Source organism: Gossypium hirsutum, chromosome A08 (assembly GCF_007990345.1).
Source record: "Gossypium hirsutum isolate 1008001.06 chromosome A08, Gossypium_hirsutum_v2.1, whole genome shotgun sequence".
In the NCBI taxonomy this organism is placed as follows: Eukaryota; Viridiplantae; Streptophyta; class Magnoliopsida; order Malvales; family Malvaceae; genus Gossypium; species Gossypium hirsutum.
In genome coordinates, this window is record NC_053431.1 from 113,146,623 (window position 1) to 113,290,801 (window position 144,179).

The 144,179-nt window shown below is 33.4% G+C and overlaps 6 protein-coding genes and 1 non-coding gene across 10 annotated transcripts; 3 read left to right on the forward strand and 4 right to left on the reverse strand.

Moving 5' to 3' along the window:
• Positions 1-16,006: 16,006 nt before the first annotated feature.
• On the reverse strand, positions 16,007-16,886 carry LOC107918723 (uncharacterized). Its single transcript, XM_016848310.2, has 2 exons — positions 16,555-16,886; positions 16,007-16,249 (listed from the first exon to the last, which is right to left on the reverse strand). Exons 1-2 carry the CDS (start codon positions 16,743-16,745, stop codon positions 16,111-16,113), a joined length of 330 nt encoding a protein of 109 aa, XP_016703799.1. The 5' UTR covers positions 16,746-16,886; the 3' UTR covers positions 16,007-16,110.
• Positions 16,887-23,555: 6,669 nt separating this feature from the next.
• LOC107919132 (uncharacterized) lies at positions 23,556-24,503 on the reverse strand. The gene is made up of 2 exons (XM_016848658.1): positions 23,789-24,503; positions 23,556-23,686 (listed from the first exon to the last, which is right to left on the reverse strand). The coding sequence occupies exons 1-2, from the start codon at positions 24,501-24,503 to the stop codon at positions 23,556-23,558; spliced, it is 846 nt and encodes a 281-aa protein (XP_016704147.1).
• Positions 24,504-39,080: 14,577 nt separating this feature from the next.
• Positions 39,081-40,178, forward strand: LOC107918469 (FCS-Like Zinc finger 2). Its single transcript, XR_005899796.1, has 2 exons — positions 39,081-39,591; positions 39,682-40,178. It is a non-coding gene; the product is annotated as an FCS-Like Zinc finger 2 (transcript).
• A 5,527-nt stretch (positions 40,179-45,705) lies between these two features.
• Positions 45,706-84,225, forward strand: LOC107919490 (uncharacterized). Of its 3 annotated transcripts, XM_041074825.1 has the most exons (65): positions 45,706-45,831; positions 45,962-46,116; positions 46,833-46,936; positions 47,469-47,603; positions 47,713-47,763; positions 48,205-48,299; positions 48,387-48,504; positions 49,088-49,189; positions 49,295-49,483; positions 49,565-49,725; positions 49,978-50,148; positions 50,834-50,926; positions 51,020-51,341; positions 51,468-51,572; positions 51,664-51,759; positions 57,047-57,114; positions 57,695-57,815; positions 57,900-58,106; positions 58,193-58,396; positions 58,516-58,625; positions 59,244-59,340; positions 59,476-59,574; positions 60,108-60,263; positions 60,344-60,418; positions 60,501-60,974; positions 61,076-61,423; positions 61,594-61,725; positions 62,006-62,119; positions 62,197-62,381; positions 62,512-62,620; positions 63,177-63,320; positions 63,438-63,728; positions 63,923-64,561; positions 64,658-64,849; positions 65,803-65,906; positions 66,335-66,624; positions 66,727-66,811; positions 66,896-67,234; positions 67,404-67,754; positions 67,841-68,330; positions 68,568-68,731; positions 69,406-69,568; positions 69,744-70,013; positions 73,724-73,918; positions 74,024-74,066; positions 74,719-74,837; positions 74,973-75,485; positions 76,117-76,890; positions 77,013-77,086; positions 77,185-77,530; positions 77,616-77,714; positions 77,792-77,947; positions 78,259-78,440; positions 78,543-79,037; positions 79,462-79,639; positions 79,725-79,861; positions 80,877-81,003; positions 81,135-81,356; positions 81,434-81,793; positions 82,154-82,312; positions 82,400-82,681; positions 82,751-82,966; positions 83,056-83,108; positions 83,410-83,518; positions 83,664-84,225. In XM_041074825.1, exons 2-65 carry the CDS (start codon positions 46,020-46,022, stop codon positions 84,006-84,008), a joined length of 13,044 nt encoding a protein of 4,347 aa, XP_040930759.1. In that variant the 5' UTR covers positions 45,706-45,831; positions 45,962-46,019; the 3' UTR covers positions 84,009-84,225. The 3 variants fall into 3 exon arrangements, with proteins under 3 accessions (XP_040930759.1, XP_016704433.2, XP_040930760.1); XM_016848944.2 differs by lacking the exon at positions 45,706-45,831 and having other exon boundaries at positions 45,876-46,116; XM_041074826.1 differs by lacking the exons at positions 45,706-45,831; positions 45,962-46,116; positions 46,833-46,936 and having other exon boundaries at positions 47,486-47,613.
• Positions 84,226-84,829: 604 nt separating this feature from the next.
• On the reverse strand, positions 84,830-87,618 carry LOC107920645 (probable serine/threonine-protein kinase PBL19). Its single transcript, XM_016850453.2, has 5 exons — positions 87,138-87,618; positions 86,667-87,026; positions 86,178-86,435; positions 85,836-85,958; positions 84,830-85,593 (listed from the first exon to the last, which is right to left on the reverse strand). The coding sequence occupies exons 2-5, from the start codon at positions 87,018-87,020 to the stop codon at positions 85,159-85,161; spliced, it is 1,170 nt and encodes a 389-aa protein (XP_016705942.1). The 5' UTR covers positions 87,021-87,026; positions 87,138-87,618; the 3' UTR covers positions 84,830-85,158.
• Positions 87,619-115,467: 27,849 nt separating this feature from the next.
• On the forward strand, positions 115,468-116,943 carry LOC107919133 (uncharacterized). The gene is made up of 3 exons (XM_016848659.1): positions 115,468-115,539; positions 115,615-115,821; positions 116,422-116,943. Exons 1-3 carry the CDS (start codon positions 115,468-115,470, stop codon positions 116,941-116,943), a joined length of 801 nt encoding a protein of 266 aa, XP_016704148.1.
• Positions 116,944-129,564: 12,621 nt separating this feature from the next.
• LOC107920698 (novel plant SNARE 11) lies at positions 129,565-133,736 on the reverse strand. Of its 2 annotated transcripts, none has more exons than XM_016850520.2 (10): positions 132,973-133,736; positions 132,658-132,750; positions 132,240-132,333; positions 132,109-132,146; positions 131,641-131,732; positions 130,872-130,951; positions 130,586-130,642; positions 130,373-130,465; positions 130,206-130,280; positions 129,565-130,029 (listed from the first exon to the last, which is right to left on the reverse strand). In XM_016850520.2, the coding sequence occupies exons 1-10, from the start codon at positions 133,047-133,049 to the stop codon at positions 129,940-129,942; spliced, it is 789 nt and encodes a 262-aa protein (XP_016706009.1). In that variant the 5' UTR covers positions 133,050-133,736; the 3' UTR covers positions 129,565-129,939. The 2 variants fall into 2 exon arrangements, 1 of the variants encoding a protein (XP_016706009.1); XR_005899797.1 differs by having other exon boundaries at positions 129,807-130,029; positions 130,381-130,465; positions 132,973-133,685.
• Between the last annotated feature and the right edge of the window lie 10,443 nt (positions 133,737-144,179).

The window sequence follows — 144,179 nt, forward strand, 5'->3', positions numbered from 1 at the left end:
GACGACATGCTTAACAAAACAAGTAATTAGTGTCATGTGGCATACCATATATACTTCATTCTAACGTGATATTTTGCCATATTAGTAAATATTTAAAATTTTCTAAAATTTTTAAAAAATGTGTTTTTAAGAATTATTTGAAAAACTATATTCAAAATTGTAGGTACTTGCGTGCTGTTGTCTACTTGCTCCGTCAATCACATTATCACTTAACCATAAAAATTAATGAAGCCTTTAATAGAAGAATTAATTTACTCCTTAATCTTAATATTTTTTTTATTTTTTTTTATTAGAGGGCAAATGGAATCTAAATCATAATAAATTTTCATGTAAATGCAGCCGTCTATATGGGAAAGTTTTTTAAGACAGATTGAAAGGCATTGCAAGAGCCCAGTGTTGTGTTTGGGACCAATAGAGTGGCTTTTTGGTGGGTTTAAGGGTCATGAAATGGGTTGAATGAATCTAAGAGGTTTTGGGCTGCTCTTGATTTTTACGGTTTTGAGCTTTAAGTCAGCCTACCACAAACACAAGCCTATTTCTTTTTTATTTATTTTTTAATCCAACCAAAGTTTTATTTCTTCCCTCTTTGTTGCGGCCCATGCACCAAAGTCCAAACAATAACTCCAACTCTAACATTTTAAAATATTCATTTTTTAGAGTACCTAGACGAGGAATTTGAAAAAAAATAATTTTATTTTTCAAAGTTACTTGTTTTACTAAAAATAATGAAGAATTTTAAAATTTATAATAATTTCAAGAGAAAATTTGAATAGTTCATTATTTTTTGTTGTTTTTAATTTCATTGATTTTTTAAAATTACGCTTTACAATTAGTTGTTAGAATCAATAGGTCTTTAAATCATTCATTTGAAAATTTTAAAACCTTTATTATTAAATGATCATAATATTTCTCTCTCAAAGGTAGCAACAAACAGGCACCATAGAACATTATCTTTCAACAAGTCGTGAGTTGCAGTGTCCACCTGCAGAGATGTGTGAAAGATGAATTGCTTACCACGCCAACAAACAATTAGAAACACCATAATCAGTTAGCACACATTACATCTCGTTCCGCCTCCATCGCCTCGACAACCACCATCAAAACTTCCTCAACCCAAAGCGATTCACATTGTTGATAAGGCTATCTTTTGCTATCAAGTGTGCCATTTTATTCATCATTCTAGACACATGTACAAGTTTAACCACCTTAAAATTGGAAAGCATAGCTTTTATATTTGAAATAAAGGCTCTAATCCATAAGTTGTCCTCCTTATTGCGTTTCACTTCATTAATCACCCTAAGAGCATCTTTTTCGAGGGTTACTGACAGGAATCCTAGATCCATACCAAATCAAGCAGCTTAGAGACAAGCAACCGCTTCTCCTGTAAATGGATCAGGTATATAACAGTTTATTTGCACACAAGCCCCCAAAACCATACCCTCACGGTTTCTGATCACTACCCCACTACAAAATATTTTCTCATTCACTTGACAAGTTGGGTCAAAGTTAATTTTTACAAATGGAGCCTCCAGTGGACACAGTTGTTGAAATAGATCCAGCCTCTGAATTGGTAATTTTTAACCCCCTTCATCCAATTCCTTCAAATAGAAGAATATCGCCATAGATATTTCCTACACTAATTGTAGTACACCATCGTGAACAATTCTATTATTCACTCCTAGGCTGGCCATAAGCAACATATAAACACCCTACACTTACACTACAGGAAAATAGACTTTTAGCGGCCTTTTTTTTGCCTTTAGCGGCACTTTTAAGCGCCGCTAGAACTATTTGCGGCGTTTTCACAAGCGCTGCAAAAAATACCGCTATAGGAAACGTCGCAAAAATTTGCGGCATTTATTTGAAAAAACGCCACAAAAGATCATGACTTTTAGCGGCGTTTGTGGGAAAAGCGCCGCTAAAAGCCATGGCTTTTAAGCTTTTAGCGGAGCTTTTGTTACAAACGCCGCTAATTTTGACAGATTTGCAATATACATTTTTCACCAATATCCAACCCTTCCTGCATTAAATCCAACCAAAAACAACAAATATAACATGAAATCCAACTAAAAATAGCAAATGTAGCATAAAAAATACAACCAAAAACATTAAATCTAAATGATTCTTCAAATTCAACGAAAGATATATGATATAAATTAATAAATGAAGTATAACTCAAAATATTCTTACAATAATGTTAAATGTGACAATGTTAAAAATATTCTTACAACGAGAAAACAAATGTCTAAGATGGCGGGGTATAGTAATGAAATAAAAATAATTTATCTATTATTTTTTCTCTATTGATCAAATGCATGAAATGATTTCTATGGCATCAAATTCAGTTTTGCTTCCATATTTCATTTCAAAACTATATATTATCTTGTTCACAACTAACTTTTAAAAAACAACATGGTAATAAAATTTTACCAAAAAAGGAACATGGCAAACTGAATGGTAGATAATAGAAAACATAAGGTAGAAAACTAGATGGCAAATGTAAAGTAAGTAAAATGATCCAATATTTTAAAGGAAAATCAGCAATTAAGTCTATACAAAATCGGAGCCCCAAAAGATTAATTTTTCCAAAATCATCATGATAAAACTATTATTGATGAGAATTTTGAACTAAAACGTACCTTAATAATTCCAACAAGCTGGTCTACTCCACTCTCACCAGGAAACAGAGGCTGGAGTTAGAAAAATAGTATTTGTTAAGTAATTTAAAGGGAAAATGGATATAAATAAGCAAAAAAAGTATGCAATGAAACATGTACCTGCCCAAGCAATAGTTCAGCCAAAACACAGCCAGCAAACCAGATGTCAATGGCTGTGGTGTATTCAGTTGCGCCAAATATTAATCCAGGTGCTTGATAGTACCTAGAACAAATGTAAGATATGTTTGGTTCCCCTTTCACCTGACAAAGTTAAAATCAAAATTAGGCTCATGAACAATAAGGTAGTGATTGAAGAAGTGACTAGACAAAAAAATTTACACTAGAACAGATGTAAGATATGTTTGGCTCCCCTTTTATCCAACAGATGTTCTATAAGTGATACTTTCACCAAATTTAGGTTTAATACTCAAGGTAACATATTTTACACTAGCTCTCACCAGAAACCTAATTTTTTTCTTCGGTTGTTACATAAATTCATTTCCAAATATACAAAAATCATCCATATTCAACTACAACACACTGTACAACCAAAAAAACTTTTTGGACAATTATTCAATTATTCAACCGAAAAAATAAAAACCTCAATTTTTATGGACACGTAAGTAAGAAACTACAAGCAAATGTATGTGTTTTTTTTAGTGTATATATGTCTTTTTTTATGTTACCTTCTTTCTAAGACGGCTTGTCTTTGCAGCTTCTCTATTTTGATCTAAACACCTCAATTGTTTTCACATTGAGACTTAATGAACTAATCTAGACAAAAAAAGTATTGTTACAATCCATAAAAACTATTACTGAATTAAGGCTAAAAATTAAATTAAGGACTTGACAGGGTTCTTGTGGATCAGTTCTTGATTAAGCACTAACAGGTTTTGTAGCATATATATTTCCTAACAGTGTATTGAACTACAATAGCATCATTCGGTGCCCTCCTACTCTTTCTTTTCTTCTCAAGCCAAATTGCCCAACTACCAAATAGCAGTATCTGTTATCAATCACTCACACAAGAAGGAATTATATAACCTATGGTAACAAAGGAAGGTTTTGCTTATTGGATTATAAAACACAAAACTTATCTTGTTTCCTTTGGCCAATTTATTATTTGCATTCATTATATATAATATTTGGGGAATGTCGTACACTCATCTTGTAGTCTGTTCTTCAAGCAATACATGGAATTATCCTTAATGCCCACTAACTATTACTGAATTAAGGGTAAAAAATATGCACCAAAGGAGTTACAATGGAGAAAACTTACCGATTGGTTACGGTAAATAACGGCGACGCAGCAGAGGGGACACTCGACGGCTATGCAGCAGATGCACGAGGCGAAGGCGATGGAGGAGATGAATTGCGATGCTCTGGACGAAGGCGATGGAGGAGATGGTTTGCAATGCACAGTGCGAAAGTGACGGAGGAGATGGGTTGCGATGCATGGGGCGAAAGCGACGAAAGAGATAGGGTTTGGGGGGAATTTTGAGGGATTTGGGAAATTTTTTTAGGGGAAAAATGGTGTTTCGGGTATATGGCTGAAATACAATAGAGGAGAGCAAAACGATGCATTTTTATTAACTCAAAACTGAAAGTTTGCAGCGTTTTCCTAAAAGCGCCGATAAAGGTCAATAACTTACGGCGTTTGTTAACCTAGCGCCGTTAATGGCACTAAAAATGCTACACAAAACAACGACATTTTGGTTTCGATGAATGATTATTTGCGGCGTTTTTGCAATAAAACACCACTAAAAGTTTAATTCCATATTGTGAAACGTCGTCGTTCAAGGTTAATGGGTATTGCACTTTTACGGCGTTTTTCAAAAACGCCCTTAAAACTTAATTCCATGACGTAGAATGATGACGTCCAGGGTAAATATGTATTATAAATTTGCGGCGTTTATGAAAACACCACTAAAAGTTAAATCGTGTTGTGAAACAATGTCGTTCAAGGGTAATGGGTATTGAACTTTTGCGGCGTTTATACAAAAACGCCACTAAAACTTATTTGCCTGGCGTGAAACTACGTCTTCGAGGGCAAATTGGTGTTGCAAATTTACGGCGTTTATGAAAGCGCCACTAAAAATTTTATTCCTTGTTGGGAAACGTCGTCGTTTAAGCTAAATGGTAATGCAAATTTGTGGCATTTTCTGGCTAAGCGCCACTAAACTTTTTCGCCTGTATTGAAACGATGTTGTTTGTATATATTTTAATACATTTTAGTGGCGTTTATCATAAAAACGCCGCTAATTTCAATCCAATAAGGTTTTATTATTTTTTAAAATCCTTTAATTTGTAAACTTTTATAATTTTGTATGAAAATAATTTTAAATAATATGAAAACCCTCAACCCAAAACCTTAAAACCCAAGTCATAAATCATAAACCCTAAACCCTCACTAAACTCTTAACTCTAAATTTTAAACCCTAAATTAGTTAGATAAAATTTGAATATTATATATTCTTTCAATATTTTATGAAATTTATATAACATTTTCAATTTACTAATTAATTTTGTTTCTCTAGAGATGTACGGGTTACCAATTTTTTAAATTTTAATATATATAAAGTTTATATACCATCTCTTAAATAATTTAAACTATAATTATAATTTTCATATATTCATATTAATATTATCTCTTTTACAATTGTATAAGAAATTATTTACTATATAAATTTAAAAACAATCAACCATATACCCAAAAAACTTTAAAATTATTTTAAATATTTTTAGTGGTAATTTAGATAAAAACACCGCTATTGATCAATTTTTAGTGGCGTTTTGGCCAAAAATGCCGCTATTGCTCAGTTTTTAGTGGCAGTTAGGCCAAAAACGCCGCTATTGCTCAGTTTTTAGTGGCTTTTGGCCAAAAATGCTGCTATTGTTAAGTTTTTTTGCGAAAACGCCGCTAATGTATAATCTTTGTAGTATTTTTTGTTCAAACGCCACTAAAAACGCCGCTAAAGCTCTATTTCCCTGTAGTGTTACTAATGGACAATATGGTAATTAAATAAAAGAGCCATTGTTTAAAATCTATACTTTCATATTTAGTGGGCTAAGAAATATCCAGAATACTCCACAAATCCTGAACACACACAATCGCAGAACATATGGGCTAAAATTTCTCCATGATTACAACATCTAGGGCATAGGATAGAATTTGTAATGCGTCAGTTATATAAATTGGTAAAAGTAGGAAAAAAGTTGTTATAAGCTCTCCATATTTCCATAAATCGGTTCATCTTCATCAACTCCATCAATAGTTAAGTTCTTCTTTAAATCAACCAGCAATACATGATACTAACTTCGATTAATATAATCGCATGACTGTTTACCACGCCATGCCAATATATCTAACTGAAGAGATCGTGACAATGGAATGCACATAATTCTGTCAACATCCACCTCCTCAAACTGCTCCATAAGCAAAGACAAATTCCAACATAGTGAGGTAAAATTGATCAATTCTAAAACTATTGAACTACTTACTCCAATTAAACTATTTATGTAATGACCCAAACTTTAGTAGTGTTAGAAATTGTAGTTTTAAGACCTCGTGTTCATAAATCGAGTCCGTAAATATTAATATATGTTTACATGTATAATATATTTTTATATTGAAATGTGGATAGTTAATTTACTCGAAATTAAGTTGAATTAACACGTAGAAACTAAATTGTAAAATTGAACCACTATGGATTTTTAATTAGTAAATAACCTGGGGATTTAAATTGTAATTAACCAAAGTTCTAAAATAGAAATTAGACCATATTCAATTATGTATTAGTGGATGGCATGATGTGTGTTAATTAAATTAAGAAATTAAAGATTAATGTTAGTTAATTAAGATTAAAACACATTAATTTAAGTATAAATACTAATTATAATGGAAAGGAAGAGAAGATGTTGTCATCTTCATCTTCAAGTCGTAGCAAACGAAAAAAAGAAAAAGAAAAGAAAGCTTAAGGTTTACCAAGTTTCGACCATATATTTAGCTAAAGATGACACAAGACCATCGAGAGGGAAAGAAAAGGTAAGAGCCAACGACGAGTGACGTGAGTTTCGATTTGTATTTTTATGATTAGAGATCAATCTAAATATTGCATATCCATAGAATTACGCATTCTATAAAGTTGAGTTAGTTGTACATTATAATGGAATGTAATGAATCATATAGTGGAATGTACATTATAACATGTTGTTTGGCATTGGTATTGAATGGTCTTTTTATTAAGTGTTTTTCATTGATTTAAAAAAAAGTTGTATTATAATGTTTGATAATGTTTGATTATAGAAATACCACTAAGTTTATTACTCAGCATACGATTTTCTTTTCTGTGCGCAGGTTAGGCTTCAAGCGAGATCTCAAACATCGACTTCAGCATCTAGATAGAATCTCAGACTCAACAATGTTAGTGAATCCTTTTTTGTTTTGTTAGTTGGCATGTACCTAGTGGAGTCACCTTAATATTTTGTTATGTTTGGAATTATTGAATTGAAATTAGTAAATGATTATAAACATGTATATACTAAGTTGGTAATTAAAGTTTGGTATAATTTGATTATATATGCTAATGTTGATGGATGTGAGTTGATAGATGATATGTTAGGCATATATATTGAGCTTGGTAAGAATTTAAGCATTGAGAAATGCTTAGTTTGACTAAATAGTATTATTTGTTTAATTGATAGAAATAGGGTATAAGTATGTTATTGAATGTATATCAATGTGTTTGAAATCCTAGTTGAAATGGTACAAGGATGAATTGTTGATGCATAATTAAAGGTGGCATGTTTTGATATTGGTTAGAATGCATATAAGGCATATGAATTGGTACGGTTTGATAGTGGATTGGAATAAAGTAGGCATCAAATGCAGAATTAGAAAATTTTCTATGAGATATTGATAGCTTGGGAAGGGTACCGATACTTTAGTAATTTTTCTTTAATTTTTCAAAACATCAAATTGGAAAATGGTATCGATATAGGGATAAGGTATCAATACTTCATTGAAGGTATTGATACCTTTCGTATCGATACTTTATGAAAGGTATTGATACCTTCGATTTTTGTTCAATTTTTCTAAACTTTGAAACTCAAATTGGTATCGATACCAAACATGGGTATCGATACCTGATCTAAAATTTTAAAAAGATTGCAATTTGGTCCTTTTTCAATCTCGGAATCTCGGGCTAACTTTAGAACGTACGTAGGCTCGTATAAGTTCCGAGAAAGGTTGTATATCATTTTTATGAACTGAAATGCATATGTTTGCATGAATTGTGCTATAATTTAAATGTTTTGTATTCATAGTTGCTGCCAAAACGAACGTAACATCTCGTAACTCAGACCTAACGATCAAGTCAGGTATCGGGGTGTTACAGGTTACTCTATTAACTGAATAGGTTTATACTTCAGTTTAGCCAATGATGCACTTACGTGTCAGTGTATTTGCTTTAGTACATCTGATGATGCATTTATATGCCAGGATTATTATTTCGGTTTATCTAGTGATGCACTTACGTACCAATATAATTGTTTTAATTTGTCCAATGATGCACATCGTGTCCCAATATAATTACTTTTGCTTGCCCGATGATGCACTATATGTGTCAGTATCTTTCTTTTAGTATATCCAATGATGCATTGCAGTGCCAGGTTGAGACACAGATTGACTAATCTATGTATTCATCTTAAAATTTGAGTAATGTTAATAGGGAATATAATTGTAACATCTCGAATTAAGGTTTAGTCCGAATAATAATTTTAAGACCACAAATTTAAAGTAAAAATAATTATTTTATAATTATTATGAGGTCTATGATATGATTGTATGCTTGTGTGAAAATTTTATGAAGAAATTTTATTGATAAAATGTCCAATTTGACATTTAGGACTAAATTGTAAATGTTACAAAATGTGAGTTCTAGAAGTTTTAGGCATGAAATTGTCATGGATTATTAATTAGAGGTCCTTAAATAGAAATTTTCCTAATTTCTATTTTTTTGGACAAAAATGGACATAATTAGGAAAATTTGAAAGAAAAGCCTTAAGGGTATTTTTGTCATTTAGTTAATAAAAGAATAAAAAGGGAAAAAATGAAGCAAAAATCTTGTCCATCTTCTTCTAACTTGTCCGGAATTCTTAAGGAGCCATAGCTAGGGTTTTTTTCAACTTTCAAGCTTGATAGTAAGTGCATCCAAGCCCCGTTTTTAATGTTTTTTGCAATTTTGAAGTTGTTATCAACCAATCTAGCTATTTCTACCATTATTTTGAGCTAGGGTTCATATTCAAAAACTTACCCATGTGTGACATGCTTGTATTTTGATGTTTAATGGAGGAATATGAAAGTTTGATGTAAGATAAACATCTTTTACTAAGTGATTTTTCATAAGAACACCTAAAAAGGGACCTTTTTGTAAAAGTTGTAAAATAGGTGGAAAAAAGTTTGATTTGAAAGAAAATGTGAGCTGTTATAAGTATGACCTAAGTTCGGCTAGGCTTGAATAACAAAGAAAATGAACACATTTTATTTTACGAGCCTATGGGCTAATTTGTAATTATGTAAAAGTTTAAGGGCAAAACTATAATTTTCTAAAGTATGATTTATGGACTATTTTGAACAATTTGATAATTAAATAAGTGAAATTTTCTATTATAGATCAAGAAAAATAGAGTCCGGACTTAAACTGAGGAAAGAACAAGGTCGTGGACTAAATCAAATAATTAGCCATATTTTGATACCGAGGTAAGTTCATGGGTAAATAATGCTATGTTATATCATGTTTTAATGTTTTATTAATATATGAGTCACTACGTTTAATTGTTATAATGAGTGTATGAACGACGTTATAGTTTATGAGAATGATATTGTGAACAAGTTCGACGAATATGTGACATCGAGAAAATCCCGTTTGAACCTTAGGAATAGATTAGGATACGAGTGACATGTCACTAGGAACTATGTGATTATAAGCTCATGATATTATGTGTATATGTGACTATGTGAATCCGGGTGCTAGTCATGTACGTCCTACTGGTGGCTAAGTAGCCCGGCATGTGTTTCGGGTACCTGTCAGCTTGTGTGAGCAGCCCGTGTAGTTTCGTCTTGACTGTCAGCTTGTGTGATATGTGATTAACTTGAAAGGGAGCAATGTGTGTTATGTGATATGAGGTAGCATATGACTACGTATGAAGCACTTTGTGCAACTTTCCGTGTATCCGATAGTATTTCAAGTGTTCAACGTGTAAATCGATGAGATGTGCAACAAGTAAGTCAATGATGAGGAAAGATGAGAATGTGTTACGAGTTGGTACAGGTATGTACAAAAAAATCATATAAATGAGCTCGGTATGTGATAAACTTTTGGTAGGATTAAGAATGAGTAAGTTATGCCTATGTAACTATGATGACACATATGTAAATTTTGTTATGTTAGTTGTATGATATTCATGCTTATGTTGCTATTTATTTACATGTGAACTTACTAAGCTCTATGCTTACTCCCCTTTATTTTTCATTTTCTTATAGTATTCGGGATCGAAGAACGTCGAAGCTCGATTAACACTATCAAACTAATCTTTTGGGTATAGTGAATTCAAGTATTTTGAGTATGGAATGTATAGAGACTTGGTCTTTTTGTTATATGTCATATTGGTTTAGCCAAATGTGTTGGCTTATAATGATTTGATTATTCATTTTGTATATGGCCATGAGATATGGCTCATATTAATTATGGGGATGTAATCCTATTCGTATATGCATGTAAGTGTTGTGGTCACTCCTAATGTGGTTAAATTCATTTGGCATGGATGAATTGTGAATATGATCATGGATGTTTGATGATGGAATTGTGAGTAAATGGCATAATAATAACTAAGGCATGAATGTATAAAATGAAAGTAAATTGATGATACATATTGCATGTGATTTGGTAAGCTTGGTCTAAATGAAATATGAAGTCTTAACCTAGTGTAAATTGATAAGAAGTTGATATGCATAAGCCATGTTTAGGAATGTGTAAGTGCTCATTTATGCCATGTAGGATGTCATTGCGATGTGCATGTGTTATTGAGGGTGACAAAAGGCTTGGAAAATAGCCTTAAAGTTGTTCACACGGGTAGACACACGGGCGAGTGTCTAAAGCGTGTGTGACACACGGTCTGCCCTATAGGCGTGTGATTCCGCCATGCGTCCCCTGCACCCTAATTAAGTAAAACAGAATGCCCAGTAGTAAACATAAGCGCAGAGACATGGCCGAGTGTCTTGGCCATGTGAAAGACACGGCCTTAGGACATGGGCATGTGTCTTGGCCGTGTGAAGTCTACAATTGATTTTTAGAATTTAATTCGCCACACGGCCTAAGCACACGGGCGTGTAATTTGGCCGTGAGACCCTATTTTGTTTATGACGTCATAAATTGAGAGTTACACGGGCATGTGACCCTTCAAAAATAGAAATTTTTTAAGTGTCGCAAAAGTTTCGAAAGCTCTCAGATTAGTCCTGAACCACACTCAATGTATGTTTTGGACCTCGTGAACCCTTGTAAGAGACAATATGCTTGTGTATAAATGGTTTTAATTTGGGCGAAATTTTATGGCCTGGTTTTGTATGAATGTTTATGTTTGAGTCCGGTAACGCCTCGGACCCTGTCTAGGTGTCGGATACGGGTAAGGGGTGTTACAATAATTTGGAAATTTAATTAACTGATATTTGAAAATGAATTTGACATTATGAAATTGTATTACAGATACGTATTTATGATATAAAATTATTGATAGTATGTGAAAGATCATACAAACCGATTGAATGGGCCTAAAGGCCATTACGAAATGATAATGGTAGATTTTATTTCAATTAGGAGATGATGTACGGACTTGATTGAATGTAATAGATTGAAAAGTAATGTGAATGTTAAGTATATTGGTATGATATGTTAATTAGTTGTTAATTGAGGTAGTATGTTAGTTGGTTCTTTTAGCATAAATAATGTATCTTGTAGCATATGTATAGAGTTATATACATTGAAGAATGGAATGAGTTATATATGAGTTAGTTGGTATTGAATTGGAAATTAATTGTATACATTTGATTCAAAATTTATATTAAATTGATTTGAATCATGCAAATACCATTGAACTTTATTTCTTAGCGTACGATTTTATTTTTCATGCGCTGGTTAGGCTTGTGACAAGGTCGCAAGCATCAACTTCAGCATACACACAAAGGTCCTTGACTCACCAACATTTGTATAGTTTCTTTTGTTAATTATACGGCTTGTACCTAGGTTGAGTCAAAATTGGTATTTTGATTTGGTTATATGCTAAATACATGGAATTGGAAATCTTATAACTTATAATTAAACATGTTTCGTGGTATGATAATAGTCTAATTGGTTTTATGTTTATATACATATGTTTATAAGCATCAACTAGTTATATGAAGGACTTGAATGAATTGGTTGTATAATCAAAGGAAATTGTTAAAATGATGATAACATGTATGTATAAATGTTCTTCAAGCATAATGGAATCCCACTAGGTATGTAGACTTGGTAGAAAATTATGTGTAGGTAAAATCGAAATGTTTTATGTGTTTACAAACAGGTACCAAAACTTATTCTTTTGAGAACAAAATGTCACGTCGTGATGTCAAATAGTGGTTGTTACGACGAGACCTGATTACTATGTCACAGTGCGACATCAGACTTTAGCTGCTACGATGAAGCTAAATAGTATGTTGCATCGCGACAAAGAACTCCCTGACATTACGATGTCAACCCGAAGTCTTGAAATTATTACAATTTGGTCCTAATTTGACCTTAAGTTAGCAATAGAGCTTTTGTAAGCTCGTATAATGCCCGAAAATGAACACAAAATGTTTTATATACTTGTTTAACTTATATTGGGATGTTTTATGTCTTAAATTAAACTGTGAATTGATCATAGTTTCTCCGAAAACGAATGTGACACCTTGTAACTCAAACCTAGTGGTTGGGTCGAGTATGGGGTGTTACAATTTTTAACTTTATAATCTCTTGTACCAAGCAACCAAGCATTATTCCAAATGTCACACCCTTGTCACGTCCTTAGGATGACACTGGTTTGAGTAATCTTGGAACGGTATTGTTGCCTTGACTAAATCCCATTGGCTTATGTCTTCGTCGTCACCTAACTCAAACTATATTTCTCACTTGTACATCTCAATAGTAAGAGGTTATTGCTCTTACTTGCCCCCATTGCGACTTGCCTTGATCGAAATACTCTTAATCCATACGAAAAGACTTTGGCACACTTACATTGAACACCGGGTTAACGTTGAGTATTGCCTCTAACTCTGGTTTGTAAGCCCCTTGGCTTACCCGCTTTAAAACTCTGAAAGGGCCCCTGTGTCTTTGTTAAGCCAACAATAAGTCAAAATTTAAAACAATAGATAAGTGTTTGAGATGTACCTTGATTGTAACACCCCTAACCCGAATCCTTCGCCGGAAGGGTTACGAGGTATTACCAGAAATACACATATATTCATATCAATCATAAGTAATCATTTTCTTAAACTCTTAAATCAATCAAAGATCTCATTAATGAATCTTATAAAAACATACATAATCGAATATGCATCATCTTTATCTAACCTTATTCGGTACATGAACATTACTACTTGAAATATCCAAAACATCAAAACCACAAACAACATATCAAGCATAGTCCAGACTTATAATATACTTTGGTTGATTCCTCAACATGTGTAACCTCATTTAATCAAAGTACTAAACTAATTTGACATAATAAACAAGCCATTTTTGCATGGCTTATATGTGTACAAATCAAAATGAATTGTATCGAAACTAGCCTATACATGCCACATAACCAATTCTCAAAACAATTATTTACCGAAATGAAAACTGGATAGTGTGAAGACGTCTCCCAGACTTCCAACCCGAGCAAATCTCTGAAGCTCTATAGACATAGGAAAAACACACAGAGTAAGCTTTGAAAGCTTAGTAAGCCATAAGCAAATAAATCATTTCAATGATAATTATAATTCCATATCACTAAATTGAATTTAAACAATCTCAATCACATGTACATCCATTGTACTCTTAAGTTCATATAACCTCATTAAATAGCTTCACTTATTTTATTTATCAATAACATATAACTATGCTTTTAAATTCGAATAATAACCTTTAGTTCAATCATATAAATCAAACTTGTACATATTCATTACATAACCAACCAAACCATTGTCATTGCTTCACTAACTGATTTATAAATATAAAAACCATGCATCATAATATCACCATCTTAATATCCATTTCATGTCCAGATTTCAAATTAAGATCTAGTCATATTTCAAAACCATTTTTCTTATTTCATATTTCCCATGTTCAAATCATGGGACCACAAGGCCATATAGCTAGCACATATATCATATATTCATCTATGTACCTTTCTTTCATTCATGGTAACATGTTTCACATATTATTATTAAATACATAATCACTTTACATTTCTGAGTTTCAAAGATAATTCACATGTACCAGAATCATATATTTACGAACACGGTTACCATATCACGTTTCCTATATAATTTATTTGATTATAGCCACTTGCCATTAATCACATCTCATTTTCACATAGACCATATATTATCGGATCATAATCATATCCACTTCCAATCTAAATAATCATAATCATCATACATACATTTATCCATATAAACAAATCCAAAATTCATAGTATAATATCACTCATATATATACATAGCCTACATGGCCGATAATACCAAATCATGTAAATGTCATTATACATTCAACTATAATTCCACTCATTTATGCAAGCTCACAAGACAAGATTTAACTTTATATACAAGCATCACTTAATTGGCCGAAAAATACCATTGGGAACATATTTTATCTTAGCTAAGTGAACTTGGCTGAATCTACTTAGCTAATTTCAACATCACATGATTTCTTACTCATAAGATCAAATGCTTAAAATTCACTACATTGTTTATATCCCAAAATGATGAATAGGTATACATGTACGAATTCAATATATCCTCACATGACATTTAATAATTCATTTCAATAGATTATTTCACAAGGTCGAATATACAAACCCTGTATAATTTCATGTATATATATACACAATCGAATATGTCACTTTATTATAAGTTCATACCTAATCACATATGCCAAATCACTTTAAAATCACATATAACCAATTATACCAAATGTTCATTGACAATCGAATTCGTATACATACTTATTTCACAAATATACACATTTTGACAATAAATATCGAAACACATACGTACCTTATTTCAGATAAATAATAATCCAATTTCTCCAAACCTTTAGGGCTCGTTTACCACATTTGATCTCACATCGGTGTATAGCCTTCTAAACTTATAACTTAATACAATTCACCGGCTCAATGCCTCCTAGGCACGGAACCCGATTTTATTCACTAGCATGAAGCCTGCTAGGATTATAAACTGAAATCTTACACCGGCACTAGGCCAGCTAGACTCAAGGTCTGATATTTAATCACTGGCAATAGGCCTGCTAGGTATAAAGCCCGAATAAACTTAACAACACAAGATTTGCTAGGCTTTTAGCCTGAATGAATCCACCGGCACAAGGCCTGCTAGGCTCGAAGCCTGAATATCTCAATCACATGTCTTACGCTACCGATCATTAACAGAACACTATCAAAGTCTTTGAATTATCATTTCCAACTCAAAATCACATCGGGCTATCACATTTAATTTATCACAATATTATTCACCCTTATAAATCACATTCGGAAGTCATATTGAAACATAACAAATATCCTTCATATCATAAGACACATTCGACTTTCACATTGAAACATAGCATATATATTATTCACATTATAAATCATATTTGATTACCTCAATATACATCCATTAAAACCATTCATCACTTTAGATCACCTTCGGCATTCACTTTTACACCATAATAATATCATTCACCTTACAAAATCATTCCGCAGTGGTATAACAATTTCTAACAATTCAATTCGGCACTTATATTTAACATTTATTTAAATTTAGTACATAACATAGCTTAAGGACTTACCAAACTCAATTTTTTAGCATGAAATTAATTTGCTCCATTAATGCTCAATAACTGATTTCGCGCATTTAGTGCTCAGAAATTAATTTACACACATAGTGCTTAAATCCAACTTGCACACTTAGTGCTCAGTATCGAATTCGCACACTTAGTGCATCCCTGAAACTTATTACTCATTTATACATGTAATGGGCCAATTTAGCCCGGGCCCGTATAAACACAAAACCAAAATAATAAACAAAAAAATATATTAACAGTCCAATAAAAGTCCATCAGTCCAAGTTACATAACCCAATTTTAAACCCAAATTTACAAGGCCCAATAGGCCCAGAATATTAAACCAAGACAAACCCTAAATCACCCCCTTTCTCCTGCGCCACAACAGCAACCGGACAGCAGCTCCATGCCTCCGTACGCTCCAGCCTCCTGGCGCCACGCCCACGCTCTCGTACACACGCAAACACCACCCCGTACCTGCAAATACAGAAAAGACAACAGCAGCAGAAACAAACAAAAATTGTATTTCTTATTTTTATTTCCTTTTTATTTTCTTTTCTTTTGGCCGGCTATAAAGCCAAGCTCCGAATCTCTGTAATTTTTTTTGACGCGAAAATAAGCATACAAAGATAATAGAGAACGTTCAAAAAGAAATAGAGAAGGTGATTTCTGCTTTCGATTTCTATATTTTTTTTTCTTTTTTTCTTTTTCTCTGGTATTCTACTCGAATCTCTCATCATCGTATTACGAAAATAAAAAGAAAGAGATGAGGTGAACTTTACCTTGTTCTTTGGGTCCTCGGCTTTCCTTTGCTCCATCGAAATCGGATTTTTGAGGGGGCTTCGAGGCTGCTAGGTGACCTTTCAAGGTCCGAACCAATCGATTGCTGCATGTGAAGGCAGATCGGCGCTGGCATTAAAGGGGTAGAGTTCGGCTGAGAAGAAGAATAGAGGCTAGGGTTTCGGTTGAACATGCCAAAAGGGGTCTTTATAAAGAACCCAAAACGGTGCCGTTTGAGCCCGTTTCAATGGCCCAAAACGGTGCCGTGTGAATGAGGCCGACCCGACCCGGCTCCTAACCCTCAGGATCCGTGTGTTTGCTGCGGTAAAGGGTTAATTCGCTTTAAATCCCTCCCCTTTCGCGCCGCGTTTAAATCGGCCCGTCTGCATCTTTTTTTTTCTTTTTTTAATTGTTTCCTTTAATTTATGCTATTTTGCAATCAGTTCTGCGCTCGTGCGCAGCGTTTTGAGGCCTGGATTAATTCCAGTTCGAGTCCCTACGCTCTGTGCACTTCGCACTTCAGTCCTCTTTTAGTTTTGTTTTCAAATTATCCTTTTGATTTTGGATTGATTATGATTAAACCCTTTTAGTTTATAACTGTTATTCTTAACTGCTTATTCACGATTGTTTTAAAGTTTCTTTTTTTATGTTAATATTTTTATTTTATTTTCTATATACATATATATTATAATAAAGTTAAGTTATTTTCATATATATAATGTTTTAGTATTATTCTAACCATATATTTTAGCATTTTTTTGCCATTCTAATGTGTTTTGCATATGTGTTCTACTTAAATTATTTTCATACTTGCTTATATTAGTAAATATGTTGGATTAACATACGTCATTTAGTCCTATACGTGTTATCATCTCTACGTTATCTTACATGCACTTGCTTCTAAATTTATATATATGTGTATATATATATTAACACATTTGTTACCTTAATAGATTTTTTATTTAAAATACTCGTTGCTTTATGTTTCTTTTATTCTCTTTATATATATAAAATTGTCTTTAGAAACTTCTCTCTTCTAATTTTAAAATTATTATTTTTGAATATTTTTTTTATATATCATATTACTTATGTGTTCTATATATCCTATTATTTAAATATTTTGATATAAGGATATGTATATTTTTTTAAACCAATTTAAAATTATATATGCATTATTATTAATCTCATTCTTTTATAAATTTATATGTACATTTTTTATAAATCTATTTTGGGCCTTATGTTTTGTCATGTATTTTTTTGTATCATATATTTTGTTGTACTAACATATATTTTGTTAACTTTTAAATATATTTGTGGTTAAAAATATTTTACATTCAATTTGACTTAAATTTCCATATTATAATATCTATTTCAAAAATTATATATCTATCTCTAGTCTTTCCTTATACATGTATATATATAAATTTGTCAACCTACATTTTATGTGTCCATTTATTCGTCTTCATTTTAAAATAGTTTTATACCATATTATGTCTTCGATTTACACCTTGTTTGTGTATCTAATATTAATCATTTTATTTCCCATCCATGTTATCGTTGCATTATTCATTTATTCATTGTTTCATAGTAATTATTCTTCATACATTATTGTAATCGTATTACCTTTTTAGATTAGCCCCGCTTAATTATTAGTTTATTAGTGGACCATGTCTCGTACATACCCTTTATCCTATATCATCATTTTTCACTTAGTTTGCGAAATGTGGTTCTTTTTATAAAATTTAAATCTTTATGGTTAATTTTGTCTCATTTCAAAAAATGCATTAATACGTTTTAAGCTAGTTTATAAGTATTCACTTAAAAATTCTTTAAAACGAAGACGAGATTCGATGTTTGGCAATTCACAGAATAGTGCCCTAACGTGTTAGGTTGCAATTTCGCGTTTGCTCAAAATAATCGAATATCCCTTCAAAATTTCACTCATGTCTTTTAAAAATTCTTTCAAACGGAGGTGATGTGCGATATTTGGTAATTCACGGAATCGTGCCCTAACGTGCTAGGTTGCAATTTCTCGTTTGCTTAAAATAATCAAATATCCCTCCAAAATTTCATGCATATCTTCTAAAAATCATCTAAAACGAATGAAATACTCGGTGTTTGACAATTCGGGAATCACGCCCTATCGTGCTGGGTTGTGATTTCTCGTTTGCTCAAAACAATCGAATATTCCTTTAGGTTTTCACTCATGCTTATTAAAAACCTTTCAAAACAAGGGATGTTTGATGTTTGGTGATTTGAGAATCGTGCCCTATCGTGCTGGGTTGGTTGCGCATTTTCATTTGTTCTAAACAATCGAAGATCCCTTCGAAGTTTCATCCACGTTTTTAAAAAAAACCTTTAAAATGAAAGAAGTGTTCGATGTTCGGCCATTTCGGGGAATAGTGCCCTATCGTGCTGGGTTGCAATCTCCCGTTTGTCTGAAATAATCGAATATCTCTTCGGAATTTCACTCGTATTTTCCAAAGTGAGGCAATGATCAATGTTTGGAAATTCGAAGAATCGTGCCCTACTGTGCTGGGTTTCGATTTTTCGTTGGACTAAATAGTTGTGCATCCTCTTGTTAATTTCAAATTATAAATTTTCGGACGTCGAAACAAGAAGATTCTTAACAATCAACTCGGGTTACTCAAACGTTATAAAAAAGAACTACATTTCAAAAACCTTTTTTAATTTCAGACATAAGGACAGTATTTAATCAATTCGGTACCAATTTTGGGCGTAGTGAGGGTGCTAATCCTTCCTCATGCGTAACCGACTCCCGAACCCGTTTTCTCAAAAGTTCGTAGACCAAAACCGTTGTTTTAGTAAACCAAAAACGTTTTATTAAAATAACCAAATCCTTAGGTGATCCGATTACACCAAAACAAAAGATCGGTGGCGACTCCATGTGTTTGTTTTTCAAAAGTCAATTCCCCCGTATTTTCAATTCATTTAAAATTTTAAAATATTTGAAAAAGGGGTGGTTTCGACAATACATATACACAATAAGCTTAAACATCAACCACATATTAACTTATTCATCTCCCTATTCAATATCTCATTCGGATATATTAAACTCACATATATATATGTATACATCTCAATCGGCTATATCAAACTACACCTAGATACAAATTCGGTTATATCCAATCACACATATATAGACATTCAACTTTATCCAACTACACATATATACACACTTAGTTATGTCAAACATATATATATACCATATTCAACTATATCAATCCATGTATCTATCACATTCGATTATAAGACATTCACCTAAATATCACATTCAGCTATAATAATAGCCTTTATATATATATATACTTTCAATAAATTCATAAACCTCATTAACGATAAATTCAATTTGACTTAATTGCTTAAAAACTTTCCTCGGCTTTGATAAAAATAATTACTCGACTAGCTTCAACTTCCCTCGATCCAAATCAGCTCTCTTTTGATCTTGAAGTAGTTAAAAGAAATTTAAACTTATTTAATTAATTAACCATTTTATTTTCACTCAAAAATAATATAATATAATAATTTAAATAATACCCCTTTTAAAATTAGGCTTTGACATTTCGGTTCAAACATCCTTAATACATCAAAATAATTAAATTCTTCCCATGGCACACTAAAACCGAATATGTCTTATTCAAATATCAATTATCATATTTCATTTATTTAATCATTTAAACCTCCTATTAAATAATTTTCACAAATTAATCTTAAACTCAAAATCACATAAAATCGTAACACAAAAGGCATTCATCTAACACTTGATTTCTAATTTCTAACATTAAACTCAAATTTCTTAGCTTATCAACTCATGGCCGAACATCAATTATTCACCAAAACAAAAAATTAACTCATGGGTTTTAGAGAAAATTAAGCAAGGAATTAAATGATACTAAAAATTAACAAAAACAACATGAATTTTACCTTGAATTTTTGCTTTCAAATGGCCGAAACTTCAAAGCCACAAATTTTATTTTCTTTCTCCTTTGTTCGGCCTCCAAGATGAACTACATGCATGTTCTCTTTTTTTTTATGCTTTGTTTTATTAAAACTTCACTTAATAATAATTTACTAGTTTAACCTTTGAAAAAAAATAACATACCTTTATTTTTTTACGTCCCATACCGTCTATATCAATTGTCTAAGGTTAAATATCATCACAAATACTCCAACTTACAAAAACAACTTCAATTCGGCCCTAAAGATACAAACATGCATAACTTTCCATTTTATGTTTTATATTACTTATAAAAATAATTATCTCACAAATAACTTTAAAATAAACATATAAAGACATCATGCATTAAGCCATTACCATCCATATATTTATTAATGATATAATTGCCATTCAAAACCTCAATATTCTAAAGACATAACACTTTAACATTTTCATGATAGCATGCTTATTAATCAATTGATGCAATTTAATCCTTTTTAATAATCAAGCACTCAAATCATCGAATCTAAACACGAAAATTTAGCACACCTAAATTCATACATTCAAAACATAGAAAATGATATTTAAATATTTTTCTGACTCTGATTCGTGGTCCCGAAATCACAATTCCGATTAGGGTCAAATTTGGACTGTTACATTGCTCATAACTTCTACTCGATCTGACTGCCCATGTACTTGAATGACAATCTACATGTACTTGAAATACTAACTAAAATGTTCAATTTTTAAACACGGTAATTTGAATAATAATCCACATGTATTTCATGCTATTTAAAAAATATATATGAACTTTTTATCATTTATTAACATTTAAAATTATTTGTTAATATGACATATAAGACAAATAGTATCATGTCAACTTAATAGTACATGTGAACTGCTATACGGGTTGCCACACCATCATTAAAAATAGTAATGTTTAAGTCGTTATTTTCGTTAAAAAAATGATTTGACTCTTTTTTGAAATGTTGAGAGTCAATTTTAGCTCAATAAAAGAATAAGAGCCAAATTGACAAAATATATAAACTTCAAGGACCAAATTTGACATTATGCCTTAAATCTATCAACTATGAGTTTCATTGCATTTTTCTATTTAAGAACAATCCCTTATTTTAATTTTTAAAAATGCATTAACAATAAATTTAAGGGTGAAATTAGGGGATTGGCAAGGGTCTTGACACCCCTTAAAATGAAAAAATTTTCATTCAAACCCTTTAAAATTTTTACTACAAAAAATAGTAAAATTATATTTTTACTACTAAAAAATATTCTGACTTAACCCTAATGAAATATTATAATGAAAAAATATAGAAATTAAAAAGAAAAGAAAAAGCTGGGGAGCTGGGATGCTTACTTTAATGGAAGTACAAAAACATACAAAACAAAGAAAAGAATTTTCTTTTGTAAAAGGAAATTAAAATAAAAAAATAAAAAGTGGTCTCACGTTCTAGGACATGCCGGCGCCAGGGAGACACACGCGGGACCATTTAATTGTTCCACGCGGCTGAATTTATATAGTTGTTGGATGCCTTGTGGTTTTAGCTAGAATCTGTTCACAGACCTTATTAATCTTATTTAATAATCACACGTCTAGCTTTAGTTTTATACTTATTTAAATAATGACAAATATAATAAATATAAAAAGTTAAGTAACTACCCAAAATATTTTTTTTATTTTAATTATTCGATCTAAGCTATGTTACAATATATATGTCTAACTAGTTTCTAGTATTACCAGAATTGTATATGATTTTATGTCTTTAATATTTTAATTAATTTTTAAATATTATATTTTTAATTATTATAATTAGCATAAAATAATATCTTTTATTTTAATTATTAAATATAATTAAAATATATTAGTTTTTCAATTCAAATATTATAATAGAATTTTTTCAAATAATAATTAAAGTATTTTAACTATTCAACATTCAATATAGTTTTTACTTTAAATAATTAATGTAAAGTAACATCATTCAAAATAATAATTAATTAACATAATTAATTTTAATATTAATTAAGTGATAATTAAGATGCTTAGAAGTCTATTCCAATAACAACTCTATTTTAAAATTAGCACAACTTTTTTAATTAATAATTATTTTTACATGTATAATTATCTCAACTTCTGTTAAATTATACCTTTTTAAAAAGTAAATTTAATAATATGATAGAACATAAAGAGTGTTCTTGTCAATTTAAAAGTTTTTCCAAACTCGTAATTATATATATATTATAGATTGTTGTAAGACTTGTTACTAATTATGTTCATCTCTTTCTATAATAACTACTATTTATAATAACATTTTATTATAATAGACAAGTTTTGTTGTAGAATCGATTTTTTTTTTATTTTTTATTTTTACTCTTTATAACAATTTCTCATCTATAACAGCAACAACCACACTATTTATAATAACTTTTCATTATAATAATCAAATTTGTTGGAGAATTTTTTTTTTTACCTTTTGTATTAACTTTTCATCTACAATAACAATAAGAAAGTATATAATAAACTTTTTACTAAATTAGTCATTTATGACCGTCACTTGTCTCAAATTTTAGTAAAATGAGTTATGTTCATAAGTAAAATAAAAATAATAAATTTTAGTTAAGATATTAATTCAATAGAATATTTAAATTTTATATAAAAATAGCAGATTTAACCTTCTTTTTTTTTTTGATAAAAGATCGATTGGATTTATATAAATAAATAAAATAACCAACATAAGGTTTGCTTATCACTGGGCCTAAAACTTAGCAAACATGCCCTAATACCTAAAATAAAATAATAGAAGAAAAAAGCCCAAAGCAGTAAAGAAGACGGGCCACTAGCTGATTTAAAACAAAAGAAATAAAATAGGAAACTTAAACCCTAAAATATCTCCAGCCGACAGAAAACAGCTGTATCTCATAATTACTTATCTCTTTTCTTTGAATAGTCACAGCCATTAAACGCAGGTCTTTTCATATCTTCAAAAAAATCTTTAGACTTCTGCTATATATTTCCAAAGCCATATCCTCTCAGATATCTGGACGCATTTGCCTTATCCTCTCAAACTCATGGCAAACCTTCTCTGAAATGCCATTCTCCAGGTAATAGCTTGCACCTTCCTTCAAAGCCTCTCTTGCTATGATATGCGTAAGCGTATTTTCTGTTTTCGGGATAAAGCAAAAGTCTATTTCTTGAAAGAGTGATTTCGTTTATTGAATATATTCGATAATCGCTCCTATAATCGATTTGTCCCTTTCTGTACTTTGGCATTTTTTGATGACTGTTTTTGAATCCCCAAATATTTCACATGTATTAATGCCTAAAAAGATCCCTAATCTCACTGCTTGTAATCCTGCATGTGCCTCCACCGTGAATGATGAGGCTACATTTGAGTGAAGAACCGATTTTGATACTAAAACTTCCCCTCGCATGTCTCGAACCACCAGCCCTGAGGTAGATCTAAAAGAGTTTTGGTCAAAAGCCGCATCAAAGTGGATGGTTACACGCGTCCTTTGTTCATCCTGGTTGTGAAGTCTGCCTTCTTCACAGATACGTAGTTTGTCCTCTAACCCTTGCAATTCTAAATTATAACTTGTTATCTGTCTTGAAATATCTCTGCTATTTGTCATTTTATTTTCATAAAGTAACTGATTTCTATTTGACCAGATGAGCCAAAGCCCGAAACAGAATAAGTGATACTGCTCATTAGTTCCCTGATTAAAGACCCAGTTAAGCCATTCCCATGCATTTTGAATATTAGTGTTTAACACCCAGGCCAAACTTAAATGTTTCCAAACTTCCTCCGTTGTAGAGCACTGTCGAAAAACGTGGATACTGTCTTCTTCTGTTAGTCCACATCTGGGACACCAAGCTTCAGCAACCACTCTCTTCAGTTTAATATTAACTAATGTAGGAATATAGTTCCAAGAGATTTTCCACATGTAACTTTTATTTTCAATGGCATCCGTAAGTTCCATAGTTTTCTGTAGAATTTTTTATTTTCGGCCTGTATAATATTATTGTTAGGAATCCGAGTAGAACTCTGTAATAGTTTATAGGCGTTTATGACAGAAAAAGTGTCTGATGGTTCTCCTCCCCAGACTTGGAAATCATCATGTATTGAACTAGTCAAAGGGATCTGCATAATACTTTTCGCAATATACGCACTAAAGGTATTAAGTAGAATATTTGATTTCCATGTTCTACTATCTTAGTCAATCAGATCCGATACTAACTACATATTTGTATTTCCTTTATAGCTTTGTAACTCATTTGCTTCGTGACCCGGAATCTAGAAATCAGACCAGATGGAAATGTGATCACCCTTACCAACCGTCCAACATAGTCCTTTCTCCAACAATCCTTTAGCTGACCAGACACTCTTCCAGGTAAGTGAAGGTAAGTTACCTAGTTGAGCATTTAAAAAATCAAATGATGGATAATATTTAGCTTTCAACACTCTTGCTAACAACGAATTCGAGTAATTAATTAAGCACCAACCTTGTTTAGCTAGTAAGGTGATATTAAACTTGTCAAGTTTTCGAAATCCAAGTCCTCCCTCTTCTTTAAAAGAACATATATCCTTCCATGCACACTAGTGAATGCCCTTCTTGCCCCTGTGTTTTGCCACCAAAATTTTGCTATTAATCCTTCCGATTCGATACATAGGGATTTTGGAAGTAAAAAGCAAGTCATTGAATAAGTTGGAATGGATTGCAAAATGGCTTTAATAAAAACCTCTTTCCTCCTTAAGAAATATATTTTATGCTCCAATTCTCTATTCGTACTCGTACTCGTACTCTATCTTTCAAATTATGGAAAGACTATTTCTTTCTCCTTCCCACCAAATTAGGCAAGCCTAAATATCGTTCTGGATCTGTTGAACTCCGAACTCCAATCATTTTGGTGATCATTCTTTTTTCCCTCTCTTGCGTGTTAGCGCTAAAGAAATGGTAGACTTCGAGTAATTCACACTTTGCCCCGAACAGATTTCATATTGAAGAATCTGCTTAACTGAACTTGCACCCCTTTCTGTAGCCTTTACAAACATAATACAATCATCCACGAATAATAAATGAAAGACCTGTGGACCACTCCTACTTTCCTTAACTCCTCGAATTAGTTTTCCTTCTAATGGTGACCTTATAAGACTAGAGAGATGTTCCCCACAAAATAAAAATAGAAATGGACTTAGAATATCCCTCTGTCGAAGACCTCTAGATAAGTTAAAAGTGAGGCCAGTATAATCATTTAAGACCACTGAGTAAGACATTGTATTGACACATTTCATCAGCGAACCCACCACCTAGTCGAAATCAAATCCCATTTTCTCTATTATTTCTTTCACAAAACTCCATTCGAACCTATCATATGCTTTGCTCATTTCCAGCTTTACTGCCATAAATCTTTTTTTCCCACTCTTTTGTGCTTTAGAGTATGAAGAAGCTCATAGACCAGTAATACATTATCAAAAATTAGCCTTTCAAGTACAAAAGCACTTTTTGATGAGTCAATACATTTAGTTATTACTATTCAGAGACAATTAGCAATAGCTTTAGTAATCAGTTTATATAGTATGTTACACAAGCTAATACGTCTAAACTGAGTAATGTTTGTAGGATTCACAATTTTCAGAATTAATACAATATTTGTCTTATTGATTGAGCTCAGATCCATACCTTCGTTTAGTATGTTAAGACAATACTTTGTAACTTCGTCTCCAATAATTGACTAGCATTTTTTGGTAAAATAGTGCCGGAAAACCATCCTCTCCTAGTGCTTTTGTAGGACCCATTTCTTCTAATGCCTCACGTATCTCCCTCTTTGTATAATTTGTATAATTTGCCTTCTTCCTGCCGAAAATAAATTTTAAAAATACGATCGTGCTATTTCTTCCATTTCTTCCAAAACTTCCATTTCCATACCATCTTCAAGTTGCAATTTCTGAATGAGATTCCACCGTCTTCTCTGTGTTGCTTGCTTGTGAAAAAATGCAGTATTTTTATCACCTAATTTCAACCAATTAATGCGTGCCCTCTGTTCCCAATATCGTTTATCGTTTTCCATTTCTAAATTAAGTGCAACTTTTGTATCAATAAGCTCCGCCATATTGTCATCGCTTATTTCTTCTTCAAGCAATTTTGCCAACTTTAAATGTAACATATCTTTCTTGATTTTTCTGCTATGTCGAATACCATTAGCCCAATTTTGCAGCCCTTTTCTAACACAATCCAATTTATGTAACAAGTCCACAGTTGAAGTGTCCCAAAAATTTCTAATCGTCTCCAAAAAATTCTTCAAGAACCTACCATGCTTCAAATTTGAACTTCTTTTCGGCGGACTTCTTAATTTCACGTCTTGTGGTTATAAGTAGTGGACAATGATCTGAAAATGAATGAGGAAGATGACATTTGATATTATGGAAACAGAGACACCCAAACATCATTAGCTACCCGTCTGTCTAAAAGTTTGTGGATATTAGTTTCTGGAAGATTACCTATTTCCAATGTGAACCAGATCCCAGAAAAACCTAAATCGATTAAATTACAATCTTTCAGTACCTTTCGAAAATCTTTCATTCTTTCCTCTTCGCGAATTGGGCCATCTTTTTTCTCAAACCCATACAGGATTTCGTTAAAATCTCCACATACCATTCATGGATTTTCTTCTGTTTGCCTTAGTTGTCTTAAAAGTCTCCACGTTGCCTCCCTCTCTTGATAATAAGGTGATCCATAAAACCTAGTAAATCGCCATTTATAGAATTCATCCATATCTTTTATTGTAACATCAATTTGCCTTTGCAAAAAACTTTGGAGTTGAACATTGATATCCCCTTTCCATGCCAAACACAACCCTCCCCTAGAACCCTTTGAGTCGATGTCGATTCCATTGAGAAACCACAACTTCTGCGAACTCTTTCCATATGGCTTCTTCTAACTTTAGTCTCCATAAAGAAGACTATTTGAGGATTATATTACTTCAGTGGGTGCCGAAGTCTGCTAACTGTCCGTGGACTCCTCAATCCATGGACATTCTAACTTAGGATTTCATTGGTCTTGGCCGGTCTTCCTTTTGGCAGCCGCCGATGAATAATTAACTTTCATCACTTCTTTACTTCGTATCACCTTAGAATTCACCTCCTCACTTTCTGTTAAATCTTCTACTTCCCCTCCAGCTCTCTTTTTACCTTCCTCTCCAATTAGCACATTTTCTTCGAGATAATGTTCCATAGCAATGAGCAAATAAATCGGTTTGGAACTATCACCTACTTGATAAGATTTATATAGACTCCTTTCCAAATTGAAACCTAATACAGGAATTATGTTATTCCTATTTTCTATAGGGTTTCTAGCAACCCCCAATGTATTCTCTCGTCTTTGACAGCCCACACGATTTCCTCCCCAATCTTCTTCCCCTTCCTTATGTAACCAAACACTTTTCATAGTAAGAGCTTTTCGATATTGAGCATTTAAAGATAAATCCCATCCCATCTCAGCAATTTCCACTCCCAACGCCATTTTTGCTTCACAGAAAGAATAGCTGTGGCCTAATTTATCGCAATAAAAGCAAAAAAGTGATAAACTTTCATATTTAAAATGAACATATAAGTATTGTTGTAACAGCCTAATTTTTATTGGTGTTGGAACAGTGATTCGAGATCACTAAATCGAACAAATGAGTAGGAAATATTATTAATTTAGTGAGTATAAGTTAAATGTAAAGTTAGGAAAAATTTTAAAGTAGTGAATAGTGTATTAAAAATAAATATTAAAATAATTAGAATAAAAAATGAAGTATCTAGACTTTGAGAATTTTAAATCGAGCCATAAATATTTTTATAAATATTTATGGAGTGTTAATAAGTCAGTATTAAAGTTTCGTCAAGAAATTTTAAAGTTTTGATAGTTAATTGAACAAAAAGAATTAAATTGTATTAAATGCAAAATTGTGGGATATGATTAAATAGCTTAAATGATAAAAGAAAGATGGTTTAAAAGTAAAATAAACCCAAGGTCTCTTTGGGTTGGATGGCAATGGCATGAAATTTGCAAGAAAATAAGGAGAATTAAGGGCAAAATTAGAAAATTGCAAAATTTACTTAATAAAGCTAAGACTAAAGTGGAATTTTCTAGATTTCTTTTTATTTTTCTGCATTCTCATTAGAAAAAAAACACCATGGAAGAGTTTCATTAAGCTTGTTTTTCATATTTTTACTTCAAGTTTAATTCTTGATTATTTCTTGAATTTTTGTGTTTTTGTGACTTTTACAACTAGGTCCACTTGTTAAATTCTTTAGTTTTTGATTCTATGAAAGAAATTGAAAGTTTCTATGAATATGTGCTGGAAGTATATGATGATTTGGCATGGAATTAGAGCTTTAAATTGTTTATATGCTGATTTTATTGAAAGAATTGAATAGAAAGTGAATGTTTGGGACCTAATTGTAAAAGAGTTTGAAGTTAGAGTTTTATGTAGAAATTTTGAATTTCAATAGTTATGAAATGACTTATAATGTCTAGGAAAAGTATTAATTGAGAAAATTATCTTAATTGAGGGGTTAATTGAGTAAGGACTGAATTGTATGAATTGTGAACTTTGGGGCAAAATAGAAATCAACATTTTGTACTAAAATTGTTTTGGACAGCAGAAGTAGTCTAAATTTGAGAAATTATCAAAAATTGTAGAAATGGAATTAGAGGATGGATAAAATATGAAATTAAAGCTTATTGAGTCTAGTTTGTTATAGAAGAAATGATGTAAGCAATGGAATTATAAATAATGAGATATGATAAATTTTGTGAGAAAAGGTCAGAATGATTTCGGGTTCCTTGTTCTGACTTTGTAAAATTATAAAAAATTGGTTAAAAATAATCAGGGTCTTAAATTTATATTTTTAGAATTATGAATGAGTCTATTTTCAAGAGAAACAAACGGAAACATCATTCGAATACTGTATAAGGAGATAATTAATTTTTAGTGAAGAAGGGTTGGAATTGTCAGACAGCAGAACAGAGGAGACTTCAATGAATAAACTGTATTAATTGGCCCAATTAAAAATTATTAAATTTTTATGGTAAGAAATGTGAGTCTAGTTTCAGGGAAAATTAGTGGATCTTAATTTGGAGTTCTGTAGCTTCAGATATAAATAATTTAGTGACTATGACACGGGTGGATAGCTTGAATATTCACATAAGTAATTAGTGAAAATTGTGGATAAGATTATTTACAAATGTGTTATTTATACCAAGGATGTGGATGGAGAGGAGGAGAAAAAAATATATGAATGACTCGTGTATAAATTGATCACATGCCCGATTATAATCGATAAGTGTTGGATTAGAAATGATATAATGTTTTATTTGGAATATGTATTATGAAATTATGATTATCGTTATAATACAAAAATTGAACTTGTGAGTTTATATGGCTAAATTTTGGTGTTTATTTGTTAGTTTTATGAATTCCATGACGTGTTATTTCATATGTGTTGATGATAAAATCGTGAATAATGTAAAAGCATGGAAATTGAATAAATGATCAAATTGAGCATTTCAATTCAGTGACAAGATTAATTGAAGGAAAAAACCATGGTTGGACCATGGCAACAAGTGATAAGTGATAGCTTCGGCTACACTTATCTGATTAAGGACAAATGACAAGTGAAAAGTGGTAGCTTCTGCTACCTGGTCAGTGAAAAGTGGTAGCTCCGGTTACCTGATCAGTGAAAAATGGTAGCTCCGGCTACCTAATCAGTGAATAGTTGTAGCTTCGGCTACAAGTGACAAGTGATTTCCGTATAATACCATATTTGGGATATAACATCGGTGTGATATATGCTACTGTATAAGACCATATCTGGGATATGGCATCAGTGAGATATGTGATTCGTGTACGACCATAGCTGGGTTATGGCATCGATATGTGATATGTGATTACATGTAAGACCATAGCTGGGCTATGGCATCATTATGTGAAGGTGTAAGACCATAATTGAACTATGGCATTGAGAAAATGAAGTACTCAATTCCGTAAGACGTTCACTAATTTGACAAAGTTTGGTAAGTGTTACATAGAATTATGTGATACAGGAAGTACGAGTTGATAATATATAAGTATAGAACTTGGTTGATAAATGAATTCATTTGTGATTATATAATTGTTCATCTTGAATGTACTGTCCATATGTATTGATAATTCAAACGTATTAATGAATAAAGTTCTGACATGGAATAAATTGAATACGAGACAAATAATTATGAAATTGAACTCGGAATTCATGAAAATGACGGTTATTGATATATGGAGACATGAGACATTGGTATATGAATATGGAAAATGTTTGATAAATGTGTTTATTAATAATTGTGGAATTATATACCTCATGTGCACTATTTGCATAAAGATGATATTTCAAATACTTTGGTTATTTAAGCTTAAATATGAAACAGTATGAAATCAAGATAAGTTGTTATAAAAATATATTTAGATTACAGAGATATGGCTGATATATGTTGTATGATTACATAACGTGAAATTGTGTATATATATGAGAAATTTAATGAAAAATGAGCCCATACACGTTTCTTGTTATTTATATGAAGTGTACGACTGACAAGAGTGATGAAATTATAAACAAAAAGTTATACGGGTTGAAAACATAGGCGTGTGACTCTCCAAAGTGTGAAAATTTTCTAAGTGTTGCAAAAGTTTCATATGTTTACGGTTTGGTCCCGAACCACCCTGAATGTATGTTTTGGGCCCCATAGGCCCATATAAGGGACGTTAAACATATGTATGAAAGTTTTTAATTTAGAAGAAATTTTATGGATGTTTTTTACATGATTGATCATATTAAGTTTGGTAATGCCTCGTACCCTATTCTAGGCTCGAAATATGGGTAGGGGGTGTTATAATTGTCCATTAAACATAAGCTGCTTCTTTCTTTTTAGAGGACGCCGAATGTCAACTTGGACTCTTATACGCATATAATTACAATTCTCTTTCCCCAAATTAGAACCATTATACTCCATAAAGACCCCTATAAATTTTCTAATTTGTGATGTCAGATTCTCAAAATAGAAACCAATAGGGATATTATGAATTTGAACCCAAAAGGGGGAATAAATTAGAGGGAATTTTAGTGGGTCTTCCCCTCACTACAACTTATATAATAACAATAAATGGTTATTGAACGTCCAAGGAGAACCCTTCAACACCCTTTCCATATCCATAACATGAAAAAACTGAAACAAATACCTTTTTTCTCCTAAATCTCAAATTTGAACACCCCTTACCGGATGCCACAGATTAACCATGGTACTTTTCACTACTGGAAAATGAATGATACTGGCCGTTAAAAAGTACCCCACTAATGTAGAGACTCCATTACCCTTTCTGCAGTTTGTTCCACTTGTATCTACAAGATTTCATCTTCTTCTTCATTAATTGTTAATCCAGCGAATTCTAACTCCATAATCTAACTCCATAATTTCCAACCAATTATGATTGAATATCACAATTTATTAACAAAAGAACCAAAGGGTAAACCACGCCGTTCAACTTGAACAAAGACTAAAAGAATAAAACCTAAATTCTGCCAGAGAGAGCAGACAGAGACGTGCTAGGGTAGCAGACCTCTATTAACCCTATTAAAAAAATAGCGGATTCAACCTTAGTTGGGTTGAATTGCTAATCTAAATTAATATTGTAAAAAAGTAATAGAATTAAAGTTAAACAAAATAAAGATGGAGATTGTAAATTTAAGTAAAACAATGATGTGGAATAAAACCAAATGCCATTTTAATGTGCTTGCTTCTTTACTGTATTTCTTTTAGGTGCACTTAGAACAACCGATTAGATGGAGATAACCTACTCGATTATATTACTTTGTACTGAAATACAATTATTTTATAATTGTTTTATATTGTTTTCTTCATAATTCCAGTTACTTATTAAATTTATGAATTCAATTGATTTGAATAAAATTTTTATTAAAAGTAAAACTCAGCTAGTTGAATATTTTTATAAATTGTTATCATTTTAAAATTTTTGATGAGTTGATGGAAATATTTTTAGAATTTATAAATACAAATACAATATAATTGCACATATATTTTTGAACAATTATAAAGTATAATAAAATTAGTACAAAGCAAAAAAGTATGAATAATTAAAGTATAATCGAAAGAAACTCCTTCATAACAACTGTATACAATAAGATTGAAGATAAATACATAGTAAAATTTGAATCTAACTATTTAAAAATTAGGGGCGAAGTCAGGAAAAAAATTTAGAGGAGGTCGAAATTAAATTATCTATATCTTTATAAATTTTAAAAGATTAAATCAAATTTTATCATTTTTAAGAGGGCCAAAGTATAATTTTATATTTACTAATTTAAAATTTTTAAAAATTTAAAAAGCCAAAATGATAAAATTTCCATTTTTGAGGGGCCAAGGCCCACCTAATCCACCTCTGTTAAAAACATAGATCTCAACCTTTGTCAACAATGTTAACACCTTGTAAGTTATTTAACAATGAAAGAAGACTTAAATCATTTATTGTATTTATAATATAGTGTGGTCTAATTAGAGGTGTTCATGGGCCAGGTTAGGGCCGGGCTCAACTAAAAAATCATGCCCATTTATTGGGCTCGGGCCGGGCTGGGCCTAAAAATTAGGCTTAAAATATTGCCCAAGCCCGACTCGGATAAAAATACTAAAACCCGGGCTCGGCCCGGCCCGGCACTCCCGTATTAATTTTTTATATTATTTTTAAATATATATAATACATCAAAAATACTAAAAACATCAAAATAAATATTTCCCAACAAATTGAAAATAAATTTTAAAAAATATGTAGACTTAAATAACACTAAGACAGATGCAACTTAACAATCAAATGCTTCTAAAATAATAAAAAAATTAACAAATGCCTTTAAAATAATAACAAAATTAATAATAATATAAGTTTTATACAATATTCAAACAATAATAACAAAATAGTAGCAACATAATAGTAAAATGGTAGCAAAATAGGGAGAAAACAACAAGAAAATAACATTCAAAAATAAAAAAAATGCAGATTTTTTTGTCCTTTAGTGAATTCGGGCCGGGCTCTGGTTAAAAATACCTTACTCGAGGCCCATCCAATATTTTAAACGGGCCTTATTTTTTTGTCCAAGCCCATTTTTCGGGCCTATATTTTTACCCAAACCCTCCCACATTTCGGGCGGGCCTTTGGGTCGAGCCGGGTAACCCGACCCATGAACACCTCTAGGTCCAATAGAGGAAGTACAATACTATCCTTCTGATTTTTTAGTTGTATATTTTCTAAAATATAATTATGTATTAGATTATGATACATTTATAATGTGGGTGAAAAAAATATTTAAATAATGTATTTATAAATATTTGTAAAAAATACAATTAGGTTTTGGCTAAAATGGTAAAGTTGAGACTTTAAGTATCATAGTATTCTAGATTCAAATCCCATATTGTGAGGTTTTTTTTTTTTAGAAAACTAAACATTCCTATTTGTGACATCAAGTTAATTAGGTAGTTTATTTGCATTTTTCAATTTGAATTGATATTCGATTAATTTATAATATCAATTTAATTAGGTATTTTATTTAGGACTATTATTTGGTGCACTATTAGTGGAAAGAAAAAATAATCCACGAGAACGGGTTAGATAATGAGAAGTGTCCCTTAAATTATATTCGAAATTTAAAAAAATAAATAAATTGAAACTTTTAATCATCTTAACTCTGCTTGTGAAATTTTTATCTTTCCACTGATGGTGTTTGGGTTTGTAGCTGTCGTTTTCAACAATATTATCTCAAAGATTTGAACTTGCATATTTCCCTTTAAAAATACAATGTGTCATACCATTCAATTAACACATATTGAAATAATCCTTTTATCTATAGTATAAATGTCCACAATATTTTATCTCTACAAATGAGATTAAAAAATTGGCCGAAGATCTAATTAATTACTTTTTTATCTATTAATATCTAATATATTAATTATAATTCAAATGTTGAAAACTCATTCATTAATTGCAAAAGTTTAATTTGTGAATCTATATTTTTATTTAAACATTTGATTGAGTTGGTGTTTCGAGTCAATTAGACCTCAATTTAGTTAGGGAGATTACTAAAACATTCTTTCATATTTAAAGTAAGTTGTATTATTTAAGGGTAATTTAGTCCTTTTAAATTAAAAATAAAATAAAATATGGATATGATCGGGTTGAATCCACATATGTATTAATAAAACTTTAAATTTACCACTTAACCAAAGCTTTACTTAAATTTTTAAATATATTTTAATTTTATTGTGCACACTTTATTAACTCTATCAATTGTATATCTATACTTCTATTTAAACCCTTGCTTGAGTTCTTGTCACAAGTCAATCAAGCACTAACTCAATTAGAAAAATTATTAAAATGTCTTTTTTTATTTAAAATAAGTTATATATTTTTTAAATTGGTATCACAAATTAACTCAACACTAACTTAGAATTAATAACAACACCCAATGGCGGAGCCTAGTAGAAGCCCAGGGGGCCATGGTCCCCCCAAGGTTTAAATTTTTTGCAATTTAGCCCTTTATAGAGATACTATGACCCTCCCAAAAATATAAGTAGGCCCTCTAAGGTTTAAGATTTTTGCAATTTTCCCGTTTGTATATATACTATAGCCTTCCCAAAAATATAAGTAGGCCCTCTAAGGTTTAAGATTTTTGCAATTTCCCCCTTTGAATATATACTATAACCCTCCCAAAAATATAAGTAGGCCTCTCTAATATTTTTATAATATTAAAAATAATATTAAAAAATATTATTCTTGATAAAAATAAAAGGAAAATCTTCTTGAAGAAGCTAAATTATTCATGAGAACTTTTGAATAATATTTTTGTTAAATAATAATTTAATATTTTACTTAAAATAATAATTTATAAGTAATATAATAATATATATAAAAAGAAAAGAAACGATGAACATATTTTCTCTTTTTCATATTCGTGCCTAGAAAGAAAAGAAGAAAAAAATTTCTTCATCATTTTTCCTCTAAAATTTAAGTATAATGTATATTTTTCTTCAAATTTTTCATAGATTTTGAATCTTTGAAGTTTGTTTTACGTATATGTACTAATAGTTTTTTATTTTATCAAGCGTATTAAAATTTGTCATTAAAGGATATTGATGGAAGCTTATAAAATTAAGTGAAATGTGTATGTTTTTGTATAGAAAATTATTAAAACACGATTTTTTACTTGTTAAAAATGTAAATATCTTTTTTTAATCTGCTATTGAAATTAAAATTGTTAGCATGCCAACAATAAATAATATTTTTCTAGAAAACACTTATCTAATTTTATGAATAAGAAATTAAAAGTTAGACTTATTAATATGTTTGAATAATTTGTTATCAATATTCAGTAATTTATATAATTAATCAAAATTTAAAAAGTTTAGGTCAAATTCAATTACAGATCACTGCATTATAAGTTTTCTTTTATTCCTTTAGTTTCTATACAATAATTTAATTATTTGTAGTACTTTTACTTTTTGAAATGTGTTTTTTAATCTTTATATCTACTTTTTTATTGATTATATCAAATAATTAAGATTTTTATTTTACAGTCGGATAAATATTATAAATTCTTTTTAGTTTTTTTTTCTGTTTTTAAATATGCAAAAAATAATTATCTAAATGTAAAAAAATGTTAAAATGTATAGGTCACAAGTTTAAAACAAATAATTAATGTCAATTTGAGGGAACTAATGGATAATAAGTTGGTGTAAGAATGAAATTATGCATTTACAGATATACTAATTAAACTTTAAATGATAAAATTATAATATAAAAACTAATTAATCCAGTCGAAGATGCACAATAAAGAGATGTTCTATAAAATTTTAATTTAAAAAAATTAATTAATATTTTAAATTTACTTTTTTACTGACATAATTTATAATATTAAAACTAAAATTACCTTTTTAATTACAAATTTACAATAGCATAAGAAATTACCAAATCTTGAAGAAGGAAAAAAAAGAAACAATCATGCATGCATGCTCATAAAAAAAAAGGGGCATATCAGCATATGTACGTGGTGCGATCACAACCGTTACTGTTAGCATTCTCAAAGTGACAAACAACAACTTGGCGTAAGGGATCATTGCTTGTGTCCCTTAAATTTTCATTCATTCAATACTGCTCTGTGTAATTCTGTAACGTAATTAAGTTATTTATTTATTTATTTATTTTTGTCGCGTTTTGAGACGCCACGTGCAAGGAAAACAGTACACCTAAGTGGACCGGTGATGACAAGCGCTACACCACACGTGTACATCTACAGAATCACGGGCAGGTAGTGGTTTTAGAGGCGGTCTGACCGTGATCTTTTTGGGCAGCATCTGCGATTGGAGAAACCAAAACCTCCGAACAAGCACCGAGGTTCAAGTAATGACCACGTCATCCGTTCTTGTCCTCTCTCTTAACTCCTTCACACACACACAAAAAAAAGAGGTTTTTTTGGTGAGTTTTTTATTACATATTTTGGCAAAAAATTATTGAATTATATTACCCATTTAAGCAGCCATTCATATATTTACATATTTGATTTTTATTATTAAAAAAGTAATTCTAAAATTTGATTGGGATTTCATCAGCCAATAAGTTTAGTTTGATCACATGGTCTCAACTCTCTTTCAAGACATTTTCTTTGGGGCTAAGGTTTGCTCATAAGTCGTGACTTTGAGATTCTGTTTCTTGGTATGCTTATGTCCCCCCTTCCTCCACCAATCGGAGATTACTCATTATTTAATTATTCAAATAACATTTTTCATCTAATTTTGATTTTAAAAAGAAATCCATTTGTGATGCTAATTATTCACAGTCGCGGTTCTTTAATTCATATTAATTAAATAATCATTTTAGAAGTATAAATTTATAATGAGTATTTGGTATATTGACAACATATTTTTATTCTACAAGTATTTTTTAAAAATTGTAATGTGTTTTTCTTTTTTCTTTTTAAATATTTTACTATACCCTTATATGATACTTGTTAATCATTGATCCTATTTGTGGAGTTTAAAAACTCCACTAAAATATTTCTTAAAAAGGTTAAAATATTTTATAGGTCTTCATACTTTCCATAAATTTAAAATTTAGTCTCTATAATTTTTATTTTCAAGAATTTAATCTCTATACTTTTAAGTTTTTAAAATTCAAAATTTATTGTTAACACCATTTATTTTTTTAAATAAGGAAAAAATATAAAAAAAAAATATATTTTTGATCTAGTGTGTAATTTTATACACTAACGTTGATTTAATATAATTATATACATAGAACTTTAATCTTAATTCAAATTTCACATTTTACTAACATTGTCATTTGTGTTGCATTATTTTTTGTTTATCTTATTTGAAAATTGTTAATGCAACATTTTATTAAACTAAAATAAAAAAGAGTAAATTTGAACTATTTTCATATAGATAAAAAAATATGGAAGTGACAAAATAATTTATACTTATGTGAAAATGATTAAAATTATTTCAAAAAATAATCTAAATTAATGTGGAAATATTAAAATTTACTCATTCTTAATAAAGTTAATCAACAATATCTACATAATTTAAAGAAAATAGTGTCTCATAGAAAACAATTTTAGTGTTAGTAAAATTAAAATTTTATGTATAAAATTAAATTAAAAATTCGTGTATAATATTACATATTAATAACATTATAATTAAAAAAATAATGTTTATAATAAATTTAAATTTAACAATTTTAATAACAATTAATAGTTAAATCTAAATTTTGAAAAAAATTAAATTTCTAAAACTAAAAGTTATAAAAATTAAATTTCTAATTTACTATGAATATAGGTGGTACTCATGGTGGTGGTGGTTAAAGAACCCAAAAATGAGTTAAACTGGTGTTTGGAGAGGTCCACCCACAATGTCGAGGAAATTGGGTAAAACCAAACCGTCGTTGTAGGAAAAAGATTGTGGCAGGTGCGGTCGTTACGTTAACGCGCACTGTACGAGCGTGGAGCCTGCGTCAGATTTTTACGTTAGAATACGGAAGCGTAGCCGTGGGCCTCGTTTTTTTTTATGATTTAGTCCGACTTCCAGTCCTAATTTTCGCCCCCTTCTTCTTCCTAAACCACGAATTTGCCATTTCTTTTCTTAATTAACAATTAAATATTCGATGTTATTAAAAACTTGATTTACAAATAACTATTGTCTTTTATCTTTTAATAATTGGTCTTATCTTTTTATTTAAAAAAAAAGGTATTAATACATTTTATTTTTTAACTCAATAATGGAATTTTGTTTTGCTAAGTTTAAATGTAATTTGCTATGTTTTAAATTAAATGTAATTTTCATTTATTTTTCCAAAAAAACAATGGCATAATGGTATTTTAAGTTTAAATGAATGGCAAAAGACATCCCAAAGGGCACACAACTAATAACTGGAAGTAATTTCGAAGTTAGGGACGCAGGTCTTTTTAAGCCAATGGATTGAATTGCACGGATTCTTGAAACCTGCTGTTGTTTGCAATCTTTTTCTCAACAAAGAACAAAGCTTTCCCCCCCTATAAAAATTCTAAACCATCATTTATTCTTTCACCCACCCATCTACTTCACCATCTTCTCTTTACTCCTTCACTTTAATTCCCACAAAAAAGACCAGACCTTTGCTCAAAAATGGAGTCTTCTGGTCCTTCAAGGAGGCCTTGTTTTATTGAAGAAGATGATGGTTTGGCTTCTCTTGTAGACATGGAAGCTGGATATTCAGGAACCCATTACCAAAGTTGTAACCAAAATGGGTTTTTTCAAGGCCTCTTTTGTGTTACTCAAGGAGGAGTAGTTTGAGGAATTTGGCTTCTTCTTCTTCTTCTTCGGTTTTCTCTCCGAGGTTTACTAGGTTTTATGATGCCAGATTTGAAGATCATCATTATCATCAACCCCATTTCTTGGATGCTTGTTTCCTTTGCAAGAAGCCTCTTGGGGGTAACCGTGACATCTTTATGTATAGGTTAGTCCATATTTTAATCAAGTGCCTTAAATATTTTTTGATTGGGTTTTTGTTTTGGGTGCTGATTTGTTGTATGTTGAAATGTTGCAGAGGGGACACACCGTTCTGTAGTGAAGAGTGCAGACAAGAACAGATAGATATGGATGAAGCTTTGGAAAAGAACAGAAACCTTTCTTCTTCAATGAAAGCTCTGAGAAAGAAGGAGCAAAGGAAATCTAATTCTCCAAACAAAGCTCAAGATTACCCTTTCTATACAGGCACTGTTGCTGCTGCTTAAAATCACTTCACAGTGGTTATAAACCAACATACCTACCATACATGAATAGTGACATGGAGATCCGTGGAGAGTAGGGCCATGATAAAAGAGCCTGTTCTGATGGTTTTTTTTTTTGAAGGGTGTTTTTTTTTTCCTTCTTTTTCCTTGAAAAAAGAAATCATATATATACTAGATTTTAACTGTGAATGTTATATATAGACTGGATCTACTCTATGATGTGGCTCTTTTTTTTCGTCTTCTGTTTTTGTTAATTAGATCGACTTTGGTTCTTTCTTTTTGATTCAATGAAGAATGATAAGAAGTTTTCTTAGACTATTTCTGTAGTAAATTTCTTATTCTCATTTCAGTATCACTGCTGTTGATTGTTACGTGAGAATGACTGACATAAATGGTACTTGCTCAAAAAAGCTGTTTTCTTTTGTGTTGTAGGTTCAACAACTCTGTTTTGTTGTGTTGATTATAATTACATACTAAGTTTAATGGTAATTATGTTTTGTTTGATAACACTTAAAGAGTGACAAGTAAAGTGGGGGAATTCGGAAATTTCTTTAAAAAAAAGAGGGAACAAAAAAAAGTGGTTATATTAGGTTCTGAGATGAGGAATTTGTGGGTATCTGCGATAACTTTTGGACCAGGGAAACAAGGACTGTTTGCCATGTTAGGGTTCATCATCAATCCTCCACGCAACTGTCTTGTAGTATTTCACAAGCTTGTTGCATTGACACTGACAGAGTTAAATGGGAAATGAATTATTATTATTCTCTCCTCCTTTTAAATGACTACCTTTTTCTTGGAATATTAAAGAAGAGGGAACTGGTTTGGGATGCGTTCAAACGTCTAGATCCATAGCAGCAAAAGATAGTTTTAATAAGAAATAAAAGCCCAGAAACGGGACAAGATTATAGAACACACTTCTAACTGAGCTAAAAAGACTAATTCCTGTTTCAACTAAAAGGTGGTTGGTGCCGTTGTTTTCAATAATTAAAAAAAAGGCACATATTATTGGTCATAATCATTTGTTTTCCTGTTGTTTCTAACTCCAGAAAGGGGGTGTACGGAGTTTGAATCTATCAACCTTACTGCACTTAATTTATTTATTTTGAATTATAAGAGGAGAGTAAAATTTTAATAGTAGCGTTACTTGAATTCAGGTTAGACTTAAAATAGTGAACATTTTAACCTTCAATTACAGTAACATCTTTTGTTAATGAAATCATTATATTGGTAATGGACCAAAGATATTTTGTATCACAGTTGAAACTTTGTTTAAGCATGTTTTAACTGTATAAATCACAGTTTATTAAATCCTGCAGGGCTTTGGACCTCAAAGATAGGGGGAGTTGTTGGGTTGAATTTGGACCAAATAATAAAATGGATTCCAATGAGAAATTCAATTTGCTCGTTCATGGGCCTGGTATTGTTGGGCATAGGATGATATACTTTTATGCCACGTGTCTTCTTGCAGTTCAACATTAAGTACTCGTGGTTTCAACGAAAAATAATTAGGCTTTGTTATAAATTTATTAAATCAAAATTTGTCATTACTATGTTGTATATGAATTTAATTAATTCGGTTAAAACTCACATATGATAATTATATGAAATTTAAAAATTTATGTATATAATTGTATATGATAAGTTTCAAATTTAGACACAATACTTTTATATTTGTTAATGTATTACGATTCTATTGACAATATCATCTAGGATATTAGCTATTCTCCATTTTCGATCTCCCGAGATTTATGACAGTCACGAATAACCTCCTTTGAGTCTAACTCAACAATCAACTCTATTGCCAGCTTTAGACCCTCTTTGACAGCATAGGCTTCACTTCAGCTCGTAAGGCACTATGAACATGCACCTTTTTGGCCCCATCACCTAGCATTTTACCATTAACGTCCAGGGAAATAATACCAAGAGCCTTTTCCTTTGTTGCTTCTTTGAAAGCTCCATCGCAGTTCATCTTGACAAAACCTTCTTGTAGGGCCCTGGACTTATCAGCAGAACAGGAAACATTGTAGTGAATTTTATTCTTAAATTGAAAAGAACCTAACACTACATTCATGGCAAAGGTAAGTTTATCAACTGTACCCTTATTATCCACTTCCTTTTTTTCCAATGACACGTCGCGTCTGCCTTTCCATGTATACCAAACAGTAAATGGCACCCATACTTTATCCTCCACCAACAGTTCTTTACAAGACAACACCTTAAAAAACCATTTATCAAATTTGCAAATTTTATCCCTTTCGATTTTGAGACCATTCTAACCAACAAACCAAACCCCACGAGTCCATTCACAGCCAAAACACATACGCTCAATAGACTCCTCCTCTTGCTGACATATTGGGCATAAAGGTTGAGAAACAACTCTTCTTTTAAACAGATTTACAAATGTAGCAATTGAATCAGTACACAGCTTCCACAAAAAATGCTTGATTTTACTTGGAACCTTCAAACTCCAAAGAAGCTTCCAATGCTTTTTGTTGATTTGTCTAGAAGAGGAAGGCTTCGAAGCTCCACCTTAAAGGGAATATTTCTTCAACTCAGAATATTAGATTTAACAGATTAAGTTCCTGTATTTACATATGGACATATAAGTGAATCTTTCCCTTTGATTGACAAATTGCGACTTCTTTAACTGCACACCTTGCCTCATAAAAAATCCAGTTACCAATGGGCTTATCCTTCCATACCCTTTCCTCTTTATTCATCCATTCCACAACTTTTTTTTGGAAAGTACGTGCCCGCACCAGCTACAAGTTCAAGAAGCTTAGCATTTAGTTTAGGCATCTAGTGGTCACTCCAAATAGACACCACAATCCCTTCCTTAACCTGCCAAAGTAGTCTATCTTTTAAAATATCTCAACCAACCAATACACTGCTCAAAATCATGACGCTCTTGAACCCCTCACAACATCAATAAACTCAAACATGAGGAAAATATAAGGCCTTCAAAACCCTAGCCCACAACGCATTTAGTTTTTGAACCAATCTTCAGAATTGTTTGGCCAGCAATGCAATGTTGAAAGCTTCAAGATCCTTGAATCCAAGTCCCACGGCCATTTTATCCATTGTTAAGATTCCCAACTCCTCAAATGCACCCTACTTTCATCCTTTCTTTGACCAAACCGAGCCGTAGCATTATTGAGATCAAAACAAAGTTTCTTTGGCCATTTATAACATGCTATACTATAGATTGGGACAACACATTCAACTGCTTTCAAAATAACTTCCTTACCACCCATTGATAAGATTTGTTGTTTCCAACATTGCACCTTTGTTCAACACCCTATCTTTAATGTTAGCCCAAAACTTTACATCTGATTTTACCCAATAAACCCAAATATTAATCTGGACATCTCGCTTTTGGAATTCCCAACACAGCGACAATTTCAACTCTGATTCTCATGTCCATATTTGAGCTAAAGACAATATTGGATTTGTCTCGATTGACTGATTGCCCCGAAGCCTTCCAAACTGTTCAAGTAAAAGCATAAGCTCTTGAGACTTTCTCATCTATGCCTTCAAGAAAAATAGGGAATCATCTGCCAAAAAAAAGAAAGCAAGAAAGATGGGAAACCACTGGACATAGACTGTTAAAGTTTGACACTACTTAGGTGATGTGCTTGTGTTTCAACAATAATCATTCTAGACAGAACATCCATGACAAACAAAAATAAATAGGGCAGTAGAGGCTCCCCCGCCTAATACCTCTACTAAGAACAATCTTATCTGACGGTTTATCATTTACAATTAAAGTATACCACACAGTCCTAACACACTCCATCACCCAGCCGACCCATCTAACATCAAAACCCAATCTCAATATCACTTCCTCAAGGAAACCCCATTCCACACTATCATATGCCTTACTCATGTCTACTTTTAGTGTCATTTCACCATTCTTCCCCTTCTTCTTAAGCTTAAAATAATGAAAAATTTCTCTACCACTATATTATCATGTATCTATTTGTCACTCACACAAGGACTTTGATTATATGTCATAAGTTCTCCCTGAAAAGATTTCATTCTATTCACCAGCACCTTCGTTATTATCTTATAAACAAAATTATACAAACTTATGGGTCTAAATTGCAAGATCGTTTTAGGGACTTATACTTTAGGAATGAGAACTATATCTCTACAGTTCATCTCTCTACAAAGTATACCACTATGAAAAAAAACTACCTACTGCTTTAATTACATCTTCCTTTACAACCTCCCAAAATTTTTGAAAGAAAAAACCATTGAAACTATCAAGCCTAGGAGCCTTGTAAGCACCCAACTGAAAAACCGCAGCTCTTATCTCTTCCTCCGGAACTCTCTTAACCAGCTACTCGTTCATATAAACAGAAACCACTTTAGGCACATAATTAATCGTATTTCCCCACTCCCTAACACCATCGGTCCGAAAAAGACTATGGTAAACCCCCTAAACTTTTTAATAATATCCAACTCCTCATCAAGCCAAACACTAGATTCATCTTTAATACGTAACACCTTATTGAATTGCCTCAAGTACTTTGTTGTTTGATGAAAGAATTTGGTGTTCTTATCACCAAACTCCAGCCATTTAACTCTAGAATACTGGAACCAGTATTTCTCCTCTAGACTCCAAACCCTTTTCAATTCAACTTTCAGTTCATACTCCTCTGAAAAATCTCAATTTTCTCCAACAAATAATCAATAACAACCCTATTATTCCCAACAAACACTCTTGCTCCACTGCATTAAATGACATTTACACCTTTAAGTTTCTGCAACAGATAAAAAGCATGAGGACCCATAAAAAACTGATCCGAACCCTCTTTTATAATTTCCTCACATTCGTCGAGATCTGCCCACATCAATTCAAACTTGAATCTCCTTGGAGCCTGTCTATCTTTACGATCAGTAGTCAAAACGATTGGGGAGTGATCCGAACCTACAACAAAAAGATTAAACACCAACGAGTCTGAGAACATATCCAGCCATTCTTTATTAACCAGAACTCGATCAAGCCGCTCTCTAATCACCTGCCCCTCTATAGAGTTGAACCAAGTATAAAATTGACCTTTAGCGGGCAAATCAATAAGAGAACGACCTTCAATAAAATTCTGAAAACTTCTTAAACACCTATCTGCTTTCATTTTGCTCCCATTCATCTCTTCTAAGTCCTTAACATCATTAAAATCCCTTATACACATCCAAGGGCCTACAACGGTTCTAGATTTTCGTATCAAAATAACCCAAATAACTTGTGTGTCATGAAACACTAGTGCTTTATAAATCTAACATATCCGAGAGCTTTGTCCCTTACCCATATCACAAACCAAAGTATCAATAATGTTTATATTAGCAGCCATTATTTGAACTTTAAGACCTTCTTTCTACCATAAAAATAACCCTCCACTAAGACCATTAAGATCCACATATTCTCCATAATTAAACTTCAGCCGAATCCTTAACTTATTTACTTTACGATTTTAAGAATAACAAAATTTAATTTAATAATCTTAAAAAGATGAAACCTAAAATTGAAAAAGTAAGAAATACATAAATTAAAATATAAAAACTAATACTAAGTAATAACAACTCAAAATCTTTCGAGCAAAAAAAAGGGCAAGCAAAAATATATCCATTACTACGATGTAGATGAGTTAACGGCAAACGTTTAACAAAGCTTAGGTGTCAAAATTTGCAAAGGCAAAACGGCTGCGCGCCACCGCCTTTCTTATAATGGCACAATAGTAATATTGGGGGAGAATAGTACCCTTTATTCCAATCAGCTGAGCTGTAAATACCATAACTTTCGCATCACATATTACAGAAACCAATATTGAGTTGCCACTGATTAAAAAAGTCAAAGTCAAATAAACAAGATCTACATGAAGGACTTACCCATGGACTGCTCTATAACTGTAACGACTCTCCCTACTCTAGCGTATTCCAGTCAGTCACTACCTTCCATTCAAAAGGTGCTGGCGTGTTTTTGAGAAAAACCCACACCTTTTTTTTTTTTTGTGTAACCGCTATTTATTCAAGTTTTCTTCCTTCTTTCCTCAAAAATTTACAATGTTTTACATTTTAGATTCCTTTTATGAACAGTATCTCGCATAGTTCAGATTGAAGATTCCAATAAAGAAAAAGAAAAAGAACAGGGAAGATGTTGGAGGATCAAGTGGCGTACCTCTTGCAGAGGTATTTGGGGAACTATGTCAGAGGTCTCAATAAAGAAGCTCTTAAGATCAGTGTTTGGAAAGGTTTGTGTCTTTTTTCATCACTTCGTTTTTTTTATCTGTTGGGTTATTGTGTCTATTATCGAAAATGTTCATTAAGGGTTTTTTTTTCTTGTTTATGCTTCTTCTATTGTTTTTTACGTTTAATTTGAATGTTTTATTCTGTCATGTGATTTAATCGTGAGTGAGTGTTTTCGAAATTGGTTTGTTTTGGACTAATTATTTATCTACTTTCTGTTTTGCTTAATCTTTTATTGTGGATGGAAATGTTGATAGAATCAAGACAATTTTAGTATTGGTTCGAAGTGATAAACATGCTATCTAAGACTGTTAATTAATTTTTATTGGAGTTATAGGCATGGGTTATGAGCATGTTTGCCACCATGATTTTAAGAGTTCACTTCTGCTTGGATGTCTATTATCTACTAACGTGAGTTCCATTTGATAAAAATTATACTCCACCCAAATGTTTAGAAGGGGCAAAAACTTGAAAAAACTTTAGGACATTGAGGGAAATCTAAGAAAGAGTTTGAAATACTCGACAAACAACATTAGATTGAGGTTGCTTAAGATATGATTGGGAGATACAAGAAGGTTTTAAAGTTGATTGGTGAAAGTGGTATGGACTATGATGTTCAAGACTTATCTTTCAAAGATTGTGCAATTTATTTGTATGTTAGTTCCCTTGGATTCTGTTGCTTTCTTGATATCTTCACTTAACTTTCTCAAATTTAAAACAGGTGATGTTGAGCTAACTAACATGCAACTGAAGCCTGAGGCACTTAATGCATTAAAGCTGCCAGTGAAGGTCAAGGCAGGATTTCTTGGATCAGTTAAACTTAAGGTTTGTGGTGTAGCTATTGTTGTCTCAAATTCTTATTATTAGGCCAGGCTCTATGTTCTTAATTTTTTAGACTTGCTTGCAGCTGTTTGATGAAATATAAAATACAAAATAGAGTGAACAAATTATAATCCTAGATCCATGAGGGTGAAATTTATGAGGTTCAGAAACTAATTCAGGTATGAAGTTATTGTTAAAGATGGTTGAGACGATGTTGGTGGTACAGTGACTGTGTGGAAGTGGTGGCTGGGTGGTAATATGCTACACCAGACATGTTTATGATGGAGTTGAAGTGTAATATAATAAAACTTTTAGTGTTGCATGGCGTTTTTTTTTTTTTTTGGGGGGGGGTGTTTATGTGAGGAAGTCTGAGTGGGGAGATGAGATTTGAACCTTGGAAGTTAATCCTCCGGCTCCCAAAGAGGGGGCAACAACTCCAGCTTAAGTGATTGGTGCCAGTTTTGACATCATGTATAGTTCTTCAAAAGTTTGTTGCATTCTTGTAAAGTTCCTATGTTTTACATGCTGATTTCAGGTTCCATGGAGTAGGCTCGGCCAGGATCCAGTTTTGGTTTACTTGGATCAAATTTTTCTATTAGCTGAACCTGCAACTTTTGTTGAAGGGTGTAGTGAGGATGCTATCCAAGAAGCTAAGAAAAACCGAGTACGGGTAAGACCGGGTGAGCAGTGTGTTTGTTAATGTTAAACGTAGAAGAATAAGATGTGGTTGAAAATTAAATTTATATATTTACTGATTTAATCTTTGTTGGTGATGATAGGAAATGGAAATGAAGCTGTTGGAGAGAATGCATCATTTGAAGTCTGAAATGGTATTTTGATGAGATTGTCTATATAGTACTTTTGAAAATTGAAATAGTGACTGTAATTAGCTGGTCATGTTTCTTCACATGGTTATATGCTTGAACAGTTAGGCTTTTTACCTTTTAAACTTTATTTTACCTTACATAAACTTTCTCCTTTATGATCCATGAACTCTTATGGCCTTGATAAGGTTCAGTGTTTACAAATATTTCCAACCTTTAGAACTCACAGGTGCTATGAGGTAGGGTAGACTAAAAGCTATGTTTTATCTTCTGTATGCAGAGCTCAACTGTATTCTACTTCCTTTTCCTTGATTCTGCATTTAACTTCTGAAATTTGCAAATATTTATTGTGCACGAGTCAAAAAGTATTGGTGTTTCGAATCTTTTCTTCAGACAACTTTATATTTGGTAGCTAATTATGATAAAAATCCACCTTTGTGTTTGAAGAATAAATCATGGTTGGGATCCCTTATCAGCACAATAATTGGTAACTTGAAGCTCTCAATATCAAATATTCACATCAGATATGAGGATCTTGAGAGGTAAAGTAAAGCCTAATGGTTAATGTTCTATGTTTTTAACAATTCATGTGGAACTTACTGGTGTTTTCTTGCCCCTTCCCATTTTAGCAATCCTGGCCATCCTTTTGCTGCTGGCCTTACATTGGAGAAACTCTCAGCTGTAACAGTTGATGACAGCGGGAAGGAGACTTTTGTTACCGGTGGTGCACTGGATCGTATACAGAAGGTTTCTCTTATAGTGAAATATCAAACTTGATTTTTTATTGTTTGAATCACTTTTGATGGAGAGAAGTTAATTGAATGAAGATCATCATAAAAAGAATTGTGCCAGATTGTCATCATGAATACATTCTTTATAATTATAGAAATAAATTTGTTTGTTGTTGGATTGCTTGTTGATTTTTAGCAAAATATATTGTTCTTTTACTGGTTGTCAGATTTAAAATTCTTTACCAACAACAGAACTATGACTTGCTTAATCCTAGGCTTGACATTTGCCATTTTTTTTTAAAACTTTTTAGTGTGTTATTACCAATTAAATTGGATGATGATTGGGTCCTCTATGCAACTGTTTGATTCCATTGTCCTAACTGTCATGGCTGTTAATTGCTTCTGGAAAAGGCATTGTTAGTCATCACAATTAGTATCATCACACCACCATAAAAACTGGAGCTGTTTTCTGCTCACTACTGCTTTTCTGAGACTTTCTCATGCTTTTAATTCCATGCTCCCTGATTTTCCTTTCCTTCCCAGTATTCTAGCTATTATCTATGATGACCTTTTTGTGTTTTTATTCCCCCTGTTTATAGTCAGTTGAACTGGATCGACTTGCTTTGTATCTGGACTCTGATATATTACCGTGGCATATCGATAAGCTGTGGGAGGATTTACTTCCTTCTGAGTGGATTCAGGTAGGCCTCTGTCACTCTTTGAATTTAACCTGTTTGTCCATGTCTGTTCATTCATACTTTCCTTGGTTCTCAACCTAGATTCTCCTTGTTTCCATTGAACTGCAGGTTTTCAGATTCGGTACAAAAGATGGCAGACCAGCTGATCATCCTATAGAAGAGCACGCCTACATCCTACAACCTGTAACTGGGAATGCAAAGTACTCAAAGCTTCGACAAAATGGATCTTCTGACAGTGGTGAACCTCTCCAAAAAGGAGCAGTGAGCTTGGATGATGTGACCCTTTGTTTGTCAAAGGTTTTCCCAAGTGTTTCTATCTTGGAAGTTCTTTATTCTTTGACTGTAGGTTTTATGGTTTTATTCTCCTCTTTCATGCAGGATGGATACAGGGATATTCTGAAATTGGCTGACAACTTCACCGCCTTCAATCAGAGACTAAAATATGCCCATTACCGTCCAACTGTCTCTTTGAAGTCAGATCCAAGGTCTTGGTGGAAGTATGCTTATAAAGCTGTTTCTGATCAGATGGAGAAGGCTAGGTGAACAAGTTAACTCTGTTTCTTGGCATCTTAGTTTTATTCTATTGTTTTTGGCATAAAATCCTATAATGTGATTAACCTATTGCAAATACCTCTAATCTCTATCATCTTGGAGGTCTTCAAAATTAGTACTGTTTTGCCAAAGATTATACATATATTGACTTTTGGCTTTTGTCTGAACATGATTTCAGTTCGACAACTTTTATTCTGTTTCTGGTTTTGCTTTGTCTAAGAATGTGGTTATTTTGGCAGTGGGAAACTGTCGTGGGAGCAAGTTTTGAGATATACAAGGCTGCAGAAGAAATACATATCTCTATATGCATCCCTACTTAAATCTGATGTGAATCGTCCAGTAGTTGATGATTGTAAAGAAATTGAGGAGCTTGATCGTGGACTTGATATAGAACTTATACTGCAGTGGAGGTACTGTATTTTGTTTAAATATGTCACTACTAGTCATCGGTATGACTTTTAGCTTTGGTTTTGGTCATATACTTTGTTATAATCTCTAGCAATGAATAGATATGGTTAACTAATTTACAATATTTGGCTCATCCCTCCCCTCCTTTGGCAAGTGTACAATTTATTCCCTCAGAGTGGTTTGCTCTTGGATTTAACTACCTCCTGAGTAGAGTGCTACTCATCTACAAGAACCAAGGATTTCCCGCATCAAATTTGACAATAGCATTTGCTTTTTAATTGCATACCAAGCGTAATCCTTCTACTATATTATTAATCTCCTTAGCTTTGTGTCTAAACCCTGATCATTTTCTTTCCCAAATTTTTTTTGTATCCAACTTTAGTCTAATATACCAAATGAAAATAGATGGAGTAACTCACTATAGCTAAGGCTAACTGAGTGTTGGATGATAGCACTTCATACTCTCTATCATGTATAGTTCCTATAATAAGAGAGATCGGAGAGTGGAGAAGTTAGAAATTTGTGGACACCGTGTAGGCACATGCATGAGTAGTCTGGGCTTGTTAGCTACAGTATATTTCAGTCCACATACAGATGTGCATACTGATTATAAATTTTGAAAACTTCACTACATTTTTGGTTCAGTGAAGTGGCTTTCTCTGTTGATTTTATTCTGGCATTGTGCAGAATGTTGGCACACAAGTTCGTGCGGCGGTCAATAGAATCAGAAAACTACTTGAAGCAGCAGAAAGCTAAAAAATCATGGTGGTCGTTGGGATGGTGAGTGCTTGTACAGAGAAATCTTCTTTCAATTTAACTAGTCTGTCTTATGCTGTAGAATTTACAACTTCAGTGAATCATTTACAATTCCAGGGCCAGTCAATCTCTTAAAGACGATGGTGAATCATTCAGTTTCAGTGAAGAGGACTGGGAGAAATTAAACAAAATTATAGGGTATAAGGAAGATGATGATCAGTCACTTATGATTAATGCAAAACCTGATATTCTTCAGACTTCTCTGGAAATTCACATGAAACGTAATGCTTCAAAGCTTCTAGATGGGGCCTGTGCATGTCTTGCTGAATTATCATGTGAGGGCCTCAATTGCTCCATTAAGCTTTATCCAGAGACAAAAGTATTTGACGTGAATCTGGGATCATATCAATTATCATCTCCCAATGGTCTTCTTGCTGAGGTTTAATTTCTTGCCATTCTTCAGAATTGCATTTTTTATTGGTTACAATGTTCTTGTTGCTGATTGGTTACTTTTTTTTTTTCTCATTGTTGTGGACCAACCTTGATTTTATATTTGTTCTTGCAGAGTGCAACTACATCTGACTCTTTAGTTGGTGTCTTCTGCTACAAGCCATTTGATACCAAAGTAGACTGGAGCCTGGTTGCTAAAGCCTCTCCATGTTATGCGACTGTACGCCCTTATACCCAACTCTTGACTACTAAATCCTTTGGATTATATATTGTTTTTTATTTTTATTTTTTAATTCAATGTCTTTTGGCAGTTTCTCAAGGAATCCATTGACGAAGTTATCAATTTTTTTGAAAGCAATATAGCTGTCAGTCAGACCATGGCAGTGGAAACTGCAACAGCAGTACAGGTTTTGTTATGCTTATGCTATCTTTTTAACTCTATTGAGGAGTACTTCCGTTAGCCCAAGTCACTTGAAACGGCCTTTCTCAATTTTGTATATGATGAAATTAGAGAATACTCTTATATATTGAGGAAAAACTCACTCAATCATGTAAGGGAAGAATATCTCTAAAAATTAGGTATAATCCCTAAAGATTAGCTATTCAATGCTGTCAAATAAATCAAAGATTCTCAACATTCCCCCTCAAGTTGGTGTATAGATGTCTCGCATGCCCAACTTGCAAAAAAGATTATGATAAGTCTTACAGCTATGCCCTTTTGTAAAAACATCAACCAACTATTTTCCGGATGCTAGATAAGATAAGACTTAAGGCACCATTGGATACTTTTTCCTTGATAAAATGGCGATCTATTTCGATGTGCTTGGTCCTATCATGCTGCACTGGATTTTGACCTCTGTTGATGGCCGCTTTGTTGTCATAGTATAGGGTTGATCCATTTTCGTTCAACAACTTTAGCTCTTCTAATACCTTTTGCGGTCATAAAAGCTCACAAACACCTTGAGCCATGACCCTATATTCAATCTTTGCACTTGATCGAGCAATAACACTTTGTTTCTTGCTCCTTTAAGTGACTAAGTTTCCTTCAACAATAGTACAATAACCCAATGTAGACCTTCTGTCATCAAGAGAGTTGGCCCAATCTGCATTTGTAAATACATCTAGCTTGAGATGACTATTTTTGGAGAAGAGAATACCTTTATCCGGTATAGACTTCAAATAACACAAAATTCGCAATACTGCCTACATATGGGCTTTGCGAGGATCATACGTAAACTGGCTTACCAAACTAACTGCATAGGTTATATCAGGTTGAGTATGAGCGAAATAAATCAATAGTCCAACGAGTCTCTGATATCTCCTTTTATCCACCGTTTCACTGACCTTTACTTGTGATTACTCTCAATAGGTGATTGTGCTAGTCCACAACCTAACATGTCAGTCTCTACCGGAATGCCTAAGACATACTTTCTTTGGGAAATAAAGATTCCCTTTTTCGATCTAGCTACTTCTATTCCGAGGAAATATTGTAACTTTCTCAAGTCTTTGATTTTGAATTTCTGAGCCAATTGTTTCTTAAGTTGGGCCATTTTTTCCTTGTTGTCTCCTGTCATAATTATGTCATCAACATAAACTATAAGAAGAGTAATCTTACCCTTGTGATGTTTTATAAAGAGGGTATGATCAACATTACTTTGTCGATTGCCAAACGACACCATGGCTTACAAAATCTGTCAACCCGGGTTCTGGGAGATTGCTTTAGTACATATAGGGCCTTTTTTAATCTACACACCTTCCCTTGAGTATCTTTATCCTCGAAGTCTAGAGGAGCTTTTATATACACTTTTTCTTCCAAATCTCCATGTAAGAAAACATTTTTTACATCAAACTGCTATAAGTCCTAGTCGAGATTTGCTGCACATGATAAAAGAATCTTAATCATGTTCAATTTAGCAACCGGAGAAAATGTTTGATAATCCACTCCATATGTTTGAGTGAATCCTTGCGCTACTAATTTGACTAGAGTCTTTCAATTGAACCATTAGCCTTATACTTGATACTAAACACCCATTTGCAGCCAATCATTTTTTGCCCTTTAGGAGGATTAACTAGTTCCTACGTCTCACTTTTTTGTTAAAGCCCGCATTTCTTCTATCATAGCCTTCTTCCATCTTGGATCAGTGATATCTTATCTCCAATCCTGTGAAACAGGCATAAAGAACAAAGACAAAGCAAAAACTTTATAGGATGAGGATAATGAATCATAAGAGACAAAGTCAGAGATAGGATAAAAAAGGCAAGTTTTAACACCTTTTCGTTGGGCTATTGGTAATTCTAAATCGGTAGCAAATTTAGGTAAAGAATACTCACATGGTAGTGAAGAGTTAGGGAACAAAGTAGATTGTATGATGGCATCTTCTTTCTTGCCTTTTCTAGTGTATGTCATTAAATTAGGCCTATCCGACAACCGTCCACTAGTCTTCTCTTGAATCGAAGTCTCTATTGGAACTAAATTTTCCCTCGGAAGAGTAGTAGAGTAAGGTGTCATCTTTTCATTTTTAGTAATCTTTCCCTGAAGAGATGGCTGTGATAAAGAAAAGTAATGTTTATCCTCACGAAATGTTACATGCATACTTACATAATACTTTCTAGATGACAGATGATAACATTTGTAACCCTTTTATGTGGGAGGGCATCCGATGAAAACTCATTTGATTGCTCGAGGATCCAGTTTGCTCCCATGTCGAAGATGGACAAAGAAAACACAGCCAAATACCTTCAGTGAAATCGGGTAATCCGTCTTGCCCTGTAAGATTTCTATGTGACTTTTAAAATCAAGGATTCGAAGAGGCATCTGATTAATGAGATAAGCAGCAACCAAAATCGCATCCCCCCATTGGGAGGTTCATAGTGAACATAAGTGATCTAGCAACCTCCAAAAGATGTCAATTTTTCCTTTCGACAATAACATTCTAAGTACTTCTACCGAGACAACTGGTCTGATGTAGAATCCCATATGCTTCTAAATAATCATTAACGTTATACTCGATTCCATTATCAGTTCGCAAAATCTTAACCTTAGCATCAAACTGAGTAGTAATCAATTTATGAAAAGAACGAAAACACGAGAAAACATTACTTTTGGACTTTAATGAAAAACCAATGTCATCCGAGTGCAACAGTCAATAAATGTAACAAATCAATGATTACCAAATAAAAAAGTCAGGCGAGTAGGGCCCAAAACATCAGAATGAATAATCTCAAAAGAAACAATACTTTTATTATCATGTAAAGGATAATTGTTTCTTGTATGCTTAGCAAACTCAAATGCATCACAAATTAAAGAATCCAACTAAGTTCTTGAAAAGAAAGTAGGAAACATCTTGGCTAAAACATTAAATGATGGATGTCCTAACCGACTGTACTACTGAATTATCACTCAGTTGACATATTTATCCTCTCCAAATAAGGCTTGAGACATACTGGATGATCGATTCAGAAGATATAAGCCATCATCTACCACTGCCAATCGTCTTCCCTGTTTGGAGGTCCTGAAAGCCATAATAATCGGGAAAGAATCCAAGTTTACAATTTAAGGCTTTAGTGATAGTACTAATAGATAAAAGGTTAACTGGAAATTTAGGGACATGGAGGATAAAGGATAAAGTGATATTGGGAGTACAAACAACAAAACCTGTTCCAGAGATGGAGGTAAGAGAGCCATCGGCTATTGGCACGTTATCTTTAGATGGACAAGTACTATAGTTAAATAAGTTTTTGCTTGATTCTGCCATATGTTTATTTGCACCGGAATCAATAATCCTAGATTCAGAAGTAGATGAAACATTTAAAACAGAACTTGATTTCGCATGATTAGACTTAGCACTCTAGGTAGAGTCCAATTGAGACGAGATGTTGAATCTCGTCCGAGGTAAAACTCCCAGCAGAAGTGGACTTGTCCTCTGTTGTCACAGAGTTAACAAATTTTCCTAGGACCGAGAATTACTCCATTGTTTTGCACCACGATATTGAGTAGGGTGACCGTGTAACTTCCAGCACGAATCTTTAGTGTGCCGAGGCTTACCACAGTAGTCACATGTTAAGTGATCTTTGTCAGACTTACCACCCGATGGACCATCTTGGTTAGCAATGAGGCCAGCTTTCTCAATAGGTGGATTGTAAAGCATAACAGCACACCAACTCTCTTGTTGTACATAAGAGTATGCCTTATGGAGAGAAGGGAACAGAGTTTTTTGAAGAACTTGAATTCGAATCTGATCATACCCAGTACTCAACTCAGCCAAAAAATCAAAAACTTGCCCCTTTTCCATCATCTTCTGAAATTTCCTGGCATCACTGGTACAAGTCGCCTAAAAATCTTGATAATAATCAAGTTCTTGCCACAAGCCACTTAATTTAGCAAAATATTGAGAAATTGTTAGCTCCCCTATTTTGTACCATGAACTTTATTATGAATCTCAAAAATTTGCGCACCATTCCCAATACGAGAGTAGGTGAGAGCAACAACATTCCAAATCTTTTCCACTGTATCAAGCATCAAATAAGTTTTGGAAATATGGGGTTGCATAAAGTTGATAAGCCATGCCATAACAAGAGGGTTTGCTGAATCCCACTGACTAAAAGTTGAATCACTGAGTTCAGGTTTTGATGTGGTACTGGTGATTTATCCTTGCAATCCACGAGCCTTGATAAATAACAAGCAGGACCTTGACCAAGCAAGGTAATTACGTTCATCAAGCTTCACAAGACTAATTTGCAACGATGGATTATCGGTTGGAATCACTAGCTTCTTGCCCTTCGCCATAATGCTGAAAAAAAAAGTAATACCCCAAAAGATCTGCTTGAAAAAATTATAACAAAAACCACATCCTTCACAAAAAAACTTGGCCGAAATACACCACCAATCAAAGGAGAATGACTGGAAGGGAGCAGAGAGCACTGTGACGGCGTTGGAAAAACATGGCAGCAGCAAGTGGAGGCCACGCACGGTGTGTGAAACAAAGAGGCAAAACCTTGTGACGGCGCATGAGGCCCATGCACGGGTCTTCTGGTCACCAGCCTTCGAGGTTTTGCCGACGAGTGGATTTCCACTCCAATGGTAGGGGCGGTGAGAGAAAATAAAGGCTAAGGTGGAAAGTACCAATTTAGTGTTTTTAGGGTTTTTGGAACAAAACTTTGAAAATCTGAAAAGAATTATCCCAAAAAACGAATAAAAAATCTGATACCATGATGAAATTAGAGATGAATACTCTAATATATTGAGGAAAACTCACTCAAAAACTATATATTTCTCAGAAATATGTACAGATATATATACATGAAGCATTGAATCATGCAAGGAAGAATATCTCTAATTAGAATCTTTAAAAATCAGCTATAATCCCCAAAAGGTTAGCTATTCAATGCTGTCAAATAAATCAAATTTTCTCAACAGTATCCTTGGTGTATCATTGTGTCTACATATGAGAAACTAAACAACAAAGTTAGTGTCTTAGTGTGAGAGTATTTATTTTCTTAGGAATTTAGTAAGGTGACTAGATGTTCCTGTTTTAAAGAATTCTAAGGCAGATTCTTTAAATAAATTTACTGTTGAAGCACCACCAGTAAGTAGCAAGTTTATCTTGATTTTTATGCTCTCTTCCTTCGGACAGTTACTACTAACATATTGTCAGTGTTGATTGGTTTGCTAATCGTGTATTAACTGATTATTAGATGACAATTGATGGAGTCAGACGGTCTGCTCAGCAACAAGTGAACAAGGCTTTGAAGGACCATGCCAGGTTTGCTTCTTTAGAGTCAAAGTTGCACTAGTGACTGTATTTTTGGCAGTTTGGAAAGAATTATATATCTTGAACAATTGCTGGGGTATTGTTTATACTTTGTCCTTCTGGACTCGGTGTTTTAGTATTTATCTCTGCTGCTTCTTAATACTTGCAATGGATGGTCTTATGTATATAGCTACATAATTTATGTCTATTGATGTCAGAACCATAATTGCCTCATGAGACCTTGACCGGAGGCTAATGGTACATAACTGTGAATTTGGAAGCTTCATTTGTTGTCTTGTTCTGCTTTGCTTTACCGTGTATAAATATCATGGTTGATCAATTCTTTTTATATTTCCATTGTCTTATTTCATTGGAATTCACTTTTCTAGGTACGTAAGCTATAATCTTCAGATGTTGCTCTTTGGGTTATATAGCCTTGACCATGTTTGGCTCTTGTGTAGTTCTTACATATCATGTCTTGTTAACTCCTTTTGATTCATGTGATCAAATATTCTGCACATTAACTTTGAGAGGAAAATTATTTGGATAAGCTGTTAAAATGCAAAAGCATTTATCTTTTACCTATTTGTAGGTTTCTGCTAGACTTGGATATTGCAGCTCCTAAGATTACGATTCCAACTGAATTTCGACCCAACAGCAAGCATTCAACAAAACTTCTTCTTGATTTGGGAAATTTGATCATCCGTTCACAGGTTAGAGGATGAAGATAAGCCCCACCTTAATTAGTTAATAATTTGAGATGTGTAATTTATATGGTATTTGCTGAATATTTACAGGATGACTATACACGTGCATCTTCAGAGGTGCTTGATTTGTATTTGCAGTTTGATTTGGTTTTAAGTGATGTTTCTGCTTTTCTGGTTGATGGTGATTACCATTGGAGTCAAACGTTTCCAAAGAAGTCCGCAGGTTCTACCAATGTTGACGTTGTTAGTTTCTTGCCTGTTATTGAAAAATGTGGGGTAATCTTGAAACTTCAGCAGGTAAAGTTGTAGACAATTTCCCTCAAAACATTGTTTTAAGATTGTTGTGTGTTCTTTAATCTGAAGTCAATTATTTTTTCACACAGATTCGCTTAGAGAACCCATCATACCCATCAACAAGACTTGCTGTGCAGTTACCATCATTAGGTTTCCACTTCTCTCCTGCTCGGTACCATAGATTGATGCAAGTAATTAAAATCTTTCGGGAGGAGGACAAAGACAATCCAGATATCTTTCGTCCTTGGAATCAAGCTGACTTTGAGGGTTGGTTGTTTGTTCTTAGTAGGAAGGTCTCTCTCCTGTCTCTCTTGTACTTACATATACATATATTGTCAGTTTCTGGTCCGTTTTTATTCTATTGACCTTTCTTCCTACTCCTGCCCCCTCCCCTTCTATTTTTATGTTATAGGGTGTGGGAAACAGGGAAGCTGTTTGGCAGCGGAGATACTTGTGCTTAGTAGGGCCTTTTCTGTATGTACTTGAAACTCCTGGTTCTAAGTCATACAAACAGTATGTCAGGTTAGTAGCCAACTTCTCCAAATTGATTTTCCAATGGCATGATCATCTTATATAGATAAAGGTGTATGTTGAAGATTGTATGAAAAAGTCAACTAGCATGATCATAAAAGATAACCGGATATGTATTTTAGGATTTAGGAGATATGAATGAACAAGATTACATCTAACATGCTTCACCACTACTTTAAAATTTAGTAGAATTAGATCTCTTTTTGAAGTCTTAAAGCTGAGCCTGCTTTTTTAATCTAATTTTCAAAATTTTTTTTTTTGGAACTTGTAGCTACGGTAAGAGATTGCTTCACTAATGACTATTACATGGTAAAATCTCTTTTTAGTAGATTATATTAGAAACCTACTATGAGAATTGTGGAGCATGGACGAAACTCCACCTCTTGTAATCTTTTTGGGCAGATATGAATTTGATGAGGATGGATGTACTCAAATGTGGCTGGATACACCAAAAAAGTTGCATTTTTTGATGGCTAAAGTCATCAACAGCTTCTTGCTTGTTTAGTTACACCAGCTAGTTTACTTTATGATATAGCCTTCCTGATTTATGTGATCTTCTCACTTGTACTTCAGTTTCTAAGTTTATGTCCTGGTTTACTTGCCTTGTAGTTTGAGAGGAAAACAAGTGTATCTAGTTTCAACAGAGTTGGCTGGTGATATGGAATCTGTGCTGGCTGTTTGTGATGCTGCACGGTCAAATAGCAAGGTTGTAAGAGCATTTCAGTTATTAAAACAGTATTAACCAAGGAATGTAGTGAGATATTAACTTAAATTCTTTTCTTGTTCAAATGTGGAACCCCCCTCCTGAATATTGCTTTGTTTTTGTTATTTTTCTTACTAGGTGGTGGAAGATGTGAATGCACTTATATTGCAGTGTGATGATGATGATTCAAGGAAAGCATGGCAAAGACGCCTGCAGGGAGCTATTTATCATGCTTCAGTAGGTCTTCCTGGTTTAATCTATCAAAAAGAGAGCAAGGGAATAGTAGTAGAAGAAGAAGTGATAGGAAACTTAGCTACAAATTCTCTTAGTAACCTGAATCTTTAATAGATATTAACTCCAACAAGTCTAACAATACATTGAGATATAAACAGGCATACTAGTTAGTTGGAGTAGGATCCTAAAACATTACTATTTTGAGAAACACGATTCCTACAAAATAAATCTACCAAAATAGTTCTCTGGCACTTGAGTTGTGAAAATGGTAATTCTCCCTTTGGACATAAAAATAGCTGGACCTTATATGATGAAGACGTAAATGCTAGTAAGGAAATTAGAAATTTGGAAGTGATAAAGTTTCTTCTAGCACACTTGCATCACATTCTTGGAGGATAATGCTCTATAAAATCAAGGGGCATCATCAAGAAGGGCAAGAGCATATTATACTTGTTACGAAGGAATCATTTTTCATGGTTCACATAATATTTCTGATGCAAAGAAAGGAATAATTCTAAATAATATTCTCTCTGCAGGCTTCTGCGCCTATTACTAGTCTATCTGAAACTTCATCAGACTCGGAAACAGAACCTAATGACAAGCATGATACAGTTGATTTAGCAAAGATAGAAAGTGTTTTTATAACTGGAGTTCTTGATGAGTTGAAGATCAGCTTTAGTTATAACCATGAGGTAAGCCTGGACTATATTGCCATGAAATTCAACTAAAGTCGAACTGCTTAGGAATTGATTTATTTGCCTATCTTTTCTAGCATGAGTGGAGTTTCATTAAGGTGCTTCTTGCTGAAGAGTATCCTCTATTTGAATTCCGAGCAATAGGTGGTCAGGTAAGGTTCACATTATCACGTTTATGTCAATTCATATTTCTATTTGTTTTGATCTTATAAATTTTTACCTTTGTCAACACAGGTTGAACTTTCAATAAAAGGGAATGATATGTTTATTGGCACTATGCTGAAATCACTGGAAATCGAAGATATGATTTGCTGCAGTACTGTGTCTAAGCCTTGCTACTTGGCAAGATCTTTTATACGAAGTGCAGATGCACATTCAGTATTGGAGGATGCATCCATTGTGTTGTCCCCAAGTGAAGGAGACGAAAAATTTTATGAAGCCCCTGAAAATTTGGTTGATTCTGTTGAGAGCACAACACCCACACCTCGTAAAGCATCTGAATTAGTTAGTTTGCAAGGATTTCTCTCATCAGGGAAAACCTCGTTACCGACTCAGAGTTTTAGTCGTGTTACTGGTTTACTCCCTGATGGCAAACTGCTTCCGAGAACTGAGGATATTGAACTAAGTGATACATTAAATAGTTTTGTAAAGGCACAAATAGTTATTTATGACCAGAACTCTCCCCTATATGACAATATTGACATGAAGGTAGGTTCTTCTCTGGGTTGGAAATAGACTTCAGTCATCTTCTTCTCATCTATTATCTTGTTCTTTTATATTTCATTGAAGTAATAACAGGCTATTTTCAGGTCACTGTGACTCTGGCTACTTTGTCTTTTTTCTGTCGTAGACCAACAATCCTTGCTATTATGGAATTTGCTAGTTCTATCACCATTGAGGAAGAAAGCTGTGAGTCTTTTAGTGATAGTTCTTCTGCAGTTGGTGTGAAACGTGATATTTCTAGTGAAGATCCTACTGACAATTTACAGTCAACTAGCATTGAGGAGCCTGTGGTCAAAGGTCTGCTAGGAAAAGGGAAATCCAGAATTATTTTCAATTTAGCATTAAATATGGCTCATGCTCAGATTTTGTTGATGAATGAAAATGAAACCAAGTTTGCTACTTTGTCGCAAGAAAATCTGCGTACTGATATAAAGGTCTGCCTCAGTTGTTTCGCAGTTTTACTCAATGTTGCCTTCCTTTTAGTATTTTATTCCTTCCCTTTTCTCATCTTAACAACTGCATTTTTTTCTATTTGAAACTCAGTTACCTGTTTTTGAATTTGATGTTTATTGTTTTAATATTAAAACTTCTCTTTTGTTTAAAGGTGTTCCCATCTTCTTTTAGTATCAATGCAGCATTGGGAAACTTGAGAATAAGTGATGACAGCCTCCCAAGCAACCATATGTATTTCTGGATCTGTGATATGAGAGATCCTGGAGGCACATCATTTGTTGAGGTATTTAATTTTGCCATCTTCTACTAACCGTACAAAGAAAAAAATATTTCATCTGTTAGATTTGTGGATTTGTTGCACAAGTTATTTCAGGATCATTTTCTTTTCGAGTGTAACTGGTTTTGTTTGGAGTTCTTCATAACGACAGAACCCTAATCTGTGTACTTGTCTGAATTTGTGGATCTGTGTACTTTTCATATTTTACTCATTGGTATATTTGTCTGAATTTAGTTTATAATGTTTGTAAATTTTAACCATTTTTTTCTTTCTGGATGTTGTGAAGCTGGTTTTCACTTCATTCAGCATTGATGATGAAGATTACGAAGGTTTTGAATATAGCCTGTTTGGCCAACTTTCCGAAGTACGCATTGTTTACTTGAATCGCTTTGTGCAGGAGGTAACATAACTTTTAATTATTAGCAATTACTTAGTGCCATTTTAGTTATCTCATGTATTTCAAACTTGATAATGTAGGTTATCAGTTACTTTATGGGTCTTGTTCCCAAGGATTCAAAAAGTGTAGTCAAATTGAAAGATCAAGGTACGAACTCAGAGAAGTGGTTCACGACTAGTGAAATTGAAGGGTCACCTGCCTTAAGGTTGGATCTTTCACTTAGGAAACCTATAATTCTGATGCCTCGCAAGACAGACAGCTTCGAGTATGTTGATACTGGAATATAGCTTTATTGAATTTTAATTTTTAGTTGGTTTTCTGCCCATGTGAGCTATCTTTATATTTTTCATTGATCATGACATGCTAATATTAACTGTTTTCATTTTCTGTGACAGTTATTTGAAGCTTGATGTTGTTCATATTACGGTGCAGAATACCTTCCATTGGTTCTGTGGCAGTAAAAGTGACTTGAATGCTGTCCATTTTGAAATAATGACAATTATGGTGAGGATCATGACTAGATTGCCAATTGATAGGCCAGCTTAGTAGATGTAAGAAATTGAAGTAAAAGTGGCATGAATGTGTTTGTGATTTCTCCCTTCTATAACTTAAATATGGTGAATCCTTCTTTAAGCTATCATTTCTTTGAGGCTTTTGTTGGTTCTTTATTTGACTTTCTTATACCATAAATGTTCAACACTTTCTTCAGAAGTAGTGTATTTTTGTACATATCATTGTATAAAATGGAATAATCAATCAGATTTGATTCTCTGTTGTTAACGTTGAGTAATAATACAAATTCCACCATCTTTTTTCCAAGCATATAAATTCCACCATCTTTTTTCCAAGCATACCCTTCTAGCCAGGGAAAAAAATTATTGAATAAGTTCAAGTTTGGCCTATGAATTTCATAAATAAGATGTTTCAAGTTGGACCAAGTAATTATTACCACATCAGATGGGACAAATTTGTTCTGATGAATAATATATTTCAACTCTGAACTTTTCTAACTTAATCTTCACATGCATTTTCCTCAGTCATTTTCTCTAATGGGATGCAGGTTGAGGACATCAATTTAAATGTTGGTACTGAATCAGACTTAAGTGAAAGTATTATTAAGGATGTCAAAGGTGTTTCTATTGTCATCCGGAGGTCCCTTCGAGACTTAATGCATCAAATACCAAGTATTGAAGCTGACATCAAGGTAATGGACTATGTGTTCATTGATGTACTGGCACATCAAGCAAAATCCTCTGTGGTCTTGTTGCCTTTTTTATGAAGAGAAATGTTGAGTTAAATGTTTCTTTGACATGATTTTCAGATAGAGGAGTTGAAAGCAGAGTTGTCAAACAGGGAGTATATGATTATTACTGAGTGTGCACTGTCTAATATATCTGAGACACCACATATTGTACCACCAATAGGCAGCGACTTTGTAACATCATCAGAGGATGTTGTAGAAGATGTTATTCCTCAGACTACTGCAGATGTTGAGCCTAGGACTCCAAATGATGAAACTTGGACTGCCATGAAAGTTTCAGTTGTCATCAATCTTGTTGAAATGGGCTTATATGTTGGGGAGGAATGGCGTTCACCTCTGGCCACTGTGCAGGTAAATTTCCATTTTGTACATTTGTTTCAGATTCTGTAGTTCTATCATCTCATTTGTTCTTTTTGATGAATCTTTATGGGGTATCATGTCTTTCAAGAAGAATAGAGACTGCCCGGCTTTTAAGTTAATTGTTCATGGTATAGTAAATCGCATGCATGTCCAGGTCCTTATTTCTTTTTCTCTTTGTTATGCAGGCAAGTGGCACCTGGCTTCTCTACATGTCTAATACTTTAGGTGAAGGTTTTCTGTCTGCAAGTCTTAAGGGTTTCACTGTGATTGATAATCGTGTGGGAACTAAGGAAGAGTTCAAGTTGGCAATAGCGATGCCGAAAAACCCTGTAGTTTCTGTTGCTAATACCAATGGCCAGTTCATATCTAATGAAAATGTTACAAAAGGGAATAATATCAAACCATTTCCTACGATGCTACTTCTTGATGCAAAATTTGGTCAATCGTCAACATCTGTCTCAATTTGTGTCCAGAAGCCTCAGTTGCTTGTAGCACTAGATTTTCTGCTGGCACTTGTTGAGTTTTTTGTTCCAACAGTTGGCACTATGCTGACAGATGAAGAAGATAAGAAGTCCTTGCATATGGTAGATGCTATTATATTAGATAAATCAACATACACACAGCCATTGTCTCAGTTCTCTCTCTGTCCTGTGAAACCCTTAATTGCTGATGATGAAAAGTTTGATCACTTTATTTATGATGGTAATGGTGGAATATTGCATTTAAAAGATAGGGAGGGAATTGATCTTTGTGCACCTAGTAGTGAGGCTATGATATATGTGGGGAATGGGAAAAAGTTGCAATTCAAGAATGTTCTTATCAAGGTATAAGTTTTAATCACATCTTATTTTGTTGACCTAATGAACCAACATCTTCTCCGAGAATGGGCCCAGTTCATAGCTACGGTTATCTTGGTGCAGAATGGGCATTATTTAGATTCGTGTATTTCCCTGGGAACAAACAGTGGCTACTCTGCTTCAAAGGATGATCTGGTCTACTTTGAGGGAGGAGAGGAAGATCCGCAAGTGGATACTGCAAGGGAAATTGCTAATCAGCTTGCACCCCAAAATGCTGCTGTTGACAGATCTGCAGAGTTTATAGTTGAATTTCAGGTTGGTTGTTTGTTTCGTTGTTGTTATTTCGGACTTTCTTTTGAGTTTATTATTATTTTTCATAAAGTTAGCTAGTTATTGAGGTGTGCTTCGGTCAGTGATTTGCTGGGAAACTGAAAGGATATTTGCATCAAGAATTGTAACAAGTAGGATAGCAATTCAAATCCCATGTTTCTATATAAAAAAATTGGTTGGTAGAAAAGCCAATTGTTTTCACTTTAGTGGTAAGGATGAAGTGGGATTTGGATAGAGATCCTAGGTTTGAAGCATGATGCTCTCTCTTTTTCCTGAAAGAGGGCGTGGTAGAAATAATTTGTGATACTGTTCTTGACATATTTCAGGATTTCAAGAGTTACCAAATCAAATTGTTACAATGTTGGAGCCCCTAGTCTTTGTGTATAGATTAAAGAATATGATAAATCTGAGCTCTATTTTTTTAATCTTTTGGGAGTATTGGTAATCAATTTGTATTCTTACAATAGATTTTGTATTACAATTAATATAAAGTACTTAACAGTTCTTTTTTCCTTTTAAGAAATTTAAGTTCTGACACATCTACCGGCACACTATTTCTATTCATATTTATGAAAGTTTCTTCACTAACTCGTATATATGAGTTTCTGAAATTGAAAAAAATGGAAGGGGAGAAAACCAGTATACCTGATTACATTTATTGTTTGATAATGCCTTCTCTTCATTTTTATTTCTTGCTGACTGATTTAGATACGTTATTGGGTATGAATCTTTGTAAATGCTGTCTTGCTGTTTGTATACACTATGTTATTGATGTCAAGACTTCCATTAAAGTGTGATAATATGTTATTGTGCCCCATGCTCACGTATGCTTAACATGTTTTATTCTAAATGTGACAAAATTACTATCTGCTATGGTTGATTGAAAGTGACATATTTACACTTAAATAGATCTCCATGAACAATTTGTCCTTTTGCAGGCAATTGGTCCAGAACTGACCTTTTACAATGCATCAAAAGATGTAGGAGAATCTTCAGTCTTGTCTAACAAGCTTTTGCATGCTCAGTTGGATGCTTTTGTAAGGTGGTTCTTTTTTATTTATTTATTTATTTATTACTATCTTCATCATCAATTACAAACCTCATGTCACTTGTTTCTCAATGCCGACTACTTTTTGATACTCATAGATTTGCTCATATTCTAAACTATAGTGCATATTCAATTTTCCTTTTTGTTATACCATCTTTTTCATGTAAATTATGTTAAATTCCTTATTTCTCAAAACTTTCAGTTTATGAAATTTGCAGTAGTATAATTTCATGATCAAATCATTCTTGTATGCTTGTAAGCACTTCTTAAAGCGGTCAGATGTCAAAATAGAACTTTTTTTTTCGTTTCCTTCAATGTCAAATTGTAGAGCTAGAGACATGTGGCCTAGGAATGGGGCTTATACTTGCAATGAACTTTTGATGATATGACAGTTGATATTCGATGCTGGCATGTAACTGCAGGCTTGTTCTGAAAGGTGATAATGTTGAGATGACTGCAAATGCCCTTGGCTTGACAATGGAGAGTAATGGAGTCAGAATTTTGGAGCCTTTTGACACCACCATTAAGTATTCTAATGCTTCTGGAAAGACAAATATACATTTGTCTGTTTCAGACATATTCATGAATTTCTCATTCAGCATCCTTAGACTGTTTTTAGCAGTTGAAGAAGATATTTTGGCCTTTTTAAGGAGAACATCAAGGGAAATGACTGTCAATTGTTCTCAGTTTGACAGAGTTGGAACAATTAGAAGTATGCCTGATTTTTTTTCTCCTTTTTTAAATCCAATATTGTTGGAAATGAATTTGTTTGAAGTTTCACATGGTTGACTTATAGCCCTAGCATGCTTTTCAGATCCCGACAGTGACCAGATATATTCCTTTTGGAGAGCTTGCGCACCAGTTGGTTTTGCAGTTCTTGGTGACTGTTTGACACCATTGTCAGTGAACTCTTTACTATATCTTGGTATGAAAGTTATTCTGCTTCTTCCTGTGCTTTGATGCTCATGGTCTTCACTTGACAGGGACAAACCACCTACAAAAGGAGTTCTTGCTGTAAATACCAACTACGTGCCGCTCAAGAGACCGCTGTCTTTTAAACGAATTTGGCCACCTTTAGATTCTGGAGGTATATCTGATGAATGTGAAGTTAATTCCAAGACATCGTCAAATGGTGTGCTTGGTGAGGGGGAAAGCTGCTGTTCTGTTTGGCTCCCAGAACCTCCTGAAGGTTATGTTGCATTAGGTTGTGTGGTTTCCCCTGGAAAGTTGCGACCATCATCATCTTCTACTTTCTGCATCTTAGATTCTTTTGTTTCCCCTTGTTCCCTCAGGGACTGCATCACCACCAGTGCTACCAACCGGTATGTATAATCATAAAGCTCCATCCTATCATGACTTTGGTTGTCCGTTTATTCTTGTGGGCAAATGTTTTTATCCTTCATGGATTGCTAGTACTGTTATGTTAACAAAGTTTCTAATGACATTATTTGCTTCCAAAATGCTACTTGTGAATTGTGGATATCCATCCAGCCTGGCATTTTGGCGCGTGGACAATTCTCTTGGTACCTTCCTGCCAGCAGAACCCACTACTTTGAGGTTACTAGCTAGAGCATATGAATTACGTTATGGAATTCTTAGGTCTCCTGAATTTTATCCGAAAGCATCTAGAAGTTCAGATATCCAAGCTTCCGTATCTGGTCGCGTCAGCAATCAACAGTCAAATCGTTCAACAGTTGCAAATTCTGGCCGGCGTTTTGAAGCTGTTGCTAGTTTTAGGTTGGTTTGGTGGAATAGAGGTTCAAGCTCAAGGAAGCAAATATCCATATGGCGCCCAGAGATCCCCCTAGGAATGGTGTATTTTGGTGATATTGCTGTTCAAGGGTACGGGATATTTAATAAATGGATTTTTTTGGACATATCTTGTTTTATTCATAGACATTGATGATCTTTAATTTTCTGTGGGCCAGGTATGAGCCTCCAAATACATGTATTGTTTTGCATGATGCTGAAGATGAAGAGCTTTTCAAAGCACCTTCAGGCTTTCAGCCAGTTGGACAGATTAAGAAGCAGAGAGGAATGGAGAATATTTCTTTTTGGTTGCCTCAAGCTCCTCCAGGTTATGTTTCTTTAGGTTGCATTGCATGTAAGGGCCCACCAAAGCAACAAGATATTTGCACATTAAGATGCATTCGGAGTGATATGGTAACTGGTGATCAGTTTCTGGAAGAAAGTGTTTGGGACACAACAGATGCCAAGTTTGGCACTGTACCATTTAGCATCTGGGTTGTTGCTAATGAGTTGGGGACTTTTTTTGTCCGTGGTGGATCCAGAAAACCCCCAAGGAGGTTTGCTTTAAAGCTGGCTGATCCATATTTACACAGTGGTTCAGATGATACGGTCATTGATGCAGAAATAACAACCTTTTCTGCAGCCCTTTTTGATGACTATGGTGGCCTGGTATGTAATTTTATCTGAGTTTCTTCTATGTTTCTTGGGCAGATCATTGTTTACTGTGGTCTATGGTTTTTCTCTTCCTCTTTAGTTCTGAAATATTCTAGTCTAAAACTTTCAGTTTTCAGTAAAAAAGCCTCTCAAGTTGTAATTGGATTTATCTTTTACAACTAGGAACCTTTATGATACTGGGTAAATTTACTTTGGTTTAATTCAAACAGCTTTATGCTTGACTTTTTGCAGATGGTGCCATTGTTTAATATATCATTGAGTGGAATTGCATTCAGTTTACGGGGAAGACCTGATTATTCAAATTCTAATGTTAGCTTCTCTTTAGCTGCGAGGTCATATAATGATAAATATGAATCATGGGAGCCGATTGTTGAGCCAATGGATGGGTTTTTAAGGTAATCATCATATGATGCATCGAATTAAATGTAATACTTTAGTTGGCACCCCTCAGCTGTTTGGCGTGTGTAGTTTATTTATCCAAGATAAAAAATAATAATAATAAGTGTAGTTTTTGGATACTGTGCTCCCTTGTGATGAATAGGATACCAACTGATAGTTCATTCTAGATTTAAGAAAATTTTATGCTTTATTAATTTCCTTTAATTTGAGTTTTCAAATTTCGTTTGTTTTGCTTCATTAAGTTTAGTAGTTGCATAAGCGAGGTTTAGAATGCTGGTTTTGATCAAACTGATTACCCCAGTGGTATGTAAACTATATAGAATGGTGTTGTAGTTTTGGTAGTTGATATTTGTCTTAAGAGTTAAGTTTGAAGACTGAAAGCTTGATATTTAAGCACTTATATTTTTCTAACAATTTTTTCTTGGTAATCAAAATTCTGAAATTTCACATTTATTGGATGGGTTTGTAAGTTTTCTTACTTTCTTCCTCTTCCTATTCACAGAAGATGTATAGTCCTTTACCCTGCTATTTATGAAATAAATTATCCTTAGCTTCTTTTAGCTTTATCTTAGATTTCATCTGCTCTTATACTGCTTTTTGCCATCCTTGTATGTGATTGATGTCTTCTTTGCATTGACTTTCCTGGCCCAAATTTTATGATAATTTCCAGGTATCAGTATGATCCTAGTTCCCCTGGTGCAGCTACTCAGTTACGTTTCACCTCCACAAGAGATCTCAACTTGAATATCTCTGTGTCTAATGCTAATATGATTATTCAAGCTTATGCAAGCTGGAATAATCTTAGTGCTATTCATCAATATTATAAAAGACCAGTAAGTTTTTGGAATTGCTTGATATGTTCTGGTAGTACGCTATTTGTTAGTGTCTGGTGTCTATATGGTGCTGATATGAATCCTCTTTTTTTTATCTTTTATCATTTTCAGTTCTGAAAGTTTCCTTTTTGTCTTGATTTTTGGTGTTGAAAAGTTTCTTCTCTATGTTAAACAGGAAGCATGTTCTCCAACCTCTGCAACAAGATCAATTGTTAATGTCCACCAAAAGAGAAGTTATTATATCATCCCACAAAACAAACTTGGACAGGACATTTATGTTAGAGCCACTGAGAGGAGAGGGTTCTCAGATATTATTAAAATGCCAGCTGGCAACATGAAGCCTATAAATGTTCCTGTATCAAAAAGCATGTTGGACTCTCACTTGAAAGGAGAGCTCTGCAGGAAAATTAGAACAATGGTGACAATCATTATAGCAGATGCAGTGGTATAGTCTTTTAATCTCTTTAACTATATTGATGGAGGATATCACTTTCTTTGTCCTTTATTACAAGCTTTGTGATTTATTTATGCATTAATGTAAAGATGAAAAATGTTTAGAGATACATAGATCAGCGTTTTAAGTGAAATTTCATTTTCCTATTATTTTGGTTAACTTTGTTGAGTAAGTTATTGGCTTCTCTTGCTATTTCACCACCTTCTTTTGACATAGATTACAGAGTCAAAATCTAAGTTTGTTTCACACCTATTTACCTTGTCATGATCACTCTCGGATTCGCATAGCTGATGTCTCCGAGAGTATACACGAAGTCCCTGAGTTTTTCCTTGTTGTTTTTCAGAATGAGTGGGCTGTTTTTCTTCATTAGTATTATTAATCACCCTTGTTTCTTGTTGCTGAACAGTGGAGATAGGAAAAACAGGTTCCAAAACAGGAATAACAGTGGCTGTAGGATTTCCAGCAGGTTTTGTAGTTGTGGTAGGGCTGACAGGTTCCAAAACAGGAATAACAGTGGCTGTAGGATTTTCAGCAGGTTTTGTAGTGGTGGTAGGGCTGATAGAGTCTTGAGGTATAATGAGAAGATTGCTCAAGGTCTCATCTTCACTAAGTATCTCCCCCTGAAGATGAGAGGCTGAAAAATATGGCTCGTTTTCGAAGAAAGTAACTTCAAGGGACACAAACATCCGGTGTAAGGTTGGAGAGTAGCACTTGTACCCTTTTTGTGCAGGTGAGTAACCAATAAAGACACAAGTGTGAGCTCTAGGATCAAGTTTAGATTGGTTAGGTTGATGGTTGTGGACAAATGCTTTGCAACCAAATGTTTTGGTTGGGAGATTAGGAACACGAAACAAGGGAAATTTTTTTTGAAAAGTATGTAAAGGTGTTTGAAAGTTTAATACCTTTGATGGGAGTCGGTTTATAAGATAACAAGCAGTGAGGACAGCTTCTCCCCATAAATACTTTGGTACACCCATAGTAAACATAAGGGCACGAGCCACGGCTACAAGGTGTCTGTTTTTCCTCTCGGAAACCCCATTTTGTTGAGGGGTGTTAGGACAAGAACTTTGATGTATGATTCCTTGCTCAGAAAGATAAGGACTTAGGATAGAATTAAAGTACTCTCTCCCATTATCAGTTCTAAGGGTGTGAATATTTGAATTGAACTGAGTTCGAATCATTGAATGAAAATTTTTGAAGACTCTAGAGACTTCAGATTTTTCTTTAAGGAGATAGACCCAACAAACTCTAGTGTGGTCATCAATGAAAGGTATGAACCACCTAACCCCTGTGATGTTTTTTACTCGACTGGCTCCCCATAGATCGCTGTGGATTAAAGAGAAAGGTTGAGATTGAACATAAGGTTTCAAAGGATAAGGAACACGAGAGTGTTTAGACAGTTGGCAAACTTCACAGTTCAATGAACTAATTTTCTTTTTTAGAAATAGTAGAGGAAACAGTTTCTTCAAGTACATGAAATTCGGGTGTCCTAGTCTACGATGCCATAGCATGATAGAATCGTCTTTTGATGTAGATAAGGCCATCCCTTCTTGTGAACTGTTTTTGTTCCAAACATATAAGCCATCATTAACTTTAGCAGTGCCAATCATCTTCCCCGATTCTTGTTCCTGAACCACACAACCGAAAGCAGAAAATTCAACAAGTACTTTTTCATCCTTGGTAAGCTTGCTAATTGAGAGTAAATTACAGGAAAGATTTGGAACATGTAAAACTTTATCAAGGAAAAAATTTTCAGTAAGTCTCACTGTCCCCATTCCAGCCACCGGTGAGTAAGATCCATCAGCTATGCGAATCCGAGAGTGATCATGAAAAGGTAAATAGGTGTGAAACAAACTTAGATTACCTGTCATGTGGTCGGATGCACCCGAGTCTAGTATCCAGGAAGTTGTGATAGGTTCCTGTGTAGTATTTAAAGCAGTACCTTGAATAGCTAGTGACCCACTGGCTATAGGAGTCCCGAGTAGTTTATGAAGAGCCTCAAGTTGAGTTTTGGTTAGCCTAACATTCTGAGCATCTTCTTCAGTAGTAGATATCATTGCTGCCTTGTTTTCTTTCTGTTTTTTTTCTTCAGGATAGCCATGGAGTTTGAAGCATTTCTCCTTGGTATGCCCAACCCGACTACAGTGGCTACACCATGGCCTTTTTGAACCAGAACCAACTCCATCTTTGAACCTTTGAGATTGAGGGCCTCTTGAAATAAGAGCAGAGTTCTCGGAAGGATAATGACCAGCTACGGTCAATGGTTTTAATTCTCTTGCGTCTCCCAACATGATAAGACGCCGTTTCTCTTCCCTCCTTACTTCAGCAAATGCTTCTCCTATGGTTGGCAATGTGGTTTTGCCTAGTATTCGTCCTCGGACCTCATCAAGATCACGATTTAGTCCTGCTAGGAACTCATAGAAACGTTCTTTGTTAAGATGATCCATGAACTTGGTGTGTTCCAAGCCCTCGCCCCAATCAACTTCATAATACATGTCTAACTCCTGCCATAAGATCTTTAGGTTGTTGTAATATTGAGTGACTTCAAGTGTTCCTTGTCGAATATCTTTCAACTTTAATTTGATCTCGAATATTTGGGAAGTATTTCCAAGATCCGAGTAATTCTCCTTGATTGCATCCCACATTTCTTTGGCAGTTTTGAAAAAAAGATACGTTCGGCTTATATGACCTTCCATCGAATTTATAAGCCAAGCCATAACCATTGAGTTGTTAAGCTCCCAAGTTGCATAACCAGAGTCTGTTGATGCTGGTCGAGGAATTTGTCCATTAATGTACCCAATTTTTCCTCGGCCACGAAGAACCATAAGGACAGATTGTGACCATTGCAGGAAATTTTTTCCATCTAATCGATGATTTGTGATTATAAGAGAAGAGTTAAGGTCACCTTGTGGGATTCCTTGACTGTGATTTTCAGTTATTTGTGAGATCTCAGTCTCAGAGAAATTTTCGGTGTCACCCATGGGAGTAGGGTTTCTAACAGAGAAAAAAAAGAACAAGAGAAGAGAAGAAAGAGCAGGATCAAATGGATTCCTGATGCTCTGATACCATGAACAAGTTTTAGGAAGAAGAATGATTCTCTCTTATTACTTCTAATCTGAATACAGCCTTTTAAAGAATAGCAAGAAAAATAAAAAAGGAAATAATCTCTAGAAATTAGCCTATCCCTAAAAATTAGTAATTTCATTATGGCTAATAGTACAAGGAAATTCCTAGCACTAATGTAGAAAATTTGCTTAAGTTGAGGAATTCCAACAAATTTTAAAAGCTATAAAGGACAAAACTTGTTTTTTTTTTTTTTGGTTAAGCTCTACATTTTGGGTTATCATGACAATTTATGGATTTGTAGAGAATTGTCATGTTGCTATGGTAGTCAGTCTTATTTTGGTTATTCGATTATCTTTGCATTGATCTGTGTTCCAATACCCTTTATGACCTTTTAAGGCCTTGTCTCACTTAGAAATTGATGGAAACCACTGTGTCTGTGTAAAAGTAATTTCCAAATTAGTTACTAAACTGATTACCTTCTTGGTTGTTTTTTCCCCCCTCTTCAGTAAAAGTAGGAAGGAAATTGAAGTTGCGTGTGAAATGATTTTAAGTTCACTTATTTATGCTCTGTTTGACTCTAATGTGACAAATAGTTTGATCATTTTCATGGTCTGTTGGAATGCTTTTGATGGAAGTTACCCAGAGTTGAAGGGTTGAGTTCTCATCAATATACTGTGGCTGTTCGCCTTTCTCCAAGCCATAGCCTTCCAAGTGAATCACTGCTTCATCAACAAAGTGCACGGACATGTGGACGTATCTCAAGTATCATGTCTTCTGATTCTGTTTTAGTTGACTGGAGTGAAATGTTTTTCTTTATAGTTGACTCCCCTGTACGTAAGAAAAATATTCATATTTCTTTAATTAACCTTGTGCATTTTTATGCCCGCTTTTCCTTTTTTTGCATAGTCCATTACTATGATTTTGAATTTGCACAGGACTCCTATACATTGGAGCTAATTGTTGCTGACGTGGGAAAAGGTACTAGATATTCATCCCAATCTATTCATTTCACAAGCAATGATTTGCCTCCTGCATGTTTATATAACATTCCAAGTCATTAAGCTGTTGAACTCAACTCTTAAATAATTTTAATGTTGTTGTATTGTTGAGAAAACTATCAGAAATGTGGTATGGCTGATCAAGGATTTCAGAATAGTGGTATATTTAATATGTATTAACACCTGCATCAGGCCACTTTTAGGTTACTATCTCAAGCTTTTAATTGGAGTTATATGATTGTAAGAATTTGTTGTTTTGAGGAGTATTGTATTGCAATTAAAAAAAATGATGTATTCCAACAATGTTGATATTATACTTCTGGATTAAATATAACCTGTTTTTCTTAACCCAAGGAAGGTAATTGTGATTTTGAATCAATGCCACAACTCAATTTGAAAACAAATCTAATTAATTTAAACGTAAGTCCTAAGCAACTCTTGTCATGGCTCCTTGTAATAGTCTACTCTAAAACAATAAATAGGAACAGAAAAGCCTCAACAGTACCATTAAGTTTCTGCATATGGTATTGATAACTTTATTACCATATGAATTCACAAGGGTGTAACTCTAGGAAGCAGATAACATCCTAATTTGCATACCTTCATTACTGAATCCACAATTTCTTTTACAGGTGACGCCATTGGATTTTTTTCAGCTCCTTTGGACCAGATAGCTGTGTACATCCCAGATGATTCCCTTGATTACGCCAATAGCTTAATGTGGAGGGATTTATTCTTGCCACCTTCTATGGTAAATGTGATCCTCTTATTTTAGAGCAAGTTGAGATAACTTTTATTTATTTATTTATTTTTAAATTGATTTTTTAAGTGGAAATATTTTTAGCATTTTAACTGCTATGATTCCTGAATGGATTATTTCTTGCAGAATATTACTCAAGCAGATAGGAGCAGCAAGAAGTCAAGTGGGAAATTAAGATGTGCTGCAATTTTGCCTCCAAAATTTAATGTTGATGAGACAAATGAACCTTTTGTCGGTGGCAGAAAATCTGGATTCATTCAGATAAGTCCTAGCATGGAGGGACCTTGGACTACTGTGCAACTCAACTATGCAGCACCCACTGCTAGTTGGCACTTAGGCAATGATATTGTAGCTGGCGAAGTTAGCGTAAAAGATGGCAACAGATATGTAAATATTAGGTCACTGGTATCTGTGCATAATAACACAGATTTTACACTTGATTTATGTCTTGTATCAAAAGCTTCCAGTGAGGCGGAGCAGCCGACTGATGTAAGAATGCCTGAAGGCATTCAATTTGATGGTAGCAGAATTCAGACAGATGAGTTCTTTGAAACTGAAAAGTATGATCCAAATATTGGGTGGATTGGCTGCAATGTTCAACTGAATCAAGATCAGCCCTATGGTGGAGGCTCCCAGCAGGTAAGAAATATAAGTAATTTCTTAGCTGTAAGTGGCAGTAACTCATTTTGGACCATAATTAATTTTCTTTGCTGCCTTCTCTAAATTCACATGTTAATGTGCTCATTGTTTTAAAGTGAAGGTTTTGCATAAACAAACCTCTATTTATGCTAGTATTTTGTATTATGGGCATTATGCCTCCTCCATCCTTTTCCTAAAACTTATCTACACAGAACATATTGTCCATTGTATTACACCAGGAATCTATCTTTTAAAAAACGATCACTTCATTTTTATTGATTTAATTTTACTTGTCTTGCTTTTATCTCTAATTCCACAAACATGAGATTCATTTCTTTCTGAACCTCTTCCACTTTATATAAATTGTGCATTGATCCTGGATAATATTGTTACTAATTGCAATAGATAAGCTTGTATACTTCATGCCAGACATTATGTAAATATGTTTTCCGTTCAACTTTTTGATACTTGTGTCTTTGTATTTATATTGTTGCACTTCTTTCATAATTACATGGTTTAAAGCCCATTCTTCCTCTAGGGCCTTGAAAATGTATTTTGAAATTTTAGGAACTACTTAAAATACTCTAAGATGAGGTCTGATTTGGTTTTTTATTCCTCTACAATCACGTAGGCAGCATTTGGAGTTGAATTACCTTCGGGTTGGGATTGGCTAGATGATTGGCATCTGGATACACCATCTACTAGTACTGCTGGTGGATGGGTTCATGCTCCTGATGTAGAAAGCCTAAAATGGCCCGAGTCAGATGACTCCATAGCATCCTTGAGTTCTGCGAGGCAAAGGAGATGGATCAGGAATAGGAAACAAATATCGCTTGACGCAAAGGAATTATTTGTGGCCGAATTGAAACCTGGTGATACAGTGCCTCTTCCCTTGTCAGCCTTGAGCAAGTCTAGATCATTTGTTTTCCAGTTGCGACCTTCAAATGTTGACGGTTCTAATAAGTATTCTTGGAGTTCAGTAGTTGGAAAGCCTGGTCAGCCAGAGGTTTCTGAAAAACCAAAGGGCACTTGTGAGATATATGTATCAGCTCTGACTGAGTCTGAGGAATTGCTATGCTGCACCCAGCTAGTCGAGAGCTCTTCTAATGCTTCTTCACCTAAACTCTGGTTTTGTTTGGGCATACAAGCAACAGAGATTTCAAAAGACATCTGTTCCGATCCTATCCTGGACTGGAGTCTTGTGATCAAATCCCCATTATCTATCACCAATTATCTTCCTCTTACAGCTGAATATTCTATCCTTGAGATGCGACCTAGTGGTCATTTCATTGCCTGCTCCAGAGGAATATTTCACCCTGGAGGAACTGTAAATATTTACAATGCTGATATATGCAGGCCTTTATTCTTCTCACTACTTCCACAGAGAGGATGGCTACCATTACGTGTGAGATTTTAGGAAAATCCAGTAGTTTTTATATATAATGCTTATGAAAGTTCACTTCAGATCTGGCTCTTTGTCATATTTCATTGTCTATTTTTCTCTCTTAACTTTTTACTGATTTACAGGAAGCTGTTCTGATATCTCATCCTCACGAAATTCCATCCAAAACAATAAGCTTAAAAAGTTCTATTTCTGGAAGGTTTATTATATGCTGGATTTTTAAAATTCGAGTCTCTTGAATATGTTAAAGCTAAGTCTTCTCTGATCTAATACCTTTTATATTTATGGAATATGCAGGATAGTTCAACTCGTTATTGAACAGAATTATGACAAAGAACAAACAATTTTGTCAAAAACGATCAGAGTCTATGCTCCTTACTGGTTTTCAGTTTCCAGATGTCCACCACTTACATACAGGCTTGTTGATATCGGGGGGAAGAAAAGCACAAGGAAGATTAGGTTTCCACTTCGTGCCAAAAAGGAAAATGAAGGAATCGAGGAAATAACTGATGAGGAAATGTACAATGGTCACACAATTGCCTCTTCATTGAACTTTGATTTGTATGGCCTCTGTGTAGCAGTTACGGGGCCTAGCAATGAGCACTTTGGACCTGTTAAAGATCTTTCTCCCCTTAGTGACATGGTAGATCAAACATTAACAGTAACTTGAAGCCATATCTTATTAAAAGGATATTGTTGTTTAGCACTTACTTTTTCCTGATCAACAGGATGGCTCTTTGGATCTCTATGCTTATAATGCTGATGGCAGATGTATGCACCTTTTTGTTTCTGCAAAGCCCTGCCCCTATCAATCTGTCCCTACGAAGGTAGGAATATTTCTCAGTGCTCTACAAATTAGATGTTATCAGGAATGCAGGCGCTTCATTCAGTTAAATCTTTGTAGGTGATCACTGTCCGACCATACATGACCTTTACAAATAGAATTGGTCAGGACTTATACATTAAGTTAAGCAATGAAGATGAGCCCAATGTTCTATGCGCATCTGATTCAAGAGTCTCCTTTGTACATTATAAGAACGATGGAATGGAGAAACTTCAGGTGAGTGGAGTGCTTTAAACCTTATATCCAATTTTGTAAACTATCTACTTCTCTTCTTTGTTTGCCTTGTTACTATGGGATAATACTTCTGCCTTTCTCACTTCATGCTTGCCTGCACTGGTTTTCTAGATTTAAACTGCACTTTTGTTTTGCCTTCTGATTCCTAAAATGATCTATAATTTTGCCAACTTGGTTTTTGAAACTATTTATTGTTATGTTATGGTTTTGGGGTTGTTGGCTTCTTCTTGTCTGCACTTTATGATGCATCAAATTTATCTTTTTTATTGAGTTGATTTATTTGAAATTTCTAGATAAGACTAGAAGATACAGAATGGTCATTTCCTGTTCAAATAGTAAAAGAGGATACTATCTCATTGGTTTTGAGGCGGCGTGATGCTACAAGGACTTTTTTGAATGTAGTAATACGTGGGTATGAAGAAGGATCACGTTTTATAGTTGTATTCCGCCTTGGATCAGCCAAAGGTCCTATCAGGCAAGTATACATTGTTTCCTAGATATTAAATAGTGAGAGTTTGAGATGCGGTGCATGTTTATGTTGGTGTCTATTGACTTCTTAAAGCATATGAATAAACAGGATTGAGAACAGAACCACTGAAAAAACTATATGTATTCGCCAATCTGGATTTGGTGAGAACACATGGATAAGTTTAGGAGCTCTTTCAACTACAAATTTTTCCTGGGAAGATCCATACGGTCAAAAGTTCATTGATGCTAAAATCTATGGAGATTGCGATAACCAAATCTGGAAAATCGATTTGGAAAGGGCTGGGCAATTTTCTGAAGGTGAAGGAGAATTCGGAATGCAGTTGCATGTTTTTGAAATAAGTAATATCAAAGTTGTTAGATTCACAGATGATTGGACGTGGAAGTTAAGTTCACATGAAGATAGAAGGTCACTGACAGCTGCTGGAGAGCCACAGATTGATGTCACACCAATAGAAATCATCATTGAGTTAGGAGTTGTTGGGGTTTCTGTTGTGGACCACATGACAAGAGAGCTCTTGTACTTGTACCTGGACAGACTCTTCATTTCATATTCTACAGGCTATGATGGTGGAACAACCAGCAGGTAAGAGCTTCTATTTAGCAGATTTTTTGGCATGATGTTGTAGTCTTCAACTGTTTGGAAGTTTTTGTTCTTGGTTATTGTACAGTACTTCTGGGGACGCACAGAATTTAGACTATGTCCTGCTTTACATTTTTTATCACTGATATTTGAGCTGGATTAGTTTTAGAATCTCTTGTTTTTCTCACTTCAAATGCCTATTTGTGTACTGTACTCTTGTTTTATAAATAAGAACAGTTTGGTGTATCATATGATATGACTTAAATTAACACCCCTTCCCCAGACTTTGCTATTTCATTCAGCCTTCTTTGAAAACAATATTTTGCAAATATCTGCTAGGTCTTGGACTTACACATCCATCTTCCATTGGTTATCTTTCTTGGAGCTTCAGATGAATAAGCTAATAAATTCTGTTCCTTTTTGCTAGGTTCAAGCTCATATTGGGCTATTTGCAGATTGACAACCAGCTTCCTCTAACTTTAATGCCAGTGCTATTGGCACCTGAGCAGATGAGTGATATTCATCATCCTGTATTTAAGATGACTATCACAATGCGAAATGTGAACTCTGATGGGGTTCAAGTGTATCCATATGTCTATATACGGGTAATGCTCTATTTGTATGATGCTTAGCATTTTGGTACACTATGTTGTTTTAGATGATAATGTAATTGATCATATTTTATTTTAGGTGACTGACAAGCATTGGAGGCTTAATGTTCATGAGCCGATCATCTGGGCACTAGTTGATTTCTATAACAATCTTCAGCTAGATCACATCCCCCAAAGTTCAAGTGTCACTCAAGTTGACCCAGAGATACGTGTTGAGTAAGACTAATATTCAACCTCTTTACAGTTAGGAATTTCTAATGTTAAAAATTCAGGAAGAGGGTTTCAGGATTATGTATGGAAGCAACAATGTTGGCTAGGTTGATGGCTTAATAGAATTTACCTATATGGCTATTCCTTGTTCATTATCACTGGAGAGGAAAATAGCATAAAGTTATTGACAGTTTTTCTGATGCATGACTCTGTTTCTATAACTCCTTTCCCATTGTTCACCTTTTTCTGTCTGTGGCTATATATTCTCCTGGATGATGCATGCAAGTGTATGTGCACACTAGACATGTATATCTGCTAGTGCTACTTGCTGCTTTAATGCATACAATTAGTTTTCTATATCCAAGTTGACTTTGTTAACTACTTAAGTTATTCTTTTAGGGTCTATTTTCTTCTTCATCCGTGTTTTTGGAAGTGTAGATTATATTCTCATGTGTAATAGCTATGAAGTATTGTTCAACTTTAGCATGCAAATATAATTGCATCAAAGAAACTATTGTGCAGCAGTATATGGTTTTGATTATGATATGTGAGTGCTGTTTCATTCCTTCTTTCCATTTTATTGACTAAATGAACTTTGATAAGATTCTCTGAAATCTTTATAAGCAAAATAGCTGGAGATACATTGATAATGTGCTCAGCGCTAACCTTTAAAAGGAATTCAGTTTCTTTTTTCAAATTGACTATGACACATCCAAGCCCAGCAGTAGTTTGTTTCAGAATGCCATTATGCTCAACTTGATCCACTTGAATTCCATGCACAAATATTGTACAAGGACAAAAATTTTATCCAATGCTAGTTCTAGTATTACTAGATTTTCTCCTTCAATGAGAAGTGTTCAGATGCCACTGATTTCTTTTCTTTTTTTTTTTGTTTTCCTTTTTTCGGGTTGAGGTGGATTCATCTTCATCATCAAATATTTAACTTAGTTGAAGAAAATATCATTTAGGGATTTGAAAGCTGAGCTGTAATGATGATATTTCCCTCTTCTGATCTTTTCAGCCTCATAGATGTCTCAGAAGTAAGGTTGAAAGTTTCTTTGGAGACAGCACCAGCTCAGAGACCTCAAGGAGTTCTTGGTGTATGGAGTCCTATACTTTCTGCTATCGGAAATGCATTTAAAATTCAGGTCAGTGATCATTACATTACTTAATATTGCAATGTTTCTGGCTGCTAAAACAGCATGTAGTACACTGAGTAGGAGGCAGTCTACAGACATTGTAAATATCAGGCTACTGACCATTGAGCCTTTTATTATAGGTGCATCTGAGGAGGGTGATGAGGAAAGACAGATTCATGCGGAGAAGTTCCATACTTCCCGCAATTGAAAACCGTATTTGGAGAGACTTGATTCATAACCCTCTTCATTTGTTATTTTCAGTAGATGTACTTGGTATGACTAGTTCAACCTTGGCTTCTCTGAGTAAAGGATTTGCAGAGCTTTCAACTGATGGACAGTTTCTGCAATTGCGCTCAAAGCAGGTAAGTCATTCTTTTTCATTTTGTAAATAATTGGCATTGAAAATAATTGAGAATCGAACTCTAACCCCCGATTTTAGGTAACATCAAGGAGAATCACTGGAGTAGGTGATGGAATTATTCAAGGAACAGAAGCTCTTGCACAGGGTGTTGCTTTTGGGGTGTCTGGAATTGTGAGGAAACCAGTGGAAAGTACCAGACAGAATGGTTTCACGGGACTTGCTCATGGAATTGGGCGTGCTTGCCTAGGATTCATCGTTCAACCTGTCAGTGGAGCATTAGATTTCTTCTCATTGACCGTCGGTGGAATTGAAGCTAGTTGTTCCAAGTGTTTGGAGGCTTTGAATAACAGAAGCACCTTCCAGAGAATTAGAAACCCCCGAGCTATTCATTCTGATGGTATTCTTAGAGAGTACTCTGAGAAAGAAGCTGCTGGTCAGGTACCTTATAGCCTTTTTGAGAAAAAAATCTTTGTTACTCAGATGTTTCTGCTTAGAGCAAACTATCGTTTTGCATTTTGTTGCTTTTTTTAGTTATGAATGAAATATGTAACCATTGACCTTCCAATCCAACATTCATTGAAACTGATGATTTTTCAACCTAAAAGAAATTGGTAGTATATGGAAAGACCCAGTTGAGTCACTATAAACTGTTATTTAACGGATGTGGGATAACACCACTGCTCTCACATGCCAGGCAAATACTACTAACAAAAGCAGATAGGTCTCGTCCATGGACAAGAAACAATAGAAAATCTGTGAATTGACTATTTTCCTTTTCTTTTTTTTTTTCGGGGGCAGATGGTCCTTTATCTGGCAGAAGCAAGTCGACGTTTTGGCTGTACTGAAATTTTTAAAGAGCCTTCTAAATTTGCTTGGTCTGATTATTATGAAGAGCATTTTATTGTACCATACCAAAAGATACTTTTGGTGACCAATAAGCGAGTTACGCTATTGCAGGTGAGTGAAGGGTGCTTGAGCTATGACACTACCCGCATAAAAAAATTCAGCTGATTTTCTTATGCCATCGTTTCTTGCTGTTTGCAGTGTTCATCCCTCGACAAGATGGATAAAAAACCTTGCAAGATCATATGGGATGTGCCATGGGAGGAGCTAATGGCACTGGAGTTGGCAAAAGCAGGCAGTCATCTGCCTTCTTGCCTGCTCCTGCATCTTAAGAATTTTAGGAGATCAGAAGCTTTTGTTCGAGTCATAAAATGTAATGTTGAAGAAGTTGAGGGAACAGAACCGCAAGCTGTTCAGATCTGTTCAGTAGTGCGTAAGATGTGGAGAATGCATCAATCTGACCTGAAGAGCATTGTGCCAAAGGTTGGTACCTCGTATAGATCTTTATACTTTCAAGATGTCATGTAAACAAACAAGATTTTGATTGTGCAGGTTCCTTCAAGCCATAGGCTTCTACATTTCTCTTGGAGTGAGACTGATAAGAAAGCACCACATGCCATGAAGAAATCCATCATTAAATCAGGAGAGTTCTCTTCATCAAGTTCTGGATCTGATGGAATAAAAATGATCAAACACAGTATGAACTTTTTGAAGATATGGAGCAGCGAGAGAGAATTGAAAGGTCGATGTACATTATGTAGAAAACAGGTGCTTTATTCTATTTCATGCATTTCTTGTTTCACTGTAGATCACTTCATTACTCAATTTTAGCTTAGATAGTTTATTTTGTCTATTAGGTAGCAGATGATGGTGGAGTATGTAGCATTTGGAGGCCCATTTGTCCGGACGGGTAATTACAAAGTTCTTTGTGCTCTTTTCTGACTTGTCTTAGATTTGAACATATGATAGCTTAAAAGCTAAAAACTAGTCATTGAAATTATAAATCCAGCTATCAGAAACTTAGTTGTAACAAGATCACTCAATAACAACATACAAAATAATATATATTTATTTTTATATATATTAAGAAATATGGACTACTGAACCGACCTTGGATCTCAAACTTTTCATCCTAATCATCACCTTAAATTGCCAAATACAGTTCTTTTTACATAAATCTTGGAGTGGGATCATGCTTTTCTTTCCTTCAGGTATGTGTCCATTGGTGACATAGCTCGTGTAGGGACTCATCCTCCTAATGTTGCTGCTGTTTACCGAAACATTGACAAGCTATTTGCACTTCCTGTAGGTTATGACCTGGTAAGACAGAGCAAAGCCATTACGAAATTTAATATTTACACTAGCTTTGTGTTTTAGAGCTTGGAGTTGATAAATATCTTAATCTTTTTTTGTCTGGAGGCCAGTGTAGTATTTTGAAAATGGAGTTAATATTGAGTCTCTGCAGGTATGGAGGAATTGTCTAGATGACTACACCACACCGGTCTCTATTTGGTATCCGCGAGCACCTGATGGATTCTTCTCCCTGGGATGTGTAGCTGTTGCGGGTTTTGAAGAGCCAGAAGCTGATTTGGTACGTTGTGTGGCAGAAACAGTTGCAGAGGAGACAACATTTGAGGAGCAGAAGGTATGGTGTGCTCCAGAATCATATCCGTGGGGTTGTCATGTATACCAAGTTCAAAGTGACGCACTTCATTTTGTTGCTCTAAGAGAAACTAAGGAAGAATCCAACTGGAAACCCTCAAGGGTTCGTGATGATTTCCAGTCTCCACGATCATCAGAATCTCAGTGAAGTTTGGTATTGGTCAAAAACAGAATGTGAAGAAACTTGTTTGATGTGCTATGATTCTGTATCATTATAGAGTGAAAGTATTCATTTACCTTTTTAGGTTTTTGAAAACATTAGAATCTAAAATTTTGGAAAATAGCTCATTTTGTCGGCCAACTGTACCATCTAAACTAGAATTGCTTTTTTCTTATCCATCCATGAACTCCGCAAATAAACCCTACATATAGAGATGTCAACTTTTTGAAATTACTAAAACACTATTAGTTAGAAGTCTTATCCATCCATAGTTTGGGTTGAACTTAGCAACACGTTGGGGTTTGAACTTTTATTTTTGTCTAATTAATTTTTGAATTAGGCAATTGTTTTTACATTAGGTTTTGAATTTTTCTTTTGTCCAAATTAATCCTTAAAGTTGGTAATTGTCTTCATATTGGGGTTTAAAATTTTTAGACATACAAAAAGTTCGAGTCTCAAGGTGAAAATAATTTTCAAGTTCAAGGATTAACTTGAATAAAAATAATCAAGTATAAAAACTATCACTTTTAAGTTCGAGGATTAACTTGGATAAAAATAATCAAATATAAAAACTATCACCAAGTTTAGCCCAAAAATGTGAAATATTGATTTTATCATATATTAATTTATAAAATTTTTTTATTTTTAAATATATTTTTAAAGGAATTAAATAGAATTTCTTTTTATTTTTAAGGGGCCAAAGTTAATCTTCCCATATATTAATTTATAAGGACTAAAACTGTAACTTTCCAATTTGAGCTGGCAACGCTCTGCTTATATGGACAAGAATATAATATTATTTATATATCTTTAAAGGATAATGATATGATACTATTTTATTAGTATCTAAAAATCGTATACGCAATTCAATTCATAACAACTTAACAATCGCTATTGTTATAATTTACAAACCAATAATTCTAGATTCTACAAATCTCGCCATTTTAGGTTCCGCCTCTTCCATGTTGTATCCAGAAATTATATAATAGCAGTAAAAAATTATGTATACAAAGAAGCCTCATCCTTCAACTCATCTCTGGATTAAAATCCTTTAAGCTGCACATCTCATGCTAAACATGGGGTATATCCACCATTTCAAACCAGTCCAACCAAATCAAATACACGTTCTATACCAACCTTATTTCGATCTTCGCCTTGTGCCATTCCTAGATGAAGATGGACCCGCAGAGTTGTTGACCGAGAAGGAGCTTGCCTCTTCTAATTCTTGTATCACTTGCTTCAAGCTCTCTACCACTTGACTCATCGCCGGTCTTTCTTTTGCGTTTTTGGTTAGGCAGCTATTAGCTAACTTCCCCACTTTTTGAGCCGCATTGAGAGAATAATTGTTTTTAAGTCGAGGGTCTATTATCATGCTGAATCGTTTACTGTCAGGAGGGAACTGTTTCACCCAGTCTAGAAGCTTCTGTTCCGATGTTGGGCGGTTTCTTTCCACTGTTCGTCTCCCTGTGAGGATCTCATAAAGTACCACTCCGAATGTCCATATATCGCTTTGGATTGTGAGGTGGCCGGTTTCAACGTACTCGGGGGCAGCATAGCCATAAGTTCCATACACCTTTCATGAAAAAGCAAACGAGACTTAAACACCTTAATTCAACAAATGTATGAAATGCAACATGCTTCTCAAATCAAAACTATTGAAAATGCAACTCCGACTAAATGAGGAAACAAATGCAGCTAGAATATAAGTGGTTATAGTGCAACAGTTTAAGATGCTGAAGGTCAGCAGATAGTGGAGGGTGAAGCCAACCAACATTGCTGCAGTGCATGAAATACTGTACTCTGATATGTTCTTACCCCTGTTGATACATGAGTACGGTCGCCCGTCGGCCCTTCCCTTGCAAGACCAAAATCTGAGAGCTTTGGCCTAAAATTTTCATCCAACAGCACATTCGAAGATTTGAAATCTCGATATATCACCTGTTCAAATAACACAAAAAGATAAAGAGTATGATCCTTAAACAAAGAAATAACCAATGCCAGTCATTAGTTGTAACAGATATTGTAGCAAATTCTTCAAATCTTCCCTTTCCTACCTACCTCTGCTCAAATTCTTGCATTTTTCTCTCTCCTACCAAACAAGTCTTAATGTCATAATTTTCCATGTTTTTTTATCATTTGAATAAAAGAAGATTGTACCTTGACTTCCAATCCCTCATGTAGATAAGCCAATCCTTCAGCTACACCAAGCATAATCTCTAATCTCATTTTCCAAGGCAACGTGGATGTACTATTAAAAAGATGATCTTCCAAACTCCGATTAGGCATGTATTCGTACACCAACATCCTCTGTATCCCTCGTTCGCCATCTACCGAACAATACCCTATAAGTTTTACTAGGTTCGGATGACTAACCACACCAAGAAATTGAATCTCCGCAAGCCATTCCTTGTGACCCTAAAAAGTTCATGACAATATCATAAGATTCATAAACTAGTTCTACAAATAAATTCCAAAGATTTCAGTATAACCAGCCAATATTAAACAGTGCACAATATATCGCTACCTTAAACAATCCCTTTCTATGTTGTAGCAGGGGTCAATTCTTCAAACATACAGGAAAGAAAGGTCATATTGTAAAAGGCAACTTATAGGGTATAAACGAAGAAATAGGTGTAGAGTAAGTACCTGTAAACCATGGGTGTTGAGCTTCTTAACAGCAACAACAATAGGATCACCTCGACCATTGGGAGGCTTAATTGTTCCCTTATAAACACTCCCAAAACCACCCTCTCCGATCTTTGACTTCCTGTTGAAACAGTTAGTTGCGTCCCTCAACTCGTCTAAAGAGAAAACTCTCAAATTATGCTCTTTCTCTTTATACAACTCCGGTATACTCCTTGGAGATGGCAAAGATTTCGTTGTTCGACTCAGTGCTGGGTTATCCGATGATTCACTTTGGTTCCTCAACTCAGCAGCAGATCTTGTTTCTCTTTTCTTGCTCTTTGATTTGTCTTTGCCGAATATTGAAAAACACTTCATTTCTATCTTTAAAAAAAAAACCCAAAACGAAAAATTCTCCTCAAAATCGTCGCATAAAACTGCAGTCTTTCCAGATAGAAAAAAATGAACTTTGAAGAAGGAAAATAAGAACCTTACGAGCAACAAGAGAAAGGGAAAAAAATGGAAGCAACGGAAGAATGACGAAGGAAAAGTAAATATATAGAAGTCATGAAGCAACGAAGAAGACAATTGAATAGCTGGAGTGAAACAAAAGCAGAACCCAGCTAAAAAGACTGAAATTTTAACCAAAACAGGGGTACAGAGCAATGAAAAATGCCAAAACCCAGACACGAAATGGTAAAAAAGAACACAGATGGGAAAATACTGTTGTACGACATCTGACCAGACACCTCCCTTGGGAAAAGGGTAGAAAAATGGGCGTGTATTAAACGATGAAAATCAAGGCAATGAAAAGGACGGGAGATGAGAAACGAGACCCAGTTTGACTAAACAAAACATTTGACGTTAGTAAAATTATAAACAAACAGAGATATCCTCAATCTATATTTTTCTGCATTCACATTGACAACAGTCCCTTATTGACATTTTTCTGTTTTTGTTTTTGTGTGGGGTGGACGTTCAAGCTATAAAACCTTTAATAATAATTGCAGCAATCCCACGCATAAAGGTATGTACACACCAAACAGTGGCGAATGGTTTGAGTAGAAAATGGAAGCAAAATGGTCTACGTTGTTGTTAGTGAAGACAACTGGACAATGCAAAGGGCAGAAATTTCATATTCAAGTTCCGTTTTCACTTGGGACAACTTTATGCTAGCTTTTCTATAACATGACATCACCTTCATTAAATTTAAGTTGGGAAAATAGATCATTTTTTAAATGAAACTTAAAATGGGACAAGAGTGGGGAGGAGGATGAGAAGAATAAGCATTGAACCGGTAAAGGAGAGATTGAAAAAAAAAACTCCTTTTTATTATTATTTGGGAGGGTATTTATAAGAGAGTTCGTGCTAGTATGACGTGACAATTCGTTATAGAGGAGTTGTCATCAAAGAGCACGTACAGAACGTGTTAGACATGCACTATGATACAAGACTGTTATATTCAGGTGAGATCTAATGGTCTTTACATATGTGTTTAACGATTAAGGAGTGTTCACACATAAAAAGCGAATGTCTATGAAGAACATTTGCCAAATGGATGGATTATCCTTTAAAGCGAGGACATAAGTTTTTTAAAGGGAAATGAGTGGTCCTAGTTAATTGTTAAAAATAAGGTCTAGTCACTAAAACGTCCAAGCGGAGTTGAAGGATTGGTTTTAAACTTTTTAGATGTTTTTATCATATTAACACGTGTCTAAATTTAGAGATGATAAAACAATATTTTTTGATAATTTTATAAATTTATTAAACTAAATAGCTTCAAATTATATTTTTTTAAGAAAAATTCTAAAATGAATGAATAATTAAGTGGACTTTTAAATAAATTTTTTTCCTTTCATTTACAACATGAGTATCACATATATAAATATCACATAATCTAGTATACTATAACAAGGTGAGCCTACATTTTAAGACCACTTTAGTCGGCATGCCTCACAAAACTTGTAAACAAACCATTTTAATATTATTATCTAAAATGGAAGAAGTGTGTATGAATGTCCTTTAAAGAGGTGGGTTTACATTTCACAATTGTAAACAAACCCTCCTATTATTCTTTTTTATAAAAAAAATAAAACTAAAAAGAGTGTAGGCATGACTAAGGGGAGTTTGAATCAAATAATATAAAATTATCTCTACTTATTTTAATTATATAATTTATTTAATTAAAATTTATAATTTTATTGTTTAATTAATAGAATATTGTTATGAATATTTTATTAAGTAAATGTCTGTTAAGATCAAGATTAGTTTTAATATATTTTAAATTTTAATAGTCATTAAAAGTAAATATTTATTTCATTTATACTTCTTATACATATAAATAAAAAATTTAAAAAAGTTTTGTAAATATTTGATTGATTAATAAAGTATGTTCTCTCTCTAATTTTTTTCTTTACTCTTTGTCTATTTATTTTATAACAAATACAAAATTATTAAATTATTCTTATTATAAAATTTATACAATAAATTTAATTGGGATATATTGATACAAAATTGGGGCTTATTAGGAACATTACAATGCTCAACAATCGAGGACGATCTGTCCAATTCAAGAATGTTTATTACATTATAGGGTTTAGTGTGTTTCAATTAGAAGTTTCAAGATCTTCCTTTGTTCAAAACAGACCTCTGTAATTGCTTTCGATTATTAATCTACTTTTTATTTACCAAAAAAAAAATATTCATGTAGATTCTAAATTAGAGAGTATATAAATCTTATGAAAATGCTGACTTATTGATTAAATTGGAATTAAAAAATTAATTTAAAATTAAAAAAGTAAAATAAAAAATACATCAGATTGATTATAAAGTTCGAACTTAATTTTATGTTTGTGAAGTTTTATTCGAAGAACAACTTATTCTAATTTCAATTACATAAAATTTGACTTAAGCTCAACTTCACTTATACTTGTTACAACTTTATAATTATGATGATCAAATTCTTCTCACATTGATAATGTGCTTAATTAACATATTTTTACAGTTTATTTAATTTAATTTTAGATATGGATGCTACTAAATTTAATGTTTATTTGTCTATTTTTTTTTACGTGGGTGCAATACATGTCAAAAAGATGAGAAGAGATTTTAGATTTTAGGATCATTGTATGTTAAAATTATTTTTATTTATATTAAAACATTATTTATGAATATACCTTATTAGGAGTTTAATTATTGTTAGTTTTTTTAATTAGATAACTACTTAATTTTATTTAAAAGAAATTAACTAGTGTTAGTGAAATGGGGTTTGATTCATCTTCATAGTTGAGAAGCAAGGACCCAGGGGGACTTCTGATTTAGGGGGAATTCTTTTTCTTACGTTTCGTTGGTGGACTTCTCCACCATAGTTTATTTTCTTTTCAACATTCTATAAAAGTTTTCTTCTTTTCTTTTTCTTTACCAAAGCTGCTGCTTCTTCTTCTTCTCTTTCTCCTTCTCATTCTCCTTCTTCTCCTCCTCCTCCTCCTCCTCTTCCTCCTCCTTCTTTTTCTCCTTCTTCTTCTTCTTCTTTTTCCTTCTTCTTCTTCTTCTTCCTCCTCATTCTTCTCCTTCTCCTCTTTCTTCTCTTTCTCATTCTCCTTCTTCTCCTTCTCCTCCTTCTCCTCCTCTTTTTTCCTTCTTCTTCTTCTTCTTATTCGTCCTCCCCCTCCTCCTCCTTCTTCTTCTTTTTCTTTTTCCTTTTCCTCCTTCTTCTTCTTCTTCTTCTTCTTCTTCTTCTTTAATTCAACTCGTAATTGTTGTTTTATTTTATTAAAGAACAAATTGGCTTGTGGATGTAATTAGGTGACATAGAATGAATTAGTAATATAGTTTAAACGAATCACACAATTGAACTCATTGACTTAAATCGGGTTTTTTTTGTATTTATAAAGTTGTTGGAGAGTTAAACACTAGGAGCTGATCTTGAGGTTGCTCATTTGACAAGAGTCAATTGTCAGGCTATTTTAATTAAATACTATGGAAGAATTTGAGGTGCGAGGTTGTTCCTCTACTATAATAATCGAATTTTCATCAAATGGAGTAGGATCTATAATTTGTAATCAAATTTGAATCGAAACTAAAGTTGTGTTAAAGACTAAAGCTCTCGTTTTATTGGTTAAATCTACTTTTATTTTGAACTTTCTTTTTATGTTTTAGTTTTTTTTATTTAAGTTCTTATTATTCAATTATGTTAAAACCCCCTTTTTGTTTTCTATAAGTTTGCAAAAGTTATGGGTAGTTTTACACTCTAGTTGTAAAAAATCTCGAAATTAGTTAGATTGATCTTTGGGATCGATCCCCTATAAGTTTTAATTTTGTTCAAGGATGATCCAGAAATAAAGAAGACCATACATGCCTTGAGAAAAAGGCAAAATTGAAAAAAAATGATTCACCTCCTACTCCTCCGACGGAAAAGGAAATCGATTGAAGAGAAAAAAAAGGTGAAATTGAAAAAAAAAACAAATTGAATAATCTATAATGGATTATTGGGCTAGTAAGAACTAGTAGAAAGGAAAGACTCACATACATGAGAGTTGGGCTCGAAAGCCTAATATAATGCAAATTGATCCATTTTCCCCTACATGCGAGAATATGCCAAAGCTTGTGTAACACCCCTAACACGTCTCCGATGCTAGATTAGGGTTACGAAGCATTACAATGCAAAACAAAACCTTAAACATTGCAACACGGACCAACATGCAATTCACATATTTATAATTGATAACATAATTTAAATATTATATAAGCTTAAATGGCCCTAAAAATAGTTTGGGAACAATTAGGGACTTATTCGAATCAAAACAGAAATTTCAGGACAAAATTGGAAATTTACAAAAATAGGGCTCACACGGCTATTTGTCTAGGCCGTGTGGCTTAACCCAGGCTGTATGGACATTAGAACTAAAGGACACATGGCTCTGTCTCAGCCCATGTCTTAAACCGTGTAACTCATTAACTTATGTCACACGGTCGTGCCGTAAGCCGAGTTTTAGATCGTGTGTGTATTTGAAATATGGTCACACGGCCTACAACATGACCAAGTGAAATATGCACCTAAATTTAAAAGACACACGGCCGTATGAGGTGACCGTGTGTGGTACACAGCCGTGTGATAGCTTGTGTCTTAGGCCGTGTGCAGCTTGTGTTGCCCCTAAAACAAGCCATTTCAAACACAAACCTTGCACACCAAAATACACTAATTCAACCATCTTTCACATGTTTAAAACATACATCAAACATTTAAAAATATATCAGTTTCATGCTCATCCAATATCTAACCAAGGTGTTATTCTTATGGCACCTCAATCACAACCTATCCAATTCATTCAAACATACATAATAACCTTAACAAATATCTCTATATTCACACATACCATTGAACCATTTCTACCACATATAAACTTGTCTCAAGCCACATATTTACACAATACTTAAAGTTACCAAAAGACACAAACATGAGAAAACATTACGAGTCCTGCAACACCCCTAACCCACATCCATTGGCAGAATAGGGTTTCGGAGCATTATCGAAACTTATCAATCAAACAGACATAAATTACTAACATTTCTTATCCTATTATATTCAGGTCAAAAACCAATTAAACTCATACATATTGTCCCTTATTCAAGCCATCGAGGCCTAAAATACGCATTATAAACAAATTGGGACTAATTCAGAAACTCAATTTTTTTTCAAAAAATATTAAAATTTTCAAAGATAAAAGGTTCACATGGCCGTGTGACTCACACGGTCAGGAGACACGCCCGTGTCTCAGGCCATATGGGCATTTGAAATAGGGACACTAGCCATGTCCCAGCCTATTTCTATACCTGTGCAACTCTTTGACTTGGGTCACACGACCAAGCCACACACCCGTGTGCTAGACCATGTGCCCTTTTCGAAATGGTCTCGCACGCCCGTGTGATAGCCGTATGTCTCACAGGCCCATTCACATGCCCTTGTGTCTGGCCGTGTGGACTCAAAATGTACCTTAAATAACAAGTTTACCGTTCCCTTCAAGCTTGGACAATAAGCAACTCAAAAATCATTCATTGAACTAATTCAAAACACGATCAAACACATCCAAAACATGTCAAAACAATCATCTTAGGTGCCTAACCAATGTACCCTCATTGGTACCAAAATTATATCATCAAATTATCATTCAAGTCCAAATTATAAACACGCCTAATTTAATCCATTTTACTTAGCTTATAAACACTTAAACACCAAATTAACAAGCCATAATAAAACTTGAAAAACAAACACATGTATATATATATACCAAACCAATATTAAACTTATAACCTTATTTACATCCAATCCACAAAATAACTATTAATCAGACACCCTAGGTACATGCCGACACAAAAGGATAAACATCACCACGTTTGAGTTCGAGACCATTGTTGGATGCTGAATCGACGATCAAAATTAAGTACCTAACATGCGCACGGAAAACAAAATCGTACGCTGAGTAAAAACTCAGTGTTATTTCTATAATCTGAATATTTAAATATAAGAAATTTCAAATATACGATTGAAATATAAACACATATTAATATTTAATTATTACAACAATCATATCATATTTCATTTGTTTCACATTTCATTATACAATTGCGTTATCTATTCCATATTCATTTCATTAGTATATAACTCATATATTCCATATATTTGCAACATATTTCACATTCTATTTTCAATTCACTATTTCACTTCCATTTCTCATGCCATGCAATTTCAATATCAATCATAAAACTTTATTATTCATTTACCCCTATTAACACGACTCAGACTCGGACGGATACACGGATCTAACCAAAACACACCAGTTTGGCACCCAGTGCCTCATCGGATAATTCGAAGTAATAATTTGACACCCAGTGTCTCATCAGCTAAACCAAAGTAAATTGACACCCAGTGCCTCATCGAATTAATCTGAAGTAGTAAATTGATACTCAATGTCTCATCAACTTGAAGTCGAAGAAATATCTGAACTCTTCTAATCCTATGGCATGCCATCTATATCTGACTCAGCCCGATACAATTAATAGGGTTTAATTTCACTGTCCAAATACAACCAATATTCAATTATCATATTTGCACATATATATTCATTTCAATTCAAATAATCAATATATTCATAATATATATCAATTCAATCCATTCAATCGATTCAATCAACTTTTAATTCAATTCAATGTCAAAGTGTCAAATACTCACCTCAACACTTACCATATGCATTAAATAAAAAATACAACAATTAATAACTAGTTTCGAATTATAGAAATACAAACCAGAAATTCCGAGTTATTCCTTGTTGACCTTATCTTTTCCCTTTTTAGTCGAAGGTTCCGATACGACATTAGCTACGGAATTAAATCAATTAAAAATCATCAATACAACACAAGTCAATTTCATATTGAATATTTTAATTTTTTTACTCAAATATTGGCTAATTTCCAATTTAGTCCTTAAACCAAGACTAACTTTTATTCTTCACATTTAATTCTTTATTTTCATGCAAATTCTACTTTAGACTAAATTCAAATCCTTATTTTCACATAAATTCCTAAATTTTGAATTTTTCACAATTTAGTCCCTATTACACAAAATTTACTATTTGTTCTACAATTTAATCCTTTTTCATTTCTAACTTAAAAATTTATTAATTTAGTCCCTAATACTAAAATTATTCAACATTAACAACATCTAAAAACTAAATAATTTCTAAAATTTTGACATGGGTTGGGTATTATTTAATACCGGGATTCCCAAAACATAAAAATTACAAGAAAAATGGACTAAATTGACTAGCCAATTGAGTTTTAAACTTTGAAACCCTTAGCTTTGGTCTTTCTCCTTTTCTTTCCTTTTTCTTTCTTTTTCCCTTCTGTTTCATTTATTCTTTCTTTCTTTCTTTTCTATTTCTATTTCTTTTATTTTATTATTATAATATATATATACTTAAACATTAAGATTTAATATTATATAATATTATAATATATATTTTTAACTTTAAATTTTATAATAATATACACTTATGTCGTCTCATTTATGAGTAATGGCATAATTGCTTCTTTAGCCCTTTTAGTTTTTCTTTAATATATAATTCAACTTTCACCATTTATATAATTTAGTCCTTTTACCTAATTACTCTTAATTCATGCAAATTCACCTAACCAAAACCAAATTAACCACACAACTAACTTCGTAAATATTTATTAGAAATATTTACGAATTTAATTTAAGAAAATAGAGTCTCGAAAATGCATATTCCGACACCCGTGACTATTGGGTTGTTACAATTCTCCCCCTTAAATAAATTTCATCCCCGAAATTTACCTAAAAAGAGGTAAGGGTACTGAGATCTCATTGGCTCTTCTGATTCCCAAGTCGCTTCTTCTACACTATGACTACGCCACAACACTTTCACTAATGGAACTCGCTTATTACGCAATTCTTTTACTTCACATGCCAAAATCTCAACTGGTTCTTCTTCGTATAACAAATCAGGTTGAATTTCAATATCTTCTATCAAAAAACATGAGATGAGTCTGATCGATATCTTCTAAGCATTGAAACGTGAAAAACATCATGAATTTTCCGTAATTCCATAGGCGAAGCTAAACGATACGTAATTGGTCTCACTCTTTCTGTTATCTCATACGATCCAATAAAACGATGACTCGGTTTCCCTTTTCGACCAAATATCAAAATTTTCTTCCAAGGTAAAACTTTAAGAAATACTTTATCGCCAACAGAATATTCAATATCTCGACGTTTCAAATCTGCACATGATTTATGTTTGTCAAAAGCTACTTTCAATCTATCTTGAATTTTCTTAACAATGTCTTCTGTTTCTTAAATTAATTTCGGTGCAATTATTCTTCTTTTATTCAATTCTATCCAACAAACAGATGATCGATACTTTTGACTATATAAGACTTCATACGGAGCCATTTGAATACTCGATTGAAAACTATTGTTGTATACAAATTTAGCCAAAGGTAAGTAACGCTCCCAACCTGATTCAAAATCAATAACACAAGCACGAGACATGTCTTCCAAAATCTGAATAACTCGCTCAGATTGTCCATCAGTCTATGGGTGAAAGGCTGTACTAAAATTAAGTCGCATACCAAGAGATTCATGAAATTGTTTCCAAAATCTAGAAGTAAACCGCAGATCCTGATAAGAAATTATTAACATAGGAACACCGTGCAATCTCACAATTTCTTAAATATAAACTTCAGCAAGCTTTTGAAGTGACCAATCAATCCTGACTACAATGAAATGAGCCGATTTCATAAGTCAATCAATAATTACCCAAATAGCATTTTTCTTACTTGCTGATAATGGTAATCTCGTTTGTAACACCCCTAACCCGTATCCGTCGCCAAATTAGGGTTACGAGGCATTACTGACGAAAGCACATCCTAGAACAATCATAATTCACATGCTTTATAACTCCAACATTCGAATCATATATGTATACTTCTCATTTATGGCATTCGAATAATCAAATTATAAGATAACTTATTATTTTACAAATTATATGTGCATACTGCAAAACATGCAAACATATATCATTTCATTTCATATAGCTAATATGTACCAATATGTCTATTTCATCTGTCAAATATTAACGTACCATTTCTTAACTTAGCATATGAGTATATTAAAATCAATCAATCATTTCACCAAAAAATATTTAAACTCATATGCAACCTTAGTGTACTCAATTACCAAACCAAATTACATATATCTAACCTTTCATCTCACTATTTATTCGGCTAGCTAATTAACCTATCATTATGACATTTGTTTACCTAACCACAACAAAGCATATCATGGATATGTATATAAATATTCTACCTAGCATATGCCGAATATATCATCAACTTAACCTTCTTAGCTACCCAAATAAACTGAGGAAAACATTCAAGTAGAATATTCATTATCTGCCTTAACCATTCATACCTAATCAGTCAACCACAACCCAATCAATTGAATATATATTTGGTCATTCATGAAAACATTCAACACATAATATAATTATATAATTATGCTATATACCATATCACAGACTTATCATTATGAGTCCAAAGCCTTAGTCAAATATACATATACACATTATTTATCATTTCTAAACCAAATTACCCATGCAAGCATGCCATTTCAAACCGACACAAAAACCACATTCCTTAATCAAATTTTTATAACCTAACTTAGTCCACACATGTCCAATACCACAATTTTAACATTAACATATAACTAAACACTTAATGACATGATTTAAACACCATTGCCGAATCATAAATAGCTTATAACCATTACCTATATTTCATCACATGATCGAATACATAATTTACATTATAAAAAATTTTCAAATCAATTCATGTTTCAAATTATGCATCTCAATAATAAGTCATTAACAATCCGTAACCCAAACACATTCAACACCCACATGTATCAAGCTTTCCAAATGAACTAATCATAAGCCATATATAACTGCTTCATGCCAAAACATATATATATCAAGCATATCACACACTTATACTATGAAACATAACACCCGACATGAACTCATATCAAAACCGAAAATGCATAAACATAAGCATCATTTCAATCCATTTTCGTATGGCTCATATATTTACAATCTCAAAACCAATCAAAACAAATATAAAACTATACGTGCCATATGTTCATAATTTCAAACTTTTGTAATACCGAAATAGGGATCGATAGTGTGACGGATTTCCTTGACGATCCCCGAGCTCGTAACTAGCTTACAAAATCTATAAATCAAAGAACAAACACACACAGTAAGCTTGAATAGCTTAGTAAGTCATAAGCAAATAAATCATTTCAATGACATACATAATTCAATTAAACTAAGCCAAATCAAGCAAACCTTAACCACATATACATTTATCATACTTGCAAATTCATATATCATCACTTGAATATTAACATTATAATGTCATTTGACCGAATATGAATAATCACATGTACATATAAGTCACCTTTTTCATCCTGCATAGTTTATATCATCATTTCAAGTACTAAACTTACCTTATTTTCATGAACATTTAACTTCGCACGTACCTGAACCATTTAGCCTAATTTCACATTCGATCTTAACTTAATATTGCTCATTGAACCATTCGGAATCAATAAGGATACTCAAATAGCTCAAAAAGCTCGTACAATGCCTACGTCCCAAACAAGGTCTTACATGTAATCGACTATCGATGTCACTATCCATGAAAGGGTCTTACACAAACTCTTATACGATGCCGATGTCCCAGACATGGTCTTACACGTAAATCACAAATCGAAATCCTATGTCATGACATATGTATCCTAACTATTCCTAAGGTTCGTATGGGGCTTTCGGACGTCGTAACTCAACCGATTCATGCTCGTAACACATCATTCCATGCTAAATTCAATTCGGCTAAGTAGTTATACATACATAAAATTCAATTCGGCTATTTACAAAATCATTACATTCAATTTAACTACATTTATTTACTTATGAACTTACCTCGGACAAAGACGAACGAACCGGGACGACTATTCGACAACTTTAGGTTTCCCTCGATCCAAATCTGATTTCTTCTTTTCTTGATCTAAATTAATAAAAATTTGACTTATTTAATCATATATTCATTCAAATTCATCCAAAACCACATAAATGGGAAAATTACACTTTTGCCCCTAACATTTCACATTTTTTACAATTTAGTCCCTATTTCACAAAACTCAAAATATTCAAAATTTCACCACACCCATGCTTGGCTGAATTTCATTAAGGTCCCTAACAGCCTATTTCTTTCATTTGTTTCACATTTTGACCCCTCAATTTACAAAATTCAAAATTTAATCATAAATAGGCATTTTTACTAAAAATCACTTAATTAAACTTGACAATCTAACAACATATATTTATTTTTCATCATCAAACACAAAAATCATCAAGCTATCAATAATGGAAAGTCTCAAATTCATCGTCAAATTCAAAAATTCAAGCATGGGCTAACTAGAACTCAAAGCAACAATCTCAAAAACGTAAAAATTATCAAAAACTGAGCTTAAAACTTACCTAATCAAGCCCCAAATGTGCCAAATGCTCAAACCTCAACTATTTTCTTTCTTTTAACTTTCGGCCACCAAGATGAATAAAAATGCATGACTTTTACTTAATGTTTTAATTATATTATCATTAATTAACATATTTACCATATTAACCTTTATAAATTAATTATTAAACCATATGTTACATGTCTAAATCGTCCACTCATAATTTCTATGGTAAAATCACAACATAAAGACATCATATAATAAAAGCCATAGCAAATAAGCACCTTTACATAAAACATGCTAGTTTTGTATTTACACAATTAAGTCCTTTTAATTAAATTGAGCACACAAACACTAAAATTTTCACACGAAATTTTCACACATATAATTTAACATGTTGTAGACATCAAAAATAATATTAAAATATTTTTAACTCGGATTTGTGGTCTCAAAACCACTATTCTGAATAGGGTCTAAACCAGGCTGTTACACCGTTATAAAATCTATTGATATACAAGCCTATTTCCATTCAGGAATAGTAATAGGCTGAAATAATCTTCTAGGAACGTGATGTTCTGCCTTAACTCGCTGAAAAGTTAAACATTTAGCCACATATTCAACCACATCTCTTTTCATTCCTAGCCACCAATAAGATTCTCGCAAATCACGATACATTTTCGTTCCTTCAGGATGAAAAGCAAAAGGACTATCATGAGCTTCATGAAGTATCAATTCTTTCAATTCAGAAACATTCGGAACACAGATTCGGTTACGAAATCTCAAGCAATCACAATATTCAATACTGAAATTTTCTAACATACCATTTTAACCCATTTTTATTTTCTTTGCTAACTTGTCATCTTCTAACTGCGCTGACTTGATCTATTCAAACATCACCGATTTGATTTTTAATTCAGCCAATAAACTTTCATAACCATTGATACTGAGCTGAGCAAACATTACTCACAATTCAATTGCTTCTTTTCTACTCAACGCATTAGCTACAACATTAGCTTCATCAGGGTGGTAATCAATAACACAATCAAAATCTTTCAAAAGCTCCATCCAACGATGCTATCTCAAATTCAACTCTTTTTTGAGATAGAAGGTATTTGAGACTCATATTATCAGTAGACATATAACACTTTTCGATGTACAAATAATGTCTCCAGATCTTTAGAGTAAAAACCACAACAGCTAGCGCTAAATCGTGTGTCAGATAATTACGTTCATGCGTTTTTAGTTGACGAGACACATAAGCAATTACTTTCCCATCTTGCATCAAAACACAACCAAGACCACTCAAAGAAGCATCACTATACACAACAAGATCCTTTCCCAATTCTGGTAAAGTCAAAACCAGCGCTTCAGTCAACATCTGCTTCAAATTCTCAAAACTTTCTTGACACTGATCATCCCAGACGAACTAAACATTCTTAGGTAACAACTTTGTCATCGGCAAGACTATCTTCGAAAATCCATTTACAAATCTTCGATAATAACCAGCTAGTCCAAGAAAACTATGAACCTCTGACACATTCCTCGATACTTTCCATTGAACAATTGCCTCTATGTTTTTCGATCAATTCTAATTCCATTTGCTGAGATAACATGCCATAAAAATACGACCTCTGATAACTAGAATTCACACTTACTAAGCTTCTCATATAATTATCTCTCTCGTAATACTTGCAAAACAATTCTGAGATGTTGCTTATTCTCGAATTTAGATTTTGAATAAACCAAAATATCATCAATAAAAACTACCATAAATTGATCCAAATACGGTTGGAAAATATGATTCATGAGATCCATAAATGCTGCTGGAGCATTTGTTAATTCAAAAGGCATCACTAAAAATTCATAATGATTATAACGTGTATGAAATGTCGTCTTCAGTACATCATTTCTTTCACTTTTAACTGATAGTAACCCGATCTCAAATCAATCTTTGAAAAGACAGAAACTCATTTTAATTGATCAAATAAGTCATCAATAAGGGTAGAGGGTATCGATTCTTAATCGTCAACTTATTCAATTGCAGATAATCAATACAAAGCTGCATCGAACCATATTTCTTTTTAACAAAAAACACTGGAGCTCCCCAAGGCGATACACTAGGGCATATAAAACCACGATCCAATGAGTCTTGCAATTGTACCTTTAATTCTTTCAACTCCGTAGGTGACATACGATATAGAGGCATTGATACCGGAGCTATACCAGGAAACACTTCAATTGCAAACTCAACCTCCCAATCCGGTGGTAATTCCGGTAATTCCTCAAGAAACACATCAGGAAATTCATAAACAGTTCAAATATTATTGCACTAACTATCAACAGAATTCGAATTGATAACATAAGCTAGAAAGCTTCCCAACCTTGATAAAGAAGTTTATTAGCTCGAATTGCTGAAATGATACGGGTTGAACCACTTGTTCGAATACCATTCACCTCAATCTTATCACCATTTTCACTCTAAACAACAAACTCCTTTTTACAACAATCCAGAATCACCCCATGCTCCGTAAACCAATCCTGTAACACCCCTAACCCGTATCCATCGTCGGAATAGGGTTACAGAGCATTACTGGAATTATCACTTAAACAATCATACATTTCATATTTATTTCTTATATCCAAACAAAATTCATTCAAATTCTGAAATGTTACGTTTTATACCCGACCACCAGTACATTTGTTTCAGGTCATTGTACATCTTAGTACTCCCTAGATAAACAGATAAGCAACCATTGTGTGTTTCGTGTAAAATTTTCTGTACAAGCTTAGGATTCCTCGGCACACAAACTCTACCTCAAAACAGCAAACAATCATCGAATCCGATTTGAAACTCTGAATTAGTAATCAACTCACACTGTATTCGTTTAGCTTTCAATTCATTGCCACATTTCTGAGCTTTACAGATTTACTGGAGAAACATCGGTTTAGCTTTTAACTCATCTAAAATCGAACCATCATCAGAAAAGCTCAATTGCATATTCATCGCTCTCAAAGCAAACAAAGATTTTCTACTCAAAGTATTCGCGACTACATTTTCTTTTCCCGGGAGATAATCTATTACTAACTCATAGTCTTTCAACAATTCGAGCCATCTTCATTGTCGCGAATTTAAATTTTTCTAAGACATCAAATACTTCAAAATCTTGTGATCAGTAAAAATATGGCATCTTTCACTAAACAAATAGTGTCGCCAAATTTTCAATGCGAATACAATAGCGGCCAACTCTAAGTCGTGTGTCGAATAATTCTTTTCATACAATTTTAACTGTCTGGATGCATATGCTATCACTTTACCTTCTTACATTAAAACACACCCCAAACCGTTCAATGACACATCATTAAAAATCACAAACTCTTTACCCGACTCAGGCTAAACTAAAACTGGTGCTTCGATTAACAATGCTTTCAACTGATTAAAACTCTATTGACATTTGTCAGACCACTCAAATTTCATATCTTTCTGTAATAATTGAGTCATCGGTGTAGCTATCATTGAGAAACCCTTAACAAATCTCCGATAATAACCATCTAATCCTAGAAAACTTCTGACTTTGGATATGTTTCCTGGTGGTTTCCACTCAATAATTGCTGAGATCTTACTTGGATCAACTCTGATGCCTTCCGCTGAAACAATGTGTCCTAAAAATCCAACTTCTTAAAGCCAAAACTCGTATTTGTTGAATTTAACAAATAGTTGTTTATCTCTCAAAGTTTGCAACACAATCCTCATATGCTCGACATGTTCAGACTCATCTTGAGAGTAAATCAGAATATCATCAATGAATACAATAACGATTTTGTCTAAATATGGTCTGAAAATTCTATTCATCAAGTCCATAAATATGGCAAGAACGTTAGTTAACCCAAATGGTATAACAAAAAATGCATAATGTCCATATCTAGTTCTGAATGCAGTTTTTGGTATATCAAAATCTTTAACCTGCAACTGGTAATAACTAGAATGCAAATCAATCTTAGAAAATATTGTGGCATCTTTTAGCTGATCAAACAAGTCATCAATTAGTGATAATGGATACTTTTTCTTGATTGTAACTTTGTTGAGTTGTCGTTAATCGATACATAATCTCATCGATCCATCTTTCTTCTTGACGAACATAACTGGTGCACCCCAATGTGAGAAACTAGGCCGTGCAAATCCTCTATCTATTAACTATTGCAACTGAGATTTCAACTCTTTTAACTCTATAAGAGCCATTCTGTACGGAGCTATCAATATCGGTGATGCTCCCAGTACTAACTCAATAGCAAACTCAACTTCTCTGATCGGTGCTAACCTGGGTAACTCCTCTAGAAAAACATCAGTATATTCACAAGCCACTGGTACTGATTCAATCTTCGATCCAGACACCTTTGTATCAAGTACGTAAGTAAGATAAACATTGCAACCTTTTTTCACATATTTTTGTGCTAACATAGCTGATATCACTACAGGTAACTCCCTCAAACTATGGGATTCAATATGAAGAATCTTACCATTCTGACATTTCAATACAATAAGCTTTCATATAAATTTACAACCGTATCATGCAAAGTCAGCCAATCCATACCCAATATTACATCAAACTCATCAAATGGTAAGAGCATCAAATAGGCTGGAAAAAAATAGCCTCGAGTCATCAAAAGACAATTCTTACAAACTTTATCAACTAGAACATACTGGCCTAAGGGGTTCGATACTTTAATCACAAATTTAGTGGACTTAACAGGTAAACTCTCACTAGACACTAAATTTTTATAGACATATAAATGAGTCAATCCAAGATCAATCAAAGCAGTTACATCAGTGTCATAAAGAGAAAAAGTAACGGTGATAAAACATCTGGTGCCGATGAATCTTTACGAGCACGAATAGCGTAAGCTCTAGCTGGTGCTCGAGCCTCAGATCTCACAGCAGAATCATTTGTTGCACCTTTGCTACTATTCACATTTCCTGTACTTTGAGGTGGTCTCCCTCTGAAAACTATATTACTCAGCCTTGTATTCAGAAATTTGTCTTTCTCGGGTAACTCAAGGCAATCACGAATAAAATGCTCTTGTGATCTACATGTGAAACATGCTTTATTATTCATCCAACAATCTCCAAAATGCCATCTTCCACATTATTGACACTTAGGTTGTTTATTTTTAACACTACCAATGCTATATACTGAAGTAGCTTGAGCTTTTGAACTCGAGTGTTGCTTTCTACGATCTCTGTTGGAATACCTCACTGAAGCAGTCAAACGGTTGTAAGAATCCCTTGATTTCTTTAAACGATGAATGATATGATTTACCCATTAACCTATTTCTCATATCTCTAGCCTCAGAATTGGATCTTCTCTTTTCTTTGCTAAGCTCCTCGGCTTTGCAAGCTCTATCGATCAAAACAACAAATTCTTTCAGTTCCAGAATTCTGACTAAAAGCTTGATATCCTTATTCAACCCGTTTTAGAACCGATTAGACATAATTTCTTCAATAGAGACGCATCGAGCATACTTACTCAGTCTTACAAATTCTCTTTCATACTCGGTTACGGTCATACGACCCTATTTCAACTCTGGAAATTCCTTACACTTTTGATCAAGAAACCGCTGACTTATACACTTTTTCTTAAACTCGATTTGAAAGAATTCCCATATGACTCATTCTCTTGGTACAACAGATATCAATGTATTCCACCACTAATAAGTTGAATCTCTCAGAAGAGACACAGCACATTTAACACACTCAGATGGTGTACAAGACAACTCATTAAAAACTCGGATCATATTCTCAAGCCAAAACTCAACTCTCTCAGGATCATATCAACTATAGTTCTAAACTCTTCAGCCCCATACTTTCGAATTTTATCAACAGGTGGTTTGCTTAAACATACGGGTTCCAAGACTTAAGAAGCTATGGGAATTGATTGGGGAATAGTTGGTGGTGGAGGTTGTTGAGCAGCCAGATTCGTTCGGACAAACTCAGAAAACCACTTATTCATCATTTGGAAGAAGGCTTCCTTGGCCTATCCTCCCTGACCCTCAGATACGGGTCTTAAAGCAGACGACGCTGCTCTATGAACAGAAGCTGATATGTTACACTCTACATCATCGGAGTCTGCTTGATTGGAATCTGTTACTATATAAAAACACGATTTAAGACTGTCAGGAGATATTACACTATCACAGGCTAAATATGACATGTATAGCTAGACTCACATACACTATATTAGTCCTAAAATCTACTAAATCGTAGCTCTGATACCAATAAATGTAACACCCCTAACCTGTATCCATCGCCGGAATAGGGTTATGGAGCATTACCAAACTTATCACTTAAACAATCATACATTTCATATTTATTTCTCATATCTAAATAATAGTCATTCAAATTCAATCATATAGTCTTTAACATGAGTTCTTGAGGCTCGAAACAAACATTAAAACAATTCAGGACTAAATTAAGAACTCAACGAAATTTTGAAAAAACATTAAAAATTTCAAAGTGTAAGGGACACACGCCCGTGTGGCCAAGCCGTGTGTCTCACATGGTCAAGAGACACACTCGTGTCACAGGCCGTGTAGGCATTCGAAATGGGATCGCATGGCTGTGTCCTAGCCTGTGCCCGATCCTGTGTAACTCACTGACTTGGGTCATATGGCCAGACCACACACTCGTGTGCCAAGCTGTGTGTTAGGCCGTGTAAAAATTGGAGGGTATACTGACTTATGCCACACAGCCAAGCCACATGCCCGTGTGCTAAGCTATGTGAAGCTACTTACTTGGTTTCTAAATAAGTATCACGGGACACATGACCGTGTCACCTGGCTGTGTATAACACACGGTTGAGACACACACCTGTGTCTCTATCCGTGTGGACAAAAATAGGCCATTTTTCAAGCCTTATTTCTCACCCAATGTGGTACCAACATATGCATACCAAATAGCATATGACCATATCATCAATAAGCATTCAAACCAATCACAACCAAGTCTATATCATGCAATTTCATTACCAATAATCCTAAGCTCTTAGGCATCTCAAATGATCATTTTAAAAACATGTCAAAATCACCTCAAAAACTACCTAAATGGTCAATTACATATATGCACTACCTTGCCTAAATATAACATGCATACTATTTATCAAGTTCACCTATTAAGTACCAATCTACCAATACACAATTAAAGCATTCTCATAGCAACCATAAATCATAAAAGATGAGGTTAGCCACACATATATATACATACCAACATATACCAAATCAAGCCACATTAAATGGCTAGTTACATAACAAAACATATAGGCTTCCATTAGCCAGTTGACCTATACATACCATATAACCAAAACACATTAAGTCCAAAAGTACCAAAATGAGAGCTTGATGGTGCGATGCAATCTCCGACAACTTCCAAGCCGAGCGAGCTTCCGAATCACTATAAAACTCAAAAAAATAAAGCAGAGTAAGCAATTAAGCTTTGTAAGTTCGTATAGCATAAAACTCAACTTACTATTTAATCTCAATTTAAGTAATTAAACATAGTATAATGCAACTCAATTTGATCCACAAGCCTAACATATATTTATTCACAAAGTTAGATATGAAATCACAATTTCATAGATTCAATTCTCACATGAGTCACTTACATACCTGTCCTAGTTCATATTGAATTCACATACTCTCGTAACATCACTGTACCCGTTGAACCATTTGGAATAATATCAGATACTCGGGTATCTCCACATTACGTGCCAAAACATGATCGAAACCATCTCTATTTCATATCTCATATAAATGCTCACTCTCGAGCTATCACTGGGTCTGCTCACACTGGCTGATGATTGAGACGTAGCTACACGGTGCTACTCATACAAGCTGACGAGTAACCGCAACACATGCCGAAAAACTCAGCCACCGTGTAGAACATACGAAACCAGTACCCAAAACACAGTCACCCTTAATGACATGTCATTTGTATCCTATCTATTCCTAAGGTTCAAACGGGATCCAAACAATTGTCAATATCTCGCTGAGAATTTTTGTAGTTTCATATCATCTCAATTATGTTAATTAAACATGTAACCACAAATAATTTAAAGCTTATTAATATATGAACTTACCTCGAATTAATACAGAGAAAATTGACCAATCAATCTACTACTTTGTTTTTCCCCGATCTAATTTTGAACGTAGCTTTTCTTGATCTATATAATCAAATTTAACCACTTTAATATTTATTCTATTCAATTCAATCCAATTTCATATTATGAAAAAATTACCATTTTGCCTCTAAACATTTGACTACTTTACAATTTAATCCCTAGCTAATAAAAATGCAAATTCATGCAATTTAATCCACACCCATGCTAGCCGAATTCTATATAGACCCATAGAAGCCCATAAATTTGATTATTTCACACATTTATCACATAATTTTCAAATTTTACAAATTAATCCCTATTTAACATTTTTAACCAAAATCACTTTACAAAACTTGTTTATCTAACAACAACTATTCATTTTCTATCATCAAACATCAAAACACTACACATTCATCAATGGTAAAACCCTAATACTTTAACAGTTTCACAATTTAATCCCTGGGTTGGCTAGATTAAGCTATAACGACTCCAAAAACTTATAAATCATTAAAAATGGGACCGAAATTCTCTTACATGCATTGGAAAACCCTAGCCGAATACACAAGCTCCTTCCATGGAGTTTTCTACCCTTATATTCGATGAAAAAAGATGAACCAACAAGATGACATTTTTGTTTCATTATTTTACTTAGTTTGTTTATTAAATTACAACTTTAACCTTAATTATTAACCTTTAAAACCATTAAATAAGTGTCCATATTTGTCCATTAATAATACTAGTGGTATAATTACCATTTAAGGACTCATAATTCAAGGTTCTATAGCCATTTAATACCTTTAGCTACTAGAACTCTACTTTCTCACCTTTTATAATTTAGTCCTTTTTATCGAATTAAATATCTAAACGGTAAAATTTCTTAACGAAATTTTTATATGACTCTATTAACATGTTGTAGACATTAAAATAATAATAAAATAAATATTTTGACTTTGGATTTGTTGTCCCAAAACCATTATTCTGATCTCACTAAAAACAGGTTGTTACAAATCCATACCCAAAATCATATCAAACTCACCAAACGGCATTATCAACAAATCAACAGAGAAGGTTATATTCTATATCATTAGCAGACATCTCCTACACACCTGATCCACTAACACAGATTGTCTCAATGGACTAGACACCACTATTGATACTCTAGACGTCTCAAATTATAAACTTCCCAACTCAACCAATTTAGTATTAACATATGAAAGTGAAGATTCTGGATCTATCAAAGCATAAACAGGTTCTGAATGTAATAAAAATATACCTATAACCACATCATTACCATCACCATCTCACGAGTCCGCACATCATAAGCTTGAGCTGACGTTTTAGCCTTCTATTGTTGAGCAACAGTATCATTTCCTTTTTTAGCACCACTTCTCGAAAATGAACCACTTTGACTCGATCCGCGACCTCTAGAAGCAGGCATAGATCTCTGAGAAGTAACAGGTGTAGCATTCATTCTTCGGACAATCTCTAACAAAATATTCTGTAGATCCACAGTGAAAACAGTCTCAAGTTAATTACCAACATTAACCACAATGTTTTTTCCCACAATGTTCATAATTCAGAATTTCAGTATCTCGAGATGAACCTCACACACTACTCGTAGACACATTCGATTGTCTATCACGATTTCTATCAATTCTATCTAATTTAAAATTTGATCTTCAGCTACCATAGAATTCTTTTGATCTCTTCAGTGTTGGGTTTGAACTAGCAGGCCTAGGGCGCTTTCTAACAGTATGAATATTCTCAGTCTTTTTATCAAAACCCAGAACTTTCTCTACCATTCTTGCCCGTTCAACTAAATATGCAAACTCAGTAATTCTGTGTGATACCAACTGTACTCATAACTCATCGCGTAAACCACGCAGAAATTGTTTGCACCTATCAATTTCAGTCAGCACAAACTCAACAGCATACCTATTAAGTCACGAAAACTTTCGGTCATAATCAACCACGGACATTTCACCTTGTTTCAGCATTAAAAACTCTTATTTTCTATCTTTAATATACAATTTACCCACATATTTCTTTTGAAATCCCTTTTGGAAAAATTCCCAATTTATCTGATCTGCGGGTACATGATGTGTCACTAACTACCACCAAGTATATGTTTCCCCTTGCAGTAGAGAAACAAAACATATTAAACTTTCACGTGGATTGTATTCAAGTTGTTACAAGATACGTTTAGTAGATTCAATTTCAGCTGCAGAAGAATCAACTTCTTTCGACCCCAAGAATTCTGTGGCACCATATTTATGCAATTCTTTTATCAAAGCTCGACGAATAGTAGGGGCAGATATCGTAGTGGATATAGTTCTGCCACTCATTGAAGAGCATCAACAATAGCTCTAAGTAACTGTGAATCATCTTTTTCCTCAATATTACCTCGTTCAACATTAGCTTGTTGAGTACTAACTGGACTAACACTCGGTGTTGCCGATTCAGTTTCATCTAAATCATTGGAAACATCATCTCCGATATACATCTCTTGATGAACATCATCATTATAATCATTTGACATTTTCAATTATAAAACAAAAACAAATATATATATCAACATCCAAATCCCGACTCAACTCGACTCAATTATGACATGTAGTTCTAGACTCAATTCTAAGCTTGATTTAGTCTGAGAATTGGCTAAACTTGCAAAGCTTTGATACCACTAAATGTAACACCCTTAACCCACATCCTTCGTCAGAATAGGGTTTCAAAGTATTACTGAAACTTATCGGTCAAACAAACATGAATTACTAACATTTCTTATCCTATTATATTCAGGTCAAAAACCAATTAAACTCATACATACTGTCCCTTATTTGAGCCATCGAGGCCTAAAATATGCGTTATAAACAAATCGGGACTAATTCAGAAACTCAAAATTTTTTGAAAAATATTAAAATTTTCAAAGCTGCAGGGTTCATAGGGTCGTGTGGTCAGGCCATGTGACTCACACGGTCAGGAGACACGCCCATGTCCCAAGCCGTCCAAGTATTTGAAATAGAGACACATGGCCATGTACCAGCTCATGTCTATACCTGTGTAATTCTTTGATTTGGGTCACACGGCCAAGACACATGCCCAAAACATGTTACTTGAATCAAAATGTTCATAATCAAATCATACTAATCAAAATGTTCGTCTCATATTCAAACTTATAATAAATTCCACACAGAAACATGTTACCAGAATAACTACTGGCTGAAAAATGTTTTGATACCTACCAAATACGACTGGGGATGACACATTGTCCCAAGTCATGCTTAGATTTTTGGAGAGGGTTGCTGGGCACCATTTTGGTTTTAGGAGCCGTGGGTTGGTAGCTGAACGACTTCGATACAATGGCACTAAGTTGTTTAGACGTGTCACTGAAGTCACCACAGAGAGAATTATAAATGACATCGACTGCACCTCTGAGCAAAAATTCAAGGTGCAGTATCTCTACTTCATGATAAAGCGTATCAGCGGTGAATAACAATTGAGGCCGGCCCTCAGTCGGATCAGATTACTTGGGATCAGTTAAAGAGCACCTTCCAAAGTAAATATTTGGAGGCGAGTTATGTGGATGCTCATAGATGTGAGTTTATGAACCTTACCCAGGGGATAGGACTGTAGCTAAATTTCTGAGACTAAGCGATTATGCTCGTGGGATGGTGCCAATTGAGTATGAGAAGTATAAATACTTGTGGGATGGTATCAATTGAGTATGAGAAGTTTATTTGCTTTGAGGAAGGACTAAGGGATAGTTTGAGGGTTCTGATAGCTCCAGAGCGAGCGGGAATTCGTCGTTTTAGTAGACAATGAGAAGATCGCTGAGGAGGTTAAGTGTGTTGAGCGCAAGAATTGAGAGCGTGAGAGGGGTAAGAATAAGTGAGATTCAGAGCCCTCTAGTTCTACTTAGATACCTAAGAAACGAGCTAGATCTGATGGGCCTTTGAGGATTGAGGTTCAAGTTGCTCCTACTATGACTCAGCCATGTGGAGATTGTGGTAGACATGATCTGGGCGAATGTTGGAGGAGGTTAGGAATGTGTTTACGATATGGTTCGATGGAGAACCATATCCAGGATTGCCTATAACGTTCAAGCTCTAGCTTCGAGATTTGTTCAGCCTCAGAGGGCAGTTCAGTAGCTGCCTAGGGGTGGTTGTCCGGCCAGGGATGGTAATGGTATATACAGAGGTCAAAGAGCATCGGGTAGAGGTCCTAATCAGACTGAGGCGAGGTTGCCTACGTTGATTTATACTACTAGATGTCGTGAGGATAGAGATGTCGTTGATATTATTATCGATACGTTCTTTATTCATGCTGCCTATTATTTTGCATTGATAGATATAGGGTCAACATATTCCTATGTAGTTAGCTCTATTTTTGTCAACTTTGGGATTTCTTTTGAGAGCACCTCCGGAGAGATTATTGTTCTTAGTTAGTTGGGTCAATCAATTTGGGTTAGTAGATTGTATAGGAATGTACCGTTGGAGATACAAGGGATTGTGTTTCTAGCTAATCTGATGGAGCTACTAAGAGGGTAGCTCTAAGATCAGAGAGTGATGTGGAGGTGGTTATGATCAGCGAGCATTAGGATTACTTATCCAATATGATTTTCGCTCTTGTGGTCAAAAAGTTGGTTCGTAAATGGTGTAAAACTTATCTAGCTTTTTTGAATGACTCAACTTCTGTGGGTTCATCTACTGAAGATATTCAAATAGTTAAGGAGTTTGCCTCTGATTCGGGAGGTCGTGTTTGGTATTGAGCTTAAACTGAGTACAGCTTCGGTGTCCATCGCTCCTTACCATATGACACCGAAGGAACTGATGGAGTTATAGGCTTCTCCTCAGGAACTCCTTAATCGAGGGTTTATCCGTCCTAGTGTGTCTCCTTGGGGGCACCCATTTTATTTGTAAAGAAGAATGATGGTACCATGATAATGTAATAGCCCGTTTTTAGTGAAATCGGAACAGTAGTTTTGAGACCACAAATTCGAAGTCGAAAGAAAATTTATTTTAATATTATTTTATGGTCTACAGTATGGTAGAAATATCGTATGAAAATTTCGTTAAGAAATTTTACCGTTTACATGCCTAGCATGATAAAAAGAGCCAAATTGCATAAAATGCAAAAGTTGAATTCTTGTAGCTAAAGATATCAAATAGCTATGGAATTTCAAATTGGAGGTCCTTATGTGGCAAATAAACCATTTAGAGGAGTTAGTAGATAAGGATGATTATTCGTCATTGGAATTTAGAAAATTATTAAGGTTAATTTTAGAAAGTAAATGATAAAATGATGATAAATAAATAAAATAAAACAAATTTTTCTCATTTTCATCATTGTTCCTAAAATAAAACATGAAAACCCTAGCCATGGAAGCTTGAAGATAGACAAGCTTATTTTGCTTAATTAGGTTAGTATTCTTGTCTTGTTTTTAATGATTTTTCTGTTTCCGAGATTGTAACAGCTTAATCTAGCTATCTTAAGGATTAATTTGCAAAACTGATAAAGTATTAAGGTTTTCTATGGATTAGTATAGTTGAATTTTGAAGTTTTATGGTAGAAAATGAAAGGTTGTTGTTAGATAAACAACTTTTGTAAAGAGAATTTTGATGAAATTATTATTTAGGGACTAACTAAAAAGATAAAAAATTTATGGAAAAATTCTAAATTTTTTGAAAAATATAGGTTGCTATTGATATGTATAAAAATCAGTTAGACTTGAAATAAGGAATGTATGAATTTCATTTTCCAAGCCAAGGGACTAAATCGTAATTAACTAAAAGTATAAGGGAAAAATAGTAATTTTGTCAAAGATGTGTATTGGATTGAATTGAATATGAATTGTATTAAATTGAGTTAAATTCATTCGTATATATTCGAATAGACCTAGTACGGAATTGGATCGAGGAAAAGAAAAAAATATCAGATCAGTAGCTTACAAATCTACATATACTTGTCGAAGTAAGTTCGTGTAACTAATTTGTATATTTGTATGATTTGAATTGAATATTGTTGTGTGTCTCATTTGTATAAATTGCCATGTATATTATTGATCACATATCCGACTAATACAGAATCTCGTTTGAACCTTAGAAATTTGATAGATAAAAATGACATGTCATTAGGGTTCCCGGATTGGTTGTGGTCCTGCATGTGTTGCGGACACACCACATCTCTCATGAGCATCTCGATATTTGGCTCTCACGAGTTTCCTGATTAATGGCTCTTTTGAGCTTCCCGATTTATGGCTCGCATAAGCTTCCCAATATACAGCTCGATTGAACTTCCCATTATACAGCTCACATGAGCTTCCCGTTTACATGCTCGTATGAGCATTCCTGAATATGAATTGATGAATTGCAGTTTTGTACACTTTGTTTGTACTTTTCATGCATCCAACGATATTTTAAATGGTTCAACGGACACAATTCTGTTACGAGATTATATAAGAATGATATGAACTGTTATTGGAAATGATATTACATGATATATATTGAAACTTGAAATGGAATGATACATGTATATAGAACTTGCTTGGTGATTATGTTCACTCATATTTATGGAATATTATATGAGATTCACATGGCTAAAATGTTGAGGATATGTGTATAAGCTTTTGGCTAAATTGGTTTGCATATGTTATGAATGCTTACTTTAAATGTGAATAAATGGTAAGTTAAATTCTATGTTATACAAACTTACTAAGCTTAAATTCTTACTCTATCTTATTTTCTATGTTTTATTGTAACTCAGAAGCTCGATTTGGTTGGAAGTTGGTCAGAGCTACTTCACACTATCCATCAGCCTTTTCGGTACATATAGTAAACTAATTTTGGTTATAATGGCATGTATAAGTTAATTTGGCCAATCTTTGCATATAAACATTTTGAGGAGTCATTTGTATGGCTTGTATTTGGTATATATATATATGGCCTTGTCATGTTTGATATGTGTTTATATGGTTGAATGATGGTGAAATTATAGGCATGTTGATGATTGGTTTCAAATTGAATGTTTAGTATAAATTTGCATATATGGGTATTTGGTCAATTTGGTAAGTATGGATTCTTGGATATATGTGGTGTTATGTCATGTATAAAATTTGATTTTGGCTTGGTTGAATACCTTGATATAGATTGTTGATGTCTAAAAATGTTTGGTTAGGTTGTTGGCAAATGGAGTGAAAAATGTGGCTTGGAAATGACATATTTTTGTCCACACGAGCAGAGGCACGAGCGTGTGTCCTCTGCACTTTTGAAAAATTTTAATAATTTTTGAAAAATTCTTTCAGTACTCAATTTAGTTCTAACTTGTTTCTAATATGTATTTTGGGCCTCGAAGGTTCACATAAGGGACTTTATGCTTGATTTTGATTGGTTTCTAATATGAATGCTATATGATATGAAATACTTGTTTATTTGTTCTACAAATTCTGGTAATGCTCTGTAACCCTGTTCCAGTGAGGGATACGGGTTAGGAGTATTACAAAAAATGTGTATCAAATACCGTCAGTTCAATAAGTTAACGGTGAAGAATAAGTACCCACTTCCGAGGATTGATGATTTGTTTGATCAGTTTTCATGGGGCTTTTGTGTTTTCCAAGATATATCTCTGTTCTGGGTACCATCAGCTTGAGGTTAAGGAGGTGGATATTCATAAGACTACTTTTAGGAATCATTATGGGCACTATGAGTTCCTAGTCATGCCTTTTGGTTTGACAAATATTCTGATTGTATTCATGGATCTTATTAAACGGGTTTTCCAACCGTACTTAGATCGGTTTGTCGTAGTATTCATCAACGACATTCTGGTATACTCTCAGACCGAAGATGATCATGATGAGCATCTTATAGTGGTTTTTTAGATACTCCGAGAGAAACAGCTCTACACTAAGTTGAGCAGATCTGAATTCTAGTTGAGGGAGGTAACTTTTCTAGGGCATGAGATTTCTGCAGAGGCGATTCATATTGATCCTAGGAAATTTAAGGTTATGCCTGAGTGGAATCAACTTAGGAATGTTTTTGAGATCCACAGTTTTATTGGGCTTGTTGGTTATTATTGGAGATTTGTCGAAGGGTTTTCATTAATTGCAGTGTCATTGACTAAGTTGTTGTGTAAGAACGCCCCATTTGTCTAGATTGTTAAACAACAATTGAGCTTTGAGAATCTTAAATCTGTTTTGACTCAGGCTCCTGCTTTGATATAACCTGAATCTGAGAAAGAATTCGTGGTTTACAGTGATGCGTCACACCTTGGTTTGGGATGTGTTCTGATGCAAAACGATAAGGTTGTGGCTTATGCGTCCCGACAACATAAGTCACACGAAGGTAATTACCCTACACATGATCTTGAGTTAGTTGCAGTTGTCTTTGCCTTAAACATTTTGAGGCATTATCTATATGGTGAGACATTTATCATTTACACCGATCACAAGAGCCTCAAGTATCTTCATACCCAAAAGGATTTAAACCTAAGGCAACGTAGATGGATTGAACTGCTTAAGGATTACGACTGCACTATTGAGTATCATCATGGTAAGGCCAATGTGGTGGTCGATACTCTTAGTCGTAAGGCAATGACTGATTTAAGGGCGATGTTTGCTCGCCTAAGTTTGTTTGATGATGGGATTCTATTAGCCAAGTTTCAAGTTAAGTCGACTTAAATTGGTCAGATTTAGGATAAACAATTGGGGGATGACTCTTTGGTTCTGCGGTTCCGTCAGGTGGAGAATGATAGTACGTTTGATTTTAGGCTGAATAGTGATGGGGTTCTGTGTTTTCATGGATGGGTTTGTGTATCTAATGATTCTGATTTGAGGCAGTCCATTTTACGGAAAGTGCATAGTAGCCCTTATACAATACATCTTGGTGGAAATAAGATGTATTGGGATCTTCGTGAACTGTACTGGTGGCCTGGTTTGAAACGTGAGGTAACGGATTTTGTTTCTCGATGTCTGACGTGCCAGCAAGTTAAGGCTAAGCACCAGTTGCCTTCAGGTTTACTTCAACCCGTTAAGATTTCTTTATGAGAATGGGAACGTATGACTATGGGCTTCGTTAGTGGATTGCCCTTAACACCTACTAAGAAGGATTTCGTGTGGGTCATTGTAGATCGGTTGACCAAGTTTTCCCACTTCATACATGTTCGGATAGATTACTCCCTTCAAAAATTGGTCAAGTTATATGTTTCAGAGATCGTGAGACTTCATGGAGTTTCGGTCTCGATTATTTCTGATAGTGATCCTTGCTTCACTTTTCGATTTTGAAGGAAACTTTATGAGGTCCTGGGTTTGAGGTTGGAATTTAGTATTGCATTCCTTCCTCAAACAGATGGTTAATCTGAAAGGGTTGTTCAAATACTAGAGGATGTGCTTTGGAGTTGTGTAATCGATTTTCAAGGTAGTTGAGAGGATTTTCTGCCGTTGCCAAGTTTGCTTACAATAAAAGTTTCCAATCCAGTATTCAGATGGCACCTTATGAGGCTTTGCAGTGTTATAAGTGTCGTACTCCGTTATCTTGGACTAAGTTAGGTTTTAGGCTTTAAGTTGGTTTCTAAGACAAAGGATAAAGTTAGACTAATTCCGGATCATCTTAAAGCAGCTTCTGATAGACAGAAGTCTTATGCAGATTTGAAAATGAGAGACATTGAGTACTATGTGGGTGGTTATGTGTTCCTTAATGTGTCTCCATGGAAGAAAGTTCTACGGTTTCGACATAAGGAAAAATTGAGCCCTAAGTTTATTGGGCCGTATCAAATTCTAAAACGTGTGGGACCGATCGCTTATCAGTTGGAGCTACCTCTAGAGTTGGACCGTATTCATGTTGTATTCTATGTCTCCATGTTGAGGCAGTACTGGTCTAACCCATCTCATATTGTTTCTGTTAAGGAGATTGAGGTTAGACTGGATTTGACATTTGAGGAGAAGTTGGTTTGGATTCTAGATCGAGATGTTAAGCTCTTGAGGAGGAAGTCTATTCCGTTAGTTAAGGTTCTGTGGCAAAATCATGGCACAGATAAAGCCACATGGGAATCTAAAGACTCGGTTCGATAGTAATATCCGCATCTATTTGAGTCTGGTAAATTTCAGGGTCGAAATTTCTTTTAGGGGGTAGAGTTGTAACGTCCCAAAAATATGAATTTTAGTTTGTTAAATTATGTCATAAAATAAGAATCTACTTAAATGGCACAGTTCTTTGATTGTGTCTTTGAGGTTTTGGGTTCAAATTATTTTTGCGAGCAAGTGGGAATATTATATGTTTTGTCAAATTAAAGATGAGTTTCAATTAAATTTAAATTCCTTAATTAATATCTAATTAGTTGTGGGTATAGATGGCTGACCTTGTTTTCAGGAATGTATCTTGGTAGTTATCTTTTTGTTTCAAAAGTAAATAATATTTTGATTTAATATTTTTTCCCACGTTCCTTTTCTTTTCTTTATTTTTTTTATTTGGTTCCTTTATTCTCTCAATTGTGTCGTCTTTCTACCCTGCTATTGATTTGAATTTGGCTTTTGCCTTGCTTTTCTTCTGTTGTTCCTACTCTTTAGTTTTTCCATCATCGTTGGGCTACCATTTAATTTTTATTCTTAATTTTGGTTTATTCCCTTATTGCGATCCTTTTTTTTACTCTTTTACTAGTTGATCATCAGGTAATTTGATGTTCTATCTTTAATAGGTTTGAGTTTTGTATGTGGCATTAAAATTGCAATGTACAATTGGCTTTTAGAACTAATTATAATTTTATGCTCTTCTTTTGTGGGTGGTAAGTGGAGATTCGTGAGATGATTGGTGTTCTTCCGATAGATTAATTTTCACCGTGTTGTTGTTCATTAAGTGGTAAGGTGTTATTACATTCTTGAATTTTAAATGGTTCATTTGGTATTGTTTTTAGGATGTAATTGAGGGTTTATTTTTTTAACTCTCTCGGTTATGTCATTGATTTGGGTTCTAATGGATGCGTATAGGTTTGAAAAGTCTTGTGTGTGTTTTCACATCAGAATTAGTCAAGGTGCATAATGAAAACCCAGAAAATTGAAAACAACGAAAACTGATATTAGGCACTTTCGATGCCATACGGCCGTGTGCCAGGCCATATGGTAGGCCATGTGCAACACACCATCGTCTGACAAACCGTGTGCCGGACTGTGTGTGACACACGGTCTGGGCTATTTCGACCGTAAAGGCCACATGAGCGTGTGGGCCCAAAATTCAGGATTTTTTCTTAGGGTCGTACACATCGTCTCGAACGATAATGGGCCTTCCATAGTGTCGGTATGAGGCTAAAAACATTATAAGACATGAAATCTGAACTTATGTTTATACAAATTCTGCTATCCGTAAGAGTAATGGAAATGTCAAATGAGTAATAAATCTATATATGTATGATAAGTATGTGGTTCGTATTTGTCATATTGTGCATGTAAAGCTATGTCATGTTTAATTTCTACTTTGGATATATATGATAATTTTTGTACTCTATTTCTACATCTAAGTTGGGTTGTAAATAACATGTGGAAGAAATGATTCTGTAAAAGGTGATAAATCGCCTATTGATCTGGAAGTACAGCTTCAACTATTCTGTAAAGTGTCCTATGGACACTAAGTGATATGTAGAGATGCATGGGTGTTTTATACCCATATGGTTTTTTGGTGTAACACCCCAAAACCTGGCCTAACAGTTTAGACCGAATCCTAGAGGTTACATTGGCCACCAAATGTGGCGAAAACAAAAACTTTAATTCAAACCAAGAAAACTTTTTTTTCATTATGTTTAAAATAATATTAAACCAACGTCAAACATTCAGAAACAAAATCCACTATTTCTAAAGTTTAGTCCAAATAACAACTTACGAAAATCCATCATAAAAACTTGTATCACAGTTTATATAATTGTTTTACAAACTGACTTAAAATTAACCGTATAAAACTTATGAGATTTTACTTAAACCGAATCAAACCATATCTTTCTGAGACCTCCGGTATACCGAGTCCAACTTCAAAACATGAAATGTACCTAAAAGGAAAAACACTACAGAAATGAACTACGTGAGCCCAGTGTGAGTCCAAAACATGAGCAGATGGCAAAAGATGAAATGAAACAATAAATACTTCAGGCAAGTATATGTATAAAAATATCACTTATAAAAGTCTCAATCAGTATGTCAAATACAATATCAAACCACAGAAATGATATTCCAATCATACGCAATAATCAGAACATATTACATGACATTAACTATATTGTCAATAATCAAAAGTTCACACAAATAGACAAAATGTCCTGATAAATAGACGTATATTCAGATGTGAACAAATGCACAAGTCAAAATCACACCCCACCAACCAAATACCACTCCATCCATCCAGCACACCATATAAGAGTTATGGTAGGCCCGTCCACCATGCACACCACATAAAACCATAATAGGTTCATCTACCCTATACATCACAATGTGGAACTATGCCACTTGAGTAACTGTATAGAGCTGAGCTAATATATGTATAGGATAGTGCGATAAACTACTATACAAAAGTATCGCAGTTAAAACTGCTAAGTCTGTCTTCCTTCTCTTCATAACCAGATCCCAAAATTTTCATGCTATGTAACAATGCACACATTACGCAGTCAACATATAGAAATGGACATTAACATTTCCAGTTGAACAGATTCAGATTTGATTACACTTATATTCTAATATTCAGTAACGACAACAATAATAAGCCCATACTTATTCATCACATAAACGAGTAATAAAATTAAAGCCCATAAACGTATATATATACATGAACCAAACTAAATCGAGTCCCAAACACACTTACCGAGGCTTGACCGAGGGTCAGATTACACAGAAACATAAAACAGACAGTTTATGACTCAAAACAAAAATTTTGCAAAATAAGGCCACAAGGCCGTGTGGAAGTGTCTAGGCCGTATGAAGGCCTACAAGACCATGTAGAGGAAAAATACGCCCGTGTGACCAAGTTACACGGCCATGTGAGTAGCCCGTGTAAGTTACTATCCAAAAGTGCCAAAAATAAAGAGTAGAGGAGACACGGCGTGTGGAGATCTCACACGCCGGTGTGGCCAGGCCGTGTGGAATCAAAAACCATCAAAAACCCTAATTTCCCAATTGCACATGGTCGTGTGGACCGACCATGTGCAGCACACGCCCGTGTGGCCACCCATGTGGTCACGAAACCACACCAAAATAGACTAAAATTCGTGTTTTTGACACTAAAATGATTCCCATTCTTTGGTAACCCAGAAATATACTAAAATATGCAGAATAACATGCAATCCATCAATAACTCAACACTTAAAATCAACAGTTTCGGAGACACACCTTAAATTAGAATTGCAAACAACAAGGATTAACCGCTTCACCTCCACAAGACTATTCTGACTCACATCCGATTACACGAAACACACAAAAGCAATCATCTTTGACGGAACGATAGATAACAAGTGCGTAAAATAGAAGAAGCAAGAAACAAACGAATTTGAAATTTGGAAAGAACAAAAAAAGAAAAGGAACAATGGGGAAGAAAATAGAAAAATGAAGAAAAATGTGAAACTTTGTTTTTTTTAAAAAAAAATAACTTCCCATTTTAAAATAAAATAAAATAACATAAAAAATAAATATCAAAAACACTCACAGGGATTTGAACACGAGACCCAGAGATAAGTTAACACGCTCACAACTATTGAACCAGTAGACTCATTCTAACATTAAAACGCGAAACTGAACCCAAATATTCAACCCACTCACTGACCTTAACCACAAACCTCAAAACTTCTAACCCAGATTTTGAGATGTTACAGTTGGGATGGACAGAGTTGGTGTGTAGATAGGATTATGTGTCGTATATACTTTGCTCTGTTATAAATCTGTTTCTGACAGATTTGTCTAATATGTATTTTACTGTGTTAAGTTTATCGTTATACACTGAGTTTCAAGACTCACTCTCGGTTTCACTGATATTTTCAAGTAACCCTCAGACTTAGGCAGGTTGGTGCGACGAGAGCTTAGTTTTACTACTATTTTGATTCTTTAACTATTTTAAATTGAATTAAGTGTGTTGTAAAATGTGGACAATTTGGACATTTTGGGACTGTCACGGTTTTGGATTTTATTCTAGATTTTTGCATGACAATTGATAAAATGATTTACCGAAAATGATTATTTTTCTACAACCAACTATTTTCGAGAAAACAAACTTGGTTTTCCAAAATGTAATGATCTAAGAATCTCCGCTGCAAAGTGTTTGATTTATTTAGAAAATGCAAACAAACAACATTTTTAATTAAATAATTATGTTAAACACGTTTTCAAAAAAACCAAGCTTTTAAGTAACAAAAGTTCACGATATTTTTTTCAATAAACGAAAGTTGGATTTACAACTGTTTTACGTAGCATCTCCAGATCTAGCCATAACACCTAGGTCGAGTTTGGGGTGTTACACCAAAAGTCACTACAGTTATGAAAGGAGTGAAAAATCGAGATCTTTCCTTCGATAAAGTGAAATAAAGGAAAAATAAAGAAATAAAAGTGATAAAAATGGGGAGAAGTTGAGTTATATCAATTAAAAATTTGATTAAGAAGTATATTATGATGTATTGATTCAAGTAAGGACTAAATTGTAAATGTGGGAAAATTTTTATGGCTCAAGAATAAATACTCAAAATTTAAAGGTGTTTAAAGTGTAAATATGAAAAAGTTGAAGGGTTAATAGTGCAAATATTTTAAGGGTGGAAGGATCTAGAAAATAAGGAAAATGGATGAATTAAGACCAAATTAAATAAGTGAAAAAAGTTTGAGGAATTTAACTAAAATGAGTGATTCAATGGAGTAATTTTGAAGGACCATAAGGGAAAGAATGGTCATTGGCAAGAAAGATAATTTTGAAGAGTAATAATGATGTTGGTGATATTTTTAATTAATTAATTAGATAAATGTTATTTAATTAATATTTTATTAAGACTTTTAGTAATATTTTATTATTAAATGACTAATATAAAAGGGAGGAAAGATGAAGAAAATTCTTCATCTTTTCATGCCTCCAACGTGAGAAGAAAAAGAAAGAAAGAAATTTTATTTTCTTTACAATTTGGTCCTTTCACCAAAAATCCACCATTTTCACTTAGAAATCAAAAGAATTTCCATAGCCAGCAGGATAGAAAATTGATAAGGAGGCTATGGGGAGCTAGAATATCAAGTTAGATTCAAGAAAATAGAAGTTGGAGGAGAGAGAAAGTCAAGTTAAAGTTTAGTTTCAAGAGAATAATATATGAATGTTAAGGTTTTATGTTATTTTCAAGTTTAGTAGTGATAGAAAAGTATAAATATGGTGTTAAAGTAAAGATTCCTCATGAGAAAATATTATGTTTTTAACATGTTGATGAAGAGAGAAGTTGAGAAAGTGAACCAAGTGGTAGGAGAAGAGAAAAACTAGAGATTTTGATAGAAAAGAGATAAGTACCCATGAACTTCCTTGTTATTTATGAATTAAAATGTGAAATTTGTAAACTAGGTGGTAATTAAGTAAAATATAAAGTGGAATAATTTAGTATGTGAAGTAGGAAATTATTATAAAAGCATAATAGTTGAGTTAGGTGATAGTGAAAAATACAAAAAGTATTGAATAAGTGAAATTATGGAAAATATAAAATTTTATGTAAATATGGACTAAATTGAAAGAGTTGAGAAAAATATGTGGGGGAAATAATACAAGTGAAATATATAGAAATTTGATATTTAAACAATAGTGGGATTAATTATGTGAATTAATTGAGATGAGAAAGAAAATTTATTTAATAGTGAATAGGGGACTTTGACGTCAAAAAGTGATTAAATTGGAAAGTTATAAAAATTTACAAGAAAATATTGAAAAATATAAGAATATATGAATATTGTAGTCAAAACTACAATTATTTTATAATTTGTGAAAATTAGAGGCTATATCGTGAATTTGGGAAATTTGTGTTAGAAATAGTAAATGTGAAGTGCATAACACTTAATATGTGAAAATAGATATTGTGATGAATTATGAAAATATTAATAAGTATTGAGATATGCTATATGCATTATTGAAAGGAAAATATATTGTTACATGAAATATTGAGATGATGACTAAATTATAAAGTATGTAAAAGTGTTATGTGAAATGTATAATATTAATTATTAGTGAGTTATGAAAGATTATTAAGTATGGAGACAAGTTAAATGTGTTATTAAGAATGGAAGATATAATTATACTAAGAAGATATAATTATACTAAATAGTGTTACAAGGAATAAATTGTGAAAAGTGTAAAAGTAATATGTGTGAATGATATAATTTGCCAAAGTAGACGGGATTAGAACTATTGGGATATAGATGGCATACCATTAAGGAAATTTTAGCACGCTTATCATCTTGCGCTTTAACACTTACTGTTTCATACTTCGGTGTTTATCGTTTTGCACTTCGGAGCTTACTATTTTGCACTTCGATGCTTAGTGATTTGCACTTCGATGCATACTATTTTATTAGTGTACCTCTATATCAATTCCATATTTCCTAAGTGTTTCATTTAGTCTACTGGGCCTCTATTAAAAAGGTAAACGATTTTCATTATAAGGTAAAAGTTTATCTCTGACTATTGATTAAAATATTTAATCAGAAAAGTGAAGACATAAGTAAATTAAATGTATTTGAGGAAGTATAAGAAAGAAAAGGACTAGTAAGTTAAATGTGTAAAGATAAATTGTAAATGAAATGATAAAGATTAGTGATGAAGTTATGAAAATTACATGTATTAAAAAGAGTAGTAAATTCTATGGGTTGAATTGAGAACTTAAAGGCTAAATTGTGAAATAAGTAAAAAGTGTCAAATAAGTATGATAATAAGAAATTGAGATTTAATATGATAAATTAACAAAGAAATGAAATATTAGGGATTAAGGAATTTAATAGATTTTGAATGTCATGGGTACATACTAAGTTTTCACAGACTTAACACGTTGTTTTCTCACGCATAGATATAAGATAGATAGCAAGCATTGGATTGGAAAATCGACCTCAGTACATCTCATCATATCCACCAAGCTCATAAAAGAGTAAGATGTAATTATTTTGGTTTAGATGTGGCATGTACATAGGCTTAATAAGCTATGAATAAAGTTTAAGTGTTGGAAGAACTAGAATGTAAGATTTTACAAACTCTATGGGTTCCATGAACTTATTAGAAATTAAAGCATGCTCAAGCTAAGCTAGATAAAGACTTATATTCAAGTTAACTGGTATACTTAAGTGATGAATTTTAATGAGTTTGAAGTGAATTGAATTGGTTTTGAATCAATGCAAGGGGTTTTAAGCAAATTTTCCAAATGCTTTTGAGCAAAAATTGCTCAAAGTATCGATACCAGTGGATCAGGTATTGATACCTATATTTACACCGGAGTAAATAGAAAGTCAGAATGCATTTTTGGTGTTGATAATATTTCTGGTATCGATACCTCATGCTTTAGTATCAATACTTTACTATTGTATTGATAAAAAATCGTATTTAATTCATTTTTGAACATACTCAGTTAACCAGTAATATCCCTAAACTTCTAAAATAATATTATCTAGTTGATTAAATGAAAATTTCATTGTTTAATGTTCAAACTACCTAGTGATTAGCCAAGACCGCTTTGGCACCAAATGTAATATTCCTATATCGGTTCTGAGGATCGACTCGGCTGGTATAAGAGTGTTACAATTAATTGACACTTGAGGACTTGATTAACAATTAACCAAAGGGACAAAATGGTTATTAGAACATTTCTAAATAAGAATTAGTGAAAGATGATGGCATTTCCCACTAGTTGTGATTAAGTATTAATTTTACTAGTTAATCCATAATTAATTAACTAAACTAGGTTAATTAACAGTTAAATAAAGTATAAAAGCTAAACTAAGTGGAAATTCATTATCATTTTCCTTATTTCAACTGTCCATGTCAGGGTGAAGTCAAAATTTTTTTGGAGTCGAAACTAAATTGTATAATTTTACGATAGCAAAATACAATTTTATCATTTTAATAGCCTATGTCTTTATAATTTTTAAATAACTAAATTAAATTTTTATCATTTTAAGAAAAATTGTAATTTTATTATTACTAATTTAAAATTTTATAAACTTAAAAAGGCTTAAATAAAAATATTTTTATTTTAGGGGTGGCGGAGGTTGCTGAATTTGCCATTACGTCCATCACAGAAACACATTGAAGAAAAACTTGCAAACTTGGAAACATTTAGCCAACTAATAGGTAGGCAAATTGAAGTATTATTTCCAACTTTATTCATATTTTTTTAAGTATTATTTCCAATTTAAATTCATTATAATTTGGTGGGAAAGGTAGAGAAATGATAAATTTATTTGATTTGGCAGAGGAAGAGTTGATTTGGATGAAGCAGTTAAAAGAGGAAAACAAATTTTTATAATTTTGAATTTAAAAGATCACGTGACGGGGTGTCATGCTAGTTGATGTGTCATGACATGTCTCACAAAACGGTTTTTGTCAATTTGGACTTTATTTGCAATGAGATGGCTATTATTTCATTTGTAAACTCTACAATTAAAATTCAATAATAGAGTGGTAAGGATATTTAAAGCTTGTTTATAAAATTAAAATAATCTACTAACTGCCATTACTACACTAATTTATCACTCACATTAATCAAAAGTCATTGACTGCGAATGCACTCTTGAGAATTTATAAATATAACTATCTTTTTATATTTAACCTATTATCTTTACCATCCATTTAAAATATTATTTATATAACTAAAATATTAAATAATTAAATATTAATCATATAAAAGTCATCAAAATATGTAAAGTTATTTTAATTTTATAGTAACATAAATAAATCTTTCTCAAATATTTGTGTTTTTGAAACAGTTGTCAAAATTAAATTGTAATTTTTACGATAATAAAAATATAATTAGTTTATATATTTATAATTTTTAAAGGATTAAATTAAATTTTATTATTTTTTATCTTTATAATTAAATTAATAATCTATATCTTTATTAGTTTGAAAGGAGCTATAAATAACTCTATGTATTGTGTTAAAAAAATAAATATGATCAAAATCTAAAATAAAATTATTTAAAAATATATTCATATATTTGTTGGGAGAATGATTCACATGTATATAAAATGACTTAATAACATCTCTTTAACTCGCATTAATTTAATAACCTCAAATCAAAGTAAGAATTAATATGGAATATTTATTCCCTAAAACAAACATTATGGAATATTTATCACATTGTTAGATTTATATTTCGCATCTACATCACACGATTTAACTCCTCTTATTTCTCATCATTTTCTTTTAATTATAGCTACTCGTTAAGTTGAATTTATGTATAATAAAAATATCATTATGTTTTTTATTAAATTTTTAAACATTATAATATAGTATATTTAATTTTTGTATGATATAACTTGAAAATAATTCGAGCAGGCTAAACTCAGACTTCAAATTAAACATGTCTAAATTTGTTGTCCAAGCCTATTTTTCAAATTTGATACTTTTGTTTATATCTTTTAGATTTCGAACAGACTTTGGGATTTGAATAGATAACTCAACTCTTATGCAAGTTTACCCTAATATTATATTGATAAAAACAATATATTATATTTCACATCATTATACTAAGGGTTAATATACTATTTGGTACCTAAATTTGGCCTTAATGTTTTGGTAGTTGAGTTTTTTAAATTTGACACTTGAGTTTTTTTGTTTCATATTCAATTTGGTACTTGAGCTTTATTATGTTTTTGTCCCAATTAAGTACTTGTGTTTTTTTTTACTAGAGTACATGTGTCAAACATTCACTGAATTGTTTAATCTAGATACCAGTTTGAATATTAAAACCAAACTTAGATATCAAATAATATATTAACCCTTATATGAGTATTTTTCTCTCCTGAAATATTTAAAATTTTCAAATAACCATAATTATCCTGGTCAAATTCTATTATTAGATATTATACTTTGTGTGAGTTGTAGATTTAGTACATATATTTTAATTTGGTTGTTTTCAGTCCTTAATACTTTTAAAATTTAAAAATTTTAGTCCTAACCAAATGATAATTATTAAATTCATTAAATTAATTTCTATTATTTTTTATATTTGATGTGTTAAATATATTATCACATGTACAATGCTATTTGTGTTTGTTATTTTAACATATTACTCACAAAATGTTATTTAATAGATCTAACGACTAATGTTTTCATTAAGACTAAAATTTTGAAATTCAAAAAATATAGCCAATAAGCAAGCTTGACCCTGAGAGTTGTCTGAGAGTGTAGCCGCCCAAGGCTCAAGGCTAAATGGGGCCCAAATTTTATTTTTTTTTTAGTTTTTAATGTGGGAAAAAAAATTTAAACTAAAATAAATTAATTTAATGCCTAAGACGTTCATTTTTTCACAATAAATGTTTCATCTCCTAAGGCCTCAATAACTTTCTACCTTTTATTATATTACATTTTATAATTTTTTTTAAAAAGGCCCAATGTATTATTTCGCCTAAGACCCTAAAAATGTCAATAACGAGCCTGCCACTAAGAATGATCCAATTGGTAAACATAGATTAAATCTACAACTTTAAGCATAATATAAAACTAATGACATAATTTAACCAAATAGATTTAACTATTATAATTGGATCAGAACTAAAATTTTAAAATTTGAAAAGTATAAGAACTAAAATTAATCAAATTAAAGTAAATGTACTAAATCTATAATTTATAGAAAGTACAGGGTCTAATAAAATAATTTTACCTAATTATCCAACTCCCCACAAGTTAAATGTAACCTTTTTCCCACTTTTGTTGGAATCACCTAAAGCAAAAGTCAAATTCAACCAAATAACACAAAATCATAATATGAAACCATTAGTGATTATAAACTTTGTGGATTAAATCGATTGGGTTGATTTAATTTGAATTATGTATTTGATAAAATGTTAAAATTTTTATTTGATTTAGTATTTATATTTTTATTTTAAATATGTTTAAATTTATCAGATTAATATTTAATTATTATTTTTTTCTAAAATTGGATGACTCCATAAAATCAAATATGCAAATATTTAAAAATCAATTGAACTTAACCTGATCCAATCTTCCTTTGACATTAAATGAAATTTGTACTATTTAAATCACGCGTTCCCTTTACTGATTTAATGTGTGAAATGTTTAATTTCTTTGATCGATTTTGGAATTTTGTACGACTTTTCTGTTGTTTAATTATTTTTTAAGAGATTTAATAATTGATTTGACACGTTCGCTATTTTCAAAACAAACAATAAGAACATTATCCTGTGACGAAAACTAAAAAACATTTTAAAGATTTAATAATGAATTTCAATTCTTCTAATTTTCAAATTTTCATCATCATAATTTACAAGAAATCACTTCAATTAATTAACACTATTAAATCATCTCCTTAAGTCCTTAACTAGAAAAGTATTAATTCAATCAATTTATATGCAATAAATTAATCAAATGTAATTATTTAAGACGCGTGATAATATCACTAATTTTGTTCGTAGAATTAAATTTTTTTATCATTTGTGTTTTAAATAATATTTTTTTTATAAAATATAAAACTATATAAAATTTAACAAATTAAAATAATATTCATAATTAAACCAAATGAAATTCCTGCCACATTTATAATAAAAATACTTCCGATTCAGGCACCAATGTTACACTTTTAGGAGAAAAAAAATCAATTTTAAAGACCATAATTGCAAATTTTCAATTTAATGCTTTTTTTATTTATAATTAAGTTGAAATTAATAAATTTAAAGATGACAATGAAGCGGAACAAGGAGAGATAGATGTTGCTAAATCTAACACCGATTCACAGTTGATATGTTTTGCTCCACCACCCACCCTACTCTACCATGGATGTGTAATCTTAAAATTTATTACCACCTTTATGAATGTTAGATTCATCCATCCCCACTCCACCTTCCTCCCTTTCAATTTAATTTTTGTTAATTATCTTTAATATTTTTAATATTTTAAAATCAAATAAATATTTCAACATAATTCTTCGGAAAAATATTTGAACGTAAAATATATAATTTTTTCTATAATACATTATTATATTTTTATCTTTTTTATAGTTAAATATATAAGGATAAAATGATAATATTATATAGAGCGATGTGAGGCAAGACAAGTAATTATCATAGTTACCACATACCCACAGCCTAAAAGAAAAAATCAACCCGTCCCACTCCACACCCACTTTTCAAAAAAAAAAATCCACTCCATATGTAACCACTCGATTCAAAATCCATGGACGATTCAGGTTTTCCATCCATAAGTAACTCCAATTTGGAGACCTCAATGTGAATCAGCTATCTCGGACTCCTAATTGCACTAACATCGTTTGACAATACATGATATTACCAAAGGCTCAAAACCTGTGACTTGGACTAATTAAATTTTTAAGAACCCCATACATCAAATATTTATATATGGATACGGGAATATGAACCTTAAAATATATAAAAGACAAAGTTAAAAATTAGAGCATACCTGTTTTGAATATACCGTATCCAATACTCACCTCACAAGTTCGTCCCAGTATCGGAACAATTGAGAAAGAAAAAAAAAAGAATCATGCAGGCGTTATATTATACAAAGTATGATAGGAACCAATACGCTCTCAAAGTACATGAAATTCCCTTTCGTCTATGGGGACAAAATATCTTCAGTCTGGAACAATAAAACGGAATCGTACAGATCTCATCATGCTAATGCTATTCAATGAAATGATAACTAGTGGCAGGTTAGCACATGGGAAGTTCTGAAAAACTCTTAATGGATGCACCAGAACTATCCTAACATAAAAATCCAACTGCAGGACCATACCAGTTCTCCAACAAGGGTAGCCCACCGGCCCCAAGGTATAAGTAGTAGGAACTCTTCAATTCAATGTGGCTGCAAATAGTCCTGAAATATCATCGGTGGTTCATTCAAATTCTTCAATTAGGAGTCCAAAGTAGCCGCCTGTTCATTGCAGGTGGTGCTAAACCTGGAATATCTCGGATGTCCTTGTTGTTTGGATTCACCAGCTGAAAAAGAAAACCCGGTCATTGAGCATAGGTATAGACACCATGTGCAATAAACAAGAAACGAATGATTAACATAGACAGCTTTCAGCATGGAATTGTGGCACTTAGAATCCAGAGAAAATACTTTTAGATGTTAGTTCAGTGGTTTGGAGCAAGGTTGAGAAATACAGTGGTACCTTCACGATTATGATGGCTATGACACCAATGACAATAAGAAATAACAAGGCCATAATGCACTTATCAGTAGCAACCTATGCACAAAAAGAATATAAAATTAGTAAAATACAATTTAAGACTAGACAGATCATATGAATGAAAGGGAGTGGATGTTTCGGAGATTGACCTGCCTACCAATTTCTTTGACCAGTTTAGATGCTTTTTTGATTGAGAAATGGATAGAATCCAGCTCATTAACTATCCTGCTCATTTGTTCAGTCTAGATATGACAGAAATAACATATTTTACTGTGAATATCAATGTAGAATCTCAAAAGATTAATACAATCAAAGTGCAAAACACTTTAGTTGCTGTGATGTTGATACTTCTTAATGCTCACCTGAGCCTTGAGAGCTGCAGCAGTTTCTGTTCCAACATCAACAGTATCTTGAACAACCTGGTATAAAAAGGGTCAGGTAAAATTAGTCTCTTTCTTTTTCAATAGCCCTAGAAATCAGGAAGAATTAATAACAGAGGAACCAAGACTTTTTGGTTTTTGTGGGTTTGAAGTTTAATATCAAAAGAAATTTAAAGATTCAAAGATCTAAATATACAACCAATTATTTCTCGGTATGGATGGAGGAGGTGTTACAAAATTAGATGCAGCAAAAGATTGAACACCAAACCTTCTTAGCTCTGTCAATGGCTTGATCAGTCTCATCCATCATATGGTTTCCACTATCCATTAGCTGTTGATTTGTCATAGCTGCAGAGCAGGCAGGCAGTCTCAGAAGTTAAAATTGAAGAAAATATGACACCTACAAATTATTTCCAGTACATTCCAACATCACTCTAAGTATCAATGTAATGGAGTCAGAATCAATATGAAGAGTGCATTGACTAACTCAGGCAAAACGGTAGAACATAATTTCATGGTTAGATTACATCTAGACATTCATTCTGCAATAAGCCATTAGATAAAGCTCTGATCAACAATTGAATAGATATTTATATAGAAAAGTTTACACTTTCCCTTTCCAGTTTTACAAAACACAAAAGTACAATATAACAAACAGCTTGACTTTATTTATAAGAAGAAAAATAATGTTGAATCAAGTGATCAGAGTTCTTTGTCAAGCTTCTGATCCCTTGTCAGATTAAGTGTGACAACATATTTTCTACCAATACCACAAAATTACAGGCACATCTTACAGCCAATACTGTTAGATAATCACTCTAAAGTAAACGAGAAATTGAGACTTGTAATGGCATGCTTTAAAGTAAAAAGATAAATAAAAGAGACAAACAATATTTGGTGCAAATGAGTTAATGCATCTGTCAATTCTAGGAAAGAACACGCATATGCAAAGAGCAACGTCTACCTATTTAACTATTTATATACAAATTTTCAACCTGAACTCCACTTCAACTAAAATCAGAAGTGGATATACTTACATGAAGCTAGCAAGACATTTTCTTCCCCAAAGCCTTCACTAGGCCCATCAAAGAGATCAACTCGTTTGTTGTTCTCAAGATTGCTTTGATGTCTGTAACACGACAAAAATACCAAACCAGGTCAAATTACATATCATAAAATGGAACACAATGTTCAACAAAAAATAGCGCTTATGATAACAATGAAATTATTATTGCATTGTATCTATAGTGATTTCCTTAACAAATCACCAATTTTCGATCAATAACAACTTCAGTTGCTGGACCAGATCACAAGTTTGACCAAAAGAAAAACTTAAAAGGAAAAGAAGAGAGAATTTAGAAATGGGGGAAAGGGTCTGTGATCCTGTAAAAGGGATAAACTCAATCAATACGCATTATAATTATTTACAACTAGCAAAAGCATGAACATGCATGAAATTATCTCTTCATTCCACAAGAAAACTTCTAATAGTGATATAAACTTACTGCTTCTTAAGGGCAACATATGAATTCAACTCCTTGATCTGCATGAGAATCCCAGAAGGTTGAGAAGCTTTGAAAATAAGTTAAGAGTATCTAAATGAAACAAAAGCGAAAACAAACTAGTTATAAAGCACCATGGACTGCTTCTTTTCGTTTAGCATTTTGTGGGTGTTTGCATCAGTTCTACGCTCTGTTTCCCTCACTTCCCTATCAAACTCTTTGATAAGCCTGAAAAGAATAAGTAGAAACTATTTTATTCCAAATGATGGAAAAACAGATTTAAATAATCACACAACAAAAGTATAGTGCACCTATTTCTTACAAGTTACAACCTTAATTTCTTAGTGTAGAAATCAACAAAGGAAATGCTTTACTTGAGATGCTTTTTCTTCATAAAGTGAATAACCAAAGCTTTATTATTAAGATTCATTCAAACTAGAGTAAAATTAACCTTTCATAAGCATAATGTGAAAGGTGTCATCGTTTACTTCTTCACCTTGCAATAATTCAGGAAAATTAAAAGGATAAATTTCAAGGATGAATCTGCAATACCTCTTACACTCTCGCATCTTGTCAGTAAGCTCTTCCAATTGCCTACTCTGCCTATTAACGTCCTTAATCTTCTCCAGTTTCTGGAATCCATTTCTGCAATGAAAACACAACAGCAATTTAAACAATGTAGAAAAAAAAATCGAAATCAATATGAAATCAGTAATGCCTAAGCTGAAGTAACTTCAAATAGAGTCATAAATGATGATAACATATACATCCTTGAGAAAATATTCAAATATTTAATGCTATGAAACAAACAATCTGATTGGAATCTACATCGCATAAACAAAGAAGAAAAAGAAATTAAATTCTTACGATAAAGCTCGAAAAATGTCGGCGACTTGTCCATCGATCTCCGCTAGCTCTTCGCTGACCGCAGCTAAAGGATCCATCTTAAAACCTTAGTAGTAACAGGCTAACTTCTCTCTCAAATTTTAATTCAATCTTCAAGCATTAAATGAATTCACAGAGAACAAATAAAGGAAAATTTAAATTCTTTGTGCTAGTTATTGACAGCAATGACGAATCAAAGAGTCGATCGCCAAAACAGCAGACTCAAAACTTCCGGATCAGATCTGATCCGAACGGTTTACTGTAACTAAAACTCGAAATGTGTACAATGTCGAGCCAACGAAAGCGAGAATTTGAGGCGAATCTTTAATTTCCAGATCCAAAAAGCCAAATAACTTCGGTATTTGAAAAAGGAACCAATATGAAAGGCAAGAAAAGAATTACGAGATTAAGACATTGATTTGGTGCGATGTAAAGACTTCTTCATTAAGAATGAAAAAAAGGAAGGTAAGGTTGTTTAAACGTTGGACACCATTGTCTCCCTTCCCGATCTAAAACAGCTTACAATATACACAGGTCTTCTCGTGATTTACAGGCAATTTTGTATTTTTTTAATATAATTATTTATCTAGCTTGTTTAAAAAAAAGGTTTTGGCTTCGTCGGTCGTTTTGGGTTGGGAGGGAGGTTGTTCGCTGGTTCGGAGGGAGAGCGGAGAAGGTTTCATTTAAAAATCTTCGCAATAATTTAGGCATTTAAACCGGAAATTAGGGACTAAGCAGTGGGGCCGCCACTCGTGTTTTCTTACTGCGTGATATATTTTCCTTATATCTTTCGCCCTTCATTCAATTTTGTTTAAATCGCATCAGATTCGGTAAAATGACTGGGATTTCATTAAAGTATCGTTTTAAAGAAAGAAGTTAAATCTGATCGGAAATTTATTTAGCAGTGATTGAATTATTTTTTATTTTTATTAATTTTTAATAATTTATTTAATTAAAAGGATAAACCAATCAAATTAAAAACTTTTGATATGATGCATTCGATTATCAATTTAAATTTAAAATTTTTTTATTGAATATATCCATTTTTCCCATTTCGATAACTTTTTTCTTTTTGTGTACTTAAAACTATCATTTTCATTCTTGTTTACTCAAAAAAAAAATGTTGTTGATAAGAATGTAACACATAAAACTTTCTTTTTGGACCGAGGTAATTTTTTTTAAGTAAAATGATAATTTAAGTATTAAATTAAAATAAAAATATATATCAAAGTGAGAAAATAAGTACAATTTAGAGACCAAATTGTGACTTGAGGTTTTTTTAAAGTTAAACAGAATTACAATTACAATACATTAAGTTTAAATATCAATGTGAGAAAATAGGTATAGTTTAATGGTCAAATCTTGACAAGCAATTTATTTACTAAAGTTACATGGATCTATAATTAAAAAATATTTAGATTTACTTGTGGCTAGTATCTACTTTTTAATGGGCCTATAGAATGTGGAGAATTAGTTCTGGGTTCACTCTGATAAATATCTTGAAAATTTAAAAAAAATATATATTTTGATTTAGATCAAAATAAATTTGGATAAAATTCACATATAACATTTGTGTATAATTAATGGTGGATCTTGTCATTAAATTTTTGAAATAAATTAATGGTTTAATTAAAAAAATTTAAAACCTTTAGAGGGTTTAACAAGACTTTCTCAAAAAATTGAGGTCTAATTAAAAATTTTAAAACTTTTGAGGAATTTAATAAAAGTTTTAAAAAATTAAGAGGATTAGACCTCTAACTCGTATAAGCATCCGCCTCTACCCACAATAATACCAAAACTTAAATATAAAATCTTTTATCATTAATTCAAATCTTCATTCACAATTAAAAGCAAATTACACTAATAATCATTAAACTATAAAAACTTAAAATAATTACTAATTTATCGATTTTATCTTTTCCAATTACCCATCATTAACTCTAGAACTGAAAAATGACATGACTAATTATATAGGAAGCTATATAGGGAGAAGACTCCTCAATACTTTGGCGCTTTGGCAGTGCCTTTGATGGCCAATTATATGTCTATAGATATAAAAGAGAAGAAAATAAAGAGCTGTATAAAACCTTCGAGGATTTTTAGTATGAACCTCCTAACCTTCATATACATATATTACATAAAAAAATATTAGCAACCTAACGCACGGGGAAATTATATTACATAAAAAATATTAGCAACCTATCGCACGGGGAAATTAGAAAATTATTTTAGAGGGTCGAAATTAAATTATAATTTTTATGATAAAAAAATATAATTTTATCATTTTAATAAATTATATTTTTATAATTTTTAAAAGATTTGTCGTAACCATTTTTTTTAAACAGGGATCGACTTTGATTTTGATAGTGAAAATTAAAATTGGAGTCGCTACCAATCCTTTTTGATGATGTGTGATCGGGTCACCTTAAATTAATCATTTTAATAAAATTTAAGCTTTACTAAAACAATAATTTTTGGTCTACGAAAATCAAAAAACGAGTTCGGGAGTCGGTTACGCGTGAAGAAGGGTTAGCACACTCGATACGCCCAAAATTGGTACCTAGTTGATTAATTAGTGTCTTAATGTCGAAAATTTGAAAACTTGATAGAATTTAAAATACGATCCCTCTTTGTATTAATGCTAATTTAAAAAAATGATTGAATAAATTAAAACGGATGTTAAGGACTCTCTCATCTCGAGGTAATAAAATATCATGTCCAGTAAGTTAGGACACGACATCTCGAACTTTGGGACTGAGCTTTCCTTTTATTTAAAATTAATGTATTTTAACTTCTTTTAAAAGGATATTCGGTTAATTAGGATGAACGAGGAAAATCAAAACCCAGTAAGTTAGGGCACGTTTCCCCGAATTTCGAACACCGAATATTGCCTTTATGAAAGAATTATTTTCGTTGGGTAATTAATATAAATTCGTGGTAAAGTGGAATAGCGAAAAATGAACAAACAAATATGAATTTCGATATCAATGAACATAACAGAATAAAAATAAATGCATAATAAGAATGATGAGATCAGAAATAGAGGAGTAAAACAAACAAGCAATGTAAGAGAATAATAAAAGATTAATAATAATTATAATAGTAAAAATAATAATAATAATAATAGCTAAGTGGGAAATAGTAACAGTACATTAATAAGACAAATAATATAATAATAGTGATAGCACTAAAGAAAAGAAAAAAAAATATAATAATAGTAATAAATATAATAGTAATAAATAGAAAATAATAGTACATTAATAATAATAGTATATGTTAATATCAATAATGATATGTATAAAAAAGGAAATAATAATATGGTAAAAAAATATGTTAATAAAAATAAAAATAGAAATAAAAATAATAGTAATAATGATATTAATAATAGTAATAAAACAGAGAAAAGAAAAAAAATATATGTATATATAACGATGAAAAGTAATGATAATAATTATTATAATAGTAATGATATAAAATCAATGAGGTAATAAGCAAATGGGTATAAAAAGAAAATATAATCATAGTAATAATAGTTGTAGTAATAATAATAGTAAGAAAAATAGTGATAATATAACAATAATAGTAATATAACAAAAGAATAATAATAATAATAGTAATGGAGATAATAATAATAATAATAATAATAATAATAATAATGATACTAATAATAATATAAATAAAAATATAAACAACAAAAAAAATAGCAATAGCAATAATAATAATGGAATGAAGGTAATAATAATAATAGTAAATAATATGCAAGAAAATAAAATACAATTATAATACCATAAAGTTAAATAATAAAATAAAATATAAAAGAAAAGGACGAAAAGGACGAAAAGGGGCTAATTTGAACTCTAGACAGAAATTTGGGGCGAAAATAATAAAATAAAAAGAAATGGGACCGAAATGCTAATATACATAAGTGCCAAAGCCAAATTAAAAAGAAATGAAATAAATGAGGCATGATTGAATGTTTGCGCAAATGGGAAGGACCTAATACACAATTCCCCCATTTTCAATTAAAAGGCACATATTAGTCCTGATAAACGGGTTAAAGTGCAGGCATTTTTTTTTAAAAAAAAAAACTTAAAACCCCATTTTTTATTTTGTATTTCCAGCCCCTTTTTTTTTTAAGAAAACAGAAAGCTTTTTGCTTTCTCTCCTTCCCCTTTTCTCCCCCATTTCTCTCTTTTTGGCTAGGGCTTCATACCTATCATCGCCGCCACCGTTAAGGCCACCATGGACGGTGGTTGAAGGCATGTGAAAATGAGGGTTTTTGACCTCCGTTTAAAAAGTTTGAAAACCGAGCCTCCTCAAAACCCCCCTCAAAAAAACGATATATGAAAGAAAGGCCCCTTTTTCTCTCTTGAAATCGACTTCAGCGACAGAGAAGAGAACTCCGATGGCCGACCACGGGACGTTCGGGTAAGGTTCTCCTCTTTTTGTTTTCTTTTTATTGATTTTTCTATTTAAAATAGATTTGTAATGAAAATAAAAAGATAAAAAAATATAAATTGAACAAAAAGAAACCGAATAAGTAGAGACTAAAATCAACCTTTCTTGATTTTGTTTTCTTGATTTTTTACTGATGTGTGTGTAAAAAGCTTTTGGAAAAAAAGAAGAAGAAATTTCAATGACCAGGTTCTGGCTTTTAAAGCCAAGTTACAAGACTTTTATTTTCTATTTTTTGTCTTTTTGCTCTTGTTTCTTCTGCTACTTGGCCTCTGTTGTTGCTGCTGTTTCTTGTTGTTTGTGTTTGCAGGGTATAGGAGTGTCAGACGCGTGGAGCATGGTGACCAAGGCTGAGGGGCATGCGTGGGGCGTGGTGGCCAAGGCTGAGGGGTATGCGGCAGCTGAAGGTCTTGGTACCTAGGGTTGGTTGCTGAAAAATTTTAGGATAATGGGCTAGTTGGGCTTTTAGGGTTTTAATTTTTTTGGGCTGTAATTGGGTTGGTAACTTTGTTTGTAAATGGACTTTTAATTTGGGCTATTTTATTTGTGTTTATTTGTCTGGGCCAAAATTGGTTACTACAGCTGCCCCTCTTTGCTCGTTGTCGTGTAACGAGAATGGAGCAAAGACTTTAAAGGTGCCAATTTTGCCCAGTCCCTCTGAGTCTTGGCTTCTTGGTACTTCTGTTCTTCTAAAAGCCTCGTTCCATCCCACTGCATCTTCAGGGGTATAGACTTGTAACTTTCATCTGTTCAATATAGATAATTCGATCCGACCCTATTACAACTTCAGAGGTGTAGGACTCGTAATTCGTAGCTTTGATCTGGTCCGCTGCAACTCCAGGGAAATAAGATCCATTATCTTCAGCCTGCTCCACTACAATTTTAGGGAGATGAGACTTGCGATTTCAACTTGCTCCACTGCAACTTCAGGGAGATAAGGTTTGTTTGGATCCGCTCTACTGCAACTTCAGAGAGATAATATATGTGATTTTCAATCTACTCCGCTGAAACTTCAAGGAGATCTGCTGTGGCTTTTAGCCGCTCTAAAGTTATTTCAGGGAGAGGATATTTGATTTCTAGCCTGTTACCCTACTACTTAGGGGGTTAAGGCTCATCGCCTTCGATCTGTTTCCCTACTGGTTAGGGTTATAAGATCTGTGAATTCAACCTGTTACCCTACTGCTTAGGGGTTTAAGGTCTGTAATTTCAGCTTGTTACCCTACTGCTTAGGGGGTTAAAGCCCATCACGTTCTATCTGTTTCCCTACTGCTTAGGGTGTTAAGATCTGTAAATTTAGCCTGTTACTCTACTGCTTAGGGGGTTAAGGCCCTTCGTCTTTGATCTGTTTCCCTACTGCTTAGGGTGACAAGATCTGTGAATTCAACCTGTTACCCTACTGCTTAGGGGTTTAAGGTCTGTAAATTCGGATTGTTACCCTACTGCTTAGGGGGTTAAAGCCCATCACCTTCGATCTGTTTCCCTACTGCTTAGGGTGTTAAGATCTGTAAATTTAGCCTGTTACCCTACTGCTTAGAGGGTTAAGGCCCTTCGTCTTTGATCTGTTTCCCTACTGCTTAGGGTGATAAGATCTGTGAATTCAACCTGTTACCCTACTACTTAGGGGTTTAAAGTCTGTAAATTCGGCTTGTTACCCTACTGCTTAGGGGGTCAAGACCCTTTGTCTTCGATTTGCTCCACTACTGCTTAGGGAGATAAGATCTGCAATTCGGTCTGTTACCCTACTACTTAGGGGTTTAAGATCTGTAAATTTAGCCTGTTACCCTACTGGTTAGGGGGTTAAGGCTTGTGGATTCACCGATTCCACTGCACTGTCCTCTGAGGAACATGATCTGTAAAATCAGTTTCATGTATCTATGCTTATGCCAAATAATTAAGATGCAATGATTGAAATGAATCAAATGCTCCTAACTAAATGTGATGCTTATGTCAAATAATTAGGATGCTATGATTGAAATGAATCAAATGCTCCTAACTAGATGTGTTATGAATGACATGAAAATGATCCATTTAAAAAGGCTTAAGGTATCATCATTCGTTGCTCATCGGACATTATCACTGACGTATTACGCTGCCATCTTGTTCGGTTGGTATTCTTGACAAGAAAGTCAAAAAAACAATCACATTTTGCTCAGCAAGCTTGCCCCGCTGTAATTTCAGAGTTTCTTCCACTGTAGCTTCTAGGACATAAAGTTTGTACTTCCTGCTGCATTTCAGGGGAATAATAATTTGATTTCTTCTATCCATCTTGCTGCCACTCAGAGGTATAGGATTTGTGTCATCTTCAATCAATTTGATCTATTACACCATTCCCTAGGTGTAATGAACAAATGTATATGCCTGATATCTGTATGAATACAGAATACCATTTTTATTTTCTTGAGAATAATCCTATTGCTTGTTCTTTGCCAGGATTGTATCACCGATGAAATGTCTTGTCTTTTGGTTCAACCAATAAAGAGTCCAAAGAGATAATCATCTTTTCTTCAATATTTCCAACCTTTAGGCTTGGTGAGTTCTAAACAATAGTCCTGTTTCAAGTTCTTGTATTAGTTAGAAACTTCCAGAGTAATATGCAAAACTTCTTTTGTGAAAGTGTTTTTAGTCCATTAATCATTATTTCAATGCAAAATGCCTGAAAAAGATCAAAACAAGAAGGAAATTGATTAGGAGCATAGCTCGAAATGGATAAATTAATCAGAGATTGCAAATGCAATAAGAAGGAAATTAACTCAAAACGAATGAGTTAATCAAATATAGCAAATTCAAAATGGGTAGAATGGAAAACTAAGTGCCCCAGATATCGTAGCTTGAGCTTCTCTTGTACCAACTTCTTAAGGACTTTTCTAAGCTCAATACGTGTTTAGGAGATTCAAAGCACTTTGTTGATGCCCAAAGACGTAGCATACTTCTTCATTGTTAATTCAGGTATAGCAAGACTGTTGTATGCCCCACTTGGATCCAAATTTGAGCCGCCCTTTCCGGGTTTTCAACTCAAATCCCCTTTGGTCTCAAAGTGCCCTTTGCGGGTTTTCGCTTTGGCCTCTCCTTTTTCTCCTTTTTCTTTCTTTCTTTTTTTTTGAAGGTGTCAAAGCGCCCTTTGCGGGTTTTCGCCTTGGCCTCTCATTTTCTAGGTGAAATACTTCTTGACGAAATCTGAATTCACCGACTTGGGCAAATCTTTGCCATCCCTCTCGGTCAACATTAATGCCCCTCCAAAATAGGTCTTCTTTACTACATAAAGTTCTTCTCAGTTCGACATCCATTTTTTTCTCTGAAGTCCTTTATATAGGAGGGATCTTTTCATTATCAAGTTCCCCTCGTGGAACTCTCTAGGATGAACCTCTTCATCGTAAGCTCATATCGTTCATTGGACCATGACGAATGGCTTTCAACCTCATTTCTTCGAATTCAACTGATCGTATCGGGATTGTCTTATCCACCTTCAGGTCTGACAAGACTCAGAGGCAAGAAATCTTTTCTTTAAAATCATTTTTATCCTATAGACTGATGAAATACGCGGCCCCGGTGAAGGTCTTGGCCAACGTTCGATGAGCATAAAGGGTAAATGGTGACTTCTTATGCCAATCTTTACAAGTCTCGGTCATCTTCCCCATGATCTTTAATTTGTTTTTGGGTCTCTTTTTCTTTTTTCTTTTTTCTTTTTTTTTGCCTTTGCCTTTGCCATATAGCGTCTAATCTTTGAACAGACTGCAACCTTTTGACATTGTACAGCTGTGTTAGACATGATTTTCTGGCACTCTTTGTTGGCACCCTTTTTTTTTAGAATTTGATGACTGTCGACCTAGTGACATTGGCATATGATACAACTTTTACCCTTTCCGCGGAGTAATCGACGACCCCAAAGGCGAATCGGTATTGGTTAAAAGCTTTCAAAGAGATTGGCCCATAACCTTCATGCCCCTACATAGAGAAAGTCTACGGAGAAATGAAGGAGCACATGAATCTCGTCTCCATTTGGCATTTATGACACTGATGTAATCCCTTTCTACGGTGGATCAGCAGAAACCAAATCTCATGATTAGCTCGGCCATCGTACATGTCATTAGTATATGTCGTTCAAAACCTTGTGATATCCTCACGTCTTAGTGGCCAGGCGTATCTTGATACAGTCACGCAAAAAAAATTTACATTCTTGGAAATGATTCAATGACGTCTCGCTTTGTCTTTGTGGTAATGCAGACTCCGATATTTGCCTCTTTTTCTTGTCCTAGGCTCACTGTCCACTGACTCTTTGTAAGGTAGGATATCTTGTTCTACCATTCTTAACAAATCTGGAGATAGGTTATCATCTCAGTCATCTTCAAAGTGCTGAAATCCCATTAGGCCAATATTTTGTTCAAAAGGAGACTCGGAGTCGGTGACAACATCGCTCATATCATTGATATCTGGGGACCTGTTGTAGGTACGAAGGCAGATTTCAAAGAATAAATGATTCTAAGGATGATTATTTGTATGGTATGGTCATGAATGAAAAATAAATGAATATTTAAAAGAAAGTTTAAAGAACAAATGAATCTAAGAATGATTATTCGTATAGTATGAAATGAAATAAGAGAATGTTTGCTAAAAAAAGATGCATTTTATTGAAGCAAAGATTTAGGACACAAGCCTATTTCACAAAAGGGGTCTAATTGCTTCTAGGCTTAAAGCAACAAGTGTGTTTTGAATATTACTCTAGATTAACTCTAAAAATAAAGGGATCTCTTCCACAGTCCCATTGTTCAAAACACTTCCAAGTAATGTAAGGGTTTGGAAACTTTTATTCCTGGTTCCTTCTTCGGATGAGTCATTCAGATTCCCCGATATTCCTTCCAGACTTTTGGCTTGTTTAAGGCATTGCAACTCTTTTGCCCCCACTTTCAGATCGTATTTACTGCATTGTCAGAGCGATTTGGTTATGAGGAATTGTCAAACTTCACAACTCCCATTTCAATGAACTTTTCGACCAACTTTTTAAATGTAGTACAGTTTTCGATTGAGTGCCCCGTTATTCCTGTGTGGTACTCGCATTGAGCATTCTCATTATACCATTTCGGGAACGGAGGTTGTACAGGTTCTGAGTAAGACGGAGACACAACATGCACATCAAAGAGATTTTAATACAACTCATTATATGACACTGGGATGGGTGTAAACCAGAGCCTTTCTGTATTCGATCTTGAGTTAGATTCCTGCCTCGAAGGGCCTTGATAGCTAGTGGTTACAGTCCTCGGTTGGCCTATGTTGAGCAATTTGGAAGGCATGCTCATAATGTTCACTTCATTTTCGCTGTTTCTCGGGGTTGACCTTTTAGCGCTTTCTCCTACATCTAACTTCCCGCTCATGATTGCATTTTCAATCATCTTGCCGGACATTACTATGTCTGAGAAGCTCAGGGTAGCGCTTCCCAACATATGGGTAATGAACGGGGCTTTAAGAGTGTTAACGAAAAGCATCATAGTTTCTTTTTCTAGAAGAGGTGGCTGGACTTGTATCGCTACCTCTCTCTATCTTTGGGCATATTACCTTAAGCTCTCACTTTGCTTCTTTTCCATATTTTGCAGTGTAATTCTGTCGGGCGCCATGTCAGTCACGTGGCCATACTGCTTCATGAAAGCCCTTGCTAAGTCTTTCCATGAATTGATTTTAGCACGACTTAATTTATTGTACCATTTAGCTGCTGACCCGATCAGACTGTCTTGAAAGCGATGAATTAATAATTGGTCGTTATTAACATATCCTGTTATCCTTCGACAGAACATTGTAATGTGAGCTTCAGGACAACTAGTCCCATTATACTTTTCAAACTCTGGAGTCTTAAATTTTGGCGGGAGTACTAGATCAAGGACCAAATTCAGATCCTTGGCATCAACCTCGCGATGGTAATCAGCATTCTCCATCACTCTAAGTTTTTCTTCCAACCACTTGTATCGATCTTCGAGTTGTCTTGCCAGTTCAACCTTTTCTTTTCCTATTCCTTCCATTTCGTCTAAATCAGGAACTTCATGATTGGTTGGATTGTTCCTTGGATTGGAACCTGAGCCCGTCGGGTAGTTCATGGGTGCTGAGGTACCGACCTGATGTTGTTGTGATCTGATAGCAATAGGTACATCTTGCGGACGTGTCTGATCGTTTATCAGGGTGAAACTCGGAGGGTATAGAGGCTCCTCGTTGTCCTCCCCAGCATTGATCATAGAGTTTTTTCCTTTTCCTAGCCCCTTAGCCAGTAATTGGGACAACTGATTCATCGTATTCCTTTGGGACTCTAGTATTTGGTCCCTTATATCTTGCTAGATCTTCACCAGTTGCTCTTGCATTTGTAGTTGTAACTGGTCTTGCATCTCTTTTTGAAGTTGTTCCAGTCTTTCCAATCTTTGATCCATATCTTTTATCCTTTTCCTTGTACCGTAAAGATTCCTAGTTGCTTGACTTTTACCGGTTTCCAGATTAACTGAAATAATTTTACCTAATTAGGGTTTTTTAGGGAAAGTCTAGTGCAAATAATGCAATGCAATGCAAATGCATGAAATGTATGCAAAAGAAAGGAAGACATTGATTCTGAATTCAATTTCATTAGAATAACTTTTCTAGAAGACAAATTCCTTTACATAAAACAGACTACATATACGGCCTTTCTCATATTCCAAGTGAAGACACATATCTTCCTCTTCGCATCCGGATTTTATGGTTGAGTCTTGCAAATTCCCCAAGAG

Coding starts and splice junctions, on each gene's coding strand:
- LOC107919133 (XM_016848659.1), top strand. CDS start 115,468: ATGACTGATTTAAGGGCGATGTTTGCTCGCCTAAGTTTGTTTGATGAT. Junction 115,540..115,614: donor TTCTATTAGCCAAGTTTCAA/GTTAAGTCGACT, acceptor CGGTTCCGTCAG/GTGGAGAATGATAGTACGTT. Junction 115,822..116,421: donor GGCCTGGTTTGAAACGTGAG/GTAACGGATTTT, acceptor GGACTAAGTTAG/GTTTTAGGCTTTAAGTTGGT.
- LOC107920698 (XM_016850520.2), bottom strand. CDS start 133,049: ATGGATCCTTTAGCTGCGGTCAGCGAAGAGCTAGCGGAGATCGATGGA. Junction 130,952..131,640: donor AAATGTCTTGCTAGCTTCAT/GTAAGTATATCC, acceptor CCTGCTCTGCAG/CTATGACAAATCAACAGCTA. Junction 130,643..130,871: donor CCATTGACAGAGCTAAGAAG/GTTTGGTGTTCA, acceptor TTTTTATACCAG/GTTGTTCAAGATACTGTTGA.
- LOC107919490 (XM_041074825.1), top strand. CDS start 46,020: ATGTTGGAGGATCAAGTGGCGTACCTCTTGCAGAGGTATTTGGGGAAC. Junction 50,149..50,833: donor GAACTTATACTGCAGTGGAG/GTACTGTATTTT, acceptor GGCATTGTGCAG/AATGTTGGCACACAAGTTCG. Junction 60,264..60,343: donor GCTTTAGTTATAACCATGAG/GTAAGCCTGGAC, acceptor TATCTTTTCTAG/CATGAGTGGAGTTTCATTAA.
- LOC107919132 (XM_016848658.1), bottom strand. CDS start 24,503: ATGGAACTTACGGATGCCATTGAAAATAAAAGTTACATGTGGAAAATC. Junction 23,687..23,788: donor AGTCATCAAAAAATGCCAAA/GTACAGAAAGGG, acceptor TCCCGAAAACAG/AAAATACGCTTACGCATATC.
- LOC107918723 (XM_016848310.2), bottom strand. CDS start 16,745: ATGTTCAACCGAAACCCTAGCCTCTATTCTTCTTCTCAGCCGAACTCT. Junction 16,250..16,554: donor CCGAGGACCCAAAGAACAAG/GTAAAGTTCACC, acceptor CTGTATTTGCAG/GTACGGGGTGGTGTTTGCGT.
- LOC107920645 (XM_016850453.2), bottom strand. CDS start 87,020: ATGAAGTGTTTTTCAATATTCGGCAAAGACAAATCAAAGAGCAAGAAA. Junction 85,959..86,177: donor ATGAGGGATTGGAAGTCAAG/GTACAATCTTCT, acceptor TTATTTGAACAG/GTGATATATCGAGATTTCAA. Junction 85,594..85,835: donor GTACTCATGTATCAACAGGG/GTAAGAACATAT, acceptor TTTTCATGAAAG/GTGTATGGAACTTATGGCTA.